At 50.2% G+C, this 142,770-nt stretch overlaps 1 protein-coding gene, 1 long non-coding RNA gene and 1 other non-coding gene across 4 annotated transcripts; 1 reads left to right on the top strand and 2 right to left on the bottom strand.

Annotated features, from left to right (window-relative positions):
- Positions 1-44,158: 44,158 nt before the first annotated feature.
- WNT7A (Wnt family member 7A) lies at positions 44,159-104,815 on the bottom strand. 2 transcript variants are annotated; one of them, XM_059161858.1, is made up of 4 exons: positions 104,451-104,815; positions 99,370-99,596; positions 81,464-81,735; positions 44,159-46,625 (listed from the first exon to the last, which is right to left on the bottom strand). In XM_059161858.1, the coding sequence occupies exons 1-4, from the start codon at positions 104,519-104,521 to the stop codon at positions 46,146-46,148; spliced, it is 1,050 nt and encodes a 349-aa protein (XP_059017841.1). In that variant the 5' UTR covers positions 104,522-104,815; the 3' UTR covers positions 44,159-46,145. The 2 variants fall into 2 exon arrangements, with proteins under 2 accessions (XP_059017841.1, XP_059017842.1); XM_059161859.1 differs by lacking the exon at positions 104,451-104,815 and adding an exon at positions 103,644-103,917.
- LOC131824268 (uncharacterized) lies at positions 86,028-102,833 on the top strand. Its single transcript, XR_009350812.1, has 3 exons — positions 86,028-86,137; positions 91,284-91,414; positions 102,520-102,833. It is a non-coding gene; the product is annotated as an uncharacterized LOC131824268 (long non-coding RNA).
- A 10,341-nt stretch (positions 104,816-115,156) lies between the features above and the next one.
- On the bottom strand, positions 115,157-115,260 carry LOC131826220 (U6 spliceosomal RNA). Its single transcript, XR_009351478.1, has one exon. It is a non-coding gene; the product is annotated as a U6 spliceosomal RNA (small nuclear RNA).
- Between the last annotated feature and the right edge of the window lie 27,510 nt (positions 115,261-142,770).

Genomic DNA, 142,770 nt, shown 5'->3' with positions numbered 1-142,770 from the left:
GTGTGCCTGTTTTTCTGCCTTCATATGTCAGTTATTTGTGTCTGGTTTTGTCTCCCTGAACACAAAATAAGCTTAGTAAAGATGCCTTCTCCTTAGGGTGGCCCCATGATCTGGTGGAGGAAGTGTTGACTTTGAACCACACATATAACTGTGGGATATTAGGGAAGTTACTTAAACTGTGCCTCAGTTTCCCCATCTGTAAAATGGGGATGACGATGACAGTACCTACCCCTATCTGTGGTTGAGAGGTTTACATGAGATACGGAACACAGAACAGTAACAGACATGTGCTAAGCCCCCAGTAAACGTTACGTTTGAGCTGTCGTCATCATTATCCCCTCTAAGCCTTCTCCGCGGTGCTAAACAGATGCCTGTGAGTTAAAAGAATCTCCATCTGTCTAACATCTCTACGCCGCGTTCCCCCTCCTCTGGTAAACGCCCCATGGTCCTGCAGGGCTTCCCCTTAGCTCCCTGACCCTGGTCCAGGCCAATCTGTGCATCACTTCCCCAGCCACAGTGATTGGCTCCAGGGCTATCACATGACTCGGTCCTGGCCAATCAGAAATAGGAAGTGTCAACCCTAGGTTTTTGAGCTCTTTGGCCCCCGGAACGTAAAGCTGGAGAAGCGGAGTGTTGATTCCCCTCTGCTTCCCTCCCTTCACCCTAACAGGGGAGAGAAAAGAGCCAGCGCAGAAGCAGGTAGGTGGACTCCATAGAGGAAGAGAGAAATCCGTGCTGGTGACACAGCTGAACCTTGCTTTAAGCTATGCCTGAAAGCAGATTTACTCTTTGCTTTTTTTTTTTTCTTTTTTTTAAATCAGGGAGAAAAAAATTCTGTGTGTGCTTGAGCCAGCTTGGGTTACGCATCTGAAAGGGTCTGAAACAATAGCTCCTCCCAGACAGTGTGACCTCCAAATTTACATATATTTCTAATCGCATATTTAAAAAGAACTTATTCCACAAGTGCAGTCAGCGCTGAAATCATGATATTTGGCCTTTGACTGGCTTGGCCAAACACATGCCTCACTTCACACAGTCTTTTGAAAACCCATCAGGTTACTTACTGACTTCCCTCCACGTCTTCCACATGGTCTGAGCCCACAACCAAGCTTCATGGCTCCAGCAGGTCCACCCCGCGGCTAAGCACGTCTGACTCAGTGTTTTCCCACCGCTTCGTCATCCCTCCCCTTGTATGTCTTTTTAGTTATAAGAAGCTCAGCTCAGTTCAGGCAATTTCCTTAGACCTACACATGTTGCCTTTCTTGTCCAGTGCCTTCTGGAAATCACCCCCTCCAAACTCTGGCTCTGTCTCTTCCGTTTCTCTACGTGTTTATAATCTCTTGCCCCCAGAGAAGCCCTACTCTCCTCATTCTGATTAGGAAGGCTTAAAAGTGCTAGTGATGTTGGTAGAGTTGTGATTTTCAAGGGTGCTCACTCCACTTTTCCTGAACCCTACCCCTGCCCCTCCCTACCTGTTCCATAGATAGTGACACTTTGAGGACTGAGTAATCACCACTGTTTCTCCCCCACCTCACTGACAGAAGGTCTGTTGGAGAGAGGACCCTAAAAGTATTTGTCAAGGTAACACACCCCAAAGTCTTGTCTTGTGGGCGTGTCTGATCCACATTCTGTGAGCCTTCTTCTGGGCTGAAACTTCATGCCTTGGAGCTCAGACTCAATGTCCCCTTTTTCAATAAATACATTGGGATGGTTCCTTTCCTCTCCCAAAGTCAAATTCATAGCTGACATTGCCTACTTGCAACCTGGGATTTAAACAAATCAATATGTTGTCCTAGTTACCATATCACAGAGGAGTAAAAGGAAAATAATTTGTAACAAATAATACATATCTCATTACATGAATGCTTGGATGGGAATGATGCCAGAATAGAGGATAAAGTTGTCGAATGATTGTGCCTATTTACCATGAATATGTTAATACCCTGAAATAAGGGCTAAAACCTGAATTCACACACATGCGTAGAATGCACCATTTATGCACCTGCAGACTGACACAGGTGGGGGCTGCAGGTGCTGTTAGGAGAGGGTGGGCCACTCTTAACTCTGGGGAAAGTCCTGGAAAATAGAAAGCATATCCTTCCCTTGATCTACACAGTGGTTCCATCCCTGGCAAGTTCACCAGTACACAAACACCTTTCAAAAAATAATCAAACCACGTGTTCAAATGCAAAAATCCAGTGAGAGCCTAGACTCTGCTAGTCACAAAGAAGGATGCCAACAGTTCTTGCTGGGGGTGGGGGGACAGTTCTGCACACTGAGATGTCCAGTTTCCAGGGATCGTGCCTGGTAAACGAAAGCAGCTCCACTCGCAACTACTGAGATGAACATAAACACCTCATAAAAGTCCAAATACCCTTGGAGTGATAAAACCCCCTTTGAGAAACCCTAGTTTACAAAAGAGTTTGGCAGCTTCAGAGACTAGGGTTGACTCTAACCATGGGTAAATTGCTCCCGGAGGCTCAGTTTTCTCCTCTGTTAAGTGGGGGCTTTTGATATTAGGTAAGATGGCACAATGACACATGGCAAGTACTCAATGGATGGGAGCTCTTTCCTTCCATCCCCTGCAGTCCTTGGTCAGGTCTCAAAGCCCCCACATTTCCTCTCACTCCAGGAACGAGGGTTCAGACAAGCCTCGCCCTGTTTGCTTCCAGAAGCTTCTGTGCGTTGGTCTTGCATTGCATCTGAGCTCCCTTGCCTTTCTTTTTTCTTTCTTTTCTTTTTTTTTTCTTTTTTAAAGATTCCACTTATCTATGTGAAAGACAGAGATCACAAGTAGGCAGAGAGGCAGGCAGAGAGAGAGAGGGGGAAGCAGGCTTCCCGCGGAGCAGAGAGCCCAATGCGGGGCTCGATCCCAGGGCTCTGGGATCATGACCCGAGCCAAAGGCAGAGGCTTTAACCCACTGAGCCACCCAGGCACCCCGCTCCCTTGCCTTTCTATAGTCTGTGCCGTCTGGAAACCTGCAACCCTATTGGTCTGCAATTCCTTCACTCAGACACTGCTTAAGCATCTGCTGTGTGCACCAAAAGCCTTGTGAGGGTGTGAGAGGAGTTGCAGACTGGGGCTCATATCCAAGGCTTAGCACCAGCCCTGTGCTATCTAGAGGGCAGCAGGGTGGGCTTCCTGGAGGAGGAGGTACCTGACCAGGTCCCTGAGGATAGGGAAAGCTTGGACATGAGCTCTGAGGAGAAGAGCATCCTGGGTAGAAGAAGTGTTAGGGTCAATTTCTGAGAGGCTGGGACATGGAAGGTAATTAGAAAATTGTTCTGCTTATTACTAGCCTAAATTAGGCCCTGTCTGTTCCAGCCTGCACCACTGGACCCATGCTTCCCCAGTCTTCTGGTATTTAGCTGTGCCCCTCCAATCCATCCTTGACACCTTCTGCCAAGAGGACATCTTCCCCCAATTTACTTATAACCTTGTTTATCTCTGCTTATACCCTGTATGGCTGAAGTCTTTTGCCAGACTTTTAGATTCTTAGTGACTTGGACCACTGGTTGTTCCAGCCTCTACTTTGGGACTTCCTGCCCATACTCTCTGGTTTATTCATGTTTTCATTCAACACATGTTTATTAAACACCTGTTCTATGCCAGATCCTGCTCTAGAGGCCATGCAATTAGTAAAACCCAATCAAGAGATCTCATGGAACTGATATTTTGGTGGGGAGAGAGGCAAGAAAACCCAAAACCATGAACTGACAGTCGGAGTTAAGAACAGACAAGAAAAACACAGCAGGGTCAGGGTACAGAGAGTAAGGAAGGAGTCTTCTTAAATACCTATTTTTAAAATTGGAGTGTCAGTCAGATACCATTTTGTCTTTCCTGGCTTAAAAAAATCCAGATTTTGATCCTATGAACGTTTTGTGCCTAATTCTGAGGATGAATTTTGATTGGATTTGGCTGATTTTGGCAGTTCTACTCCCTGTTGCCAAGAACTGGTCACATGCCAGGGATGGGCATATGACTCGATTTTGGCCAGTCATATTGAAGGAAAAGACTTCCAGAGGCGTCTAGGAATGGTTTTTCTAGAAAGGGACATATGGAGAGAAAGCCCCTTTTTGCCATATCTCCTCTTACTTTTTGCTTGAGCTGCTTTCATGAGGAGATATGATGTTGGGAGCTGTGGCAGCTCTCTTGTGACCGTGAGGGGAGTTAGAGATGGCATGCCACGAGTGGCAGAGTGGGGGCGTTGTATCCTCGGTGACATCAGTAAACCACTGAACAAGCACAGGGTCCTCACTTTAGAACTTCTTGTTCAGTCAACACTGACATTTAAGATAAAACTTCCATACTGCTGTGTGCTGAGCTATGACTTTGCCCAGCCTCAGGCAGCTAAAGCCAGCTGAGTGGCTGGAGCTTCCAGACTTCCAGCTTCTGGCCTCAAGCAGTGCCTTCTATTCCCCACAGTAGCCAACCCATGCCATCCTCTCTCTTTATACCATGGAGGGCTGGGGTAGAGGTTGGGTACTCTTCACTGTTCCCCAGACTCCCCAGACCCTATCAAGCTTCATGCTTTTGTACTTGCTCTTCTCTCTGCCCAAATGCCCTATCTAGGAAACTCCTACTCATCCCTCAAATCCCAGTTAGAGATCAAATGTTGCATCTTCTGTGAAAATTCTCTAAGCCACCAAGCCTCTGCTCCACTATCTCTTGCATATTTCCTTCTGCTCTGCAACTCACACCTGTTGGCTAATGTTCTCTCCTGCCAGAGGCTGGAGAGTCCAGGAACCAGGTTTTCATTTATATGTGTGGTCCCCATTCCTAATGCAAAGACTGGAGGGCTCAGAGCAGGGGCTAATGATTTTCATTGGTTAGCTAAATGAGTTGGACAAGGGAGTGAGTGAATGAGCAGAGGTGCAGGGCAGAGCACAGGGGTCCTGCTGGCCCAGTGGTTGTTGCAATGATTTGGAGGTGACTCTCCTCGAAGGTAGACCAGGGGGCCTGCTGCTCACAGGGCAGGTGGAGGCCTGCCTGCTCCCAGCCCTCCCGCTTCCCCTAATCTCTCCTTCTTTCCCTCCATCTCGGGCAGGCAGCCTCCCAAGGGCCAGTCCCACCCTCTTTCTCCCCCAGGCCTCTGCCAGCTGAGTTATCCTCTCTGCCATCTCCAGGACTCCTGGATCAGCGCCCCCCACCCCTGTTCCTTCAGGTGTGCTTGGGGGCTGGGGTGGGACTCTGGAGAGCGAGACAGGTGACAGTCCTAGCTGTTCTGGGGAAAATTAATTAGCCTGGCTTCGCAAATCACTTTGAAGATTTAAAAAAAAAAGCGAAAGCAAAAGAAAATACATGCACTAGTCCCTTATCAAGACGATTAGTACCTTCAGGCTTACCTCTCCCTTTTGCTAGGGCAGGGTATGTCCCCATTCCACTCCATACCTGTTTTTCTAGAAAATCCAACTTCTGAAACTCAGGCGATTTGGTGCATGGTGCAAGGAAAGGAGCATTTTGGCCCTTTCTGGGCAGGGCCCCCTCTGCTGAAAACCATTTCCCAGTTGCTGCTGGGATCTGGGGCTTCAAAATGTGGGTTCGGATCCCGAGCCTGGTGATCCTGGGCTGGGGCCTACCCTCTCTGAGCCTCTGTGTTTCAGCAAAATGAGGCCAGGTAATGCTTCTCTAGGGAACGAGCATACAACAGGTGCTCAGTAAACAGAGCTCCTGCCTGTCCTGGGACAGAGCAGACAGAGTCCACACAGCCCCCAGGTAGAGGCTGGGGCTGTTGTCTGGGCTTGGTTTCCCAGGTACCTCCCCAGGGACCACCCAGCCAGCCTGCCCGCTATGGGGCAGACTCCAGCTCGGAACCGCAGAAACAGCTGACAGCTGCCAGGATCTCAGCTTCCTCCCCACTGTCGGAAAGTCCTCCCAGGACCATGCCGGGCCAGGGGTGGCCACATAGTGCACACTTGGCGCCACGCCCCCCCAGCCTGGCGGCAGCTCTTTGAAATGGCCTGGACTGTTCCCTCTGCTCTTTCCTGAAGAGGAAACTGAGGCTCAGAGAGGTCCATCTCTGGCGATTGCAAACTGGGCTGAGCTTCCTGGCTTCACACCCCAGCTGGGCTGGGGGAGGGGGTGGCTGACAGGCAGGCAGGTGAGGTTTGGCAGAAGGAAGGTCTGTGAGCTTTTGTGGGGCTTCAAAAGTTTGGCATGGTTCAGTTGGAGGTGGGCGGTGCTTCCTTCTTCAGGACCCCTCCCCCCCTTGGGTCCTGGCATACCTGCCAGGCAACAGGTGGGCCTCAGAACCAGCTCATTTATGGCTCCAGGTGAGTGATCATGGGGCCCCCCACTGAGGAGTTGGGGGAGGGGTCCTCAGGCTCCAGATGAAAGGCCAGAAGTGCCCCCCACCCTGCCACGTCTCTATGCCTCCCCACCTGGGGCCCCGGCTCCCAACCAGCTCTATCACCTGGAACTCAGACACCAGAGGGCATCCTGGGAAACCAAAGTGCTTCTCCTTTATTCCACTCCCTATGTGGGCCCTTGCCCTCCCCAACTGTCCTTTTTGCCTTGCTGGGCTAGAAGGTGCCAGGCCCGCAGATAGAATGGAGGTGCTGGAAGGCTTGTTCTAGAGGGGGTACATCCCCTCTGAGCTTGTTTTCTCTTCTGTAAGATGGGGAGAAGAATGTTCTCCCTCACAGGGTTGCAAAGGGGAATAAATGAGCTAGAGAAATAGCTGAAGCAGGGGGCTCACAGGTGTTGGTTCACAGCAGCCATGGGACCCCACCTTGTGCAAGCCACAGGGGTTGAGGGCCAGTGAGGTTAGGGATGCCATTTCCCAAGGGCGACAGGAGCCTGCTGTTGGGGTCTACCTGCTGGCAGACTCCTAGCCAGTCTGCCTTCAAGGAACTTGCAAAGTATGATGAGAGATAAGACAGAGAGGACAAGGATGATAGAGGGGACCAGCATCTATTTAGCACCTACTGTGTGCCAGCCCCTGTTTAAATGCTCTCTGCTTGTTTTATCTCATCGCATGCCCTCCACCACGCCATCCCAGGCCAAAACACCAGGCTGGTGTTTTGTGGCTATTCTCAATTTTGGGAGGAGGACCAGAAGCCCAGAGAGGCTAGGACATAGCCTGAGGACACAACACACAGCGAGGAAGTGGCCGGCCAACAATGTGAACTCAGGCTAGCAGGTTGTAAAGCCACCACTTTTGACCATGGAATCGTGCTGCTTTTCCAAGAACGCTGAGTATCTTTATACTACAAACAAGTACAGGATCAGTGTCAGAAAAGAGAAGGAAAGAGGAATCTGGAAGATGCCCCCTTGGTCTTCTGCAGCTATAGCTGTCTTCGGCTCACATACCATCTGTGGCTCCCCAGTGCCTGCAGGACTGATGCAGGGCCCTGGTCCCCTAACCCTGTGTCCTCCTCACCATTCACCACCCATATCACCTGCTGGTCATTCCCTGGCCAGCCTCATCTTTCTGAACATCTTTCTCCCCCCACTACCCACCCTGCTCTCTGCCCTACCCTTTTCTCCTTTTCCACAAGTCTGGCTCCTGGCCTTCAGCTCCCATGCTGCCTTGGCTCCCTGGGCTGGCGAGAACAGTAGCCCTGTCCTGCCCCAGGCCGGAGAGTTCCTGGGCCGGCCAACCAGACACACCATTGCTCCAGGAGTTTTTAAGAAGTGTGGGGCTTTAATACCATGATTGTCATCACATTTTCGTTCTTTTTTTTTTTTTTTTTTAAACCCTGGAGTGTATAGTAGAGATGTATGTGCAGCAGAATGACTGGAAGACCGAAAAGCAGAGAGCAAACAAGGGCTCTTAGAATCCTGCAAACCGCCCTCCCCTCAGGAGATAGCTGTTATCTCTCCAGGAGATAGGTGTTATGAATGCCAGTGGGTCCTGCCAGCAGGCTTTTCTCTTTACCCACGATTTCAAAGCATTTATTTAAACCAGAAGGAGCCACCTTTTGCCTTCATATTTCAGGCTCTGTTCTCCAGGGGGTCATAAGCCCTGCCTGTAACCTAAATGCCTCTCATGGGGTTCACTGCAAGTCAGGTCCCCCTGAAGCCATGGAACCCTAAGAGGCTGCCATCCTGGGTTGCAGAGGTGGGTGAGAAAGACGGTCTTCACTGGAATCTGGTCCGGGTTCTGGGCACCCCATTAAACAAAGGCTAAGGGGTCGTTAAGTAACCCCAGCAACCCGAAAGTCCAGCTCCACAGGGCAGGTGCCTGTGTCTGTCTTCTGTCCTCTATCTCCATCTATCTCTGTCTCCTCTATTTCCACTCCTTTATCTCCATCACCTACACAGAGCCTGGCCCAGAGAAGGTGCGCACGCTTGTGGAATGACTGTGGGAGTAAGTGCCGGGTGCGGAGCTGGGCAGGTGGCACAGACCAGAGAGAAGAAGGCCTTGCACACCCTCCAAGGCTTGACATTCAGAGGCTGGACTGTCCCCTTGGGTCAGGGGGAGGGGAGAGCCCTGGGGCAAGGATAGGGTGGAGGGGCTTCCTGGCAGGGTCAGGAGGCCCCATCCAGCCACCCGCCCACCGCCCACCGCCCACTGCTGGGACGCAGGAAGTCGAGGCTGCCGCGTCTGAACCCTGAGGGCAGCCTTGCTTTGGAGCCATTTATCACCTGTAGCAATTCCAGGAATGCGGAGATAGAGGGGCCAAAGTTGGAGGGAGGTACCTTGGAGGAGGCAGGGTGAGGGGCCTGTCCCTCTTTTCTCCAGGATGCAGAGAACCCAGACCCTTGGCATCTGGGAAGGCATTGAGCGTCTCCTGAAGACCCACACTCCCAGAGCATTGGATAATGTTGGCTTTTAGGGAGTGCCCACTACATGCCAAGTACTGTTGTGACCCTCACAACAGCAGGTGCTGTTATAGCCTGCTAGATCACACTGCTGGGGACAGGCAGAGCCGGGATTCACACACAGCAGTCTGGGGCTAGAGCTTGCACACTGATGTAGAGGGCTCCTGTGAGCACCCAAGCCAGGTGGGGCCCTGTGTTCTGCCCAGCGCCCTGGGCAGCTCCTGTCTATGCAGAGGAGAAACCAAAGTCCTGTGGCCACAGTGTCAATTGAGAAGTGCCTCTCTTGCCTTGCTCACTCTGCTCCAGCTGCAGACTTATGTTTGCCTCAGGGCCTTTGCACTCACTGATCCCACCCCCTGGGAGGCTTTTCCTGGATTTAGACACTTGGTTCACTCCCTGGCCTCCAGGTCCCTGCTCAGAAATCCTCTCCTCCAAGGAGCCCTCCCCGACCACCCCTGTATGACCTGTACCCTCTAGACAGGCTTTAGCTCGTACAGCAGCCACCAGTCATGTGTGACTCCTGGGTACTTGAAATGCGGCAAGTCAGAACTGAGACATACTCTGGGTGTCAAATAGACACTGGATTTCCAAGACCTAGTATTTAAAAAAAAAAATGTAAAGCATCTCAATAATTTTTTGTATTGATTACATGTTGCCAAGATAATATTTTGGATCTATTGGATAAAACATAATTCTTAATATTAATTTTATCTTTTTCCTTTTTTCTTTTTTTAAAAAAAGATTTTATTTATTTATTTGACAGAGATCACAAGTAGGCAGAGAGGCAGGCAGAGAGAGAGGAAGGGAAGCAGGGCCCCCTGCTGAGCAGAGAGCCCGATGCGAGACTCCATCCCAGGACCCTGAGATCATGATCTGAGCCGAAGGCAGTGGCTTAACCCACTGAGCCACCCAGTGCCCCATCTTTTTCCTTTTTTCAAAATGACAAGGAGACCATTTAGAATTACATGAGTGGCCCTTTCAGCCCCATCTCTTTCTTCCCTGCACTTACCCTCTCTGGCGCATTACAGGTTTGCTTATCTGTTCATCTGTCATCTGGGCCTCCCCAGCAGGACAGGGATCCCCGTTCCCACTGCTGTACCCAGCACACACAGTGGTAGCCCTCAAGGTAGCCAAGTAGGAGGAGCCAAGTGCGCCTTTGTGTCCGCCTTTGTGCTGGGCTTTGTTCCTGAGCATCGGAACTTGGAATGGGGGTGGGAGCGAGGGGAAGAGTTTTGGGGTCCACAGTGGTGGGGGCCAGAGCACTATAGAACAAGTGAGCTTTGGATTCAGGTCCAAACACCCTCTGGCCCACTTTGCCCCATACATTTTACTGCCTAACCTATGAGGATCTATCTCTGCCCAGAGGCTCTGAGGGGCTCCTGGAGGTTGTTCCATGGGCCCTAGCAGGTGGGAGAAGCCATGGAAGCTGCTGCTGTGTCTGACCCATACCAGAGCCAGACAGCGAAAGAACCGCGCCCTCGAAGGGGACTCCACCTTCACCGTGGCCCCATGGGAAGCAGTGGAAATGGAGGAGCTGGGGCTGGCTTGGGCAGGTGGTCTCAGTGCCTTTTGGGGAGGGGCGGGAGTCCGAGGGATCTGGGCTGCCCAGGTAGGCATGGGGTGGTCCTTGGTCATGGTCCTTGGTCCTTGGTGATAGGGATCTTGGAGAATTCCAAGGAAGTGAGGTAAAACGGCAGAGTTGGTCAGAGAGGGGTGTGGGATTCCAGAGGCAGAGGTAAGGGGGGGTGGGAAGGCTTCCCAGAGGGAGTGGCATCTGGCATCCGGTTGGGAGGGGAAGGCTAACTAGGGCCTAGAGGGTCTTGGGTTGGGCCAAGAGGCAGTGAGGCTGGAGCCATGGAGCCCCTGGTGGTAGTGAGCGCTGGGTGGGGTTGGGAGGTTAGAGGGAGAGGCTGTCAGATCCCTACCCGCCCGTGAGCTCTGTGCTCATGGTGGAGTGGTGGCTGTTGCTCAAGTCTGCTCTGAATGGGACCAGAGCACCTGGGGCATCCTTGCTGAAGGGAGGCTGAGAAGTCAGCAGCCGTGAGTTCATGTCTAGTACCCCATATGACAGGGCAGCCACCGCTGGCACACCACCCTGCACAAGGCTGCCGCTCCTTCCAGGAAGCTGAGGACCCATCGATGTTCTCCTGGGACAAAGCTGCGTTTGCACCCCCGCCCCCATGATCACTGCCCCCTCCCCCAAGTCTGGGTTCAGGGACACAAATGCTCCTGCTCTGAGTGTCCTGGAGGGCCCTGCAGAGCCTGGTGGTGGTGACAGGGCCCCGGATGGGGAGGCTGCTCCTCTCCAGGCTGGACTACTTGAATTCTGTGCGGCTCTTCACAGACCCATCTCCAGCCTGCCCTGCAGAGCCAGAGGGTGCGTCTCCCCCGGACTTGTCTGTGACCTTGAGTGTGTGACAACCCTTCTCTCAGCCTCTGTCTCCTCTCTCCAGCCTTTCCGCCTGTGAAAAGTGGGTATGGATCACAGAGCTCACCTTGCAGGGTGATGGTGAGGCCTGGCCCCAGGGGAGACTCTCTGGGTTCCCTTATTTCCTAGGGGCTGGCTTCTGAGGATGAGCTGGCAGGTGGGCAGGCCAGACAGGCAGGCAGGCTGGGCCTACGACAGGGGTGGTGGTGGGGTGGTTAGGGTTGGCTGGCTCTGGAATGATCACACCCCTGCTGTGTGGGGGGGCGCAGGGAGGTAGAAGGGGGGCAGCCTAGGAGCCAGGAGTGATTTAACACCTGCACATAATTACCAAATGATCCGCCTTCTGGGAATTATTTTTATCTTAATCTTTTATTTGGTTCCAAATAAAACGAGAGAGGGACTGGCAAAGCTGAGGGAAGGGGCAGCGGGGAGCTCTTGGGTTACCAGGAGGTTACTGCCCCTCACGGTCCCCCAGTCAGGGTGCCCAGCACTGAGGCTTCCCTGGCCACTGCAAGAGGATGTCCTCTGCTCTGGAGCCTGCAGCACCCCCTGGGGAAGGTGGGAACCTGGCCAAAGGCAAATGAGACCCCAAACGGTTGTTGGGAGAGTGTGTGTGCATGTGTGTATGCGCGTGGGTCTGAGTGTGTCTTGGAGGAGGTATAGCATTTCTTGGAGTGCTGATAGTAAAATCATAATGCAGATTCCTGGGCCCTATTCCTCCCCAACAGACCGGATCCAAATCCCCAGGGGACAAAGTTCATGAGGCTTCATTTTTGGCAATCCTAATTTTTTAACTTCCTTAGAGAAGGGACCCAACAACTCATATTCATCCTGAATTTTAAAAATGAGTGCCTGATTCTAGCATTGTAGAACCTTTGGCGGTTTGGGAACTTTACAATGGTCAGATTCTTTGGGCTGTGAAAATCTTTAGAAGTCTGGAATATTCGGATCTCGGGGGAAGGGAGAATGTTTAGAATTATTACAACTTCCAGGTGTTTTCATTTTTTTATTTTTTTTTTTATTTATTTTTTTTTTTAAAGATTTTATTTATTTATTTGACAGAGAGAAATCACAAGTAGATGGAGAGGCAGGTAGAGAGAGAGGAAGGGAAGCAGGCTCCCTGCTGAGCAGAGAGCCCGATGCGGGACTCGATCCCAGGACCCTGAGATCATGACCTGAGCCGAAGGCAGCGGCTTAACCCACTGAGCCACCCAGGCGCCCCAGGTGTTTTCATTTTTGAAGAACCATTCAAAGTCTAGGATGTTCAGATGCCTTAGAGCAAGGGTTTCGCAGATGTCAAATGCTTCTCTGCGTCTTCAACACTTCTGTCTTCCCCGCATCCATGCCTGTTATATATACTTTTCTTTTTTGTTCAGTCAGGTACCATTTATCTTTTTTTAAAAATTTGTTTTGGAGTAACTTTAGACCTTCGGAAAGAGTATGTAGAGTTCCTGCGGAGCCTTCACCCAGCTTCTCCTGATGTTGACAATTTTGAGCATGAGTGCAATTGTTAAAACCAGGAAATGAACATGGATAAAAATGCCACTTACCATTCTGAGGACCTTAAGTGAATCTTTGCTATTTTCACCATCACCACCTGCCCCCCTGCGCCGTGTCCCTTGTCTGGTCTGGAATCTAATCGAGAATCCCCTCTCGCCTTTAGTGGTCCTGTCTCCTTCCTCTCTAGCATTTTGGGAGTCTTCAGTCTTGTCTCATTTCTGGTTTGTTTCAGGCTTTGAAACCATGCTGAGCAGTTATTTTGCCAAATGCCCTCTAGTTTCAGTTTTTCTGGCATTTGTTTTTTCTCATGATTGGAAAGAGATTATACATTTGGGGTGAGAATGCCACATGAGTGCTCCTCGGGCCATCATATCAGGGGAACACAGGTGTCTTCTTACTCTCCCCTGCTCCTGTCGTCTGTGTTTATATTTAAGCCGATGCCCTCTCCCTTTTTTTAGCGTACTACCTAATTTTATCCAACTGTAAGAAAAAACATCCCCCATGCTGAAAATAAATAAATTAATAAAAAAATATCCCCCATTTGTGATAGGTTTGACACTATAGGTATAAAAATGGAAAATAACCTAAAATCATCTCAATGACCTCCAGGGCTTTGTGTACCATTTTTGACAAATGTTCCCTTTAGATTATGTAGGATCCTCGGAACCATGCAATGCTGATTTGGTTTATTGTTGTCTGCAAAGAGTCATCAGAACCATCAGAACTCTTTGCCTGTTGATCCAGTCCATCGAGATTTTTGGCAGATAAGGTCTGAGTTCCATTCCTCCATCTCCGCTTTCCACCTTGGCTTCCTCAGCTCCCCCATTGCCTGGGAGGCTGTGGCTTGTTAAAATTTCAGATTTCTTAGGGTGCCTGGCTGGCTCTGTTGTTATGTGTCTGCCTTTGGCTCAGGTCATGGTCCCAGGGTCCTGGGATGGAGGCTTGAATGGGGCTCTCTGCTCAGCGGGAAGCCTGCTTCTCCCTTTCCCACTCCCCCTGCTTGTGTTCCCTCTCTATCAAATAAATAAACAAAGTCTTAAAAAAAAAAAAAGAAAAGAAAAAGAAAAAAGAAAAGCTAGCTCTGTCCCATCAGCATCCTGCAGAGGTATTGATCACATGTTGGCTGATACGGGATCCTCCATATGGGGAAAGCACAGAAGTCTGGGAAGTTATGGGGTCAGGCTCTCAAAAGGGCACAGCATGGGAGCCCCCATGTCAGCCCACGCCCCTGCCACGCCCCAGCCACGTCTCTTCTGCTCCCCGTCCTGCAGGAATTCTGCTGGCCCAAAGCTCTTCATGGTGCCCAGCAGGGAAGGGATCCTGGGAAGCACTAGTTCTAGACTTTGTGGTGTGCCCAGGCGAGTCGCAGACAACCCAGCACAGCCATGTTGTGTCCACTCCACATTCTAATGACACAGCTGGACCATATTACCTTCTGAATAAGACTGCGACAATGCCGCATTTGTCCTTACCTCAGTGCAACTGCCCTTCTGCCCCCTGAAGGCACACTGTGCCTGTTCCCCAAGGGGGAAGCAACATCCCTGGTCCCTTCCAGCTGAGCCATGTGCCTCTTTGATGTCTGTGACTTACATGCTGAGATACAGGGTCATCACTGTCCATGTACCTTATGTCTTGACAGGACGGAGATGGGGGAGGAGGAGGAGAAAAATAATGACTTACCATGTACAAGTATATTCATATGAAAGCAGAGGGAAATACATAAGTTCTACAGCCTTCGATTAGTCACGTGGCCTCAGCTGCATTTATGATGTGTTCTTCCCCTCCCGAGCCCCTTTCCCCTTGGTGCTTGCCTGAGCTTGGTTGTTGGCCTGGTGGTTGAAGGGTCTATGCCGATAGCGGTTCTACCTATATGGACTGATAAACTTTTCTGTTCACCACAGGACATAGTGTACCCCAGGGAGGCAAGGTTGTCGGCCAGGGTCCTGCACTGTGATTCTGTTGTCAACACACCAGGAGGCCCTCAGAAACCTCTGCTTTAGGGATTCCAAGGGGCTGTTCCCCTTGGCCCATAGGGGAGGAACCAGCTTGACCTGGAAGGGGTCATATAGGGAGCCGAAGATGGGGAATTTTCTGGTGGGTGCTGAACAGTAGCCCAGCAGACCCCCATCAGTGCCATGTTGGAGCCCCACTGCTCCAGGGGCTGGAGCAAGTGGATGGGGGGCGGTCTCTGGGGACTTACCTGGGCCTCTTTTATCCCACCCTACCCTGCCTGAGTGCCGCTCAGGAAGCTGGGCCAGTTCTGGCCCGGTGTGTGGGGAGCTGCCCTCTCTTGGGGATGAAGACGGCATGTGCATGAGGTCGGAAAGGAGCCGGGAAGGAGCCAGGCACGAGCACAGGCTGCAAGCAGTGCAGGGTTCGGGCATGTGGCAACAGGCCGTGGTGGAGACACAAAGCACCCATTCACCGTCTCCCGGGGCAGTGGCGACTCGCAGGGGAATCCCTCAGCAGCCTGGGGGTGTGGGGAAGCCAGCTCCTGGGAGACAGCTCTGTGCCCGTGTGGCATGACATCTCGGGTGGGGTGAGTCTCATCGGACCTCCCCCCTCCAAGACAGTCACACACAGAGCCCGCAGCCTAAGCCCCTGCCCCGAACAGCAATGCCAGACACTGCTCTCAACACCTCACCTGTGCTTAGCCACTGAATCTTCCCAACACTCTGTGACCTGGGAACTGCTAGAAATGGGGAAACTGAGGCCCAGAGAAGCCAGGATTCAAACCCACTTGCTGTGCTGCCTCCATAAACCTGGATCTCATGGAGAGGTGAATACTCATGGATCAAGGGCCAGAACTCCAGTCCTGGGCTGGGATTTGCTCGCTAGCATGCTTGCAGGCTTTCCTCTACTCCTGCTTGCATTCCACTCCACCACTGACCCACATACCTTAGGCAGCCCATTTAATCTCCACATAGCTCTAACACTGAGGATGTGTTTTCTAGCAAGGAGCTAGAGTTTGACTCCCCATGACTTTCCTTATAGTTCTGGCTCTTCCCAAGCTGGGGTCTCCAGCCCATATCCTCCTCTTTTCTGACCACACTTTAGGGTATTCTTGCTTCACCTTCATGGTAGGACTCAATTCCTTCCAGGAAGACTCTGCATAGTATTAAACAGAATTGAATAATCACCTCCCTTATGCTGGGTATAGATCTTGGTTAATATGACCTCAACTGGATACTTCCTTCTTTTTAAAAATTTTAAATTATTTTTTATTTTTTAAAGGTTTTTATTTATTTATTTGATAGACTGAGATCACAAGTAGGCAGAGAGGCAGGCAGAGAGAGAGAGAGAGAGAGAGAGAGGAGGAAGCAGGCTCCCTGCTGAGCAGAGAGCCTGATGCGGGGCTCCATCCCAGGACCTTGGGATCATGACCTGAGCCAAAGGCAGAGGCTTTTTTTTTTTTAAAAATTAATTAATTAATTAATTTGACAGAGAGAGATCACAAGTAGGCCGAGAGGCAGGCAGAGAGAGAGAGGAAGGCAGAGAGAGAGGAAGGGAAGCAGGCTCCCTGCTGAGCAGAGAGCCCGATGCGGAACTTGATCCCAGGACCCTGAGATCATGAGCCGAGCCGAAGGCAGAGGCTTAACCCACTGAGCCACCCAGGTGCCCCTAGGCACTTCCTTCTTTATGGCACAGTCCCACTGGTGATTGCAATTAGTTCTCAAGAAGGCCTTAAAATACTTTTCACTTGACATAACTATGACTTCCAAGTGTTGAGAATTTTACTTTTGCCTCTTTTCAGCCCCATCACACTCAAGGGCATCAGAAGGGCATTTGGGGTTGGGGGCTGGCTCTAATGACCCCACCACCATGATAACCAGCACCAACACCTGCTTTTCCTACCCTTATCTCACAAACACCCCCCCCCCCACACACACACACCATTACATTGGGAATCTAAGGCTCAGAGACATGGAGGGAGTCCCCAAGGTCAGTCCCATGGCCAGAGAGGGGCAGAGCAAATGGTAAAACTCACACTTTTTTTTTTTTTTTAAGATTTTATTTATTTATTTGAGAGAGAAAGAGAAAGAGCAAGTGAAAGAGCACAGTGCATCTGGGAGGGGTAGGCAGAGGAGGGGAGAAGCAGTCTCCCTGCTGAGCAGAGAGCCCCATGCAGGGCTCAATCCCAGGATCCTGGGATCATGACATGAACCAAAGTCAGATGCTTAACCGACTGAGCCACCCAGTCACCCCAGGGCTGAGTCTCTCTTTAATAGTCATCTTCTTCTTTTTTTTTTTTTTTTTTAATTTTATTTATTTATTTATTCGACAGAGACCACAAGTAGGCAGAGAGGCAGAGAGGGGGAAGTAGACTCCCCGCTGAGCGGAGAGCCCGATGTGGGGCTCGATCCCAGGCCCCTGAGATCATGACCTGAGCCGAAGGCAGAGGCTTAACCCACTGAGCCACCCAGATGCTCCTAGCCATCTTCTAAGGTAAGTGCTGGTTTGCCCCCTTTTCACAGGTGAGAAAACTGAGGCAAAGAGTGCCTTAGCAATCTGCCTGAGCTTCACAGCCAGCGTGTGGCTAAGTTGGGATTTGAACCTGAGCAGGCTGGTTTGGGTGCATGTTCTCCACTCCACAACGGCTCTGCCTCCTAGGGTTGTAAGGTGCCAGGTTTCGCTCCAAAAATGACACTGGGCCAGGCTGGTGCCCTCCCAGGCACGCTTTCTGCACTGTGATTTGGGGACAACAGTATATTCCCCATGGGGCATGGGACAATATCCACATGGTGCTACTCAGTGCAGAGCTGAGCACTTGGGGCGAAAGGGTTTACAATGAAAGAAACGAAAAAAATGTTTAAAGGCCTTTTTGGAGTTAGACTGCCTCCCGGTTCCTTCCAGTTCCATTCATACCTTCAACCAATATTTTTCAAATGCCTGCCAAAGTCTCCCTAGGGCCTCCAAGCCCCTGTGATCTGGAAACTGTGACTTCTCTAGCCTCATCCCCTGCACTAAAGGCCACATCCTCTGCCTGGCTGCTCCTTGGCCTTTCCTCACATACCCATGCCCCAGGGTATTTACACTGGCTGCTCTCGCTCCTGGAAAGCTCTTTCCCCAGATGCCCCTTGCTTACTGCCTCATTTCCACAGACCTTTCATTTCTCATGGAGACCTCTGACTACAGTCTCTAAAATTTCAACACCCTCTTCCACGCAACGTGTCGTGTCTCCCATCCCAGCGCCATCTCTCTCTAACCTTTGTGATGCAAAGGTATATTACTCATTTTTGTGCTTAATGTTTTTTGATTATCAGCTCTGCCAGAAAGGGGAATTTTGTCTGATACATTCACAACTGTAAGCTCAGTACCTAGGGAGTGCCTTGCACATACAAGTTTCTCCATAAACATGTTTGGAATGGAGACATACTGTGTGCTCAGAGTACATCTATAGGAAGCCATCTCTGTTCTCAGGGATCTGACGTTTTTCTGGGTGGTGGCAGATGCCCACACTGGTGACCACCATTTGCGAAGGGGCAGAGGTTCTGGCTGAAGCCAGCCCAGGGAATCTGAAAAGCCCAAGCGGGCCTTGGGCCCAAGGCTGGCAGGAGAAGGGCATTAGATTTGGGGGGGAAGGGCTGAACTTAGACATTTGACATTAATACCTCAGGACCTAATTCATAAAAACATCTAATTACAGGGTGCACGTGTTTAATTGTCATTTAGGTAATGACCTGCAACTGCGTACAAATTATAGGGTAATCAACTCAAACCTGCCTACAGCTGCTGTAAATGCCATTTAATCTAACATGGAGCTCCCCAGCCAGTGTCTCTGGGGCTCAGACAAGGGCAGGGTTCTGGGGACGTCCTCTCTTTGGCTTGAAATGCCACAACAAGGTGAGTCGCATGAAGCTGGGCAGCAAACGCAGGCTGCCATGAGTTTGTACCCACCTGCATCCCACCCATGAGCAGCGGCTTCCTCCTAAGCCCCAGTTTGAACCCTAACAAGAGGAATTGAGGTTAGTGAGTCTGGAAGGGGAAGGTCAGCCTCCTGGTTGGCTGGGGGCAGCTGGGGAGCCCAGAGGGGAATGGCTGGTTTGGCTTCCTGTCTGCAAGCAACAATTGGACTAAATTAGAGGTCAGGTACCAATGGCCCTTGCTGTGTCTTCTCTGGGCTGCACAGGGCTCTGGAAGAATGCCTCTGAGAGCCTCAGCTGGGGCCCATGCCCTCCTATACCCACTTTTCCCACTCTCCCTTATCACCTCCCCTGAAGCCCACTTGATTTCACTTTCCCCTGTACTTTTACCACCTGGGTGCTCTTGGCCTTGAGTTGCCTGCCTCTTTCCAGAAGCAGGTGCCCGTGGAAAGAGTAATGTGGGCTTTGGAGCCGGACACGCAAAGGCTGCTATCTGCATGGCCATGGGCCGGGGAAAGGATCTCTCTGAGCCTCTCCATGGGCCAGAGAGACTAGGCACAAATATTAAATGCCTGGCTTGCAGGGTCTGACCCACACGTTTCTAACTGCAAGAGGCAGTACAGGGCGCCGATGAAGAGAGTGGGCTCTGGTGCCCACTGCTCAGGTTCCCAGCCCAGCCCTGGGACCTGTGAGCTGCCTGAACTTCCCTGTGCTACTTTATCACATCAAGTCCTTGCTTCTTCATCTGTATAGTGGGGGTAATTGTAAAGAGTGTCACCTACCTCCTAGAGTTTATCCCATGAGTGCATGAATATGAAGTCCTGAGAATAGTGTCTAGCACATAGTAAGCACTCAGGAAATGGTAGCCATAATTATATACCACAGGAACTGTGGATAGAGTGGGGGACAATATAGCCCAAATTCCTGCACATGTACACCCACGAGCGCACATCCACGCACATACGCGCACATGATACATGCCATCCCCTCTCTTTTCCCTTGCCTTGAAAACTCCCCCTGGCTGATCTGTCTGGAGAACTCTTATTCATCCTTCAGAACCCAGTTGGCTTCCCCTTCTCAAGGGGAAAGTCTGGTGGATGCTAGCTGCCCTTGGAGCATCCAGCTTAAGAGGCCATTGGCTTGTCTCTGCCTCTGGGTGGGAATGTTAGGGGTTTCTGTCATTATAACCACCCTGGGCACGGCACTCGGAAGAACTTGCTAACGGTTGGTTGAACTGATCTGATTGAATCAGCAAACCAGGAGGACCCTTGGAGGACTTCTGTGCTGGGGTTGACGCCTTTTAATTAACTTTTTTGAAAAGGAACTATGAGTTCACAGGGAAAACAAATATATCCAAATAAAAAAGCACCTAGGGTAGGGCTAGGGTAGGGGTGCCTGGGTGGCTCAGTGGGTTAAGCCGCTGCCTTCAGCTCAGGTCATGATCTCAGGGTCCTGGGATTGAGCCCTACATCCGGCTCTCTGCTCAGCAGGGAGCCTGCTTCTACCTCTCTCTTAAAACAAACAAACAAACAAACAAACAAAACCACCTAGGGTAAAAGTACAATTTTCCTTTCCAGCCTCTTGAACTTTCTAGAGGTAGCCAGTGTGAATCACTTCTCCTACTGCCCTGTAGTCTATATTTCTCTCCAAATGGACCCCTTTGCCTGCATCTCTTTTTCATGTGCTACTATTTCTTGATCATCCTTCTGTTTCAGAATTCTCAAACTTCCTCCATTCGTTTTAGTGGTGCATGGTGTGCCAAGGGGTGAGTTCCTTATGACTTATGTAGCTGCCCCCATTTAGAGGCACTCAGGCAGTTTGGGATTTTTTTGCTAGTACAAGCCAGGCTGCACAGACATCTTTGTGCTCACACCTTGTCATATGTATCTGCGAGTGGTGAGGTGTTCACTGGTGACAAGCTCCCCTGAACTGACTAGGCCAGACCCACCCACCTGCCCACTATGGGGCCTTTGGGTTGCTTTCAGTCCTTTGGTATTTGACTCGTCTTTTGGGTGGTGCGTGCTAATGCTGGACCGTTTTAGAAATAGCCTTATCCTGATGGCTTCTGGCCCCGGTTCAGGAGCTCCGAGGTTTTTCTGGGAAACAGCATCAAGAGTGAGAAGATGGACCGACAGGCACCTCTCTCTGGCCATTCCTTGTCCCTCATCACCACCAACAAACTGTGACAGCTCCGCTTTGCCCAACTTTCTATGGATTTCTTATTGTGAATGTGGAGTTTCTCAGCTACAAAACCATGTCCAGAGACATTTGTTTAATCAGGAGCCCCCTTCCCCTTCTATGTTTGAGATCCAGGGAAACTGAGGCCCGGGAAGAGGTGCTTTGTGTGAGTGTGAGGCCCTGCTCTGGCTGGGGCAGGCAGCAGCTGATACCCGCCTTCCCCGGGCGACCCCCATCGGGGGCCCTCAGCCCTGTCCCTTGGCCTAATCCCGTTTTCTGCCCAACTGAACAGTGCAGGAGGCTTATTTCTCATCCCATTTTAATGCAAAGGAGGCTGCGAGGCCTGGCTTGTTCCGAGTGTGGTGACAGTGGCCATGAATGGGGACCCCAGTAACGGGGACAAAAATGTGACAGGGCCCTCCATCATGGGCATTGTCCGACAATCAGGACATTATGGTTGCTCCTGGAACCCTCTCCAGGAAGGGACAGGGGCCCCCGCCTAGTATGCTAAGCAGATAGAGGCCAGGCCCGCCTCGGGCCACCCGGCCTTGGCCTGGTCAGTAATTCCATTGTGTCAGGCGCTTGGACCTGAGTGATTCAAAGCATCCCCCGGCTGCCTTCCTCCCTCCACCTTCTGCCACTGAAGCCTGCATGTCTGGGGTGTGGGAGGAGGGGCTTCCAGACCCCGACTCGGGGAGGCTGCTGATCCCACTGCCCTGTTGCATGACCCCAGGACAGGTGCTTCCCTCTCTGGGCCTCAGCGGGTAACAATAGCGATGACAGCAGTGACAGTCACCACACGACGGTGGACACTGCGTGTTTGCTGTAAGCCCTTGATGGGCGTTCTCTCTACTAATTCTCACAGTCACCTTGGAGCGGAGCTTTTACCACCCCAAGCTGACAGCGGAGGCACCCTGAGAGAGGTAACCAGGTCAGGAGAGGGAAGGAACACAGCACCATTTGGCAGGGATGGGGGAGCCCAGGACTCGGGAACACAAGCATGACACAGCGCTGCCCAAAAGAAACCCAGCCACGTGTGTTAAAAACTCAAGCTTTCCAGGAGTTGTGTTAAACAGTGGAAAAAGAAACAAGTGACATCAATTTTAATAATAGAATTTATGTGCCTCTACCCAAGATATTATCATTTCAGCATGTAATCTATATTTAAAATGCTATTCATAAGACATTTTATATTACTTTTCTTTGAGCTGAGCCTCTAGAATTGGGTGAATAGTGGACACTCCCAGCGCCCCACTTCCCTGGGGCTCAGTTTCCTCCTCTGAAGCTCCCTTCACAACCTGGGTGATGGAGAAGAGCAAAGTGATGCCTGATGCCCTCCCTGGCTCATGGCTACTTGGGTGTCGACACTCTGGCAAGGCCTTGTAGAGACCCCGGATCACTGGGCGGCTCCCTCCTCCACCCCCCGCAGGGCCCTTCCCCCAAACCCTGGCTAGAGCAACCCCTCCTCCTTTCAGGCCCAGCAGAGACCACGTATTTTTCTGTACATCACCCCCCCACCCCGGAGTACTGGGATGGGGGCCGTGGGATGTGGCAGGTAGGTGGTGCACTAAGTCAGGGGAAGTCCCAAGACTGGCTTCCTTTACTAAACCTCGCCATGCTGAACCCATTTTGCAGGAGTGGAGATAAAGGCCCACTTACCCAAAGACACAGGGAAGCAGTGGCTGAGCTGCATGTTCACCAGCCTTGTATAGAAGTTTAGCTAGGAGAATCCAACCCCACTCCAATTTCTTTCAAGATCTATGAAACCCCCTTCACTTACAAATGAAAATGCTGCTTCCCAGAGTGAAATCCAGGGAGAGGCAACTGGGAAGAGCCTGTGGTTGGGAACCGGGTCTGCCCAAACTTCGTCCCGGCTGGCTCTGTGTGATGAGTAGTAATCTATGTGATGAGTGGTAAATCACTTACCCTCTACTGGCTTTGCTCCCGGGCGAGTCCAGGGTCTCTCTCTGCATCAAAGATAGGAAAGTGGGCCCATGCAAGTGGTTCCAGGTCAGGGGTGGAAGGGCGAAGGGAGTGGATATAGACCTAGCTTCTTTCCCTCTACACCACACTCCCCAGACCCCATTGATCAGAGGAGGCTCCTGTCCTCAGAACCGCAAGCCCACCAGCTCTGCCAACCCCCGGCTCCTTTCCATTTGCGACTGGACAACTTCCAGGGCCGGAGTTGGGACAGGCAGTAATGGACCACAGAGTGAGTGATGGAGCTCCGGGAGCAGACTGGGAGGAAATGGGGGCTGGGGTGGGGGAGGACAGGGCCACTTGGCCTCTATGCCACTGGGACCCTGGTGCCTCCTGTCCTGCCCTTCCCCCACTGGCTCCTCCCCCACATCCCATCCTCCTCTGAGCCTCCCTCCAGCCTCCCTGCTTGGCATGGCAGCTCCATTTTCCAGAACTGGAGACTGAGGACTGGAGAAGAGAAGGGGCTTGCCCTCGGTGAACATAATAACTGAACCCAAGAGTCCCAGAACCTTCTTCTCCTGGTCCAGAGGTGCTTTGGGACCCTCTGTGCAGCCTGGGCCATGAGTCCTCCCTATCTGCTCTGGTGCTTCACGGTCCAGCCCTGAGGCCCCCAAGTCCACTCATTTTCTGCCTTGGATTGGGTCTTCTACGTGCCACGTGACTTTGGCTAAGCCATTCCTTACTGAGTCTCCATTTCCTCATCCACAAAACGGGAAGCAGAAATTTGCACCTGTTCCCAGAGCAGTTGGGAACAATGTGAGAATAATTATTAGGGCCTTGGCCCTTCAGGACATGCTTGTCTGAGCTTTGACACTGGGGTCTCCTGTATCCCAGAGCCCAGACTCAGACTGGGGGTCCTGACAAATCTTGGGCTCGCCCCAAGGAGGATGAACCCACATCTTCCCCTGACCTCCAGTGCTTCTGGGGCCCAGATCATGGAGTTGCCTCCGACCACAGAAACTTCGTGGGCTCTCTGTGCCTGGAAGGAGGAAAAGCTGTCTCAACCACAGCACAGGGGAAAGGCCCCTGGTGAGGGCTGCACAGTGAGCCATTGGTCCCAAGAAAGGCCCTGCTGGGGTGCCTCTGTCTGAGCAGCCATGAGGCAAGGCTCCAGGAACCACTTTGTTCCTCTCCATTACTGGGTTGTGAAGGGAAACTCAGATGGGATGGGGGAACCGATCCCAAGAGGGGAAGAGTGATCTGCCTGGGGTCACAGGGCAGTTGAGCAGCCCAGGTAGTGTGTGAGTGCAACCCCCGGCCCCGAAGCCAACGGTCTCACACAGGCCTGCAGCCCAGAGGGAGAATGTGAGCGCCACGCATGATACTGAGCCCTTGCCATGTATCAAGCACTAGGTGTTAGGGTAGACCCAGCAAAGCAGTCCCAGGCCTGCTCCCAGGAACACTCCGCCCCCTGGGGACCTCATCGAGCAGGTAGGGACAAAGGAACAAAGGCCAGGGAAAATCTGTATAGTGAGATAGGAATTAAAAACCATGCAGGGGTAGAAAAATCACTGAGATTGGGGTGGGGGAGGTGGGGAGCCTGGGAACAGGAAGGGCCCATGAAGGCAGGAGAGGAAGGGCAGGAGTGACTCTAGTGAGGCCCAGATGACGAGTCAGGCTTTTTTCTCACTGGGATGGGGAGCTCTGGGCTGTTCTAAGCAAGGTAATGACACCTCTGATTGCTTGGTGGGAAGAGAAGTCTGGAAACTCGCCTGGAGGCTCCACTAGCCACCTGGATAAAAGCTGATGGTGGCAAGTCCAGGGGGGTGAGTGGAGGAGGAGGATGCCAGAGCTATTTAGGAGTAGGGAACAGTAAGCTCAAGGATCAGACAAGGAAAGTGGAATGGAAAAACAGGAATGATGCCTAAGCTTATGGTGTGAGCAGGCAGCTCAGGGGCAGGGGATAATCAGGAGTTCTATATTGGCCTCATGGAGTTGCCTTTGAGACCTTAGAATGTTGAGCACACAGGTAGTGGGAGGCCTGATTTCTCTGGGGTGGGTGTTTCATACCAATGCATGGTCACCTGGAGACAGAGACACCTGGGGCCCATGGCCAGGTCAGCTTGAGCTTAGGTCCTATTAATTAAGGTCTATACCTAGAATGAGGCAAGTGATGTTTGTTCCAGACTCTTCCTGGAACCTGTGCCTGGGACTGTTTGAGAGGAACCAACCAGGACTGGGAAGAGTCTGTGGTGGGACTGGGGAGATGCTGTGCTCCAACTTCAGTCTCTGCAGGCTGCCCCAGGCAGGGGGAGAAGGTGGGGCTTATGGTTCCAGGGGCCAGCGTACAGAGAAGCAGGCTTCAGTGTGGTGTGAGGGAGTCTCCTGCCAGAGAGGCTCCTTAGGTCTGGGGCAGACTGACCAACAGGAAGGAGCTCTGCATTCAGGGAGCTACGTGAGCTGGGGAGGAACAGCCTTGCATGGAGGGTGATGCAGAAGGTCTCTCGCCTTGGGTGGGGGTTGGACTGTGGGATCCACAGGGCCCCTCCCACTCGGCGATGCGACCTCCAAAGGGGAACAATGTTCCCAGGGAGCAGCAGGAACCGCTACTGATTACAAATTGCTCTGTGATTTTTCTCTTGTTACCAGGGCAACAGCAGGGTGAGCCTCTTAAGCGGCAGCAAGAGGCAGCCGGCTCTTTTAAAGCCATGGATGATTTTCCTTTGGGGTTCACTTTCCCTACTTCCTCATCTTCTCCTTCCCCTTGCCCTCCTGTCTTCTTCACTCTCCCCCCATCTGCCCTGTACTTGGTGTTGGGGATCATACCTGTACCCTACTCACTTTCTAAGTAGTGTGCCATCTTGTAACTCGTGCCCAGGTTTCTTACTCACAGCTTCTCTGGGCCTTGGTTTCCCCATCTTCGGGACAGGGAGGACATGAGCCTGGATGATGCTTACCTATGCCCACGTGTAATTCAGCTCACATGTGGACGTCCAGGGCTAATACTGCCTCTGGAAGGAAGACTCTTGATTTCTGCCTCCCGCCCAACCCAGAAACATGTTTGTATGAATTCATTAGCCTTCACTGGCCAGTGCCTTCGCCACTGGCCACGAATGACTGCTGAGTCCTCAAAATGTGGCCACTTCTGTTCCACGTACTCAAATGTTTGAGATGTATAGGGCTAAATGACAGTACAATTAATGGCACCAATTTATTTTTATTTTTTAGAAAAGCTTGTAATGACTTACATGACTTGCGTTCTATTTCAATCGGAAATGTTAAGTGGACGTTTGTGAAGGCAGAGTTGCGGTGATCAGAGCAGCTGCTGTGGATAGAGCGCGGTGACTCATCTCATCCTGACAGAACCCTGTGGCATTTTGTTTGTTTTCCTATTTAGTATTCCTATTTGACGGGGGCAGGGGCGGGAAACAAGCTCTTGGAGAAGGAGCCCCATGTCTGAGGGAGCACGGCTTGCTCTTGCTCGGGTGGTCGTGGTGGAGCACGCCCCCCTCCATCCCCGGTCTCCATCAGAGTCTCGAGGAAATCAAGTTGACAGGCATGGCGATTGAGGCAGAGGCACGGAGATTTCGCAGCTGGGGTGGGGAACACAGCACCTCAGGGCGGGCATTCAGGTTGCTGGCAATGGCCAGATGCCGTCCAGGCATCCAATGTGTCGGGTCATGGTAGGCCCTGAGGGGTTCATCCCCAAGCCTTTATGCCCCCTTCTCAGTGCATCACCCCAAAACTCCAGGTTCATCCGAGTGGACCTGACCTTCACATGTCCCTTGCCATTCTGTCCACAGGTTACACAGAGCTGACCTGGCCCCACCCCCACACAGCCCCATTGCAGCTTGTACAACAGCCTGGTCTACGAGTGTGCTTGGTCCAACATTTCTGAAGCCATGGGTCTGTAGGATATGGAGGGAGCAGGAGGGCCACAGCCCACCCCAGGGGAGGGGAGGCAGCCACCCAGACTCAGTCTAAATGGCTCCAAAGATCTTGCTCTTCAACACCCTGACTGCTATCCACCAGGCTGGCTGTTCTTCTTACCCTACCCCATATACTCCCTACCTCCTCTACCCTGCTCAGCACTCAGAGGCTGCCCTCTGAGGACACCATCATCCAGGCTTTGCTGCCCTCCTGCTCCCAGCTGGGCTTAGCCAATGGAAAGGCAGAGGAGGGGTGTGGGTGAACTCAGTCCCCATCTTTCTCTGTCCTGGGTCACCACAGCTGCCTTCATCTCTAGATGCAGCTGTGGCATGAGGCCCCCTCCTGTGGCTCCTTCCTTTTCCCAGGGACCACTCCCTGCCCTGGACCCAGGTCCAGGGTAGGGATGACACTCCCCTGGGCCCAGTCCTGGGTGCTGCTCTGACCCCAGGGGCTCCCTGAGTCCTGTCCAAGCCCTGTAACTAGTCTGGGGCTCTTCAGGCACCCTGCTGAGGGGACACCTGTGTCTAGTCCGGACCTGCCGGCCCCCTGGCTCTGGCTCCTGGTGCAGTCCAGCTCTGGCAGCCCTGTCTCACTCTCCCTGGCCCTGCAGCTGCCCCTCTACATCTGCTTTGCTGCACGTTCTGCAGCGTTGTCAGTTCCTGTGAGTCTTGGCCTCCTCACTGGGTCTCACTCAAGGCCTGTAGTGCCTTATTTCTCAGTGACAGGGTCCTTGACCCAGCCCAGGGGCTTCTGGAGATACGGCTCTGCATCCAGTTCTTTCCCCATCTCCTTTATCCCGGGGCCTGGCCTGCAGGTGACCCCAGGACATTTTGTTCAATGGCTGAGTGAATGAAGTAATATGGAATATCCACAGTCTGTAAGCCAAGACGGATACACGTATGCATGTGTATGTTGTGTAATACATACATGTAGAGACACATATCTAGTGCATATACACACCTGCACATACATGCATATTCACACCCAAACACATATACATACTCACACACACACACACACACACATATATATGTATGTACGTGCATATATAAAATGTCATCAAGGACATGTTCAATTTGTAAGACCATTTAAAAATGCCATATAAGTGTCAGACTCTGGCAACTCCACACCCCACAGATGCCAGCTGGGTGCCGGGAGCTGAGAACGCTTTCTGCAGCCCCCACAGCTTCTGTGGTTTAGTCTGTCCGGCAGAGCACCTAGCACAGGGCCTCCTGCACACTCAGCATGAAGAGATGGTTGGTAGGTGGATAAACAGGCCCTAGCTAGAGGGAGGCAGGATATCCTTGGGACTTTGTGCCATTTCTGTGGCCAGTGCTGGGTCTGAGTGCTGGGCCTGGGCCCCTGGCGGTACGTCAAGCTAGTGGACTGATGGGAGACATGGGTAGGTGTGTGAGCCCTGTGGGAGCCCGGGCTCTGTCATCCCCCAGCTTTGGGGAGATAGCAGCCTGGCTATTCTCCATAAGCCCCTCCCAATCCACTCTCAGCACTGCTTTGTGCCCTGGGGGCTGACTGTGGGTCTGCCTCTATGGTCTCCCAGCCCACTGGCTTCCCTTGGCCTGAAAGGGGGTTAGAGGGTGAGTGAGGCTCCCTGGCCCCTCCTGCTGGGTGGCAGGGGGTGGCAGCTCTGTCCCCCAGTGCCTATGACTCCTGTCTGGCAGCCACCCTCCAGGGGCAGCTGCCTGCTGCAGGTGTCAGGAAGGGCCTTTCTGCCCCAGGAGGGAGCACCCCCCCCACTACTGGCAGCCCCTGTGTGCCTCACCATCCCTGGCTGGTTTCTTTGACCACGTAACCTCTGTAACCAGCCCCTTTGTTAATTACCCACTCGACTGCTGCCTGTTCCCTGTTTTCCAAGCATGTCATTTGCCAGACTGGAGTCTTGGTTTCTGTGATGTGGGGTACAGTCACCAGATATGGTGGCTAAACAGGTCAAATGAGAGAACTCACCTGGGAGCATGCTCAGCTCATTGCTAACGCACAGGAAATGACTGTAATTTCACCGTGCTATGATGGGGGGCGGGGGCAGGGACTGGGGCAGGACAGAGTGGTTCTTAGTCCCACGGACTCGGAGTCAGATGGTCTGGGCTCAAATCCCAGCTCTACCCTATCACAGCTGTGTGACCTTGGGCGAATCACTCAGCCTCTCTGTGCCTCCTCTGTAGAATGCTAATATCTATCACAGGAGGGCTAAACACATTAATAGCACGAAATACTCTAATAGCAAGGGCTGTAACTGCCACTAGCTAGTGGCCATAGAATCCCCATGTGTGCTGGCTAGAGTTAAACGTTTGTGGTAGGTCTGGGACCGGCATTTACACTACATTCATTGGCAAACAGTAAACACAGGAGTCTCTTCTGCTCCCCCATTGCGGTTTAGTTTTCCCACATTTTCCTGGACTTCTTTTTCCGTGTTGATTGTTGGGCCCTTGTGGTCAAGCAGTCCTGGACAGCGTGTTCATGGCCTCTCCTGATGGAGTGAGTGATCTCCTGGTTGGGGCAGGGGTGGGTGAAGCGCTCAGTGACACCCAGCACCCACCCCTGCGGCCTCCCGGTCCTTACTCTGGGTGGATCACTCCACCCTGTCTGCCAGGCCCGCAGCTCCGTGGGCCCTTCCCGGAGCCTGTGCGCCCCCCTCACCTGTCCTGGCTCTGTAACTTGAGCCGCAGCCTGCAGAGCTGCCCCCGGCAGCCAGATCGCACAGGTATCGGCTGACCGCCCGTGTCCCGTTTTCCTTCGCTCGAGGCACAGGTAACAATGGCCGACAGTCCTCACAGGGGGCCTGGGCCCCCCCAGGGAGAGGCCCCGGTGTGCTATCGGGCCACACGATCTCACCCCCTAAAAGGCCTGCCCTCCCTGCTGACATATCGCACAAATGGGGCCTTCACTCGCTGCCAGCGACCGTCTGCCGCCCTGGGAGTGTGGGCCGGAACTCGGGCCCCTGTGCCAGCCGAGCCCGCGCCGCTTGCCCTTTCCCTCCATGTGAACCTGCCTCTCGATACACCTGACCATTCTTCTCCCCTCGGCCTGGATTACACCCCGTGAAAGCCCTTTGTTCCTCCGCCCTGGTCGAAACTGGGTCCGGCACAGCAAGGGGCTGGCTGCCCAGCCTCTCTGCCAAGGTCGCCATCTGCCTTGTGGGCAGCCCGTCGGCCTCCGACCGGCTGGCAAGCTCTCTTGGTGGGTGCTCCAGGCTCAGGAAGCAGACTGGGGATGGTGGGCGGGGCACCAGCCTCAAGACGCTGGGTTCCTTTGCTCACCCCATTTCTCTGCAACAGCACACAGGGGCCTGGTCAAGTGGTCTAGTTCTGCTCAGCTTCCTGGATGACCCGAGAAGCCTCTCACGCTCACTGAGCCCTCTCTTCCTTATCTCCAAGGTGGAAATAATGAGACCTACCTCGCTGTGTTGTTGCGAGGACCAAATGTCCACAGTGTGCCGTGGGCCTTCGGGAATACTGGCTGGAATGGTGGTGGCAGGCCTGTGAGAGCTGCGACAAAGCAGGGGGACGGGGAGAAGGACCTGGCTTGGTGGCGGACACAGGGCTAGAGATTGTTACAGCAGGACCCACACAGAGGGTGGGGAGGGGAGACGGAGGAGGCCTGGTTTCAGGCCGGGTCTCGGGGATCTGGAGAGAGAATTCAGCCTCAGGGAAGTCATGCTAAGCCATATTTGAAGGACTCTGATTAAATGTTCTCTTGGATGGCGCTACTGTAAGCCTGGTGGGTGACTGAATTCAGTACCCGCTTGCTGAGCCCCTACAGTGTGCCAGGCCCCACCTGGGCCACCCACAGCCTGCCAGCCACAGGCGCCCTCTGTGTTTCCATTGCTTGCTCTTTCCACATGCATTAATTGGGCTCGGACCTTGGGCTGGCGCCAGAGGGAGGGGCATCCAAGCTCTGCCCTAGGCAAGCTCTCAGAGGGCAGGGGAGTGAAAGGTTGGATGCGAATCCCAGTAACATAAACCTGGGGTGTGGGAAGTCCCCTGGGAGTTGTGTTGGGGGCCCTAGTGGTGAAGTCACCCCCGTTAGAGCAAAGGAGCTTCCATGTCTCCTTCTGGAAGCATGCCAGATGGTCTGAGGATAAGCTTCTAGGTCTTCAGATTCTGAGTTAAGCACCCCTGACTCCCACTGCCAAGGTTTTGAGTGGGCCTAAGATGTGCTTCCATACATCCAAGGATGGGGAGCTCATTATCTCCACTTTAGCAAAATTTAGTCTAAGCTAGTGGTGGTAGGCAGGATAATGCCCCCAAATATGGTCACATCCTAATCCCTGGAATCTGCCGATACATAACGTTTATGGCAAAAATGATGTTGAGTGTGTGAATAACTGAAGGATCTGGAAATGGGGAGATTATCCTGGATTATGGAGAAGGACCTATTGTGATCGTAATGGTGTTATATGAGGAAGGAGGCATGGATGTGATGACAGAAGCAAAAATTGGAGTGATGTGGAGGGATGTGCTCTGAAGACAGAGGAAGAGGCCATGACTTGCCTCTCAGAGGTTCCAGAAAGATCCAGCCCCATCAACACCTTGATGTTAGCCCAGTGAGACTGATTTCAGACTTCTGACTCCCAGAGCTGTAAAGAAATAAATCTGCATTGTTTTAAGCCACCAAGTTCGTGGTGGGATCTATTATAGCAGCCAGAGGAAACGAACATACTAGCATCATGCTTAACATCATGGGTTTTGGCACAGGACTGAAACAGGTTTTAATCCCAGCTGCTACCTTTTCTGACTGGATAATCTTGGGGAAATGGCTCCATTTTATCCCAGTTTACCTTAACTCATAAATGAGACTCATAATGAGACCCACCCAATAGGGGTTACTAAGGGCCTTGAGAGAAATCGGGAAAGCAGATTACTCAGAAAGTGCTCCCTGCTGGTATCATTATCATGACCTTGTAAAAGGCAACGTGTGGTTTACCCAAAGGGTAGCGACCAAAGGCAGGCCATCTGGGCTCTAAAATTACTCAACCCTGCCTCCATTTTTTCACCTGTACAATTACCATAATAATGGGGGTGTTCCGAAGATGATAGAAAATACTCTACATACAGCCCTGAAAAGAGAGCTGGCTCCGGGCAACATTTAAGCAACACTAATTATTGATGCTATTGTATTCCCAGCCCAAGGGCCCCATCCTGAGGACCGTCCCCCCAGGCCTGGCCCCCCAACGGCCAGAACCCAGGATGTGGTCAGGTAGGCTGCATGGCAATGCCCCACAGAGGGGAGAGGCAGAAGGGGCCTGTGACCGGCTAGGCCAGGCCTGGCTCTCTCTTGCTCCACTTTCTCTGCCCCCCACACCCCTCAAGCTGTCCAAACACGGGCCGGGCGCCCGAGGAGGACTCCCAAGGAACAGCTCTGGGAAAGGTTGGCCGTCCGCAGCATGTGGCTGGAGGAAGTGGTCCTTGTTTGCTTTCCTGCAGCCCCAGGAGCTTCCTGCCCTCTGCGTGTTTGCTTTGCTTTCCAACAGCTGCCCGCTGTGGAGGGCTGGCTGCCCAGTGGACCCAGGTCCTGGAGGCCCAGACACTTCCAGACTCAGAGAAGCAGCTTAGAACAATAGCCTAACCCCTGACCTCAGCTCCCAGAATCAACTCTTGGACTGCCTGCCCTCGAAGCTAACGGAAGAACAACCCAAGCCTGGACTTGCTGAGCACCTGCTATGTGCCGGGCTCCCTTCTCAGCCTGAGTATCCACGTGCATCAGCTACTTGAACCCTCGCTGAGATGCTGTGAGCCAATACCTTGCTACCTCCATCTATCAGCCAGCAAACTGAGGCATGGAGCTGGCAGGCAGTGCGCCCAAGTTCTCAACACTCCTAAGAGTTGAGTTGGGTTTCCAGGAGGCCCGCTCCAAAACCACCTGCCCTGTGCACCCTTTGAAGCTTTGACACAGAATCAGAGACTCAGAATCACGACATCAGAGCATTTCAAAACAGAGTCATAGAACGCAGACACCAGATGACAGAAATTCTCATTCGTATTACAGGATCTTGTAATAAAATCAGAGACCCATATTCTAAGGCTTATTTCATCTCATTGTTGGAGACCGCAGATGTCCTATGTCCCTCCAGCTGCTCAGTCCCTCCTAAGACACACTTTCTTGCACACTCCTAGTGTGGGGCACTAGCCCACCCATCCTCCCAGCAGCTTCCACCTCCCCTCCCCTCCCTCCTCTTTGCCTGCATCAATTAGCACCCTTGCCTCTGAACATCTGGTGACAAACAGTGGCACTGATTACAAGGCTGCGCACATTTCTTGTGCAGATTTAACAGGGCTGTCCCAGGGGACAACGGGGCAGTTGTACCCTCAAGCTGGGGGTTGGCGGGAAGCTGCTCTACCTCCCCCAGCAGGCCCCAGGGAGAGAGAATTTCAGACAGTGGCCATGAAGGAACCTCTTGCGATTCTCCGCCAGGATCAGCCCCAGAACACTTGCACGGAAATCAAACACTCTAGTGGGAACGAACAGGGGTTGTCCGGGGTAACCCAGAACCTGATGGAGGACCCCCTCTGCAGCATCCTGGTGGGTGCTTGTCTAAAGCCCTTGGGATTCCTCCAGCAAAGGAAAGCTCCCTACCTCCCAGGCTTTCCACAGTTTATCCAGGGCCATCCTGTGGGTTGACCAACTCCCTTCTCCGGGAATCCCTCAATATGTTCTCTTTGACCTAGAACCCCAATTTCTAGTAGATAAGAAGACTTTGCAGCAAGACTCAACACCAGTACTGAAAGATAGATGCTCAAGGATCTTCGTTACCACGTAGTTGGCGACAGTGGGAAAGCAATGGGATCTTTGTCCAGATCTGCCTACAGAAGGTTGAGGAAATAAATTTGGGTACCTCTGTACTGTGAAATCCTCTATGACTATTAAAAAGGATAAGGAAGGGTGCCTGGGTGGCTCAGCAGGTTGAGCCTCTGCCTTTGGCTCAGGTCATGATCTCGGGGTCCTGGGATCGAGCCCCACATCAGGCTCTCTGCTCAGCAGGGAGCCTGCTTCCCTCTTTCTCTCTCTCTGCCTGCCTCTCTACTAACTTGTGATCTCTCTCTGTCAAATAAATAAATAAAATCTTTAAAAAAAAGGATGATGCAGGTCTACTTATGTGCAGTCGAGAAAATAACTTGAGGAATGAGTATGTCTTGGGGACGTTTATGTATATGCTCGTATTCACACATACCAAGTGTGATCCTAGTGGCTCTCTCTGGGGAACAAGATTTTGGAACACATTTTCACTTTTTACTATAGACACTTCTGTATATTTTTAAAAACAAGGAAGGTATAATACTTTCATTATCAAAAGATATAAAGGGGGCAGGAGCCTGGGTGCCTCAGTCGGTTAAGCTTCTGCCTTTGGCTTGGGTCATGATCCCAGGGGTGGAACTCTCTGCTCATCGGGGAGCCTGCTTCTCCCTCTCCCTCTGCCTGTTGCTCCCCCAGCTCAGGCTCTCTCTTTGTCTCTCTCTCTCTGTCAAATAAATACATAAGATCTTAAAAAAAGAAACCAAAAGTTTATCCAGCATAGTGACCAGTATGGGTAAGTGCTGAGAAGAAATATAAAGCTGGGTCCTGGGTTACGGGGCCGTAGATAGTGATGTGCTGGTATCTTAGACCAGACGGTTCATCGGGGTGGCCTCCATGTGGCAGTGACTTCCGAACAAGGACCTGCCTGCATGGAGGGAGTGTCTCTGAGGTTGGGGATGAGCCTGGAAGTTCAGAGGAGCCAGAAAGTCTTGGCTTGAGCCAGCCAGACATTAGCAGAGGAAGGTTCTAGCAGGGGACAGATGGTGTGGACCCTTGGGCTGGCCATGGTGTTTGAATCTTATTACAGTTGTGCTGGGAAACTGATGGATGAATGAAGGAAGCAGGAAAGATCCAGGGGGAAGAATGCAGCCCATGCATTCTATGAGAACAGAAGGTGTCCCCGGAGCCCTGTGGACATGTGGCCAGTGCAGGCTTCCTCAGGACAAGATGCCTGTGGAGCAGCGATACCTGGCCAGGTAGCACACTCAGAAATATTTTTCCAGGTAGTGGGCCAAAGACATAAACAGGCCATTCACAGATAAGAAGACAGAACAGGCCCAGAAGCCTATGAAGAGATGAGCAAACTCATTAGTACTAACCATAGAAGCCCATGGTATCATATTGCGATAGTTAGCCTGGCAAGAATTAAAAAGCCGGGTACTGCCCAGTGCTGGTGTGGCCATGGGCAGAGAGGATCCCTGGTGCCCTGTGTGGGGACGGCAGCTCTCAAGAGAGCCACCTCCGCACACCTACCTCAGCCTCTGGGACAGGACAATTCCACTCCTGGATACTTACCCAAGATGGTAAGTATCACCCAGGTCCCTTAGGGGACATTTATTTGTTTGTTTTTAAATTAACATATAATGTATTATTAGCCCCAGGGGTACAGGACTATGAATTGCCAGGTTTACACACTTCATAGCACTCACCATAGCACATACCCTCCCCAATGTCCATAACCCCACCACCCTCTCCCTACCTCTCTCCCCCACCCGGCAACCCTTGGTTTGTTTTGTGAGATTAAGAGTCTCTTATGGTTTGTCTCCCTCCCGATCCCATCTTGTTTCATTTATTCTTTTCCTACCCCCAAACCCCCCACATTGCATCTCCACTTCCTCATATCATGGAGATCATATGATAGTTGTCTTTCTCCGCTTGACTTATTTCGCTAAGCATAGTACCCGCTAGTTCCATCCATGTTGTCGCAAATGGCAAGATTTCATTTCTTTTGATGGCTGCATAGTATTCCATTGTGTATATATACCACATCTTCTTGATCCATTCATCTGTTGATGGACATTTAGATTCTTTCCATAGTTTGGCTATTGTGGACATTGCTGCTATAAACATTCGGGTGCACATGCCCCTTCGGATCACTATATTTGTATGTTTAGGGGAAATACCCCATAGTGTGATTACTGGATTATAGGGTAGTCTATTTTCAACTTTTTGAGGAACCTCCATGCTGTTTTCCAGAGTGGTTGGACCAGCTTGCATTCCCACCAACACTGGCGAAGGGTTTCCCTTTCTCTGCATCCTCAACAGCATCTGTCATTTCCTGACTTCTTAATTTTAGCCATTCTGACTGGTGTGAAGTGGTATCTCATTGTGGTTTTGACTTGTATTTCCCTGATGCCGAGTGATGTGGAACACTTTTTCATGTATCTGTTGGTCATCTGGATGTTTTCTTTTTAGAAATGTCTGTTCATGTCTGTTCATGTCCTCTGTCCATTTCTTGATTGGATTATTTGTTCTTTGGGTGTTGAGTTTGATAAGTTCTTTATAGATTTTTGATACTGGATATGTCGTTTGCAAATATTTTCTCCCATTCTGTCAGTCGTCTTTTGATTTTGTTGTCTGTTTCCTTTGCTGTGCAAAAGCTTTTGATCTTGATGAAGTCCCAATCATTCATTTTTGTCTCAGGGGACATTTGATGTGTAAGGAGGAATCCTGCAGTGGTATTTGGGGCAGTGGGCATTGCCGGCACAATGCCCATCACTCATGAGTAGATGGCCATGTCCCAAGCTCCTACTATTTGCTAAACACAATGTAGTACACTTGACCTAAATATTTCATTGCAGAAAGAGTCCCTTCTATCCCTGTTTACTGCTGAGGAGGCTGAGGCTCAGTTAGTGGAAGCCTGGCCCAAGTCACCCGGTTAGGAGCTAAGGTCTGTGTGACTTTGCCTTCCCCAAAGTCAGCTGTCCTGGATGATTTTGCTCAGCTCCCTATTAAAGGGGCAGCCCCTGCAGAGACAGTGGCCTGGAGGCTGGGCAGGACCTGGTCCTTCTGGACATACCCAGGCGATAGTCAGGAGCCTGGCGGGGGGAGTCTCGGCTCTGCTGCTTCACAGCTCCATGACTTCAGACAAGTCGTCCCTTTGTTTGGCATCCTCAGGCTTCATGCTTGAGAAATGGGTATAGGGAGAATCATACCAGAGACCTTAGTGAAGCTTCTCATGTCAGTGTTTGCTTCCCAGATGCACAGGGGAGATCTCTCATCACCATGCCAAGTTTAAAATAGGAAGGCTTCTCAGAGGGGGCATATCTAATCATGGAAACTGGCTTTGCCAAAGTTAAGTCCAAGTCAACCATGCTCTCCTTCCAGCTGTTTGGGCCTCGCTCAGTGCCTGTCCCTCTCCCATTGCTAAACCAGCTGGTCCAGGTGAGCCGACACTGTGACCCAAATACTGCTACTTGGTGGGGGGCTGGGAGCTCTGGGGGCTCTTTGTGAAAGGGCCTGGCATAGGGGAGAGGCAGTGTGGATGAGTCACACTGACTTGAGGTCACATGGAAGGGGGCTTCCCAGCGGCCTGAGGCAGTGTGTTGCTGCCGACCAGACCCCCCCTTCTCTGACCAGCAGCCCCACTTCCACAAAACAGCCCTCACTAACAGTCCAGCCTCCCCTACCATTAGCCTGGACCCGCATATGCCAGAGACGACAGGCATGGAGATGTACACCCTCTTCGTGGGGCCAGCTGGCATTGGGGACCATGGTGGCTGGAACCAGAGCAAGAGCCCCCTCGGGGTTCAAGTCCCAGCCCTGCTCCCCTCAGCAACCTGGGCTGAGCTTCTGTCTCACCTCTGTGCCCCCAGTCCCTCCCTGGGGACAACAGCAGTGCCTACTCATGGGTTGTTGTGCTCATACAATGGGGCAATCAAGGGGCATTAAGCTCACCACCCTGATAAGCCTCAGCCTTTGTTATCCTGACAAGTCCCACCCCTCCCAGTGCAGAGGGGGCTGAGCCCTCAGGGTAAGCCTCGGGGTGGCAAAATCACATTTGTCAGGACCCTCAGTCAGGAGAGGGTAAGTTATGCTGCCATAACAAAAGCCCTAAATCCCACTGGCTTAATGCAACAAAAGTTTATTTCTCACTCATGCAAAATGTCCCAAACTGGTCAGCTGTGGCTTTGTTCTGTGGCCTAAAAGAGCAGCAACCACTGTGGGGAACACTGCCTATCCCTCTGGCAGAAGGGACGAGGGAGCTGGGAGATGCAGTGTGCACCCTGGAGAGATACATCACCACCCCTTCCTTTCAGATTGGCCAACGCTAGTCATAGGCTCACCCTGAGAAGGCAAGGACCTCGACCCTGCTAGGCGCCCAGAGGATGGAGCGACACAATCTTCCTGACTATTATTGTTCTGTTATTATTATTTTATTTTATTTTTTAAGATTTTTAAAAACTTATTTGACAGACAGAGATCACAAGTCGACAGAGAGGCAGGCAGAGAGAGGGGGAGGAAGCAGGAGCCCTGCTGAGCAGAGAGCCCGAAGTGGGGGCTCGATCCCAGGACGCTGGGATCATGACCCGAGCCTAAGGCAGAGGCTTTAACCCACTGAGCCACCCAGGTGCCCCTGCTGCTGTTATTATTTTAAATATGGGGCCCAGAGGGATTAAGGAGTCAGCCCAGACCATAGAGAAGTCCTGGGCAGATCAAAAGCCGTCTCCTTATTCAACAAGCGTTTACTGAACAGCTACTATGTACCAGACACTGTCTAGGGCATTGGAGAAATTATGCAAAATAAGAGAGTCAGAAGGCTCTGTGTTTAAAACTTCTTTTTTTTTTTTTTTTTTTTTCCTGGCGGTAGCAGAAGCATAGACAAGAAAGAGTCAACATAATACATCAGTGAAAGAGAGTGTAAATGAAAAGGTGGAAACAAGAGCAAGGCTGGAGTCCTGAGAGGAAGAAGGCCCTCTCGGTCTTAAATATGGTGGTCAGGCTACATCGAGAAGGTGACATGTGAGTGAGAATATGAGGGAGGTGGAGGGGTGAGCCATGGGGATATTTGGAAAAGAACATTCCAGACAGAAGCAACAGGGACCAAAGCTTGTTTTGTTATTCAATCAACAAACGTTTATTTATTAGGGCCCACACAGTCTGGGTAGGTGCAGAATGAAATAATCACACAGAGAAGAATGAAATAATCCTTAACTGTGAAGACTTTAGAATCCAATAAGGAAGAAAGAAAAGTCCTGGTCATTAATACCATCCATCCATCCATCTATCCATCCATCCATTAAGCATTTATTTAGTGCCCACAGAGCGCCCTGCCCTGCTGGGGCCTCAGTGCAGGATGAGACACAGTCTCTGTCCTTGAGTTGTTCCCTGTGTGGTGGGAGAGGCAGTCACAAACAGGCAGCTACTCTCCAGTATGAAGAGAGAGGCACAGAGGTCAGAGGAGCCCAGGAAGAACTGGAAGGCCAAGGCCACAGTCCTGATGCCTGAGAAGGGAGAGACAGTGGGGGTGATCTTTGATCAGAGGCCAGACATCATCAATGTTACCTTGGGTGCTGGGTATTTTAGTGTTCCTGTGAATCTTCTCTATCTTTATTCAGAGATGTGGTCATATCACTTGGAAAGTTTGTTTCCTTCAGATCTTCTCTGAAGCAGTACTCAGTGTAGAGCTAATTATTCCCCATGACTGAGGCAAAACCTTCCAGAATGCTCCATTTGCCACTTTGTGAATTGTGAGATGTTCATTCTGGTCAGTGGAACAATTACTCTTCCCAGTGTTTCGTGACACTGGGTGACCTTGTCTCTAATCCTTTCATAATGTTATTCCCCTGGCCTCAAGGTGTGTCCTCCTGTGCCTGAACTGATAGCTGGGTCCTTGGGCCCCTCTGCAGATATAGGTGACTCTATCCTCCGCTTCTCTGCCCTGTGAACCATGGCTCCTCGGTCTCCATGGACCCCAAGGAACTCTGGGTGTTGCAGCTCCCTGTCCCCGTGCTCTAGCCTGGAAACCCTCAAGGCAGGAAGCTGAGCAACGATCGAGCTGACTTCATTTGTTCCCCGTTTCATGGGGATCATTGTCCTGTGTGGCCTGAAATCCTGTGCTTTGACAATCACTGCTTCATGGGTCCTGTCTGTTTTGTTGGTTTTAGGCAGGTGGGTAACTTGGTGGCTGTGGCTGCCTTTTGGCCAGAAGAGGACACCCCCAACAATTCTGTCCCCTCCTCATTTGAATTAAATTCTTCTCTCCTCCACCTCCTCTCCTTCTGCTAACTCAGACTGATGTGTGGCCTGGGTCAGCTTGTCCACCATGCCCTTAAGGCCATGGGCAGGTCAGAGGGCCTTGGACCTGGAGGGGCCCAGAACCTAGGGAGAAGGTGGAGAGATTTTCCTTGTAGTGCCGTCCACACACCTGGCAGCATGTACTCAGAAGACATCTGGGAGCCAGAGGAAGCTCGCTGTGCTGTCCAGGGAAGGACTGTCATCCTCCCCACGGCTGACAAAACTGAGGCCCAGAGAGGCAAAGCCCCTTCCAAAATCACACAGCCCAAGAGGGCAGAGCAGGACTTGAACCCAGGCCTGGACGACTTTGGTATTGATAGGTAACATTCGTTGGGTACTTTTTCTGTGCCAGGCACTGTTCTAAACACTTTCCACGCTCTGCTATGCTATTCCTGGCACAGCCCCATCAGGCTAGAACACCTGACTCAGTTTCCAATAGGCAATGCTGCTGAGGGTTTCAGAGTAGTGGGCTCTGGAATGGAGGTTTGAATCCCACTTCTTGCTTTTGAAGCATATGTGATCTTGAACCCATTACTTAAATTCTTCACCTTAGTGTCTTTACCTATAGCCAGATGTTATAGGTCAAATTGTGTCTCCCACCCACCCAAATTCATATGTTGGAGTCCTAATATCCAGGACCTCAGAACATGACCTTATTTGAAGATAGTGTCTTTAAAGAGGTGATCGAGTGGAAAGGAGGCCATCTGGATGGCTCTAATCAGGTATGACTGGTGTTCTTATAAAAAGGGGACATTCGGGCCCAGAGAATATGGAGCATAGACAATGTGGAGAGGCTCAGGGAGAAAGAAGCACTCTAGGAGCCAAGGAGAGAGGCTAGGAACAGACTCTCCCCTGCAGACCTGAGTAGGAACCAATCCGGCCCATGCCTTGATGGTGCACTTCGAGCCTCCAGAATGGTCAGGAAGTCAGCTTCTGTTGTCTAAGGTCCCCAGGTCTGTGGGACTGTGTTTCGGCATCCCTACCAAACTCCTCTACCAAGGCTGATTTCCGTGTCCATCTCATCTTGTGAGGATTACATGAGAGCACATGTAAGGTGTTTGGGAAAGGGCCTGGCATACCCTAATACTCAGAAATTGGTGAGGAAGCTGAGACCCAGAGAGGTGAAGCAGCTTTCCCAGGATCACACAACTCACAGTATCTGAACCCAAACCCTACATTCCCAACAACTCGCCCGGCCTGCCTGAACTGCTGTCTAAGTTCTTTACTCAGTGCCCTCTGCCGGAGTTCCCACCACCCTGTGCCTCTTTTGCCCAGAGTTGATGCTTAACCACATTCATCAATCATCCTTTCAGAGGCCAAAGGGGAAGAAAATGAAACAGTGGAAAAGAGGGCCAGGCTGGCAGAGAAAGGATCTAACTCAAGGAAGTAATTATATATTAATTGGAAAAGTCCACCGGCGTGCTCATGGATTTAGCCCCGCCGTGTCCCTGATGGATATGCAGCCCTGGCTGCCTTCCAGTGGCAAGAACCATGTCAGAGTAGTGTCTGCTGCAAGTCAAGGCTCTGCCACCATCCAGGTGTGCTGGCTAGCAGGTGGGGGGCTGGAGGCTGTGCAGGGAGAAGACATTCCTGTGGAGAGGAGGGCCTGGCACTCCAGATTGGAGCTGTCTGGCTCCTTGACTAAGTGCTAAATGACGGGTGCTGGGAGCCGAGCCTCAGTTTCCTTGTCTGTAGGAGGGGTGCCACTGGGATGAGGGTGGTGTTCAAGAGCCTGTTGTCCAGTAGCAACTTCCAGTCATGTCTTATTGGAGGCCAGAGAAAGTCAGGGTGAGGTTGCAGAGAACAGAGTCCTCTCTGATCACCCATGATGGGGAAGGGGTGCAGGGCAGTGGAGTGGTGGGGTGTGTGTGTGAAGGAGCAGTTAGGCGAATGTTGAGACTTCCCCGGGCTCTGAATTAGAGAGTAAATGTCACCAGGATGAAAAGTACCCAAGATCATCACAACTCAGCTCCCCTCTCCACCCCTCATGTCTGCCCTGGGAAGAGGGATCATAATGCAGACCAAAGAGGGAAGACATGATCTCAGGGTATAAAACCAGAAAGTGGTTGGGGTCATGTCTCCCTGGGGCAGACGTCAGGATGTGGGGGCCCTCGGCCCCCAGAGGCTCAGGACACCGTTTGGGTCACTCAGATTTAGTAAATAAAAATAAGGGCTGCTAAATTGTGAATTTCAAATAAACCATGAATGGTTCTTAGCATAAGTAGGCCCTGTGTTAATATTGGTCCCTACTTGTGCTAAACATTTTGTTGGTTCTTACCTGAAATCCAGAGCTAACTGGGCCTCTCGTGTGTCACCTGACAGCCCTAGGCACAGGGAAGGGCAGGAGATGGCTGGTTTGGGGGAGGTAGAACTCTCAAGTCAGACTGCCCAAGTTCTGGCCCACTCCCAGAGCCACAAGGAGCAGGTCTGCAGCTCGAGTGTGCTTCCCAGCCAGGTCTCTGAGGTTCAGCTGCTGGAAGGGCCTCCCTGGCCCAGTCCCTCCACGGTCAGAGAGGCCAGAGCTGCAAGTGAAGCCCAGTGTCCTGGGTGCCCCAGCCTGCACGCCCTGATTCCCACCCTGCCTCTGCATCCAACACACACACACACACACACACACACACACACACACACACACACACACGGCAGGCCTGATGCCAGGCCAATGCCTGAGATTATAGGTGAATGGTGAAGGTCAAGTGAGCTTCCAGGTAACCAGGTTGCTCAGTCTGTGAGCAGCCTCTACATCTCTGAGTGTACATCCTGTGATATGACCTGGTACCTCTTGGGGTGGCCTGTGTGTGTCCCTCAGGGCCTGCCAGTGTCCCTCAGGGCCTGCCAGTGTCTGTCTGGGGCTCTAGTCACGGCAGAAGGGTGATGGGCTGGGAGCAGAGCACTTTATGCCCACTTCGTGGTCCAGAGCCTAGTCCCCTGGCCATGCTCAAGGGCAAGGGAGACTGAAACATGCTCCAGCCATGTGACCTGGAAGAGGAGGACCCAGGCGTGGTGCAAATGTAGTCAGACTCTGCCACCAGTGGCTGCTGGGGTGGGCCCACTGAGTGGTTAGAGTTGGGTATATTTACATAGAGTAATGGGATTTGCTGATGGATGGGGTGAGGAGGTAGAAGAAGATAGGATCCAAGACTGACTCCAGGACTGGACAGCTGACAGAGGTAGAGAAGGTGAGGCTCTGGGGTAGGGGAGAATGGGAGAACTGGGGGTTCCCTTGCCCAGCTGCCAGGGCACACCCTGTAGGCCTATTCCTTTAGGGCCCTTGGGAAGGCCCAGATCCTGCCCTGTAGAGCCTTGAATGAGGTTTAAACTCAAGTCAGAGGATATGTGAGTGTGTGTGTGCACACATGTATACAAGCATATGTATGTCTGAACAACAAATAGGAACTTTACCCTCCTCAAGCCCCTCCAAGTGATTTTGCTGCTGCTGGGGTGCGCGGTGTTGATGAAAGAACTTCCCAGGAGGCACAAATCCTGGCCTTTGTCTTGTTTCTGCTAGACTTGCTGTGAGCCCTTCTATAAAGCCCTGACTCTTTCTGGGCCTCAGCTTCTCCATCTTTAAAATGAGAGGGTTGGTCCAAACCAGAGGCTGCAAGCTGGTGGTCCAAAGGCCGAGTTCAGCTTGCAGCCTGTTCTGTCCTCATGGTGTTTGTCAAAATACCATAAAACATGGGAGATTTACTTAAAATTTTGATTCGGTCTCTTGAGATTTGGGCCTTTTTAATGTCCGTTTTATTGAAAAGTCACTTTAGGAATAAACCAAAGAGCAAAAAATACCTTTGCCCAACACAGAGCCCAATATTTCTTACCGTAAGCTGTGTTTGAAAAAATCTTATAGCTATGGAAAGGATAGTAATAATTAATAATAATAATACTTATCATTCATCTATTGCTCTGCAATTCAATGTACGATACAATCATCACTAGGAGGACCCTGTGGTGTAAATATTGTCCTATTTTACAGACAGAGAAGCTGAGGCTCAGGGCTCAGCTGAGCTGGGGACCTCTGAGAGGAAGCAGGCCCAGGGTCGGGAACTAAAAGTGGGCTGAGGGTCCAGGTGACAGGCCACCAGCTAACCTGGCAATTCTTCTAGTAGGCCTTGCTGCCCTCATGCCAGACACACTTTTCATCTGGATACTAAGGAAGGACATGGGGGTAATTTCTGGTATTTGGGGAGGCGCCTCAAAACATTCTCAGACACCATGAGGCCAGGAAGAGAGGGACTACAGCTTGGAAACTCTCTTTGCTCATGGTAGACTCTGGTTTTCCAGGGCAGAGATAAACTGTGACATGGGACCTAAAAGAAACTTCTATATATTTTCTCCTCCCTCACCTAGCCACACACTACCTATCCACCCATCCACCCACCCACTCCCCCAACCAGATGTGCACCCATCCACTTACCCACTCCCCCATCCATCCATCCATCCATCCACTCACCCATCCATCCACTCATTGCTTCACATCCCTACCCATCGTGACACCCACGTAAAGAAGAAATAAATGATCCAACGGAAGATATCAACCAACCATCCAGCCATTTTATTTGTCCATGCTGTGATCCAGGCCCAGTGCTAACATTGGGGAGTTCCAGCACAGCCTAGACACCAAGGGACTCCCAGCGTGTGGGGCCATCAGGCTGTGGTCTCAGAGGTATCTGAGTTTCACCAGTGTCTGTGGGCACAGAGTTCAGAGGTGCCATCTCTTGGTGGCTCAACACAATCACCAAAGGTCCCTGTGGTCGGCCTCACACCACACCTCACCCGCAAGCAGACACACCTGGGGACCAGCAGATGCACAGAAACAAACCCACGTGCACCCCCCGCCCCCGAATCTCTCAGGCCCATGGAGAGAGACACAGAGTTGGGTAGTTGCAGGAGCCCACACAATGTAGGTGCCCCAGGACCCCAGAGGTACTTGAAGGTGCAAAGTCACGTGACTACCCAAGACTACCGAGGGACACACACACACACATGCACACACACGTGCGCGCCTGCGCATGCACAGATATGCAACCAGACACATATTAGAATACCCACAGCCTCTCAGAGGAGAGCTCTGCAGGTTGGCAGGCATTGGATGTAGGAGCAGAGAGGCCTTGTCCACACCTCTCTGCCAGTCTGCCCTAGGACCCTGACATCCAGGAAGCCCTGCTGAGCCCTGCTGCTCATGGGACCCCTCACCCCAGCTTTTCTGCCCCATAACTGAGGACTGTGCCTCAGCTCTCAGAACACATGGCAATGGCAGGGGCATCCGGCTGGGGAACGGGCTCCCTGAGTTGATTTATGCCGTGTGGTGATTCATCAAGCCCTCTGATAGTCACCCAATCCCAAGGGCACAGGCCTGCCCCCCACATGGCTCACTATGAGCTCACTGCTCAGTGACCTTGCTCAAAAGGCCTAGGCTGGGGATCTGATTTTTGTCCCAGGTAATAACAATAACACCCCAACCCAGGCATCCAGGGGCCACTTCTGCCTGGTTGGCCAACAGAACTCGAGAACCCAGCTATGCAAGGGCCCCCATGGGAACCAGGCCTCGCAGCTCCTTACCCCAAAGCAAGTACCAGAATTAAGAAGAAGCACAGGCCATGGAATGATACAGGCAGACTCAATATAAATAAAATATTCATATAAAAATAGTCTCTTACAAAATATTCTCTCTTATCCAGTGGCTCACTTTCCAAAAGATGGAAACTGTTGGGAGTTTTATTAATATCTTTCCTCTCTCTCTGTATTCCAAACTGGATTCTTCTATTGGTGTAAGTTTGAGCTGGGGAGGACTAAAGGATGGAAATCGTAATCTGGGCGATGTCTCCAAATCTGGACCAGCTTAAATTTCTGGATAAGTAGCAGCAAACAGCAAAAAAATATAAACGTGTGTGTATATATATCTATATATGTATAAAGGACGTCTGCTTTTAAACATCTAGTGCTGGGGGTGGGTGGGGAGATACCGCGAAATCAACTAGTAGAAATATCTGCGTAAAGGATAGTTATTTACAGTTCTACTTGGCTCCTTGTCCTAGCAACAAAATTATCCCGCAAAGAAAGCAAGCGGTCCACTTTGATTGCAGAAAACGGATCCCGACGAGGTGGAAGGACTCTTTTTAATTAAATAAATTAATATTATTTTTTTATCAGAATAAATTGTTAAATATTGCTATATTGAGGCCCCTGGGTCCAGAGCTCCTGGTGCAAAAGGCTCTGCTCCAGCGGAGGAGGGCCCCCTCCCCTGGCGGCGTGTGGGGTGGAGCGGAACAGCAGTGGGTGTGGAAGAGAACAGTCCAGGGCTCTGGGGAGATCTTTCCACCGGGTGCCTGTGGGAAACCTGGGAGAGGTTTCCCCACAGCAGAAAAGACAAACTCAGCATTCCTCCCACGGATATCCTGGAAGAGACCCGCCGGGGTGACTGCAGCTGGGAAGCTGTCCGGTCCCCGCTGCGGTCTAACTTGCGGCTGGAGGTGCCCAGCCGGCCCCAAGGGCGACAAGCTGAGTCCCGGGCTCACTTGCACGTGTACACCTCGGTGCGCTCGCTGCAGGTGTTGCACTTGACGTAACAGCACCAGTGGAACTTGCAGTTGCACTGCCACACGCGGGCATACTGGTGGGTGTTGTAGCCGCGGCCACAGCACATGAGGTCGCAGCCGCTGGCCTGCGGGGCTGTCTTGTTGCAGGCGCGGCCCTGTGTGCCCACACTGCCCGTCACCGGGTCCTCCTCGCAGTAGTTGGGTGACTTCTCGATGTACACCAGGTCTGTGTCCATGGGCTTGCGGTATGACAGTGGCTTCTTGATCTTCAGGAAGGTGGGCCGCTTGTTGCGGCTGGCACGCACGGGCTCCACATGGACCGCCTCGTTGTACTTGTCCTTGAGCACGTAGCCCAGCTCCCGGAACTGCGGCAGCGTCGTCCAGCATGTCTTTGTGGTGCACGAGCCGGACACGCCATGGCACTTACACTCCAGCTTCATATTTTCCTCCAGGATCTGCAGGGGTGGGTGGGGAAGAGCACAGCACCCGTCACTGCATGCACTGGCCTGGGGTGGCCCCCAGCCCAGCCCACCCTTGCCCTGCCATCCAGCCTAGCTGGCTCCCGCTTTTGTGGTTCTTTGTGGTGGGGTAACTCAGACCTGGATTCAAATCCCTCTCACCGGTGCTTCTACCTGGAGCCCACTTGCTCTCCCGGTCCCTCCCAGCTCCTATCTGGTGATTAGATTGGTGCTCAAATGCATTCAGGCCAGTCCAGGGCACACAGAGGGTTCTTTTTGACCTGGGCAGGTTTATTTTATTTTGTTTATTTATTTATGTAAGAGAGGGAGAGAATGAGTGAGCAAGGACAAGCAGGGGAGAGGCAGACGTAGTGGGGGAGGCAGATTCTGGTTGAGAAGAGAGCACCAGGAGGGACCAGATCCCAGGACCCCAGGATCATGACCTGAGCTGAAGGCAGACGCTTAACCAACTGAGCTCCGCACCAGGTGCCCTTAGCCTGCACAGGTTTAAAATCATTTTTAAACCAACATTTAAAAACCAGCAGATAGACTTCCAGGTTCAGTTGGTTGGTTGGTTGGTTTCTGTGTTTTGACAAATAGAAAGGGCATCTGGCAACTCTAGGATGCGATTCAAAGCATTTACTAACTGGTATGACTGAGGGCAGACCTGCTGGGTGGAAAGTTGACTACACATGGCAGCGTGACAGCCCTGCTCACCGCAGCCTTTGTCAGCACTGTCACACAGCAGCGACACCTGGAGCTGCCTCCTTCACTGGCTGGTATCCCTCAACTTGCCATAGTCCCCACCTCTCCATATTGCCTCCTTGACCTCGAGCTTGTATTTTCAGAGGTCATCTGCTTGACCACTTAAGACATCTGCCAGGCACGGTGAACACCCAAAGATGGGAACCCTGGCTCTGATTTAGCCTTCCTGGGCTATGCCCCATTCCCCTGGATGTCCCTGGCAGCTTTCTCTGACCTCCAGCCTACGTGGGGTACCTCTTTTTCTGAGTTCCCAATTCCCCTCAGGCTCCCATTGCCCTAGCACTGAGACGCAGTGTTGTACAAGGAATGAAAAGCACAGAAGCTGGACCCCGGGTTTAAATCCCAGATCTAACACAAACTTGCTGTGTGCCCTCGGGCAACTTCCTTGAGTCCTCTGTGCTGCATTTTCCCCTTGTGCAAAATGGGAGTGACAATTGATATTAATTGTAATCATACAATAAAACACTTGATAGCAACAGAAAAGAATGAACTAATACACACAGGAAGAACAGATCTCTAAGATGTAATGCTGAGAGAAAGAAGTTGGATGCTGAAAAGAACATACTATGTGATTAAACAGATGTGAGGTTGAAGAACAGGGAAAGCTAATGCCTGGGTTTCATTCTTCTCTACATACTCGGACAGTGGGCCACAGATGGCCCGTAAGCCATATTTTGCTGACCCCTGCCTTGGAATATCCATGCAAGCAAAGGAGGCAACATTTACCAAACCCCCGTGGTACTTGGTATTTAGGTTGTTATTAGGCTTTGGGATTTGTTCTTTTTAAAATCTCTTCACTCCTTCCCTTCTTTCTTCTTTCTTTTTAAAAACTATATTATAGAAGGAAGTATCTTTGGAACTAAAGCTTCTCTTCCCTTATCATCATCTTCAGTCTGATTTTATCGCAGTCGACATTTATGAAGGTCCTACTATGTACCAGACACTAGGGGGGAAGGTACGAGTGAGCAGTTTCTGGGTCACAGTGTCTGAGCATTTTCATGGTCTCCATGTGGACTGTCAAATTTACTTGGCTTGTTATATAGTGAAAAAAAAAAAGTGGATTAATGAGTAAATACCTAAACACTTATTAATCACCTGTACACGCACTGGGCCCATGCCTCTGTAAGTGGCATCGTTGAACTCCATGAGGTTAGTATGATTCCATTTTACAGGGGTAAAAACTGAGGCTCAGCTAAGTCCTGGAGCTGGTCTGTGGGGGCATTCAGAGGCGAGGATTTTACTGCTGAGGGCTGTGAACCAACTGCTTGAACCAACTGCCGCTTACTTGCTTTGTGACCTTGGAATTGTCACACTCCCTCTCTGGGCCTCAGCTGCCGTCACTGAAACATGGAATAAAGGCAATTCCCTCTTTTCTGGCAAAAGTCAGGGTGCTGGAACAGAATCAGACATTCAAGAAATAGTCACTAGCTCTGCCTCTGGGCCTGGGCCAATACCAGTGCTGGGGATACAGAGGTGGCAAGATCTGGTTCCTGTCTCCAAGAATGGGCTTGTGTTCAGGGTCCTCCCCATCCTAAGAGCTCTGCATCCAGGAGGAGAGGACCAGAGCTTGGGTCAGTGGTCTCACTGGGAAGGGAGCACCACCCTGTTTAAACCATGGTGTCTGTAATCCGATGAGCCAGCAATGCCACAAGCATCCAGAATGTTCAGGGACAGAGCTTTCAGCTGGCTGAATGCTCTGATTCCAGGACACCTAGTGGGACAGAGCACCTCCTGGGTGAGCAGCCCCGTCAAATAAAACAGATGTCCCTTTTGGACGTCAGTGAGGATATAGTTCCTAAGAGTCCAGCCTTCCTTCCTGCCTCGGCTTGAGAAGCGTGGGAAAAGAGCACAGCTCAGGGGTGTGGCGATGCGCTTGGGGGCAGGGTTAGGCAGCAGGTTCCGGCTGACTGAGATTGCAGTGTAGTCAGACATTTCGACATGGATATGCTGGGGGATAATCAGAATGGATTCTGACGCTCCTAAAGATGCAGGGCCAGGGGGGTGTGCACACATGGCATGGCGTCTCCTAACACGTGCTGACCTACAGCTCAGAAATCTCACTTCCAAGGCATATACTTGAGAGAATGAAATGCTCATGTGCACAGGAAATAGGTTCAAGGATGTTCATAGCAGCAGCATTGATGGATGTATGGAGACTGCCTAGAGTGGATTCATGGTGTCTTCGCACTGGGCGCTCTCTGTATGTCCAGCGTGGTGGGATGGATAAGCTAAGAGGTGCGCTCTTCGGGACCCTACAGGACAGTGACAATGAACAGCTATAGCAAAGCACACCAACAGAGGTCAAGCCCAGAAATACAGTGGGGAGGGCAAAAAGCAGTCGGAAAAGATGTCCCCGGGATGAATTCATGTATATCAAGTTCAAAGGTAGGCAAAAGTGAATTGTATGTTTCAAGGCCACCTACAGAGGGGGAAAGTACAATAAGAAGTAAAGAAATGAGGGTCACAAATACCAAGACAGTGGCTGTTTCTGGGCTGGGGTGTGAGGGGCTGTGGTTGACAAAGGTCACCGGGGGCACTGATGCTTTATAATCTTTCTTTTAAATAGTACGAATGTCCCATGAGCTTTTTTGCATAGAAGCTATATGTCACAATTTATAAAAATGCAGTGGGTCCAAAAGCCACTAAGCACTAAGCTCAACATCATTTGCATCAGGCAAATGCAAATCAGAATAGCCACTTCCCACCCTCTAGGATGGCTGACAGAAGAAATACAGATATGCAAGTGTTAGTAAGAGTGTGGAGAAATGGAAACCTTGACACACCATCAGTGGGAATGTGAAATGGAGCAGCCCTGTGGTTCCCCAAAATGTGAAACACAGGGTTATCATATGGCCCAGTGCTATAGACTGAATGTTTGAGTCCACCCCCAAATTCATGTGTTGAAATCCTAGTAAGTGGAGCCTCTGGGAGGTTCTTAAGTCATGAGGATGGAGCTGTCATGAATGGGATGAATGCCTTATAAAAGAGGCTCCAGAGAGACCCCATTAGGGGTACCCTTCCACCATGTGAGGTCACAGGAAGACCGCACTGGCTTTGAACTAGAAAGAGGGCGAGATGCTGTGTGCCTTCATCTTGGACTTCCAGCCTCCATAACTGTGAGACATAAATGTCTGTTGTTTATATGTCACCCAGTCCGTGGGACTTTGTCATAGCCTCCTAAAAAGACTAAGACACCCAGCCAGCAATTCTGCTCCTAGGTATATACTCAGGAGAAATGAAAACATACGCCCATACAAAAACTTGTTAACCAATGTGAACAGCAGCATTCTTCATAATCACCAAAGAGCGGAAACAACCCAACTGTCCATCACCTGATGAACGGATACAGAAAACATGGCACAGGCACACACAATGGAACATTATTTGGCCACAAAAACGAATGAAGTGCGGACACACGCTACAACACGGATGGACCTTGGAAGCATCACGCTCAGTGACAGAAGCCAGACCCAAATTGTATGGCTGCATTTACATGCGATGTCCAGAAGAGGCACATCTACAGAGACAGAAGGTAGATTAGCAGTTTGGGAAGAGCCTGGGGGAAATGAGTGTCTGCTGGGGGTTACAGGTTTCTCTCCGAGATAACGAAAATACTCGAAAATTATGATGGTGGAACACATCTGAGAATATGTTAAAAAAAAAAAAAGCATGGAACTGTACACTTTATATGAGTGCCCTGGATGGTATGTGAATTATACCTTAATAGAGTGGGTTCTCTTAAAAAAATCCTTGAAGGTTTTAGTGGAAAAGCAATAGGTAGTATTTTTGAGGCTGTGACACCGACTGTTTGTGTTCGGCGGATGCTGGGCCAGGACCCCCAGTGCCGAGGTCAGACTCTGGGGTCAGGCTGGGTATGGCTGCTACTCCCACTTCATGGAGCCTTCCGTTCACTGCCTCCGTACACTGCCTCCCTCTTCCTGTGAGGCCACAGCTGGCCTGAGGCCATTGCAGTATTTGTGTGGGGCCCTCATCAGATGATGTCCAGCCTGTGAACCCAGCAAACTTTGCATTTTCAGAGCCCCGGTGATTGCATTATATCTGTGCTAAGCTGTGCATAATCACAGCTGCCCTGGCCAGAACTGGCCACCCAGGCGGGCATCCGGATGGGCACCCAGCCCTCTGCCTGAGGCAGGGGACAAGAGCAGAGGAAGCAAGTGTGGGACAAAGCCACATTCTTTGCACCCCCTGACCCCACCCCACACCCCCGAAGATCAGGCTGGCTACCAGCTTCTTGGCTGTCTAGAGGGACTTCAGAGCTCCATTTCCATTGGGACAGTCTGGATTGTGATCCAGGGACATGTAGGCTCTAAGGGTTTGAAGAGTCTGCAGGCTCTAAGATGATACAACCTCTTGCACCTTCCTAGAGTTTGGCACAGAGCAGGTGCCTAGGAAATGCCCAAAGGGAAATTCACCAACAGGACACATTCAAACTATTCCATGACCAGCAGGCAGTGAGACAGAACAAACTCCCCCGAATGTTCAGGGTCTGGGAGGCCCTGCCAGGCTGGACGGAGGGGAAGTGCTGAGGATCCTGGGAGCAACTAAGATCAGGGGAGGGGCGATCAGAGGGCTTGGAGCAGCTGCAATGGACTCATGTCAATATTTTATGACCCTGATTGCACTGGTGGGTCCCAGCTTACATGGTAGCCACAGCAGCCTGCTTGGGGTCTGCTGTTTGGCCATCCTGGGATAGAGAGTTGCTTCGATGCAGCAGGAAAGTAAAGGAGAAAATAAATCTGTGAGGTTCATGGTCTGGTGTCTCAAGAGTGTCGTCTCTGGAGAACATGGAGGTCTCCCACTTCTCACCCCACCGATGGCCTGGTATCTGAACACAGCAAGGGGCCCCAGATTAGTGGGCTGGTGGTGCCGCGGGGAGGGGGTGGCTCTTTTGGGGGAGACAAGAAGCGGCTGCAATAGGGGTTCACATTTTACCTTATAAATCCTCACTCCTGTTCCTGGCCTCCACTGGCTTCCCTGCCCACTCACAATAAAATCCCACCTCGTAGCCAACACGCAGCCACAGGTGGAGAAGAGAAGGAAATATGTTCCCCTCATCAGGTAAAACTCCTGATTTTCCTGACATTCCCTCAGAGGTGGCCATTATCATCCCATTTCACAGGTGAAGAGAAAGGGAGGGACTTAAGCAAGACCGGAGTGTGAGTCTGTATGTCTTTCCAGACCACTCCCTGTGCTCCTGACCTTTGCTTCATGCCACAGGAGATAGTATAGGGCACCTAACCATTGCTACTGGTGACTGGCTGGTTGGGCCTGGTGGATATCGGTCATGGGACAGTATGAATGCAGCTGCCACCTCCAGTTAGGCCTGAACTGCGGAAGCCCTGTTGGGAGATTAGAGGGCAGGAGGGAACTCCTCCTGCTTGCTCCCCACTGGGACCCTCATTTTCATCTCCCTAGAAAGACACTGCATACCTGCCAAGGGTCGTTCCCTATTTCTTCCCTCCCCTCTGTCTCAGGCAGCCACTAAATAGTATTCTGTCTTGATGATTTTCCCATTTGAGACATTTCACATAAATGGCACCCTATAATAAGATGGCCTTTTGTGGGTCTAGTTTCCTTAATTCAGCACAGTGTTTTTTTCGTTTTTGTTTTTGTTTTTTAAAGATTTTATTTATTTATTTGACAGACAGAGATGACAAGTAGGCAGAGAGGCAGGCAGAGAGAGAGGAGGAAGCAGGTTCCCTGCTGAGCAGAAGAGCCCGATGTGGGGCTCCATCCCAAGACCCTGAGATCATGACCTGAGCTGAAGGCAGAGGCTTTAACCCACTGAGCCACCCAGGTGCCCCAGCACAGTGTTTTTAAGGTCCCTCCATGTAACATGGTGTAGCTTGTACCAATACGTCTTTCTTTGTCATGACTGTGTGGCTATGCTACATGCTGTCCCCCGTCCCTCAGTTGTTGGACAGCAGCCCCTTCCTAAACACTCTATAATTTCCTAGTCTGAGTGCACCCAGTGGACTGGCCATGACTGTGATGCCAGTGGCGAGACGCGGCTCCTTTGAGGTGAGCTGAGAACGAGCCCTTTCCTCTTGACTGCCAGGCCTGTCCTTGTCTACCTCTTGGATCTGGTCTCCTGTTCTTTACCCAGCTAATCTTTACTGCCATATCAGAGGCTCAACTCAACAAGTCCGCCACCGGGTCTGTGCCCTCTGGGGGAGACTCATGCATGTGCCAAATGACACAGAGTACCTCACAGAGGGGGTTATCTGAAATATCGAAAGCCCAAGAGAATCAAAAGTTCCACCAATGGGGAATGGTTACATAAATTCTGATGATTCTCTAAACTGGAATGTCCTGCAGCTGTTAAAGAGAACAAGGCAGTTCTGTACTTACTAATGAGGGCTGATTGGCAAGAGACACGGGGAAGAGAACAAAGCAAGGTGCGGAAAAGTATGCAGACCACGAGCTCACTGGTGTGAGAAGGAAAAAAAATACATGCACTGGTGTTAGTAAGAACACAGAATAATCTCTCTGGAAGAATGCATGAGAAATTGGTAAGAGTGGCAACTTCCGGAGAGGGTACCCAGTGCCGGGGATTTGTGGAGACAGGAGCCTTCCTTCTCATGGGGTTGTCTTTTGTACCTTTTGAACATGCTATCATGTCAGAAAAAAGTCACCTCCTCCACGAAGCCTGCCTTGATTGTCAGTGACTCCCTCAGGTTCTTCATGGCTATCCTGGGCTATTGATACCTGTCAACTTGGCCCTGTGAGACTGTCTACCTGTCAGCATCTCCCATCAGGCCAGTGGGTCTCTGTGGTGGACATGGAACTATACCATTCATATGCCCCTTCAAGGGAAGTCTTGCATCCAAGCTACAGCTAGTAAGGTGCTAGCCAATTGGCTCGGGGTGGGAGGGGGCAGGAAAATAAGCCCTTTTGTACCTTGTGTAGTATTCGCTAATTTCTTCGGGAGCAATGTTCCTATCATGGCTGATTTTTAAGCTACAAGTGATTTAGCAATTGGCTCACAAATCCCTGGATTTTTAACACGGTGCCTGTGAGCCCACACGAGCGAGCCCCAGTGCATTATGGGGCCAGGAGTGCAATCAGCACGCAGTCCCCAGTGGTCAGATACTCCAGGGCCTGCCCCAGTTGCAGAACTGCAGCCTAATTGGGTGGGCTGCAGCCAGAGGCGGAGAGAGGGAGGGGTAACAGGTCTGGCCACTCTGATGGGCAGTACCTGCTCTAGAGTTCTTCCCACGGCTTTGTCTGGCCAACACTGCAGCAGAGCATCTCGGTCCAGTCCTGCTCCTCCCCTTTCCCTCGGCTGAGCCCTACTGAGTACCTGGGACCTAAAACACCATCTCAGCCTCTGCTTCTCAAGAACCCCGCCTGTGACATTCCTCGGAGATGGGGGCCAGGACATTCACCTCCACCTCCCTGGCCTCTGACAGAGAAAGCCTGGCGTGGAGACGGTACTGACCAGTAGGAAGCAGAAAGAAGGACCTAGTGCATGTCTATCCATGTTCATTCACTGACTCATTTTGCATTGAGCACTGTGTGCCATTCGGTCCATTTGGGATCACCACCACTACCAGAGACCTGGGAAGACCCTGAGGCAGGAAGATACCATCCCTGCCTTCTCTGGGCCTGCAGATCCCAGATCCCAGCTGGAAGCAGCCATGATAGCCCTCCTGAATCTAATTATAAATTAGTGTGTTCCATGAAGGAGTGGGACAGAATGCAAAGAAAAGTTTCGACCCAAGAGTAGCTGCGCTTGGGTGCAGTTCCAGGAAGCTTCCCCCAAGAAGGCAAAGGCCGAGCTGGCAGCCAGAAAACAGGACGGCTCAAACTTAGCCAAATTTAGCAGGATGGGGAAGGGGCATTTCAGACCAGGAAAGAGCACATGCCAAGGCCCTGAGGTAGGAGGGATGCGGCCTGTCCATGAGAGAAATGGGAAGGGGCTGGGGGCTGGCCACTCAGGGCAGGGAGGAGCCTGGATCACCCTCCAGCCAAGGGAGTAGCAAGCACCTTTCAGGCAAGGGAGTAGCAAGGTCCGAATGACACCTTTAGAGATCATTCCAGACAGAGCAGACATCAAGTTAGAGAAGGTCAGAGTGGCAGGATAGTGATATGGAAAGAAACCGTCCCCATCACACAAGCCAGAGACGACAGTGGCTCTGACATAGATGGAGGGGTTGGGAGGGAAACATGAGCAATACTTGGTGAATGATCCGTGGGGAGATTGTGGGGGTCCAGTGCAACTCACAGGCCTCCCATGGCTATGGACACTATGCACTGAAACAAGGAACCCAAAGAAGGACTAGGCTGGAGGAAGAGCATGTATTGAAGATATGATGGGGAAATTTCTGGCATAGTGAGTAACCCATAAGAGGGGTGTCTGGGGAGGCTTTTGGTGCCACTGAAATCTGTCCCTAGTCAGCATGGGTGCCCACAGGAGAGAATGTGACTGGAGTCCCAGTCAGTATTCAGTCTCTCTCACAGACTAAAGCATGTGGTTGAAACCAGCCAGAAGTGGGGTAAACACCTATAATCTTTGGTATTAAAAAAAAATTACAAAAGCACAGGATAAGATATTCTGAGAAAAACTGAAAGCTTTACATGACCACAGGTTCATTATGAGCTAATAAGCTGCTAAAAAGCCTGAGGTCATATTAACTGAGGTCTGGTGCCCACAGTAAGGGAGGAGATTGCTATGTGATTTTCAGAACTGAGCTATGCCCTGGCAGATGGACAGAGACACAGTATGTATAGGAAAAAGGGCTGGAGACCCCATACTGAAGTAGATGGAGCTGACCAGCCTAGAGAAGGCAGTGTCTGGTTGCTCTGGTCACTGCCCCACCTGCTCTGCAGATCTGTCCTGGGACAGGGTGAGTGGGAGGGACAGTGTGTCCATCCAGAGGGCAGAACGGGGACTCCAGCTGGAGAGGAGTCACAGGATAGTAGATCCCTGGTCAGTGAGATGCCAGCCTTCCCCACCAAGCTGACCAGACCTGGATGGGGGTTGCTGGGGAAGTGATGAGCTCCCCGTCCTAGAGAGTGTGGTAGCAGCAGTTGGGGTCTGCAGTGGGGATGCCTGCAGAGGGTAGGGTGGGGCTACTCTCAATCTGCTTCTCTATCCCCCAACTCAGCTTCAAACCTATCTGGAGAGCAGGAAGGATTTTCTGCATTGCTGGAGGGAGAAAAATCAATCTCTTTCTGACAGGTCCCCCAGGAAGTGCCAACAATGTACTAGGTGCTGCCCAGAACCCAGAATTACCCAGGACAGGATTCTTAGGCGTGGGAGGGGCCTTGGGAGAAACTTGGCTCCAGAAATTCCTTGATTCATAACACCAAATAGATACTATTGAAGCTGGCCTCCTGGGCCATGGCAGACTCTTGGGGCTGCCCAGAGGGTCTGGGGGTGAACTTCTGGGAAGCAGAAAGGGTTCTGAGGGGAGGGAGATCAGACAGTGACCTTGAACTCCCACCCAGTCCATGCTGCGTGGCACTCCTGTGACTGGGAGCCTCTGTCACCCTCCGAAGCATTCTGAAGGCATCTAAATTGGAAAAAACCCAAAGCTGTTTCTCAGCATTGAATTCCACTGCTCCCTCTCACAGACCCTCCCATGCTGAGGCCACTGGGAAGATCGTGACACCCCCCCACAGTCCAGGAGGATATCCCACCTCAGGGTGGTCCGTGACTCCTGCCACACCCTCCACTGGGTGTGCAGCTCCATTCCTCTCCCCATTGTCTGACCCGCCCCCCAAACCTTCAGGAGCCGCAGAAAATGGTCTTCTTCCTCAGAGCATCCTGCACTGCCCACCAATGCCGGCAGGACTCAGCAAGCCTGGATCTCTCCTGCTTCCAGCCTTCTCTTTGTGCCTGGTTTCACAAGGCTGCTGTGGCCTTCAGAGCTCTGCAAACACTGCCTCCTCAGTGAGGCTTTCCCAGCCACCCACACTATGGTCATCCTGTCAGCAATGGCTCCCAGCACCTGCCAGTCATCCCTCCCAGATCCCACTGCTCACCTCCCAGTTCCTACCAGTCATTACTCCCAGGTCCCATTGCTCATTGTTCTCCGATCCCACAGCTCATGGCTCGTGGTTCACATTGCCCATTGCTCCCAGGTCTCACTGGTCATGGCCAAGGATAGGATCTTGACTCAGGCCAGCCAGGGCCAATAAGAATAAGTCCTGGGGATTCAGTGTGAAGAAAAGATAAGAACTTTTCTGGTCATTTCCCACCAGATGTGAAGAAGGAATGCAGGAACCAGAGTTATGGATAGGCATCCTGCAATCATATGGGTGTGAAGATGAAGTTAACTGGGAAAGCAGAGCTGAGAAAAAAAGACAGTGTGATGGGTATGTGCAGCTGGCTCCTAGGAATATCATCTGCATCCTGGATCAAGCTGGACCTGAATGCATTAACCCAGGACAATTCAGTTCCATGAACTGATGAATTTCCTTTGTTTTAAAGCTGGCTTGAGTAGTTTCTGTCTCCTATATCTTAAAATATCCTAACTGATACACAGCTCCCTTTATCTGTGTAGGAGAGATGCTTTTTTGTAAAGCTGATAGCTAGCCCATGGGTTTTAAGTCACAGTATGCAAAGATCTGGGGGAGGTGGGGGAAGACTGGTTTGCTTGAAAGGGCCTTGGGGAGGCCAAGAACTTGAGGGCTGGAGATTGAGGTTAGCTGGGCATCTGCTTTCCTTTGATCCCTCCACTGTTGGCCAGCCTGGCTCTTCTGCTCAGTGTTCCCTGTCCCTTCAGGCCTCTAGGTAATAAGAGCTCCCCAGTGTCACCGGTACCAGGTGCTGCAATAGCCCTCACAGGAGTCCCCAAATGCTGCCCACACTCTTTGAAGTAATCCCTTCATTACACTCTCTTCTCTTCCTACAACTGTGTCATCTACCAGACCCTGGCTGGGACACAGGTGGGTAAGATACACCACCTCTATGAGCCTTGGTTTTTGTTTCCTTGTTCAGTGGAACTCACCCCCTGGTGGGCGAGGCCAGGACCAAATGACCAAAGGTATAGGTGCCAGGCCAAAGGAGGCTCTCCAGACATGTGGCTGCTCTTATTCTGACCATTAAATTATTCACAGTACCATGTGACATTTTTGTGTTGGTCTTGGATAAGAGTAGGGACAATTTCTCAGGAAGAGCTCCAGGCTGGCTTCCCACCCAAGCTTCACCTCTTCCTCCCTGCAAGACTGTGAGCCCCACAAGGGCAGGAAACCACGTTCAACCCCAAGAACAGCCACTCACTTCCTTCAGCTGCTATTCTAAATTCTTCACATAAAGCAGCTCACGGAACCTGTACAGCAAGCCCCCCGAGGCAGATTTCTCATCCTCACCCCCATTCTACAGATGAGAAAGCCAAGGCACCAGGGAGTTAGGAAGTGGGGGAACTGGTCTTCTCTGGCAAGCAGTCTGCCTCCGGAGCTCTGCGGGGCAGTGGAACAGAAGGAAGGCTGAGAGCCAGGATGGCCTTGTTCCCTTAGGCTACAGACACTGGGGTGTCCACACCGGGGGTCCTCTTCCAGGATGCACACTCACCATCCCACCACCCCCGGGGTGTGGCTGCTGATCCCAGAGGGCAAGTTCCTCCTAGGAGCTGCTCTCCCAGCATGGAAGCCACCTCACCCAGGGTCATGCCCCTCCTCAGGGCAATTCTAGCCAGTGACTGGTTGACGCTGGCCCTAAAGACCTGTCTCTGTGCCTCAGCTGGGGATGACTCCAAAGGGCCATTCCAGCCCCAGAGCATCTCGCGGGACCCTCTGAAGTCTCTGTTGGGGCTACAACACAGCCCACCTTCTCTCCCTTGCTTCCCAACAGATGTATCTTCCCAGAGCCCTTTCTGGAAATGCCCTGCATGTGAATTTCCACGTCGGGAGCCCTTTCTGGTGGCCCTGATCTGAGGTCGTGTGTTACTCAGTGGGCAGCTGGCTGTGGACCATGCCACCTGGAGAGCAGGTAGGAACACCGTCCCAGGAGAAAAGCCTGCAGGCTGCCAGCCCAGAATCATCACTGCCTCCCCACTTCCTGTTGCTGCTCCTCCTCCCTGTCCCTCTTGTTCCTCCTCCTTCTCCTGCTCCTTATCCCTCCCCCTGCTCCTCCCTCTCTTGCTTTTCTTCCTCCCCCTCTTATCTCTCTGCTCCTCTGCCGCCACCCCTAGCTCCCCTCCTCTTGTGTGTCAATCCATCATGGGCAGAAAGCTCCATGTCATTGAGCTGCAGCTGTATTCCTCTGGGCAACTCAGATGAAAGAGGAAAAGGCAGCTTTTTTGGGGTAAACATTTGGAGTATTTTCTTCTCAGCCACATTCTTTAAGTCATATTGGATGCACCGACTTCAAGCAAATATTCCCGTCTGCCTCAGGTGGGGACGGCAGGGGGAAAGCCAAGCGTTCCATAGAACAGAGCCCCAGGAATGCGAGCAGGTTAGCCCCTGACTGCCGGGGGGCACAGCATCCGGCCAGGGCCTCGGGATAAGGACTGTCAACCTAAACCAGAGAGAGAAGTTTCCCAGTCTAGATTGGGACCTTCTGAAAGTCAGAGCTGGCTAGGTTACAACTGTTCCAACAACCATCTATGGCTCCTTATTGTTGGGGTTAAAGCCCAGTCTTTTGCCTGGCTCTCTGGGCCCCCACAAACTTGGCCTCTGCCCAACTCTGGGGACTTGAAGGAAGCCACATCTCAGGGACAAACACCCCCTCCCCCCTAGACTTGTCTCCTTCTAGGATCCCACCCCTCCCCCAGTACACCTGTATGCCCCTGCACACAGTCACACTCCCTCAAACACACCCCATGCCTTACACGCACATGTGTCCTCCCCATATGCACAGCCCCCAACGACCCCCATGCTGTCCACACCCTCAGTCATCACCACACACACTATCACACGCACATTCACACGCACATCCTCACTCCCAGTCACATGCACACACATGCTTATATGTACCATCTCACGTCACTCACCCCCGCACAGCACACGCTCATATAGCCTCTTGCCTACCTGGGCACACCACACACCCTCCCATGCTCAAACACACACCTACACATGCAGAGCCCCCCACATACTCGCACACATACAACCTCCCCCCACCCTCTTGCACACCTTGTACACACATTTAGAGGTCCTCACACACATGCTCACACACATGCAACATACAAAGAACCCTCATACACATGCTTGTACATATACACACACACTTCTCACACACACTCACACGCAGCTTACACAGACGTGAGGGAACCCCATGGAGGAGGCCAGCAAATGGACTCCACTGTGCTTCCTAGCCAGGGGCCCTGGGCCAGGCCTCAGCTTTGCTTCCCCGTACACTAAGACTCCCTTAAGCCCTTCGAAGGGCTGTTGTGGGCATTTAAGGTAGAAACTCCATTTCAGAGGTGGAACAGACAAGGCCCAGCTGGGGCAAAGGCTGCTCACGGTGCCGCCTCCTAACCCCAGCCCACCTCTCCCAGGAACACTCTTGTCTGCTTCTTTCTCATGAGCTGACTCACCCAGAGGGAGCAGGATTGAGCAGAGGCAGGGGCCACCTCCCACAGGTGGGTGATGTGGACTGTGGCCAGGAGTGAGCTTAGTCAAGTGACCCCAACTATAGCCTGAGGGGCAGGAAGCCAGCAGGAGAGCACTGGAGCCCCTGAGCCATATGTTCCTCCCAACTTCTGGAGCATCAGTGAATTGGCCTTGGCATTCATTCATTTGTTCATTCGTTCATTCATTCATACATTCATTCTCTTACTAATTCATCCTTCCGCTACATATGTGTTCATTTAATCCCTGCTCTGGGCCAGGCCCTGTGGTGGAAGGCCAGCTGGGCAGAAAGAGGCAAGCCCCCTGCTCTCTGGAAGCTTCCATTCTGGGGCGAAGGGAACCAGACTCCCAATGGTCTCACAGGCCGAGGCCAGCTCCCACCAATGTTGGCGCTGAAGAAAAGCCCACACCTGCCCCTCCTGTGACCCCAGACCCCAGCCGTTCTCCTCCCATGAATTGATGGGAAATGTTTTTGAGGCAATGGAGGAATCTGGATCAACTGGGGTAGCATATAGCCCTGAGGAACTGGTCATGTCGCTCTGGGTAATAAAGAGTATTGTTGTTATGTTTTTAAAAAATCCTTATTTATTACTGAAATAACATGATGTCTGGGGTTTGCCTTACTGAGGGGAGGTGTGGTGGACTCTATAGTAATGTTGATGGCTGTTGGCCAAATTGGGGTTGTTGTGGCTGGGGGATGGGTATGTGGGCTTCATTATACTGTTCTCCGTCCATCTAACCTCATCCTCCCCTGCTAACTCCTACCTCACCTTCTATGCCTCTGTCCACTGAACTCCAGTTATAATGCCTTCCTTTCTGTTTCTCTAGTACACCAGGAATGCTCCTGCCTCAGACCCCTTGCACTTGCTGTCCCTCTGCCTGGAATACTTCCCGACCCTGTCTCTAAATGGCTCCCTCCCTCCCCTGACTTTTGCTCAAATCTCTCCTTTCCAAGAACACTTTCTCTGACCCCTGCCCTGATTCACCCTGTTCCCTTGGGTTAGTAACTGACATGGCACACATTTGCTTTGTTTGGTTTCTCTTGTCTCCCACTGGAATGTAAACTGCTCAAGGACAGGGACTTGGTCTAGATTGGTGCCATGACCATAGCCGGTGCTCAGAAAATACTTGCCAAATGAATGACTGAGGAAAGGCCCAGGAATGAGGTAATGCCAGCTGCACACCCTTTCTTCCCCCGGACACCCCCCAGATGACCCGCCCCAACTCCAGCGAGAGCCATAATGGTGGAGGCTGACTAGAGTGAGGTGAGGAAATCCTCCTCCGCTGAGAACTGAGGATGAGGCTGGACAGAGAGAACAGCACAGGCAAGGCCCTGGAACAGAAGGGAGCAGAGACATGGGGAGACATGGGGGGAGAGCCAGTCTGGCCTCCTGACGGGACTGGGGCAGAGGTGGTGGGGAAGCTTGGTGTTTGAGAAGCCCCTTCAGGTCGTCCTGTGGATGAGAGCCTGGAGGCCTGAGCAGGTACAGAAAGAAGTAAGATGGAGGCTCAGCCAGGCAGATCCACAGATGAAAGGCAAGGAAACCCACAGAAACTAGAGGACTGCTTGGCTGTTTTCCAGAAAAGGGCTCCTGTGAACTTGCTTTGGTGGTGACTCAGTCACAGCACCTGCAGCCCTTCCTGGGCCTGGCCAGTCCTAGGAGGATGAAGAGCCCGTGCTCCCAGGGCACGGCTAGTCCACACAGCCCAGCAGCCTGGTGCCTCTGCCTGTCCAGACCCTCCTCTCTTCACCCCGGGATGCAGGCGCCTGCAGGGACAACCCTGGATGTGGCGAACTTCAAAGACCCATGTTATCGAACGACAAGGACGGTGCAACAGCCACACCAGAAACGGGCATCCACACAAAACCAGCACTATTCACAGGAGCCCCCACGTGTCCCTCCGCTGACCAGATATGTAGAAAGGGGCATATTTGTACAAAGGAATATTATTCAGCCATAAAAAGGAATGGAGTACTGAGAGAGGCTCAACATGGATGGTCCCTGAAAACACGGTCCTAAGTGAAAGAAGCTAGACGCAAAGGATCACCTCGTGTATGATTCCATTATATGGGTTGGCAAATCCACAGAGAAAGAAAAAAGCAGATTAACAGTTGCCTGGGGGAACCAGGAGTGGGGACTAACTGTTCATTGTTAACAGGTATGTGGTTTCTTTGTGGGGTGAGATGAGGAAAATACCCTAAAATCGTTACAGTGAGAGTTGTGCGACTCTGTGAATCCCTTCTGTGCGCGCTTAATGCCAGATCTTTCTGAACCCCACGGTGGCCGGGCCACCTCAGGACCTTGGAGGCTGCTCTTCCCTCTGCCTGTGACACACTTCCTCCAGTTCCTCAGCTCCAGCTCTGCTCCTCAAAGCAACCCTCACTTGACAGCCTTTCCATGGTGCCCCATGCATTCTCCCCAGGGTCATAGAATCCCGTTAACATCCTCCCAAGCCCTTGGGGCACTTGAAGATGATCACTTTGCCTTTCCCCTCCCTGCCTAAGCTCCAGAAGAGCATGGCTTTCATCTTGTCTTGTTCAGGAAGCATCTAGAAGAGGCTTGTCTCACCAGAGATGCTCAGCAGCATTTGAATGCAATTCAGGAGGGACAGAGTGAGCATAAGAACGAGTTCATCCTGGATCAGGGGCCCTGCCAGCCATTTCCTTCATGGCGGGATCTCGCAGAAGAGGTCCTGACTCAGGCTGACACCCCAGGGAGGGGCTTTGTGACAGGGGACGTAAGGGATGGGTGCTCTGGGACACAGAGGAAAGACCCAGGAATGAGGTCATGCCGGCTACACACCCTCTCTGCCCCCGGATACCCCCCAGATGACCCGCCCTGACTCCAGTGAGGCCGTGCTTGGGTGGTGACCAGGTACCAATAAAGCCCTTTGAACCCTCATCCCAGAACAGAAGTTCCCTTTGTGCTAGTGTCCAGGCACAGGAGCTGGTATCTGCGAGGGTGGACTATCCTGGCCTGAGGTTCCATGTTGCCCCACACGTCCCAGAGGACAGGGGCACAGGGACACCTCCCTCTGAGATAGGCTTTTTCCTGCACCGATGGAGTCAGGTTTTTTTCCAGCCGGGCAACTAGGAAAAACACCCTGGGTTATCTCTGTGCTCAGCAGTTTCCAAAAAGGTGGGGTGGGGCCTCCTGGGGGGAGGGGGGCCATGGTCGAGGAGTAAGCTGTTCTGAAGCTACAAGGAGTTGCCCCCTGGAGCCAAGACCCAAGGGCTCAGAGGGACCTGGGGTTTGGTGCCAGTCCTGCCACCGAGAGCTGTGTCGCTTCTGGGCGCTGTTCTCCCGGCCATCTCTGAGGCTCCGACAGTACTCTGTGGGCCAGCCCTGTGTGTTTGGAGGAGTGTGAGCGATCCTCGGAAGCTGTGTCACACCAAAGGAACTGAAGCATCGTACTGCAGAGAGAGGAGTCTTCAAAGTCCTGACTGGGAGCCCTAACTCAGCTGCCACCTGGCTGGGCGCCCACGGGAATATCACTTGACCTCTCTGAGCCAGGTTCTTCAACAAGGAAACTGGGGGTTAAGAACAACAAGAGATGCCATCTCAAGGCTGCTAACTGACTCAGAGTAGGTGTGGCGCCTGCCTTATAGGAGGGAGCTGGAGGGCTTCAAGGGGACCTGGTTGGGGCCGCCAAATTTCTGCAGAGGAGGCCAATGGGCCTGATGACCTGGGGAGCAAAGGTGGATCTTCCTAGTTGTTTGGGAGGGGCAGCTCCCAACTGAAAGCCTGCAAGATGGGAATGGACTTGGAGGGAGAGGGCTCCCTCTCACCAGAGGTATGCAAGCCAGATTTAAATCTGCACCAACCAAAAAGGGAACCCCCCACCACAGGAACGTTCGAACTGTGACTAGTCTGAATTGAGATGTGCTCTAAGTATAAAGCAAATGCCAAGATTTCCAAGACTTACTATGGGGGGAAAAATAACGTAAAGTATCTCAGTATGCTCAGGTCAATTACATACTGAAATGACAATATTTAAGGTATATTAGATTAAGTGAGTATGTTAAGCTTTATGTTCCCTTTTTAACCTTTCTGGTGGGGCTACTAGAAAATTTAAATTAAATGCACGGCTCATATGAATATATTTGGGATGGCTAGTCAGGATCCTTGCTGCTTAAAATGTGGTCCCAGGGTTGGGGGAAGAGTGGCCCCAGGACCAACAGCATGGCCTCAGGGGAGCTTGTTGGAAAGACAGATTCTCAGGCCCCATCCCAGAACCTACAGACTAGGAGAATGCCTTTCCACATGCCCCCAGGCGATCTGCATATTTAAATTTGAGACACCTTGCTTGGGGGCCTGGGGGATCCCCCCTTCAGGTAGGGAGTTGGAGTCAGTGACCTGAAGTCCAGCCTGTACTATGTGAAATATTAATTGATGTCTTTGTCCCTGAGTCATATACTTGGTCCATTGTGTCCTTTAAACCCCACTTTCTCATGCCAGGAAGCAAAAATCCTTTTAAGAGAGAAGGGCAGCTTCATGAGGGACTAGTCTCTCTTAGAAATGAACAGGATCGGGGACTACACCATTGGTTGGCATCCTAACTTTTTAAAGGTTGGGATAATAATCTCAGAAAATAACTGAAATGTTACGTGTCAAAAAACAAAAACAAAAACACCAAACCAACCCCCCCCCCCAAAGTAACCAGCTCCCCCTAAATTCCTCCCTCTTTTCTCTCTGAAAACTTGGCCCACAGGCATTAAATGGCACTAAATATAGAAATGGTAAGCAAGTAAATCAGTTAGAGGTGCCACAGGTTTGCCCAGGGCCTGTTTCACGGTTGAGTTGTAAACCATTGAGAGCTGAGAGCTGTAATTAAAATGCTGACAGCCTCCCAACTGCCAACAGGCTAGGAGGGAGCAGGCTGGGAACCCAGGGAAGGGAGCAGGGAGTATGATGCCTCTCCAAAGGCACATCAGCCCAGGTTCAAAGTCCACCATTGGCTTTCCAGGACGCAACCAAACCCACATTCCCCACCTCACCCCGGGCTGGAGGTGATGTGCCCTCTCTCTTCCCAGCCCCACTGCCAGACACACCACATGACTTCATCTCCTCCCCCAACCCCTCTTGCTCCGGGAGAGGCCTTGACCTCAGGCTCTTGTGCCCACTGTTCCCTGGGTCTCAAATGCTGTTCCCCACATGGCTCACTTCTCACTTCCTGCTCAGAACTCACCTTCTCAGACTACCCAAGATAAAATGCATCCTCCCCTGTCCTCCCTGTCTTCTTACCATGCTCGATTTTCTCATTATAGCATTTATTATTCTCTGCCAGTAGATTCTCTCTATATTTGATTATTTGTTTGTCCTCTATTTTCCCTCTGGAATGTCAGCTTCATAAAGGCAAGCACCATCTAATCCCAGAGCATAAAACAGTACCAGAGACACAAATAGGTGCTTAATAAACATTTGTTGAATTAATGAATGCATGGATTTCCATCCCTTTCTTTTAGCTGGTCTAGTGATCTCACTGGGAAAATGTCCAACTTGCCAGCAGTGAGCTCAGCTTCTCACCCACCCATTCAACCAGCCATCCTTCCCAATAACTATCCATTCATCCATCCATCCATTCATTGACCTGTCCAACCATATAACCATTCATCCAATGAGCCTTCCAAATACTATCCATCCATCCATCTAGCCTTCTAAATACCCATCCATCCATCCATCCGTCCATCCTGTAGTATCTATCCACCTGATCATCTATCCGTTCATCCACATGACCATCCACCCACACATCCCAACCAACTCCCAGATGATTAGATCTCTTGTCCTGGTGTCCCACAATCCCCTACAATCCCCTTTACCAAATCCAGCTCATGCATCACGAACACATGCAGTAGGTTCATCATTTCCCTCTGTTATTACAGTGTAAGAACCTTAAAAGCAGAAATTGTGTGTCTCCTTTATTACCGATTTTCAATGCCTAACACTTAGTGTTAGTGAAGGTTTCTCAAATGAGTATTTTCCCCCCTTTCTCCTTATTTACTTGTTCGGCATTTCCTAACAGCCTGTGAGCTCCCTGATAGCAAGCGCCACTTTTTTAGCCACTTGAGGGTCTCTAAAGTCTTGCACTTGACACAAAAAAGATACACTGTAAATATTTAACAAATGAGTGAATGAGTGAATGTGCAGAAGAGAGGAATAAAGCAAGAGTGTAGACTCTGGAGCCAGACTGTCTGGATCCAGATCCTGACTCTCTCTGTATTAGCTGTGTGACCTTGGGTGAGTCAATGAACTTCTCTGTGCTTCAGTGTCCTCATTCTATGAATGAGGCAGATAATAATACTCCTCACCTCACTGGGTTTTTATGAGATTTTTATGAGTTAATAGATATGAGGTACTTAGAATAGTGCCCAGAGTAAGGCAAAGGCTACCTAGGTGTTTAAAAATGAAATCACCATTTAAAGCTGGCTCATAGGAACAAATATCAATGGCACAGAGTCTTGAGTTTAAAAGGTGGGAAGGAAGTGTCTGTCTGAACTTGCCCTGTTCCCACAGGAGGCCTGCTACAGCAAACACTTTTTTTCCCAGCCAAACTCGGATCATTTTGCAAACTACCAATATTATGTCAGGTGGTCATAAGGGCTATATAGAAAAAGAACACATGGAAAGGGACAGGAAATGGTGAGGCCGATGGGACAGCAGTTTCAAATAGGGTGGTCAGGAGAGGGCTCCTTAGGAAAGTAATATCTGAGCAAACACTTGAGAAGATAAAGAAGTGAAGGTCTGGATGGGGAGCATTCCAGGCAGAAGAAACAGCAAATGCAAAGGCCCTGAGGTAGGGATAAATATACCCAGTATATTTAAGGAAAAGTTTAGGTCGAACACAGTGAGTGACGAGGAAGTAGAGGGAGATGAGGTCAGAGGGCCACAGGAGCCCAGGTCATGAAGGGCCTTGTCCAACACTGTGAAGACCTGAGAATGTGTTGGGAGCCACTGTGAAGTTATGAGCAGAGGAAGGATGATTTCACTTTTGCTTGAAAAGACTGCAGGGGACCAAGGTGAGGAGCAGGGAGATAAGCTAGGAGGCTGTGGTACTATTTCAGGGAAGAGGTGATGATGGCTTAGACCAGAGGATCAGGGATATAGTTTGTTAGAAGGGGGAAGATTCTGGATAGATGTTGTAGGCAGAGCCAACCTTCTGGATGTGGGGTGTGAAAGAAAGAGTCAAGGACAAAGCCAAACTTTTTGGCCTGGGCAATTGGAAGGATGGAGCTGCCATTTCCTGAGCTGGAGGGTAAGAAAGTAGGAGCCTATTAATGGGAGCAAGATGAGCAGGGAGGTTTGGGACAGGTGGGGCTTCCCGCAGACATCCTGGAGTGGGGAGTGGGAGGCAGCTGGATGTGTGAGGCTGGAGCTGGGACGGGAAGTCTGGGCAGGAGACAGGATTGGGCAACTCTGCAGGTCCCAGAATGTGGCAAGACCTTGGGTACCCGTGTCATGGGTCCAGAAAGGACAGGAGCAGGGCCCTCTCTGGAGGTGGCTGCTTAGACATGACTGACAGACCCAGACGGACCGCCCCTGTCTTGGAGGGCCCAGGACCAGTGTGGCATGGCAATGGCTTGGTCCCCTTGCGACCTTTTCTGTTCGGTAAAGTGACAAATCCTGATGATCTCCCAGACATCTCCTTCTCCCCAGACCTTTTAGCATGCTACTTGTCTGGCATGTGGGAAAAATAGAGCTTGACAGTTAGAAAGATCCTTAGGAATAGAATATAGGGATTAAAACCTTACTGTAGCTTTAAAATGACCACTATGGCTACTAATAATAACAATGTTCATAATAGTAGCTACTGTTTTCCCAGCCCTCATCATGCAGGAGAGCATGGGGCCCAGCACTCTGTAGGCATGAGAACCTTCAGTCTGCACAATGGGTCTGGGAAGTACCAATCATTGCCTTTCTCCTGGCAAAGAAACCAAGGCTCAGAGGGGGAGGACTGCCCAAGGTCATGCCACAAACAAGTTGCAGAGCTGGGGTTTTCCTGCAGCTCTTTCCACAGCATATCACTCCCATCTCTCAGCTCAGAACAAAAGGCCAAAATCCCTTCATGAGTCAAGAGCACAGTGTGGCTAGGAGTCCCCCCTGCCCGGCCTCCCAGCCCAGGACCCTCAAAGCCCAGGAAAGAATAACTCCCCACCCTCGCAGCAGACTGAGTGGCACCCAGCCAGACTCTCAGTTGCCTCATCTGCAAAATGGGCACAATTTCACCCTTCCCTTGGAGGTGCGTTCTGAGCCTTGGCCATCAATGTGTTAAAGAAAGGTTTTGTGAGGGTGCCTGGGTGGCTGGGTGGGTTGAGCCGCTGCCTTTGGCTCACGTCATGATCTCAGGGTCCCGCATTGGGCTCTCTGCTCAGCAGGGAGCCTGCTTCCCTCTCCCTCTCTCTCTCTCTCTCCCTCTGCCTGCCTCTCTGCCTACTTGTGATCTCTCTCCGTCAGATAAATAAATAAAATCTTTAAAAAAAAAAAAGAAAGAAAGGTTTTGTGAATTACAAAGTTATTGTTACAAATGTTATTGTTAAGGACACCTGGGTGGCTCAGTCAGTTAAGCCTCTGCCTTCCACTCAGGTCTTGATCTCAGGGTCCTGTGATTGAGTCCTGAGTCGGGCTCTCTGCTCAGCACACATATTATATATACATATATATATGTACATATATATATGTACATATATATATATATATGTACATATATATATATATATATATCACCACACATACATACATTTATATACATACTACACATACATACATTTATATACATACTATACACACACACACAATAGGCACTACTGTGGGCTGAGCAGAGGCTTCATGGAATGCAAGCTACAAAAGCAGGGGGCTGGGAGGAAATCCTGACTGATGCTTTCCACCTGAGCAACCTCAGTGTACCACATAACTATTCTGTGCTTCAATTTTCCTCATCTTGTAAAATGGGAGTGATCACATAGGTCCTACGCTACAAGGTCACTTGGAATGAGCCAGCACATGTTAGGCCTTGAGAGAGGCGCACAGAGCAGCTGAGTGCTGTTCTCCAACAGCCTGCAACCTCCTGGCCCAGAGCCTGGCCCCACCCCCCACTTCCTGGGGAGGGCCTGAGATGAGGTCACTCATTCTGACCCCTGGGATGATCCAGGAGCCTTAGCTGTTCAGGTTGCTGCCTGGAGCTCAGCTGTCCATCTGTGGAATGGAGTTCACAAGGATTCTCCCCCCAACCCCATTCCCCAGGGTTGTTAGGCCAGTGAAACGGGTAGAATTCTGTGAGCGGTGTTTATTACCTGCATCTCAAAGACACCCCGCAAGGCCAAGATTTAAAGAAGTCCCTCTGTCAGACAAGGAGCCCCTTTGCAGGACACACTAGCACCTGGTTTTCTCCTCAAAGGACATGCAAGTGTTCAGGACTGGGGAAAGTGACCTGATTCTCCCTCACATCCCCAGCCCCCTCCTCTTCTCTCCCTCTAGGACCATTCCTGCCTTCCCCTCCCCGTCTTCCCCCCACCTCCACTTGGCTCCCCCGCCTCTCATCCCAGCAGATTTGATAACACCCAGGAGTCCCACTTCCCCCTCCTGAGGACAAAGGCAGCAATTGTCCCTGGTGGGCGCCTTTTGACTAGGTCTCACCATGGTGAAATCGAGCCCCCGCGACTTCACCCTGTCAGGGCCCCCTTCTCACCTCAGGTCGGTTTCAAATGAGCCCCCTGGCTGAAGGGCCAGCGGCCACACCGGGAATTCCTTCCAAGAGAAATCAGATGGCCACCATTTGAGAACCCCTTGGGCTGGCTAGGGTCCAGGAGGTGAAAGGATTCGCTGCCACTGCTGCCAAGACCTTCCCGAGTCCCCTTAATAAAAGTGCCAGCGTCTGTGCCCACTGCCACCCTAAGCTGGCCAGGTGCCGTCCAACGCACCTCCCCACAATGACGAACCGTCTACATGGAAGCCACGAGTCCCACACGGGTCCTAGCCCTTGAAGTGCAGACTGCAGGACTGAGTGTCTCTTTTTATTTGGTTTGTAATTAGTTTCAATAGAAATAGCCCCACCTGGCCTTTGGCAACTATAGCGGATGGCACAATTTTAAGCACCCCGTGTCACTGAGAGCACTTACTGTATGCCAGGCCCCATGCTGGGCTCTGGGAGATGCCAAGGTGACCCCCACAACTGTCTGTGGGAGATAAGGGGGGAATTGGCAGGGGGAGACGATGTGCCCCCCCCCCTGCAGGCTGCCTTCACAGGCTGAGCAAGCCCAGAAACCCCGTTAAAACAGAAGGAACCCCAGGTCTCTGATCAGGTGTGGGCATTCCTGGGTAAGGCCAGGTCTGGACGTCTCGTCCAATGGCACCCTGAGCCCCCCACTATGACAGCCCAGATCTCCTTCCCACTGCGGAGGAACAATGTGAAGAATTCTCTTCACACAGCCAACTTCCCTCCTGGTCGGAAGTGTCCTCTCCCGGCCAGAGGATGGTTGGCCCAGGACTGACCCAAGACCCGGTGCCCAGAGTGGGAGAGGATACACAGTGCCAGAGTCATCCACAGCTCCCAAAATTCCAGACACTGGGGTCCTTTAGGGGCTAAGTGAGGACTGCAAGCTTCCCCAAAACAGGGGATCTGAGACTCTTAGAATCTCGGCGTGTCAGAACTGGGTGTGAGGATAAATGCATCTAAGTCCAAGAACCCCAGAGGCTGGTGAGACAGTTCAGTGGTCAGGAATGGAGTCTGGAGCCACATGGCTTGGGTTCAAATGTGAGGGGGAGCTCCTGCCAGCTGTGTGGCCTTGGGCAAGTTTCTTAACCTCTCTGTTTCTCAGTTTTTCCCTTTGTCAAATGGTGACAACAACAGAGAATGCTAACCTCATTAAACTTTTTAGCTGGAGTAAATGAGTACATGCATTTCAAGAGCCGATATTAGCATTATGCCTTTATTCTCCCTGCAAACACACACCTTCCCACTAACCTTTTTTTTTTTTTTTTTTTTTGGTAGCTAGTTCTCACCAGAGCTGAAACTGACATCTTCCCTTATTCCTCCACCATTTTCATGAGTCCTGGTCTTGCCTGCTACCCTACCACCATCACCCCTAGCCCATCTTTCATGATTGTGGGGGTTGGGGGGGAATCACCCAGGCCAGAGTGTCCAGCCACCTCCCCTGGGCATACCCTGGGCTCCCTGTGGCTCCCTGTGACCTGTTCTCAGGTCGGGGTCGGGAGGTGGTCTCTGCCGCTCACGTGGAACGAAGGGGGCTACTGAGCACCAGGCTCTGTGGAGCTGGGGACCCAGAGATGTTCGTCCTCTATGGGCTCTGGCCCTGCTCCCCATCCCGTAGCCTCCCAATCTCCTCCCCTCCCTTCCCCAGCACCACCACAGCTATCACCATGGCATCAGTGATTAGGCCCGGCTGGGACCTGCCCTTGCTGTGTCATCAGAGAAAACTGGAAACAACTCAGGCCTCAGGGGTATCCTCCATCCAGGGCCTGGGCTGGTGTTCCTCTCACCCATCCATAGCAACTTCTACTCCAGACCTATTCTGGCTCCTTCCTCTGGGCCTGTATACCCTAGCCTGGTCATCCCAGGGAGTTGTCCCCAATGGACCACCCAGCTCACACGTCAGACCTTAGCCAGCCCAGCTCCCTGCTGGGCTGGTGGTGGGAACCAGGAGTGAGACAGAGCTTGAAGGCAGGCCCCAGGGACACCTCTTACACCCTCCACTCTCCTGGCATGTGTATGGTCTTGGCAAGGGCTCTCTACATCTGGTGTCTGTCTCTCTTCTATTAAAAGGGCCCAAGGAAGTGTCTCAGTTCTAAAATGGTTCTAGAATTATCTTCAACTGTCCCAAAGCCACCGTCCTCCAGAGAGCAGTAGGGGCTGGGTAGGGTTGTCAGGTGGCAAGGCTGAGCGTATCGATATGGCCCAAAAAAGTGAGCCTTGACCTCAAACCCACACCTTAAACCAAAGTTAACTCAAAAGGGACCAGAGAACCTTGAGGACACTTAGCTCAGTGAAATAAGTCAGGTGCAAAAGGACAAATACTGCATGATTCCACGCATGCAGTCAAATGCATAGAGACAGAAAGCAGGATGGTGGGTGCAGGGGAGGAGGAACGGGGAGTTAGTGTTTCATGGGGACAGACTTTCAGTTTTTATGAAGATGAGCAAGTTCTGGTGATGGGCGGAGTGGGGATGGTGGGGCAACAAGACAATGTATTTATACCACAAAATGTACATCTCAGAGTAATTATGATGTTAAGTGTTAGATATATTTTACTGCAATTTAAAATAAATAAATTTTATGCAGTGCCTGGGTGGCTCAGTCAGTTGAGCAGCTGACTCCTGATTTCGGTTCAGGTCATGACCTCAGGGTCCTGAGATGGAGCCCTGTGTCTGGCACAGAGCCTGCTTCCCTCCCTCTCCCTCTGCACCTCCCCTGCTTATATTCTTGTAAATAAATAAACAAACAAATAAATAAATAAATAAAATCTTAAAACACAGGTTAAAAAAAAAGAAATAAGCCTTTGTTGATTTAAAAATAACTAGTTAATTTAAAAAACTAATCACAGACTTCTATGGAAGATGGAAATCTGTAAAAGCTTTTAGAGAAAAACATAGGGGAAAACCTTTGGGGGCCAGGAGTCAGCAAGTTCTTGGCCACTACCAAAGGCAGCTCCCAGAAAAGGGAAAACTGATCAGCTGGGCCTGATCAAACCTTAAGACGTTCTTGCCTGGAAAAGACCCTGGAATGAGAACGGATAGATAAGCTACGCGCTGAAGAAAAAAAAGAATGAATGGCAAACTATGTGTCTGACAAAAGCCTAGCATCTAGAATATAGAAAGAAATCTCCACATCCCACAATAGAGACATAAACGATGCAATCAGAAAATGGGCAGAAGACATGAACAGCCACCACACCGAAGAGGATCCACGGACAGCAAATAAGCCCATGGAAGGCCATTCCGCGTCATCGGCCATTAGGGAAATGTTCATGAAGACTGCAGTGTGATATTGCACATACCTACCGGAACGGCAAAAGCAAAAGCCAGTGACAACACTCAGTGCTGGTGAAGATGCGGGGAAACCGGATCCCTCGTGCATTGCTGGTGGGAATGCACTTTCTTACAAAGCTCAACATATGACTACCGCACATCCCCTCAATTGCACTGTGGCGCATTTATCTCAGAGAAAGGGAACCTCGTGTTCCCCCCAAACTGATACCTCGACGTTCAGTGTGGTTTTGTTTGTAATGGACCTGAACTGGAAGCCACCCAGACGTCTTTCGATAGGTGAATGGCTATAAAGAGACTGAGGCACGGGCACACCAAGGAATCGGTAATAGAAAGGAATGTACCGTGGATAGACACAGCACCTTGGATAGATGTGGAGGGAATAATGCCGAGTGAAAAAAGCCGATGCCAACAGGTTAGATACCGGAGGATTCCATCTATACGACATTCTTAAAATGATAAGATTGCAGGACCAGAGAACAGAAGAGAGACTGCTAGGGATGAGGACAGCGTTATGGGAGGGAGGGAAGTAGACACAGCTCAAAAAGGGTAGCACAGGGATTCCCACGGCGAAAATGTTACGTGTCAGGACTGTACCAATATCAGTATTCTGGCTGTGACATTGTACTGCAGTTTTGCAAGCTGTTGGAGAAAGCCAGGCAAAGGGACACTGGATCTTTCTGAGTTCTGACCCCTCCGTGTGTATTTGTAATATGTCGACGTCTGAAATTTAATTTAGAAATACAAGAAACCCAGAAAGACTTGAATTCGAGGTGAACGACAAAGAGCTTTTTAGTGTAAGTATGTCCCACGTAATATTTGGGACATACTCATACTAAAAAATAATTCGTCATCTCGAATTCAAATTTAACTGGGAGTGTTGTATTTTATCTGACAATCTTACTCCTGGGAAATTCCCCAAGGTAAGAGCAGATACTTGTCATTTTACTCATTTCCTCAACAAATATTTCTGAGCTCTTACTATAAGCCAGGCACTGTTCTAGGCACAGGGAATGCACCTGTGAACCTACCTCATCCCTATCTGGGGACTGACACTGAAGTGGAAGAAGACAGGCAATAAACACATAATGAGCTGTGTAAATAAGATAATCTCATATGGTGGTGTGACTTAGAAAATAAAGCAGGGGAGTGTACAAAGAGAGCTGAGGCAGATGTAGGGGAGGAAAATCAGGGAGAGGGGGTCCCTGAGAAGGGGACATCTGAGCATAGACCTGAAGAAAAAGAAGGAGCTAGTTGTGCAAAGATTGAGGGACGAGCATTCCAGACAGCAGAAAGAGCATGTGCAAAGGCCCTGGGGCAGGAATAAGACTGGCAAACTCCAGGAGTGTGTAGTTTCAGACAGAGTTGGTGTCCACTGGTCCTAAGAACCCTGTGTCTTCCCCTTCCCCACATGTCAGATCTAAAAACCAAAGCCAGGAGGTCAAGATTTGTCTAAGGCCACCATTGGCCCATGCCCCTCAATTTTGGCTTGAAGCCTTTCCATCTGGGAAGGTGAAAACCCACATCTGCACTTGGATCTGGGGCAGAAATGGAGGCCAAGGAGGCCCAAGGAGGTCTCCTCACAGCCTCACCTGGTCAGCTGGCTTCAGACCAGGCAGGACTTGGCTCCTCTGGCTCTCAGCGTGCCACCGCGGACCACTCTATCTGGTCAAATATGCAAGTGGCCCTCCGGACGACGGAGAGGAGCATAGCTGAGTAAACCTTATCTGGGACCCACCCCAGCTACCAGGGACCAAGTCCCCAGTGTCCCTTGACTCATAGGCCCGCCTGCAGTCAGGGCAGGGTGGGAATCCAGCTCCCAGGAGCACCCAGACCAGACGGGGCAGGGCAGGAAGGGACAAGACCGACCCCCTCCCTCCCTCCCATGAGCAAGAGGCTGGGCAGGGACTGGAAGGTGACTTCTCACTCCAGTGGAATTCCATCCCCCTGAGCTCACCTCCCTTGGAGCAAGCAGCACATTCCAGCAGGGCCAGCCCCGTCCCAGCTGGGCCCCTGTCCCCAGGGCTGCCTCTCTGGGGCTCAGTCACCAGACTCCCAGGAAGGGATTGCCGGGGGCCCCTCCCTCCCTCAAGGCCCTCAGAACTGCGGCACGCTTCCCTTTGCACAGCAAGATCTCCGACAGCCTGCCCTGCCAGGTGCAATATTGTGGAGGCTCTGAGAGGCAGGGCCTCTAGCCCCCTGGCTGGGGTTCCAGAGTTGGAATCTGGCAGAGGCTGGGCTTTTCTGCACCCCCATGGGGGGCATTCTACTCATGCAGGGGAATGCATCTAGAAAGGTCCACCCCTGGCTCTGCTTCCACCTCCATGGCTGCTCTTTAGCTCCCCATAGTCCACCCGCCCAGTGCTCATTCCCCCAGGGCTGTGCCCGGCTCTCCTGCTTTCCCACTTGAATCCTCAAACTCCAGGGCTTCTGTTACTGCCTCCTGCTGGTGGCTGCCTGGAAATGGTTCCAGCCACTCTCCAGACCTCTCCAGAATTAAGGTACAGGCATCCAGAATGCCCCTGGGTGCCCCCACTTGCCGCCCACAGGGTCTCTTAGTCCCAAAGGAACCCTAATCAATTTAGCCGGTCTCCCCCGGCTCCAGGTCCTGACCCCAGTGAGAAGTGGCACCCACCCATCTGTCCCAAACACAACTCAAAGTGTCTTGTCTATTCTGCTTCCTAAATGGCTGTCCCTCCCCACTCCCCTGAGGCCCCCCGGCCGGGTTTGGGCAGATCTTGGTGCCCTGCCCCCTTCACTCTGTTCTCTACTATGTCCCAGAGAGGGCCAGAAATCTGCCCAGACACTCCCTGACCAAAGCCCCTTCAGGAGCCTCCTGCAGGGGGAAGGGGAAGGTCTCACTCCTTGAACTGGCATTCAAGGCCCTGCATTTGGTCCTAGCTCCCTGTACAGTCAGATCACCTATTACCCCTCTTTCCCAGACATACCGAGCACCCCACCAGCTGCCCGCACTGCCTAAACCTCCTCCTTCTTCCCATCTGCCTTGTGAATAGCCTTCAAAGCCCTGCTTAGCCTTCAAAGCCCTGCTCAGGATCCCCTTTTTCTTCCTAGAGGTCTCCAGACTAGCTCATCTCCCCAAAAGGCCGGAAAGAATTCACGCAAAGCCACAGATTCCACCACCCAAAGATTTCAGCCCCATGCCTTCAATACCTCTCTCCCTCCCAGCCAAAGATCCTATGATTCCCAACTCCACCTGTGAGAATGTGGACCTAATATTCTACAACCCCAACCTGAACAGTCTGGGATTTCAACCCAGAAATATTATGGCCCTAAAATGCCAGTAGACAGAGACTGCAATTCTAAAATCACTTTCCCGAAAGAGCTGTCAGGAACCACGCCCCCCCTCCCATCTTCTCACCTGGCCACTCTCACTTGACCTTGTGGACCACACAGTTGCAGGAGATGATGCGGGGAGGAAAAGCCCTGCTGGCCTGCAGCACTGCTGCCACCTCCCTAGGCCCAGGGCCCACATCTGCAGCAGGGAGCGCCTGGCTCCTCCCGGGCCCACACCCAAGCTGGAAGTCTGTAAGGCGAGGGTGCCCCATAGCCTTTACCCTACCTCATCTGCCAGGTGAGGCAGTGGGCTGCGCCGGGTCCCCCCTCATGGGGCCTGCCACCACCTCTGCCCCTTAGGACACTTACCCTTTCCCCGACTTCCTCCTCCCTTTCTCTCTCATCACTGCCAACAAGCCCAGAGCCTGCAGTCGGGTTGAGTCTTGTCTTCTCAGTAGGAGCAAGGGAGCCAGTGATAAACATATCTGTGATCCTTTCCAAGATGCTCAGCCAGGAGCGGCTGTGGGCTGGCCCCCTTTCTCCTATTGGCTCCCTACCTCTGCTGTGCGTGGGGCCCATGGAAGCCTATTGCAGGGAAGGCCCCGTGGTGAGACCCCATGCCTTTGAATTAATAGATTGCACACTGCGAGACCCTGTGGCCATCTCCCCCTGGTGCCTTTACCTGGCCCTGCCTAGCACCTGGGGATTAGATGGCTCAATGGAGGCCTCAGATAGGGAGGGGACCCAGAGCTGAGAGACACACTGAGCCTTCCTAACCCCCAGCTAAGTGGCTGTCCTTGCTTCTGACCCCTTGGATATGTGCCTGGGCCTCCAGGGTGCCCTGGAGCAGGGTGTGGGTCTGGCACCTGCAGGGCTAGGCTGGGAAGCTGTCTTCCCATTGTGCTCTGCCTGAGTGGTATGGCCACTGCCCTGGGTGGCCTCCGTCTGTACCCCACAAATGGGCCAGACTGGTAGTAGTTCAGGCCTTTCCCTATGTATGCTGGGAAGTTCCAAATTCCACCTCCATGCTGTGGAAAATACTTAGTGCCTGGGTGAACGGCTGTTCCAGGAAGGCAGCTCAAGGGTTCTCCCAAACCAGAGTTAGTAGGTATGGTGAGGATCCCTTCAGCTCTGTTTCCCTGAGCTGGGACAGTTACACCTACTCAAAAACATCAAATTGGACCCAGCTCACGCTCTTCCCAGACCCTATTCCTCATCCTGTCCAAGGCCTCACTCTGCCTCCCCTGGGAGTCAGTGCCTAGGACTTCTGTTTCTCCTCTGCTCCAGAACCTTCCGTGGCTCACCAGTGACCATCAGGTACCCAACTATTCACTCCGTATATATGTGGAGTGCCTCTTATGCCAGGCTCTGGTGTGTGGCCATGCACGAGACACATAGGGTCTCTGTCCACATCAGGCTTATGGTCTAGGGAGAGGAGAAATCCCCAGAACAAGGCAACATCTGAAAAAAGGCTTGGAAGGAATTGAAAGGGAAGTTTCTCTGGGGAGAGGACATCTGAGCTGAAACTTGAACAGCAAGAAGAAAGCAGCCACAGGAAAAATCTGAGGGCAGAATGCAAGGCCCTCACTCCTTAGCTTGGCAAGTGAACTTGAAGCTCCTCGGCTGCTGTGACCCCTTCAGGGATCCACAGACTAGCCTCCCTGGGCCCCTGAACTGGCCCTAAGTCCCCACCTCTGGGCTTTTGGCCCCTAGATCCCCACACCAGACTTGCGTTATCTTCACCTCTCTTTTCTGCCTCGTCCAACCTCACTCATTTTGGGGGACTCCTCCTCTAGGAAGCCCACTGAGGTTGGTTTCATGAACTCTGACAGCTCCCAGCATCGGCATCACCCCAGAGCTGCCTGGAACAGCAATCATGGCCATCATGCCTGTTGCAGTGGTGTGGCTTCTAGACCCCTCTCACCTGTGACGTCACAGAGCCTTTCTTATCCCAGGCTAAGAACTCTCTCTCCTTTAGTTCTCCCAGGGGCCCAACCAGGTAGGCACAGGGAGAGGGAAGCCACTTGCCTTCCTTCCATCTGCCTTCAGGGAGTAAGAGCTGCTAGGGCAGGAGGGAGCCTGGGAGCTGTGACCTCAGCCCTAAGGAGCGATGTGACCACAGAAACAGAAAAGAATGAATAACCGAGAACCTGGAGGGGTGTGCTGGCCCCAGAAAGGCGCTTCCGGCATGGGACTGAATAGGCAGGACCTCACACTTTACTCCAGGACACCATCCTGGGGTGGGCCAGGTGAGCAGCTCTGCATGAGTGACTCACTGCCGCAGCCTGGGCGGCTCTGACACACAGGATGTGGCAGGAGGCCGGAGAGGTGGAGGAGGGTGGGGGACCTGAAGACAGCAGGAAGGGCCGGCAAGCCGGTCTCCTTCCTCTGCCAGGGGGGCTGCTTCCCTGCCGGTGTGCGGGCTACCCCCAACACCACTTGCCAGACACACTCCCTCGAACGTGACACACGTTTGCACAATCTGTCATCCCACCCAACCTGGGCAGAGGACTAAATATGTGCCAGGCTCTGGGGTAAGAGCTCTCCACCTCAGCCCCAAGGACACTCTGGCCAGCTCTGCTTCCTTGCCGTGAAGGAAGGAGTGACAGAGCCAGAGTGGGAACCCAGGGGGCTGCGGCAGCACGTGGCGAGCCAAGAAGGCCAGTGGGAGAGCCAGACGTGCTGGGTTCGGATTCTGACTTGGCTCCTTCGCTGTGGGAACCTCTGCACGTTACTTCACGGCTCTGTGCCTCCATGTCCTCACCTGTGAAACAGGGACAAGGACAAGGCCATCCACAGGGCACCTGAACGACTAAGGGAGCTGATAAACATCGGGAGCCAGAAGGCAGCCCGTTCCACGGACGTGCTCTTGCAGAACAAGACTTGGGCCATGTCATCACCTGTCCCCCCAAACGAGCAGCTTGAGGCCCACACTCGGCTGGGAGATGGAGGTGTCTGAGCCTCTGGCGATTTTTCTTTTCATCTTTTCTGTAGCTTTTAAGAGTCTGCTGGTGACTACCCATTCTCAATGCCAACACTTAAAAAGGAAGCAATTACACGTCAAGTCTGAGTCCGGCCACGGAGGGCTGGCATTCCTGCAGGGCCCCAGCAGGTGGGAACCAAGGTGGAGTCTGGTAAAAGGGGCCTGGGTTCCCTGGTTCACCATCTGTTTATGCATGGTCTCCTTCACTCTCATTACTCCTGCTCCTGCCTGGCCCCTGTGGCCTATGGTGGTGCTCACACATGTCCTGTCTCCACAGTGGTCTGTCCCCCACCCAGGTGGCATGGAGCCCCACTCCCTGTCTGCCCTGGTTCTCAGGCACTTCCCTATGGAGCTCCAACCAGTCCCCAGAGACTTTCCTCTCCCAGCACCTCCGGGGCCTGGGAGCTCCAGGGGGGGCTCTGAGTACCTTGGCCTTCACAGGCACTCCCAGAACCTGGTCCCAACCTCAGGCCTCTGTCCTGGAAGACTGCCCACACCAGGCAGTGGGTGCCCCGAGTCACCTGGTCAAGATACCTGTGCTCGAATACTTCTTGGGACGGGGAGCTCACTTTCTTGATATCTCAATCTGTTTCTCCATGGCCCTGGCTTGTCCTAACACTGGCAGGACCTGCCTCTCTGTGACCTCAGTCCCCATGGGCCCTCAATCCATATTCTGGGCCTGCAGACCCTTGTACTCCCTTGCCTTGGGACAGCCAGCTCCTCATGGGACAGGGTGTCCAGCCCCCTTTCTATTCCAGCCACCTCTGCTAGAAATACCCTGAAACATCCCTGACTCTCTTCTATAAAGAGCCCAGAATCCAGGAGGATCTGAGGAGACAATAAAGATGGAACAGTTGCCTCCCTTATTTTGAGCTCCAGATCTTGGTTAAGGTGACCAAGGACATTTTAGCGGCCCTGGCAGAACTCACTTCAACCCGTCCCCATTGTCAGAGTTTTGTATGGCTGATTTTTGTGGACCCAAGGACTTCGCATCCGTCCCTCCCTCTTTCCATCCTGCCGAGTTACATCCAATTGATTTTAACAGAGATTCGCTTATTCAGTCCCACCAGTAACCGCCACGCTTTATGCAGTACACAGGTCCTGACCAGCAGCAAATGGACAACAGCATCAAGCAGAACGCGGCTGAGAGCAGAGACCTGTGGTTCGCTACCAGAGACCCAACACCAGCCATTAGGGATCAGCTGTTTTCCCGAACATCTGCAAGAGCTGCCCGGCTCCCCTCCCTGGCTGCCTACCTTTCGGCCTGCCTCGTTATTGTGTAAGTTCATGAGAGTCCGGGCATTCTGCTTGATCTCCCGGGCATCCACAAAGACCTTGGCGAAGCCGATGCCGTAGCGGATGTCGGCAGAGCAGCCACCCCACTTCCAGCCCTCGTCCCGGTGGTACTGGCCTTGCTTCTCCTTGTCGCAGCCACAGTCACTCAGGTTGCCTTGGGTACAGGCAGCTGTGATGGCGTGGGCCACGCCAGCGGCGATGATGGCGTACGTGAAGGCAGCCTCCCGGCTCCCTGTGAGGGGAAGAGTAGGAAGACGGGGGTCAAGTCCAAGGCACCCCGGAAGAAGGCCAGACTTGGGTAAGAAGGGGAGCTGGGCTCACTGAGCACCATTCCTGACCTTCCAGAAATCTCCATCATGGGTTGATGGCCCTGCCTGATGACACCCCACTCCCCCATGCACACACCCACCCAGTCCCATCACTAATGCTCCTGGGCGTCAACTGAGCAATGCACAAGAAAGGCATGCTGGCCAGTTGTCCAGCCTTTGGAAGATCGGATTTGGGGACCCTTCTGTTGATGACCACCTACTGCCCACCACCCTTGACATAGCTGTGTAAACTGTGCACCCGTGCACGCTCATAGTATCTGGCGACCTACCATAGCAGCATTTCTTAAACACCTACGGTATGCACAGAGGCCGGGGCTTAAATCCCAGTAACGGGAATCCCTGGCTCTGTGTCTTTCAGCCAGCCATGACCCCTCCCTGTGCCTCAGTCTCCTCAGCTGTAAAATGGAGACAAAGCGAGTGTACTTTCTCAGAGCAATGATGGAGAGCATTAAGAATTGGGAGGTTGGGGTACCAGGTGGTGGTTATTATAGAGGGCACGGATTGCATGGAGCACTGGGTGTGGTGAAAAATAATGAATACTGTTTCTCTGAAAATGAATAAATTAATTTAAAAAAAAAAGAATTTGTCCATGTCAAGCTGTCAGCTCCATGCCTGGCTCACAGCACCTGCCCGACACAGCAGGTCTTGGGCTCATGGTCCCTATTATTATTGCTGTGGGTCACCTGACATTTATAGGTCCAGCCCCTCCTCTTCACCACAGTCTACTCACTAGACTGTGAGCCTCTCCAGGGAAGGCTGGCCCCTGTTCATGTCTGTGTCTTTGAGCATCAGTCTGATATAGAAGGCAAGGGCTGGGGAAGGGGAGAGGGACTGCCCACAGTTAGGGTGGAAAAGGGCAGGAAGGAACCGGGACAGGAAGGTTCAATGTGGGGAGGGGATCTGGGGAGCACTGATCTGTGCTTTCCCACAGGTCTTCCTGGCTGTCTGGAGATGGCCCTGCCAGGAGGCTGGAAGTAGTCAGTAGGGATTTACAAAAGCTCTGCAAGAGGGTGCCAAGGTTTTAAGTGGTAATGGAAGGGTCTGAGTAGCTGGGCACAGCAGTGCTGTCCCCCTATCTCTTAACCTCTCTGAGCCTCAGTCTCTCCATCTGCAAAATGAGTTCAAGAGCAGTGTCAGGACAGAGATGAACCCAGGCATGGGAAGCCCCAGGTGAGCACTCAGCAAGTTAGCTCTTGCAGTGGGGTAGAGTGGAGGTTAGGGAGGGCTCCCTGGAGGAAGAGGCTCCACACAGATGAAGCAGGGTCCACCATTCAGGAAGGGGCAGGGAGAAGGGTTCCAGGGTGTTGTGATGTAGATGACCTCAGTGGGGGTGGGGTGGGGGGAATGGGTGACGAGTGGGTGAGGCAGCCTCCAACCTGCTTCTGGCCTCAGATCATGCTGACCCATGCTCAGGTAGATGATATCCCCATTCAACCCCCATCCACCTCCAGGCCTCCCTCACCCAGGCTGCTAAGACACAAACAACCTGCCTCCGCACCCCATCCCCAGCCACCACCCTCGCGCTCTACAGACACAGATGCCTGTGTCCACCTGTGGGATGGGTTTACTACACCAGAGCCCCTGGCTCTGATGTTCCACGCCAGCCCATCCCTGGTAGCCTTGTTCACACAGGGCTTCCAATCCCAGGTCCACCACTTCCCGCCTATGCCTTAGGCAAGTTCGTCCTCCTCTCTGAGCCTCAGTCTCCCTGCTTGGGAAATGCAAGCGATGCCAGTGTCTACCTGAGAGGAGTTGTGAAGTTCCGGTAGTATGTGTGACAATCTTAGCCCGGTGCCTGGGTCAACAGACACCCCTACCCTGGGCCCTCTCTTTTTAACTGCATCTCAACCTCTGGGGCATGGAGAAGGACATGATTTGAGCACCTCCCAGATTCCTGGCTCTAAACACATCACCGATCGTATCAGTATTAGAAACCATAAGTGTGTCACAAGGGCCCTGCAGAGGGCTGGGCACAAAGTGGCATCGACAGTGGACACATGCACAGACTCAACCTCTGGGCAGGCTGGATACCTGACAATGGTTATGTGAAATTAAGAAATGCTGTGTAAGATCTTCCAGTGCATGGTAGGGCTTCCTGAGAAGGAAAGGGAACCCATGGGGGCCATGTGTAGGAGAGAGAGCTGACCACCAGTAGGGCAAGCAGGAACAGAAGGTGGCCATCTCATGTTGCTGGGCTCTGCAGAAAAGGGAGCTGACGAATTAAGGCCTCAAGGACCAGTGATCAGGCCCTGAGTCCCACCAGGGCAGGACATTGGAAAGGAGCTAGTACTTGATGGACAGACTCCCAGAAAGAGGGTAGATTGGAAAAATCACCCCCTTCGCCAACACCTACATGCACCCAGCAAAGCTAGACAACAAGCAAGCAGGTCTGACATAGCCAGAACAGGAGGTGTGAGGGTAAGGGATGAGGAAACCAGAACCTCCTGGGACCTGGGAGTCTTGCCCTTGCCTTTGAGATTTGGCTCCGAATTGTCCCTCTGCATGCTCAGAGGCTGCCAGTTAAGGGCGAAGACTGGCTCCAGGCTGGTGATTCCCTAAGATCCCTGGAGAAGCAAAGACAAAGCCCTCAGGCACCAGCTCCCAGCACAGACTATCAGACACACAAGAAAATAATATACTGGAGACAGCCAACAGTGCGATTAGACCCTCAGTGACATCAAAGAAAAGAGATGGAGCGTATACAGAGAACAGGATGAGGGGCCTGGGGTCTTCCCCATTCCACCACTTGCCAGCTGTGTGACCTCAGGTGAGTCAACTAAACTCTCTGTGCTCCAGCTCCTCCTCCATAAAATAGGGATGGCAACCACCCACTTTCTTAGGGTAGCTGAGAGGATGAGAAAAACTAACAAAGCATTAACACAGCCCGGCATGAAGAAGGAGCCCCCAATATTAGATGTATTAAAATTTCTATTGATGATGGTAGTAACTGTTCTCTGTGAGAGGCTGGGGAGGTAAAGAGTCCAGGCTACCTTGATCTTCATTTATGGTTGGAGGAACAGGGGCCAAGAGAAAAGTCCAGCTTGTCCAGGCCACCTATCCAGTAGGCAGCAGAGGTGAGCTGCAGACACAGCCTCTAGACACCTCATAGAGATCAAGAACGATCCGCAGGATTTAAATGACTTGAGGTGCAGTGGGCACAGCTGGCGGGCTCTGGAAGCTGAAAGGAGACTGGGTCCACTTTATCAGACCAAGAATGGAGTATGCAAATTGAGGAGGGGGCGGGAAGTCAGGCTTGTCATCCGAGCATTACCCTTCTTCCAGACTCCTCCCTGGGGGTGGGGCCAAGGGTATGGTGAGGAGGGGCAGGACCAGCACCCTTCCTGGTAATTTTGCGCAGGGCTGCTCTAACCCCTGTGTTTGATGGTCCCCTGGTCTCTCTGAGCCCCTGAACACACAGCGATGCAGACAGTGACGGACTGACAGCTACCTAAACATGGCTTCAGTTCCCAGGCACCTCCCTTAAGGTTGGGGAAAGGGAGATGTACCTTGACACTTTTAACTCCCCTGAGTTCAAGGTGGAACCCCCACACCAGAGTGAAGTCCCATCATGGGCCAAGGTCTTCCTCTCCCTGCCAAGCCAGCCCTCACCTCAGCATCCACTGCCCCCAGAGAAGCCAACTCTGTGGCTTCAGAGTTCTCAGGAACCCAGGTATTGGCTGCTCAAGTCCAATGCCTCTGGATGCTATAGGGTCACTGTGAAGCCCTGCCGTTGACCGTGACATTGGGTTTGCCCGCCAATATCAGACTGGCACTGCCCAGTCCCACCTCCCTTTCTTCCTACCAACCACCTGAACACTGAGGATACTGGCCTGGGCATCAGGCAGGCTGAATGACTCCCATCAGGTCTGTTAACTTTCTGAAGCCTCTGTTGCTTCCTCTGTGAAATGGGCATAATGACAGCATCTGTGCATCATGGGCTGTGTAAGTAGACTGAATCATAGAACAAGGGGAAGGTGCTGAGCACAGAGCCTGGCATGTAGCAAGTGTTCAGGAAATGCCAGACATCATGGTTGTTTTTGTTATTATTACTTCCGAGCTCCATTTTGCTCCGTGATGCCATGGAGGTCAGGACAGCCTCACATAGAGGCAAGTGCATGGGGCTGATCCGGCCTAGTCTGTCTCTCTGCTCAGCCACGCTCTGGGTTCTCAAGGGGACAAGGACAGTGTCTGGCTCACTACCCCTCCACCTTTTTTTTTTCAGCTCCCACCACAAGATGTGAGGGATGAATGAATGAGCAGGCCTGCATTCCAGCTGTAACCCTGCCAGAAGCTGGATGACCTTGGGTAAGTCACTTAACCTCTCTGCCCCTCCAAGTCCATGTCTGTAAGTATTACCTATTTCTGTAGGAGGAAATATATACCACCTGGCACATAGCTGGTATTTAAATGTTAGTGAGTGTTACAGTGATGATAACTGATGAACTTACAGGCACACCGTTGGGATAGAGGTACAGAAACTCTCTCCACCCCTAATCTAGTTTTCTCCATGGCCCTTCCTGCCATCTTAGCTTTATGTGTTGATCATTTGTTCCTCATACACCATTCCCACTCCCACTGTCCCACTGGAGTATAGTTTCCTTGAAGGCAAGAACTCTGTCATATTCCCCATTGGGTCCCAAGAATGACACATAGTAGGTAGTGGTACATTCTGTTGCATGAATGGGTGCATGAGTGGGTGGATGGATGGACAGATGGATGGATGAAGACTCCAAACAGTGGCCAACAACCACGTGACCGTTTTTTAGGGCTTATTTGCCAGGCGCCCTCCTAGGCACTTCAGAAAATTATGTTCACCTAGTCCTTAGGAAAACCACCCTAGGTGAAGTTCAGAGAGGGTCTGACAGCCTACTCCCCCAGAACGTCTGCACCAGAATTAGCCACAGGCTGGGGTGGGGGGATTGTGGAGTTTTGTGGTGGGGGGAGAAGGGCACTGAGCACCTACTATGGGCCAAACCCACACTTGGCTCTCTATGTGGTATCTCCCAAAAGCCCCACGGGTAGACACCATTCCCCACAGTGTTACGGAGGAGGAGACGGAGACTGAGAGGAGGTAGATGTGATTCGCTGAGGCCCCACACCTACAAACTGGCCAGAACCGGGACTCCAGCCCCGTGTCCTTTCTCAGTCCCGCCTCCCTTCCTGGCTTTTTGAAGCATCTGAAAGTCCATGGGTAACAGAAATTTCTTTGGCTTAAGGCATGGATGCTTATCAAAATGCCATTTGTTATCAGTTAAAACGTATCAACAAATAATTTAGAAGACCATTGAAATCAGATGGCTTGCTAAGCTAAGAACAGGTTTTGATGGCAGGAAGAATGTAGAAAAGGACCCTTAAATTATTTTTCAAGATTTAAAAAAAAAATTTATTTGAGAGAGAGAGCACTAGAGAGAGAGAATGAGAATGAGTTGGGGGGGCAGAGGGAGAGGGAGAAGCAGACTCCCCACTGATCAGGGAGCCCGATGTGGGGCTCGATTCCAGGACTCTGGGATCATGACCTGATCCAAAGGCAGACACTTAACTGACTGTCACCCAGGTGCCCCAAGGATCCCAAAATCTTAAAACCTCACTCCCAAGGTGAGAGGCTATATAACAGCCTATCCATTTGTGCCTCCTGCACCCATCCCAGATGAATAACAACACCTTATTTTATTAAGGGGAAACAGACTCCGAAAAGGGATTTACTCAGGCAGAGCCAGGATGCAAACTTGGAGGTCACCTGCTGTCTCCAGCCATTCCAGGGGACTACTCTAGACCCTGACCATGCTTGGGACTCGCAGCACAGCCTCTGTCTCATCTGCCTGAGGAAGCCCCTTCAGCTGGGTAATTTCCTGAATGCCACCTTGTTTGTGTCTTAGGAGACATCTGCAAGAGTGTGTCTAGGATATCTGTTTTATTGCTGCAGAAACTATGCCCAATGGCACAGTTCACAATAACCATAGCAAAATAATAAAAAAAAATGCTTACTAATTTCAAGGCTCTTCCCTAAGCACTCATTATAGATCAACTCGATCCTGGCAACTATCCAATGAGGCGTGGACCATTATGGTCATCATTTTACAAATGGGGAATCTAAGGCCCAGAGAGGTGATGCAGCCTGCAAGGATTTAAACCCAGTTGGCTGGGCTGCAGAGTCCAACCCACTCTCCTGTCCCAAGGCCATGATACCCACTCAGTCCTACTGACCCCAGCCCCGGCTCTTTCCCGGGTCTTCTGCACAAAGCCAGTGAGCAGCACACACTGGGCTTGGCCATTGCTGACCACGTGCCCTCCAAGAACAGACCTACCACTCTCTGCTTAGACCATCCATCTGTCCCTTCTACCCATGAGCCGAGGAAGAACCTCCATCAAATCTCCTTGACCAAGCCATGTGCCATGTTCCTTCGCTCCACAGATATTTCTTGAGCATCTACTAGCACTGGGGCTTAGGGACACTGAGAGGAGAGATTCAGACACAGCCTTATCTCCGTAGGGAGAGAGACAACAAAATCACATCACTCAGTGGCAGCTGAGAACTCTGACGAACATACAACAGAGCAGTGCTGGGAGCAGGGGGCAACTGGGGTTGTTCGGAGGGGCCAGTCATGCAGCGCTCTCTGTGGATCAGAGGGCTCCAGGCCCATGTGATGACCCTGGCGTGATCTAGCCAATGGCAGAAGCAGGTAAACCAGGAACACAGGGGAGCTGAAGCTAGGTCCACCATCCTGCCCTGCACAGAGGCTCCCCATGTTCCCAGAATCAGAAAATAGACTCCTAGAGCCACAGAGAGAAAGCCCATGGGTTCCTCCTGGAATGATAGGTTCATGGAGACCAGGAGTCTCAACCAAGGTCAGCAGTGACTCAGTGAGACCAGGTGGACTAGACTCAGGCTCTCTTGGCTCCTGCATGGGGTCTCCACCTTCACCCTATTCCTCCTTAACTCTCCCCCCACCTCCACCCCATCCTCCTTAACTCTCGATGCAGGTCAGTTTTCCATCCGGAAGCCCCAGTGGCTGGCTTCAGCTCAAAGCTTGGATAAGATGGGTCTTGTCCATCCCTCCTCTCTACTTTTATTCAGCTGGGTGACCCTGAGCAAGGACTCTGCCTCCTTGAGTCTCAGCTTGCCCATATGTGAAATAGGAACCACCAGGAGGACACTGGCAAGTTGCCGTGAAGGGTCAATGCAGCCTCTGGGTAAAGAGAAGGTGCTCAGTAAAGCACTGTGTTAACACTGAGGGAAAATGGGGAGTCTGGCTAATGCCCTCCACACAGCTCAGCTCCATAATGATCCCAGCGGGTACAGAGGAAATAAACTGATGAGCCAGTCTGCCCAAAAGATTCCATTCCACCGCCCTGTGCAATCGCTGTAAATGGCTTGCACCGGAATATTATCTGGGTGTATTTACGGTATCTTACTGGAAACCACAAAGTGCATTGTATTTTTTTTTTTTTTCATTTGCTATTTAAAGCCAGTGGGTCAGAGAGTGAGCAATCTGCCGTGACACGAGCTGAAATATATGATGATTTGGAAAATATACAGATGGAAAAATGCTGCTTTTGCCAGTCCCATAGCATGGCGGCTCTCAGCCCTTCTGGGCTTGGAATGCCACACAGCTGGCTGTCTCCAGCCAGAGGACGCACAGAGCCTCTTGGTGAACAACTGAAGAATCGGGGGTGTAGGGAGTACCTGTCTGGGCTGAGGCTGGTTAAGATAATAGGTCAGTAGAGCTGGAAACTGGAGAGGGGCGTGTGCAGCTTGATCCAACTGCCTCAGATCCAACCAAGGGTCTCTCCTCCCCCTGAGGCACACACCTCTGACAATCCGCAAAGTGTCAACGTCTGCCCCTCCTGCTTCCGTGCCTTTGTGTGTGCTGTTCCCTCAGCCTGGACATGCCCTTCTTCCCATCTGCCTGGTGATGGGCAAATGTAGCCAGGGCTTAGAAGCAGGGCTCTGGATGCCAATAAATCTGGATTCGAGTGGCAGGACCTTGAGTGAGTTAATTGGCCTCTCAAAGGCCTTCGTTTCCTCCTTTGTAAATTGGGAATACGGGGACCTTTTAAGGTTGTTTGGATGGTGAAAAAAACGAAAGCTCATGACAGACTCGAAAGCTCATGACAGACTCGGTCCACACCAGGTAAGAGATCAATAAACAGTAGCTTTCACAAGATGCATGCTTGGTTAACCCAATTCTTCAGGACGCAGCGGCAGTGTCCCCTCCCTGAGGAAACTTCCTGATCCTCCCTCCCTCTGACTGTGGCCCAGGGCCTTCGCTTTCCTCACTTTGTGCTGAATTGAATTCTGTCCCTTCCCAGTAGGCTGTGGAGAGCAGGATTGTTTCTCTGAGAAGCGTCCACAGTCGCTGAATGAATGACAGTGCATGTAAAAGCGTGTAAGCATGTGAGTGTGTGTGTGTGTCTGCCTGTCCACCATATGAGAGTTGGAAAGAGAACATTAGAACAAAAGGCTCATCTCAAAGAATAGCGTCAGGAGGGCTAAAACCCAGGATGAACTGAGGCTTGCAAAAAAAATGCAAACGAGACAAAAAGTCCTTTGTTCACTGCTTCTAAGCAAGAATAGGGAAAGAATAGGTCTTTCGCTGGGGCAAGATGGCGTATTGTTAAGAAATGGCGCTGAGAAAGTGGAGCTGGCCCGCCCCTTGCTTCTGTCTCTTTCCTTCACTGGAAAGGCCTTCGAATCTGTCCCTCCACGCAGCCATTAGCTCACCAGACATGTACTCTAGTCTCTTTCACTGCCCAAAATGGGCAAAAAAAGATGGAGCCATTTGTGTGAGAGGCAGATTCCCAGAGGAGGGATCTGAGGCCCAGCAGGTCACTCCAGGGAGAGAGGGAGAGCTGCTCAAGTGACTGGTCTCGAGAAGTGGTGACAAATGCCACTGGAGCAGAAGTCCAGAAATGCTTCCAAGTCACCTGGTTTGCAGACACAGGAAGATGGTATTCCCCTCCTGGGGCCTGAATCCTAGGTCACTGGTGCCCATCCCTGGAAAAATTCTGGCAGGGGAGTACCAAACAGGAGATTGTGAGTATCTGGAAAAGAATGCAGCCGTCCCTAGGAGCACACATCGGGAAATCACCATTTCTTTGTTGACAGTGATGCTGGGGACATTGCAAATTTCTCTATGTGCTAAGAATGTGATTATCTTCCCACATCCTGTCTCTCCCCTGACACAGGGGAAAGAAATTCTTCCAACAGCTCCCCTCCCAGGCAAAGCCCTGCCAGACTGATTCATGTCCTACTCTTTCTGCCCTCCGTACTGTATACCCTAGAGTCCAGGGAACCTGGGTCCCTCTGGATACACTGGCTCCGTGCTGGGTCACACCTACAAGCCTGTCTTGACTGCTTCTCCTCTGCGACAGCTTTCCCTCCCTCAGTTGTAGACCAGCCCACCTACAGTCCACCTGGTCCTCTGCCCAGTGCCCTCTCCTCTCTTATCAGATTCCAGAGCCCATTTCCAGCCCTGGCCTCACTGTCTGTCCCCACCAAACAATGAGCACCCTGAGGGAGGAGCCTGTGGCCAATTCATCAGTCTACTATGCAGAAGATTCTAGAGAATATCTGCGGGACAGGTAAGTGAATGAATAGGTAGACAAACTGTGGGGCAGGGAGCGTTTGTGGTGTGTGAGCCCAGGAGAATTTAAATTATATGAATTCAACCAAAAGCACCTAGGGGAAAAGAAATGAAAATACCAAATGCATGGGAATGTAAATTTGCGTAGCCACTATGGAGGAGAGTATGGAGTTTCCTCAAAAAGTTAAAAACAGAATGACCATGTGACCCAGCAATCCTACTTCCAAATATATACCCCCCAAAAATGAAATAGCTCTCTTGGAAAGATACTTGCACACTTGTGTTCACTGTACCATTATTTAAAAATACCCAAGAAGTGGAAACAGTTTAAGTGAACATCAATGGATATGTTGTATCTTAAGTGTATTAATGGATAAAAAAAAAAGTGAGATAGATAGATAGATAGATAGATAGATAATGGGATATTATCCAACCATAAAAAAAGAAGGAACTCTTGCCATTTGTGATGACACAGACGGACTTTGAGGACATTATGCTCAGTGAACTAAGCCAGACAGAGAAAGACAAATATTATATGCTCTCACTTATATGTGGAATCAAGAAACAAAAGAACTCTAATGTATATACTTATATTTTAGATGCATACTCTTCTATAGTGGGCATTACTACCTATATATCATACATTCATATGAATGTTTTATGGTAGAAAATCAGGTATTCTGAAATTTTGTGGCTAATTCAAGGGACTTTCAGGGGTAATGCTTACTCGGATAGGTTTCACTGCACATGCCAATGTCAGAAGCTAGCCATTGGGGAAAGACAGAGGACTTGGTGAGTGAATACACCTAGGTCAATTCCTGGTTAGGTCCAAACCCATATTAGGAGCCTGGTCAGTCTGTGAGACTGGTCAGTCTGTGAGAATCCCCAGAGTGGGTGTGTTGGGGCCTCTGAAGAGCAGCTCCACCAGATGGTCTATTAGTCCAAGGTTAGAAATGAATGGACCCTCCAGGGGAAGCCTGTTCAAACTGCTCTCCTGTCTGTAAGACTTTTCAGAGCCTTTAATATGTGGGTGGCCATTGTAGCTGAGCTCAAGCAGGGAGCACAGCATTCTGAGCTCCCCAATTTATCATCCAACCAACCTCCTATGTTTCTCCAGAGAAGCTGGTGGAGGGAGGGAGGAAGGAGGGGAAGGAAGGGATAGACCCTACCATTCTGCCCAACAGACCAAGAATGCATGTTCAGTTTTGGATTGGGATCAGAATGAAAAGCATTTACTCACAATGGAGGGAACAGAGTGATTCCCATGAGGGAGCTACAACCCAGACCTGGGAGGCAGAAGAGAAAGAAGAACCCAGGCTTTGTCCTCAGGGGCTCAGAGCTACTGCTGGCACACAGGGTAGAGAGCAGCTTCAGGGTGGTTCATCTCTTCATGAGTTTCCTGAGCACCTACTGTGTGCCAGGCCCTGGGGGTGCTCCAGGAGAAGAAGGTTGACAGGCCTGGGTTCCATGGACACCCCCATGGTCAGGGAGATGACTGATATTGGACATATCCTTGCAAAAGTAAGCAATGTCACTTCTGAGAGTGGTAAGTGCTATAAAGATATCATGTGAGTCTCTTGGGAGGGGCAAAGGGATGCTTTCTGATGGCTCTAATCTACAGGTGCCAGGGTCTATAATCCTGCACAAGGCTGGCACCTGGCAAGGTGGGTCATGCAACTCCTCCATTCTACAGATGGGAAGACTGAGGTAGGAAAGTGAGGTACTCTCTCAGAGTCCTGGGGTGGGGTTGGGATGGAAACCCAGCCATATGACTTTGATGCCAGTGCTCACTTGGCTGTCTGTCACATGGCCCAGCCACAAGATGAGGTTCTCAAAAACTTGTCTGCTTGGAGAATCTGAAGTCAAGCAGGCTCACAAAAATAGAAGAATCTTCCAGAATAAGGGAATTAACTATCCATCTCAGCTCTGCCACAAAACAGCCATGTGACTTTGGTCAGCCTCCAGCTTGCTCAGAGCCCAAGATGGAGGTAGACAGACCTCCTTTCATGGGGACAGATGAGGCTATGCATGAGGCAGGGCTGTCACAGGGCCTGGCCCCATGGATCCTCAACGAAAAGACAAAAGAAAGGAGAGTGAAGCCCCACATGAGCCATCACTCCTGGGGTGCTGCCCAATCCAGCCTTCCTCCCCTATGCTATGACTCAATATTACAATCATGATGGCCAAGCCCGAGGAAAGAACACACAAGTGGATGGGAAAATGGGCAAAAAGCATGAACAGGAAACTCACAGAAGAGTAAAATGTGTATAGCTAATAAATACAGGAAGAGGGTTCACCCGAATTACTTCTCAGGGCAATGCAAATCAAGACAGCAGTGTTTCCCACTGTTCCCTGGGCAAAAATGAAGTCTTGGATAATGCCAAGTGTTGGAGAAGCTGTGGATCAACACCGCAGGCTAGCAGGAGTGGCACTTGGCACAGTCACTGTGGAAATCAGGTTGCTGTTCATACCTTGTGACCATCCATTCCATTCCTCTGTATACACCCAAGGGAAACGTGCATACACTAGCACCAGGAAACATGCACAAAGGGGCCCATGGTGGCAATGTGACAAGTCAATGCTTAGAGGTGGTCCAGATGACCCACCACCAAAAGCATGGAAGCATAGGTCAGAGTCTACTACTGCAGCCAAAAGGGATCCACAACAGCTGAAGGAACACCGTGGATGGGTTTTATTGCTATTTAGGGATAAAAGTAAATCCAAAAGATCGGATATAGAGTGATGATGTCTTTTCATTATAAGATTAAATACAACTAAAACCAAATAATTTCTTTCTGGGAACTATATCAATATGATAAAACAGACAAAAACAAGCAAGGAATGGGAAACCCAAGATTCAGGATGGAGAAAGCATGGCTCAGGAGGGAGTGGCAGGGGTACACAGGGGATGGTCAGAGGAGGGCGTGTAAATTACTCATTCTTGTTCTAGTTGTTGTGCTGTGTGGCAGATTCAAGGAGGGAGGTTCATTGTGTTATTTAAGAAAATGAAAAGGGGCACCTAGGTGCTTCAGTGGGTTAAAGCCTTTGCCTTGGCTCAGGTCATGGTCCCAGGGTCCTGGGATCGAGCCCTGCATCGGGCTCTCTGCTCAGCGGGGAGCCTGCTTCCCCCTCTCTCTGTCTGCCTCTCTGCCTACTTGTGATCTCTGTCTTTCAAATAAATAAATTTAAAAAAAAAAGAAAAGGAAAAGGCTGAAGGGAGTGAATACCTTCTCAAGCTGTCAAGGGCCACACTAGGTAGTAGGCGATAAAGCTGATGTGGGGCCGCATACAGCATTTTAATAATCCTTGGCATTTAAGACCCATGAAGAGCTGGCTCACAATCTCATCTGAGACTACTAACCCCCCTACCTCCAGAGGCCGCAGACCCGTGTTCAAGATCCTTTTAGCAATCCAACTTCCATGTTGTCGCCCCATGTCAGCCAGGGACCCTATTTACTGGTGAAACTCTTCTTACTCTTTAAGGCCCAGATCAAAGGCCATCTCCACTTTCTAGCTCACTTGTCACAGAGGAGATTAGGACACAGAGACATCAAGGGCATGCACAGGGGAAAGACCATGTGACACTGGGAGAAGATGGCCATCTGCAGGCCAAGGAAAGAGACTTCGGAAGAAATCGAACCTGCTGACACCTTGTTCTTGGACTTCTGGCCTCCAGAACTGTGAGAAAAGGAGCATCTTTGTCTAAGCTGCCCAGTCTGTGGTTCTTTGTTACAGAAGCCTGAGCTGGCTAATGGACTCATGAGCAGGCCCTCTCCCCTGAGAGGTGGTCTAGGTGGGGCTCCCAGGTCTGGCCAACAAAAGCACTGCTTCCCTTGGGCATGTGATGGGACACATGACCCAAAGTCAAGTCCTGTTAGCTGATCCAGGTGGGATGGACCTTAGGACTTCTGTAGGTGCCCCCAAAGAAAAGCTAATGCTTTTTTTAAAAACACACACACACACAAATTTAGAACCTGGAAGTTGTGGTTCTGGCATATTCAGAGCCATCTGGCTGCCCCAAGAGGCCACTCTGGGGTTGGTAGAAACCATTTCAAGGATCAGCACCATCCCTGACTTTGCAATGACTTAAGCAAACATAAATTCCCCTCTTGGCCTGATGAGAGGGCTTGAACTGGGTTTCTGTTTCTAGCATGCAAGAAGGCTTTGCTGGGTACATGCTCATGGCCTTCTCCTGAGATACAGACAGTAAAATTTAGAACATTCATGAGGGGAGACAGAGCCATGAAACACAGAGCCAAAGACCAGAGTGGAGGCTGAGGAAGTGGTAGAAGGTGAGGCTTCGCGTCTCAGCATGAGACGGATAACTATGCCAAGGGGCAGCGCCCCCCCCCCCATGTCAATTTTCCCCTTCTTCCTCCTCAGTCACAGACCCTGAGCTGGTCTCAGAGCTACTCTGAATAAAAGACTACACTTCCCAGCTTCCCTTGCAGCTAGACGTGGTTATGTGACTGAATTCTGGCCAATGAGGTGTAAGTAGAACTGTGGGGTGGCAGGGGGAGGCCATGTTTCGGGCCATCCAGAGTGAGGCCTTGATGGCCAGACCTCTTCCCAAAGTCAAAGACCTTACTCTTGATGCCTCACCAAAAGGCAGGCTTGTTGGCTGGTCATTGCCAGGAAGAGGCAATCCCATGAGGGCAAGAGCCCCGAAGGCACTGAGGAAGAGCCCAGGAGCCAAAATCTGAGGTGTCCTCAAGCAGGGTATGTTTACATATGAGGAAACCAAGGCTCAGAGGAGAAGTGACTTCTCAGACACCTGGGGGTCTTATGTGGGCCTCCTCGTCCTCTGCTCCACCGCTACCACCTTTCAGGTTCCAGGCCAGGGTAACTCCTTCCTAACTGGCCTTCAGGTCATCAATCCTACCCCCATCCTCAGCATCACTACCAAAGCAGAACTTCACTCACGGCACAGTGTCACCTCTTGCCAGGAAAACTGGACCAGACTCCTAACTCCCACCCTGACCCCTCCATAGTTCATTCTATTCCCAGCTGCTAGAGCAAGGCTACTAGATCCAAAGTCAGATCCTGTCATTCCCTTGCTCTCCATTCACTGGAGGAAAACCCAAATCTCTGACTTGGTCTGACAGATGTCACACTGTCCAGCTCCTGGCTGCTTCTCTGACCTCTGAGACTTCTTCTTCCCCCTGATCACTGTACTCCAGTTATACCAGCCCTCTCACTGGTCCTCAAACAGCCAAATATGTTCCTGGCTCGGGGCCTTTGCCCATCTATCCTCTTTGCCCAGCATGCCCTTCCCCAGACATGCCCATGGCTCACCTCCCTCATGAATCCAGAGGCCTTCCTTGACCAAACAGGCTGGAACAGCAGCCTCCAGCCATGGTGGGCACTCAGTAAATATTTGGTGAACGTATGAGTTAAACAAACGAATGAATTTTATAGCGACTCTTCAATGAGCCTTCCAGAATGACTGACTATTAAGCTGGATCATGTGATGTTGCCATTTTTGCAGGTCAAAAATCATTGAATAGAGGCTATTTCATACAGAATGACCTTACTTTGGAAGCTACGCCTTTGCTCCAATTCTGCAATGGCTCCCACCACCTAGTTTGAGTTCAAACTGGTCAGACTGATGCCACATGCCTCTTGGACCTGACTCCCAGTCACTTCCAGGCCTGTGGACCTGTCGCCCCTACCACTGCTACGCCCTGGGTTTTCTTAGGCTCCTCTCTTTGCCTTGGTTCCCTGAGGCCACTCAACGTGCAATGGACGTCTTCAATTCTACAACTCTTGTCAGCTGGAAGGGCTGCTGGACAGCAGGGCTCCTGGCACCATAACCCTCCTTGTATCCCCCAAATGCATGGTGATAATGCCAGGCTATGGGCTGGTTCTTCCAAGACTGCGGGTTCTTCCGGGGTGCCATCATCCTAGTCCCGGGACACCCTGTCACTAACTTTCAATGACCTTGGATAAGTCCCTTCTGAGCCTGTTTCCTTGTCTGGAACATCTCATATGTCAGCAACACACAAGTTTAAAATAAGGCCAGAGCCCAGGCCTGGGTCCCAGGGACAGGGGACTGGGGAATGTGAGCAAGAGAACGCAGAAAAATCATGGGTGCCCACAGAAGGCTCCTCAGACAGGGATTTCAGGGACCTAAACTGGACTCCCAGTGTGGATGCCACCTCCTGGTGTGAGCCAGGGCAACCCCCCCCCTCTCTGGGCCCCGTTCTCTACCTGAAAAGTCAGCCCTGAGGCTGGAAGAGGGAGAAGGAAGGGCAGGTGGGACAAGGCAAAATTCTAACCACGAAGATGTTGGAAAGGGCACACGGTGTAAAGAGAAGTTCTAAAAGAGGAGGCCACAGTGCTCCCTGCCAACCTCACCGTGAAGCTGGGGTCTGTCCCCCTCAGGAGTGGATAAGCAGGTGCCTACAGAAGACGGTGACCAAACAAGACCCACTCAGGACTGAGAGGACCAAGAAGGAGGAAGGAAACACCCAGTGATGAGTGCGGCGGGGAGCCCAGCTCTCATGGAGCTGGCATTCCCAAGGGGTGAGGAACGAGTCACAGTGCCGATGAGCTGAAGCTTCGTGGTGTGAAGGACTTTAGACCCCAGTGATCAAGGGAGGCCCAGAGGCCGTGACAGAGAGGTCTGCACAGAGAATGAGGGGCGTTCTGGGGTGCTGGCTGTGAGAAAGGATCTGAGGCAGAAGGAATGTGTGGTGCTGGGGACCCAGGGCTGGACAGTGTGGTGTGCCGGGGCGGGGCGGGGGGGCGGGGGGGGAAGATGGGAGCAGAAGGGGGCAGAGGTCAGCAGTGCTTTCAAATGAGAGGAAGACTCCATAGAGTTTTAAGTAGGGAAAATGACATGACTTCATTTTCATTTACAAAGGAGGACCCTGCCTGCAGGAAGGTCTCCAGAATAGCCAGGGGGCAGTGGGATGCCAAGGGATGGGGTGGGGGGGCTGGGGGGGTGGGGAGGGTTGCGGTGCTGGGGAGCCCAGAGGCGCCAGCTGTGTGACCGGAAGGGAGGAAGTAAGGACACAGAGAAATGGCTGGATTTAGGGTGAATCACTTCAATATCCACTGAATTTACTGATGAGGGAGAGAGAGAACTTGGGGGTGCCTTTAGCGCCATCCAGTAGGCCCAGTGAACCACTGCAGCTCAAAGAGACCTGAAGCAGACTTATTTCCAGGGAAGTTCACAGCTTGGCAGCAAGCCTGTGGACTTCCCAGCCCCATAGTCCAGACACACACAAGCAGAATACAAAACATGGCCTTTTCCACAAAATATGGAGGCCTCTCAATGACCAACCTCCTTTCCACCAGGTTTTCTTCATAACTGCTTTGAAAACCAAAAGTGTGACCTGACCCATGTCTCGGTGCATGTATCTGTGTGTGTGTACACACATAGACGCACGTCCCATGTATGCATGCCTGAGCAACACACAATTCCCACAGAACAGGGTTTGTAAATTCAAATGTCCACAGTAGCCTGGTGAGTCATGAAAGTGGACTGTGTGTAATAGGGAGTGGTGAGGACTGTGGCAGGGGTTCCATTTAAAGGAATCTTCATTGTCAGCCTGATCCCCTAATAATTGTGTAGGCACATACATAAGTTATCAATAGATCTTCCACGTTTTAAAAAAAAAGCCAGAAATTCATACTTTGAGGTAGAAAAGTTATTTTTTTAAAAATTGGACTTCAATTTAAGAAACATCAGTGCTTTTTCAGCTGACTAGCCTTTAGGCCACTGGTTGCTGGTTTTCAACTTTGCCATAGGTGGTTGGAGTGGTCTGGAGTTGAATTAGAGAGCCGACCCTCCCCAGGAGACCTGATTCAAGTCATGACACCTGCAGATCCCATGCTTGGGAGCATTGCAGCATGGGGCAGGTGAGAGGTTCGTAGAGGGATCCTGAGGCTATTCTGGTCTCCCACAGCCTCTCAGACCTTCCATAAGTTGTCTGGGTGAGCACATACCCACTTTGAGCTCCTTCCCGAAGACGGTGCGCTCCCCTAGTGCTGAGCAGTTCCAGCGGCCATTGCGGAACTGAAACTGACACTCGTCGAGACCCATTTGTGAGCCTTCTCCTATGACGATGATGGCGTCGGGTCGGCTCTGGCAGATTGCCCGCTGTCTGGGAGCTAGGCCCGGGATCTTGTTACAGATGATGCTCGCGCCCAGAGCTACCACCGAGGAGAAGCCACTGGAGCAAGGGGACACAGAGAAAAGGAGTGTTAGGCCAGCAAGGTGGGGGCATGCCCTCCACACCCTCCCGGGGTATCTGAGGCTGTTGTCCCCACTCCTCCCACACACATACAGATCATACTACCCCCCTACCCCGTTGCTCCCAGCAGGGGTCTCCCAACTTTTTGATACTGCACCCCAAACCCACAATTACTCATTTTGCAACCCATATCGGTACTTGCCTAGAATGTATAGTCAATATGAGTGAGGCCTGATTTCCTTTTACTATACACACAAAAAAGACGACATATACTGCAAATATGACATTGTGCACAAAGCAAGTTGCCTTCGGATTTATGGTAGGGTTCAACTGAGATGAAATTTAAAATCATGCAAACTAAAACCCATTATTGTTTAGGAATCATGTCTGTGTGATCAAACTGCAAAGGCAAGCAAGGGGACGATAATCACGTTTCCTGCAGCGGGGGCCCTGAAAGGTTGTGGGGACACGTTAAAAAAAAAAACTGCAACTGCTTTTACATGTTATATTTACTCTCCAGTATGTATGATCTATATCTTCAAAAATAATTGTGAATGGGAGGTCTGGTGTTTTCTTTCTGTGTGCCCATGGAGCATGTGTACCCCACTCCAGGCATGATCAGTCCTAAAGGATGCCTATGACTCTTCATACAGTTCTTGTCTTCTTTATTCACCTTCTGTGCAGGTAGATATTGGTTATTTCGCAGGTGCCAAGCACTATGCTGGGAGAGAGGCAGGGGCCTACCCTCCAGGAGTTCTGGAGGGAGACCACACCCATTTCATAAATGAATAAAACAGACCATTTCAGACCATGGTAGGCACTATGAGGAGAGTAAACCAGGAGGCCGTAAATGAGGAGGGTGGGCTTGGGAGGGAAGAGAGAGGGGACAATTTAGCTGGGGTGGTCAAGGATGGCCTTCCTGGGGAGGTGCAGTGCAGCACGGCCTGAATGGCCAAGAACCAGTCATAGGAAGGTCTGGGGCAGAGTAATCTGGGCAGAGGGAAGAGCAAATGTCCATTTCTTGGTAGGGGATGGCAGGGGCAGCAAGCAGAAAGATGCCACAGAATCTGGTGTAGGGCTCAGGGACAGAGAGAGTCTGAAGACATAATCTGGTAGAAAGGGCTAGAATTTTCTCAGGTGTATCAGGGAGCACTGAAAGGCTATATGCAGGAAACTGACGGGGTCCCATCCCTCCAGCCCCACAGGGGAGAGGAATGTGGGGATGTGGGGTGCCAGAGCAGGAGCTTGGAGAAGAGACAGGGAAGAGGGGTGGTGGCTTGGCCTAGGCAGTAGCTGGGGTGGCAGCAGATGGAGCTGACCAAACTTCCTGATGGGCTGACTGAAGGGTGGAGCTGAGCAGAGGAATGGGGAAGGGTATGAGGGAAAGACAGGCGTCAGTGTGACTCCGGGGTATCTGGCGGGGGGTAGGGCCATTTCCTAATATCAAGATAACCCCAGACAAGCTCCAGTGACGACCCTGATGATGCAGGTAGCCCTTCCTTTGCACAAAGATGGTCCACATGTCTGGAGCTTTTAAAGAGAAGACCTCACCTCTGATGCCTTATTCTGGACATAATAATAAGAGAGAGCTTTCATTTATTGAAGGTCACAGCCAGCCCTGGGCAAAGTGCCTCACACTTTCCATCCTGGGACTCAGCTACAGGAAGTTGTTCTGGAATTGGAATTTCTTAAAGCGAGGATCTGTGTACCCAGAGTGCAGGAGAAGAGGTGACCCCCACTCCTCTCCAAGCACATTACTGACTGGTCCCTACCCTATTTCCCTCAATCCTGCCTTACACTGGCCCTCTTCCTGCCTCCTGCCCTTTGTCCTTACTTGTTGCCTTCCCTGGAATCTCTCTCTTCTCCCTGAGCTTCCCAGGCTTGGCTTCAAGGGATACCTTCTTTGACCACCCCAGCTACAGGAATCTGCCTCACCCTCTCACCCCTCATAACTTGGCATCACAGTCTCTGTTTTGTTTATGTCATTCTCTGGATTACTTATGGTCTTCTGCCATGGTTGGTTCTGTGTGCCCACTTTGTTTATCACTTGTCCTTCTCATTGGACTATGAGCTCTTTGAGGTAGGGATGATGTCTGTCGGTTCACTAAATGGCTTCTGAATGAATGGATGATGAATGGGTGAACTATGGAGTTTCTAAAATATCGCTCAAGGTAAGTACCCATGACACAGCAGGTGTGCCTGCCCAAATATGCCCTGAATGCATCAGTGAACCTTTGCAGCATCCCTACCATGCCAAGGCAGGAGCGTAAGTGTTGCTGCAAACACGAGATACATGTGACCTTTCTAAACAGCCTGGTGGGCAGGATTCACCCTTTCACATATCTGAAAATTGAGGCTCACAGAGATTGAGATCTGGAGGTCACCGATCTGAAATAGAAGCCTTGCTAGAGCTCTCATTCATTCATTTCAGCCACTGAAAGAGAGTCCAACACGGCCAGAGCTAGAATGTTTGAAATGTTTGAGGAAGAGGCAGCATGGAAAGATCATCAAGCAGAGATGTTTGGGCCACAAGTCAGCGAGAACCTGTCAAGCCCTAGCTGACGGCCAGGGAACTCCCACCCCAACAGAGTATAATGATGTATTAGAGTAAAAAATTCATAGGAACAGTTGTCTAGCAGCTAAAAGTTCGGGCCTAGAGTGCCATCGAAGCTCCCTTGGCCTTCTAGCTGTGCGGCCTTGGGCAAGTTGCATCCCCTCTCTGTACTTCAGCTTTTCCATCTCTAAAAGGAGGATATTGATTTTTAATCCTCATTTCACAGTGTTGCTGTGAACATTAAATGTGTTAAAACACAAAAAGTGTTCAAAAGGTGCCAGGCACTTAGTATGTACTCAATTAATGTGCTGCTTTGTGTTTTGTTATTATGGGATTTGTTTATTACAGGGGGACAGTGCGTGAGTCGCTGGAAGGAGCCACATTAAGTAAGAATACCACAGATGCCCTGCCATCAGCCCTTGGCAGGGAGGAACTAGGCACATCTGGGGAGCCGAAGGCTTCTTGAGGACCTTGGGACTTTACCCCCCATGCCCATTTTACAGATGGATAACGGGAGGCTTAGGGAGCAGCAGGGCCCAGGGCCAAATTCACCCTGCAATTCCTTTTCCTGACTTGGATCTCTCCCCGCCACAAAGGGCGACTGCCGGGCTGAAGGCTAGCTAGCGTCCTTCGTAGCTCCCTCCCTCCAGGGCAGCCCCCCCCCCCCCGCCCCCCGCGCCGGGCCAACGAGGTCTCTGCGAGTCGGCGGGAGGTCCTGCGGGCGGGGCAGCCAGGGGAGGTTATTTTCTGTTGTTTTCCCTTTCTCTCTCCCTTCCCTGGTCCCTCCGCCCCGATTCTAATTAAAAAGAAGATAAAGCCTCACGCGGCCAGCGCCAATCAGCCCGACCAGCTTCCTGGATGCTGGACGCGCGCGGGGCGGCGGGGCACGGGCCAAGATGAAGATTAAAGCAGGGAGAAAAAAGCCACCCAGACGCGGACGAATCAATAACACTTAAAACACACCCGCAGGCAGACAGCGCGCGAGCCCCGCAGCCGCCTCTCCGCCTGCGGTCGTCTCTCGGTCCGCGGTCGCGGCCGGCGGCCGCCTTGTCCGCTCTTCGCGCACCTGCTTGCAGCCAGGGCCGTTCAACTTGCGAAAAGCCCGCTACCGAGACGCGGGGTGGGAAAAGGGGAGGAGTGATACTTGGCAAAACACAAAGGCTCTGCCACACACAGACACACACACACTCTCGCTGCAGCCCCCGCAGCCGGCCGCCTCCCCAAAGCCGGGCAGTGGGGAGATTCCCCCCAACCCCCGGCGGTGGGAAAGCAGGTTTTGTGAAACCAGCCAAGGTGGCCCTTTAGCGCCAGTACCTCTATCAAACCCTAAAGCCCCCCACCCCTACCCCTCCGTGCTTCACATGCATTATCTCCTAAGTACAAAGGGTGACTGGCCCTGTAAATGCGGCTCCAAGACGCGTCCTGAGCCACCGCCTCCCACTTTCCAGCCAGAGCGCCGCCCCGGGCCCCACCTCCGTGGAAATGCTGGAGTGCAGCAGGGAAGACTGCTCCGCGCGCCAGAGGACTCTGGTGCCCGGTTTTAGGGGGCGGGGTGGCCTGCCTCTCTTTGGCGCTGGCTCTTGGAGGTTGCCTCTCTGGGTGTCTAGGGCCATCTCTCGTCCCACCTTTGTGTGTGTGCGTTGGGGATGGAAGGAGCTGTCCCCTTGGCCTGGGGAAGGGCTCTAGGAGTACTGAGGGTTCTTGGAAATTGGGTGGTGTCAGGGATCTGAGAGCGGTTTATGTTTGTGCCAGCGAAGGTCCCTCCCTCTAGGTACCTGTTCCCCGTTGCAAGGACCGGCCCCGCCTGCTACCCGGGGACTGCCCTGTCTCCAGGAGAGGCTGTGTCCGTGACTCTGTGAACAGAAGTCCTCTCGGGCTCTGGGGTCTGAGCTCCTTGGGAGCGGCTGTCGTCCTGACTCCTGGCTCCGGTGTTCCTGGGGGAACCTGCTGTTCCTATGCCCGGGTCAGAAGTGACCCTAGGAGAGGCTGGCCTTTGCAGCAGCTAGTTCGGAGTCCCCCAGGCTGCACCGTCGTACTGGCTGTCTCTGGTTCTGAGGGTTACCCGACTCCGACATCTTCAGGAGGGCCGGACTTCTGCCCAATCTCCAGAGCTGTGAGCGCCCCTAGGGCGCCCGCCTGCGGGCGGGGGGGCGGTGTCTTTGTGCGCCCACCCAGACTCTCTGAGGGGCCTAAGAAGTTGGTGGCCAGCGGCCGACCCCCTCCCCGGGCCAGGCCAACTTTGCCGGGACACGCGTGCAGGGGATGCGAGCGGCCCTTACCCGATCCGGAGGTAGACCATGCCCAGGCTGAGAAAGAGGTGGCCCAGGCAGCGCCGCGCTTTCCGGTTCATAGTCCCCGCTGGCCGACGGGGCCGCGGGCCGGGCTGTGCTGATCCCGCGGGCCGGCCCCGGCGGGGCTATCAACATAGCCCGCCCGGGAGGCGCGGGCCTAGGCGTCCCGGGTGCCGTCTGTCCGTGCGCCCGTCCGCTCGCTCGGCGCCTGAGCCTCGCCGGGAGCGCGGGAGCCACGGAGCGGGAGGAGGGAGGGAGGAGCGAGCGCGGCGCGGGGCGACGCCGGGCTGCGCGCGAGCGGCGGGTGCAAGTGTGTGAGGCGCGGGGAGTGCGGGGGCGCTGCTGCCGCCCGCCCCCGCCCCTCCCTCCCTCCTTTCTCCCGTCCCTCCCCTGCCCCCTCCCCCGCCCCTCCCCCTCCCGTCTCTCGGGAGCGCCCGCCCCGCACCCCCGCGACCGCGGGACCCGGCCGCCAGCTCTAAGAGCGCGCTCACGCCTTGCCCCACGCGCTCCCGCGGCGCCCCCTCCCGGCTCCAGGGCGCGGAGCCGGGCAGGGGGCGGTGGGAGTCTTCTGGACCCCCACTGGTCGCTAACTCTCAAGTTGCGGTCGAGCTGGCGCCCTGCGACTGCCCGTGGGATTGAAAGGATCAAGGCTCAGTCGAGAATTCCCGCGCCCTGGCTTGCCTCGTTGTCCTTCCCGCCCGGCCGAGCGCTCAGAGCTAGGTGGTGTTAGGTGGCACCCGGGTTCCCCCTTTCCCCAGGCTTCCTTGCCCAGCTTCAGAGAGCGCCCCCTTCCGCGGAGTGGGGATAACTGGCTCAGCATATTCCTTCCTCACCCCTGTCTATTCTAGGAGGTGCGGCAGGTGGGTGCCCTGGTAGGGCAGCCTCTTCTGGAATGCCGCTCCTAGCGGACAGTCGGAGTCGGGCGGCGGCCAGGATGCCCCGCACAGGACCCAGACGTAGGCCTCCCAAGCAGCCCGAGCCGCCCGAAAGCGCCTGGCGCGGCCGGTAGCTCAGCGCGCGCTCGCGGCGACACCTGGTGGGCACGGCGGGTGTTGTAGCTTCACCTCCTCCCCAAACCGGTGCTCTGAGCTTGCTCGCCGACCAGAGGTGCAGATCCCTTCCTGCGACGTAAACCCCAGTCCAGTGAGCTAGCGGAGCCCTTGGGCTCACGTTTCAGCTGAAGAAATTGAGGCTCAGAGACGCGAAGGTGTTTCCCCAAAGTCACCAGCTGGTAAGTGGGAGAGCCAGATTGGAAACAGCCCCCCCACCACACACATTAACCACCACCTCGCAGGGCTTGCCTGTCCTTTAGAATTGCTTTTCTAAGTCTTACCTGAAAACCGCTGTTCATGCCTTCACTCGCATCACACAAGTGTCTGTGCCAGGCATCATGGTGGGCACCAAGGATACAAGGAAAGAAGGACAAAGGACCTTCTCTCTTGGAGTCAGGGAGACAGACAGAGGTCAACAAAAGCATAATTTCAGACATCACAGGGAGAGGTGAAGATGATAAGGCAGAGGGATGAGAGAGATACACATTGGACTCCTGGGGATTTATCTGAGATCTGAGTAGGTGGCATTCCAGTTGAGACCTGAAGGATGCAGGATCTGGGGTCCCAGCATTTAAAGAGGGAGGACAACCATATAGAAGCTTGGAGGTGCACATGAACCCCAGGAGGGGATGTGGGGCTGTTCTCAAGAACAAGAAAGAAGCCTGGTGGGGTAGATGGGAGGAGATGGGGGCTCACAGATCCCACAGAGCTGTGTAAGCATGTCAGGGAGCTTAGATTTCACAGGGGAAATTCAGCGGGAAGACATTGGAGGGATAGGAGGAAAGGTGACTCATCTGATGTGTGTGTTCAAAAGCTCCCTGTGGAGACCCCCAGGCAGCTGAGGGGTGAAGTGTCAGGCTAGGCAAGGTGGAGCCAGGAAGACCAGAAAGGAGACTACCCCATGGGTCCAGGCACGAGACATTGGTGGTTTTAAAACACAGCCACACAATTATTCCACGTGCCTCCCATTGAGAGGAGGGCTTTCTGTGCTCTCCCTGCATGAATCCAGGTGGGCTCTTGTGTGGCGGGAGTGATGCTCCAAGGCTTTCAGGCTAGGTCATAAGACACAATGCAGCTTCCGCCTTGTTGGCCGGAACATTCCCGCCGGAGCCCTGAGCTATTCTGGAAGGAGTCTGGAGGCTGCCATGATGTGAGGAAGCCCAGTCCACAGTCCCACTTCAGCACTGGGATTATCCCGGCCCAGGCATCAGACGTGTGAGTGAAGGAACCTCCAGATGATTCCAGCACTTGGAATCCCCTTATTTGGAGTCCTCCCGCTGAGGCACTGTGGACAGGGATTTCTGCATTCATCCCAGTGTGCCCTGTGTAAATTTCCAAGCCTCATAACTTGTGAATATAATGAAATGATTGCTTTATGCCACTATATTTGGGGGTAGTGCCTGTTACCTAATAATTGTAACAACTAAGGTGGGAGTGAAGTGTGGGGAGAAGGGGGATGCTGGGCCTAGGTCACAGGCAGCTCTGATAGGACTTGGAAGGGCCCAACTGAGAAGGGGGAGGGAAAGAGAGGAATGAACAGTGACCCCTAGGCTAGCGGGATCTTTCCCATTGATGAAGGTAGCAGTGAATGACAGAGGGGGAGGAAGAATGGAGCAGCCAAGGGACTGGGAGGAACAGTCACAAAGTGTGTCTTAGCCATGCTCTTCCTCCTGTATTCCTCCTCCTCCTCTCCCACTCTCAGACGAGCTCTGAGCAGTTTTCCTTCAAGGCATCACTCAAATGTGTCCTCTCTTTCCTGTATGCATTGTCCTCCTCTTAGACCAAAGTTTCATTTGCGTTACAGATATTGGGGGACACTCACGACTGGGACATCGGGGCAAAGTGCTGGGATATAACAGTGGGTAAAGTAAATCCTGTGTCTGCCCTCCTGGAGCATCTAGTCTGTGGACTGATTTGATGATCTGGCATACAGGTGGAGCTTCCTATGTGCCAGACTCTGTCATCAGCACCTTGACTCATTTAATCCTTTAACAATACTCTGAGGTAGGTGCCATTCTTTTTGTTAATATTATTATTAGCATAATTATCATCATCTTATAGAATGGAGAAGGCGAATCATGTAGGGATTAAATAAAATCCCAAACTCCCACAGCTGTCACATGGCAGAATTGAGATTTGAACCTATGGAGTTCTGACTTCTGCTCTTAATCCTTCAACTGTGCTTCCTGTCTAGTGGAAAAGAGAGGCAGGGGCCACTGGGATAGTGAAGAAGGTATTAGGCATTGAGGAGGGAGATGCACAGAGGGCTGTGGGAACACAGAAAAGAGGGCTCCCAAACGGGTGGGTCATGGAATATGTTCCTAATCTGGGATCCAGAAGGAATGAGTTGGGGTTCACCAGACAGAGCTTTCAAAGCCCGAGGAAGCAGGGCCTCTGAAAGTCTGAGGAGCCTGGTGAATGGAGCATCAGAGGGAATAGGGTTAGGGAGGGCTGTGGAGATAAGACCCAACAGGGAGTCTGGGGACACAGGCTTATTAATGGGTTTGGGCTTTATCATAAAGGGAAGAAGGGTGTCACACAATCAGATTCATGCTTCGGAAGGCTCATGGCAGCTTTTACGGGGAATTGAGAGAAGGGGCAACACGTGGAGGCAGGGGTTGTCGACAAGATAGGTGGAGCAGGAAGGCCAGTGCACACAAGGGTGGTGCTGGGTGGCAAGGAGAAAAGTGGACAGAGGGGCGATCTGGTTTGAAAGAAGAATAGACAGCATGACATCCCCAAGAACAAGATTCCGTCCTGGAGGCACTGTGGCTGGTGAGGGCAACACAGAAATGAGACAGGGAGAAGCAGGTCTGAGGCTGATGTGTCTGTGGTCACTGAAAGGGCCGCTGATAAATGGGCCAGGCTCTCAGGCAGGCAGGTGTGGGCTTTCGAGAGTGACAGTCTCCGCAAGGCCTGGGTGAGATGTTGGAGAGGTGGAGAAGGCCAAGTGGGGACAGCCAGCACAGAGCCCCAGCTCAGCACGATTAAAAAGACCAACTGGGGAGGAAGAAGGTAGAGCGGGCAGGAAATTACTCGAAGAGGTAGAGAGGGAGAAAAGAGTTTGCAGGGTCAGACCTCAGAGGGGAAGCAAGGACTGAAAAGGGTCCAAACTCATCAACTCAAGAATCCAGAGATCTTTATGGTCTGGATTTCCAGCCTCCACTTTGTCCAAATCCCCTGTACCCGTATCATGAAAAATTAGTGAGCTTCCACTAATATTTGCAAAATGAAAATAGACTAGAAAATAACAGGATATCATATATAATAAGTCTCCAACTGTGTGTGCGTACTGTGAGTACAAATAAAAAACAAACAAACTTGGGACTGTTACTCCATCCTGCTATTCCTTTTCATATGTCTGGGATGCCTTTCCCCTCATTTTCACCTGGCCAATGCCTCTCATCCTTCAAGGTCCTCCCCAATGGGAACTCATCTGAAAAGCCTTCCCTGATTAACCTTGCCTCTGTCCAAGGCACTTGGTCTCTTCCTCTTTCATTCACCCATCCATCCATCAAACATTCACTGAAGATAAAAGTGTGCTGGATATGGGATCCAGGAGTAAACACAGCGGACATGACTCCCTCCTTTGAGGAGAGAATATCATAATGCATTTTTTCCCCTTTGTGCTCCATGGCCCTTTAGCTGATCCTGGAAGGATATCTGAGCTCACGCGCCTCCCTTTCCCATTAGAACTTGAGATCCCTGTAGACAGGACCCCCTCTCCTGCCTCTCTGTATCCCCAGCAGCCAGCATTGACCGAGGACAACTATGGCTTGATAAAAAGAGCATAGACCTTGGGGTCAAAAAGGCTTGGGTCTGAATACCATCTCTGCCACTTAATAGCTGCAAAATCCAGGTCAGTTTTTATTTTATTTTATTTTATTTGTCAGAGAGAATGAGCACAGGCAGACAGAGTGGCAGGCAGAGGCAGAGGCAGAGGGAGAAGCAGGCTTCCAGCTGAGCAAGGAGCCCGATGTGGGACTCAATCCCAGGACGCTGGGATTATGACCTGAGCCGAAGGCAGCTGCTTAGCCATCTGAGCCACCCAGGCGTCCCAGGTCAGTTTTTTGTTTTGTTTTGTTTTGTTTTGTTTTTAAGAGTTGTTGGGCTTCAGGGCTGAAAATCACTTGACTGAGAGCTCCACCAGTAGGAGCTGTGTCTGATTCATTGCAAGACCCTGAACCGGCTAACTAACTGCTTCATGACTCAGTGGGATCTATTGCGGAAAGCTCTTCTTTAACAGAGCTATGCTAAGCAAGAGGCTTTCTCACCATTTGTCTCTTTCTGCCTGGATCAAGGGAGAAGGGTGTCTCTTTAGCAGGTGTCTCTTTAGCAGGTGCAGCCATCCTGCCAAGCATGCCTGGGGCAGGACCCTGGCCTTTGGCTCCCCCGCTGGATACAGAAGGAGAGGCTTTGTTAACATTGTTCGGGATATGCCCTGAGCACTGCTAGTTACCAGACCCTGTTGTAAATGAAGGCTCTAGGATGGTTCAAATTCTGGCTTCGTTCTGTTATCTCTGCGATCTTGGGAAAGTTACTTAAATTCTCTTTGCTTCAGTTCCCTCATCTGTAACTGGGGATTATAACAGCTTCTACCTCTTAGGGTTGTTGTGAGGTTTGAGATGCCCCATCATAAGGTGTTTACAATGCTGTGTACGCTACTATAGCATTAAATTAATGGAAGGATCCCAGGCACCACTTGGTGCCACCACCAATCAGGATAGGATGTCGGTGTTAAAAGACAGCCTTTGGTGTCGATTCATGGGGGTCGGGTCATAGAATCTTCCCATGTGTATTTGCTTCTTTTGTTTCTTCATTTGTGCTTATAAGAAAACTGTAGCAACACAAGCCAGAGAGAAAGTTTCTATAACTCAAGTATTTAGAGCTCTGGAAGTGACTGGGAGGAGCAGAGATTCCCATGAGCCAGGTCCCTGGTGATGGGTGTCTGGGGAAAGCTGTTAGAAAAGTGTGGGTTTTTCAGCAGAGGGGAGCTCTGGGACCATGGGACATGAAGCAGAAGCTCTTCTAAGGAAGCCAAGAGAATGAGTTCTCCTCTCCACTTTGTCATGACCCTGTGTGGCTTTGAGAAAGTCCCTGAAATGTCACCCCTCTGAGACACCTTCCCAGGCCACTCGGTCTAAAGTAGCCTCACCTCCAGCCACCTTCTCTCCCTTCCTCCATCTATTCCCTTTACAGCACTGGCTACTGCGGGGACCCTGCTTTTCTTCCTGTGCCCTGTCTCCTCCTTGTCTGCCTCCTCATGCTGAAGGGGGATCTCCAAGAGGTCAGGGGCCAGTCACCATCACAGGGCAGTCTTCATAAGTAACATGAAAGAGAGTGGCTTGGCGGGGTCCCTCAGCCAGTGTGGCCAGAAAAGACCTCTCTGAGGACTCCTCTGAGAACTGCATGACAAAAAACACACTTTGAGATGCAGTTACCCTCCTCCAGAAGCCATCCCTGGAAGACGACTCCACAAAGAATACTAATCTCCATGGGTCCCCATGCTGGCTCCTGTCACAGAAGCCAGCTCACTGTATCACCTTGATACAACTTGTGCTGGTTGTTTTCCCTGACCTCACATGAGAACTTCCAGAAGAGGATTCACAGATGTCACGCTCAGGTGATGTTCACAGGACTCAGGGTATCCAGCCTGTAGAGAGTCACGAGTTGGGAGGAGATGGGGAGGAGCTGGAAAGAAGGCTGCTAAAGCTGATCAGGAATTGAGAGAGGCATTGAGAGCCTGTAGACTTCATTCTGTAAGTGTGGGAAGCCGCTAATATCCCCTGTATCTGAGCAGAGCAGTGACCCAGTCCTGTGGAGGTTTTCACAAGAGAGGGAGCCTCTCTTATCTTGTGGCTGAACAGTGTCAAGCCTCTGTGTGACTGGCAGCACAGTCTCCACTCAGGAAAGCTCCTACTATGTGTCAGGCTGGTTGGTGTTGTGCAGCCTTTCCACAGAAGCTTTTCCTCCCCCTCCTGCTTGGTGCTATTGACCTCCAGGCCCTCTGTCCTGGGGTGGAGGCAAGTGGGATGAGAAGGGGGAGACTGCAGGTTCCCTAGCCTTCTACAGCTAGGAAGCAGCAGCAACATGGAGACCTCCCACCTAGTGAAATAAGGAAATGGTCCCTCCTTCTGAACTATGATGGCATTCAGCATTTATTGAGCACCTACTGTGTGCTCCCAGATGGACTCTTTATCTCTTTTCTCCCTGGAAACACTCCTCCCAGGTAGTTTTATCAATGCTTCCTTACTTCATTCAAGCAGTCCCTGACCGTCCATCCTGTCCCTTCACGGCACTCTACACGCACCTTACCCTGGCTTTCTTTCACTTCCTCGCATTTATTGCTAGTTGGTCCCACTTTACACGATGTGTTTCTTTGTTGACTTATTTTTATAAGCCTATTTTCCCGGCTGCGCTGTTAGCCCTGTGAGGGACGGATACTTGTCGCCTTGTTGCTGCATTTCCTAGAATGACAGCTGCCACCCAATCAGCCCTCAGTGGATGAGAGTTGGATAACCAAGTCATAGAATGGGTCTCACTGACTCCTCATAACCACCTCATTTTCCAGAAGACAAAACTGAGGTGTTGAGAGGTTCATATGCTTGTCTGGCAACAAGCTGTCTGGCCCACAGTGAGTGCTTCATAAAAATTAACTATCAGTTCCCTATCTGTCTTCCCCCTGCATCTTCCCACCCCTGCCAACAACAGGTGGGGATGCTCTCCGCCGGTTTCATCTCCATCCCAGCCCTCCCACTGCTATGCATGAGTTTCTGCTTACTCCAGATTCAGCATGCAACACAGCAGGGCCAGGATGATTAGGGCCAAAGCACCTGACTGGGAGGAGTTGGAACATGGGCAGCAGGACTGGAAAAGCAGCATCTCACTCCTCTTGCTGCCAAAGCCCTGTTAACTGCCCGGCTGGGCAGCAAACACAAAGGGCTGTTTGCAAATTTGGGGCAGGGCGTGAAGGGTGCAAAGAGACTGTCCTTCCCATAAATGGGGAGACTGAACCCCAAAGCAGGTACTAGAGGGCCCCAAAACATGGCCATCTTGGGAAAAAGTCACATAAAAAAGGCTGCTGAGGCCACCGGAGCAGCAGATCCAGCCTTGAGTCTTGGCTCAGCCATTGGCTGTGCTATCTTAGGAAAATGATTAACCTCCCTCAGCCTCAGTTTCCTCCTCTGTAAAATGGGGATGATAATAATGCTACCTCTGAGTTACACACAGTCATATATGTAAAGCATCTAGAAGAGTGTCTCATATATATTACACACTCAACATATGTTGGTATTTGATGATGATGATGGTGATGTTAATGGTAATGACATATACTGGAACCCAGCCTTCAGGACCAGAAGGAATCTTAAAGATCATCTATGCCAGTGTTTCTCAAACTTCTTAGGCTATCAGAATGACTTGGTTACAAATACAGATGCCCAGGTCCCCTCCAGATCAAGCAGGACTTCCTGGCAGTGGTGGGAGTCACTTTTCCGCTTCTAAGCAGCTCCCTGGGTACCAGCCATGTCTGGCTTCATTGGAGCGGAAGCTGTTGAGGATCCAAATACTAGTGCAGTGCACAGACCCATGGGCTAGGAGGCAGGAATCAGGTCTTACCCTGGAATTCTGGGTAAGTCATTTGCCCTCTCTGAGATCCATCGTTCCCATTCATACCTTGAGGAGTTTGGACGAGTCTAGTGCCTCATCCAGAAGCAAGCATGAGACCTGAGGCCAGGCTTGCCATTACGGGTAGAACCTGGTCATTTTGTCTGTGAAACTGTGGGTCCTCACAGGGAGCAAGTGGAGAGGGAGGGCTATTGTGATCTCAGCTTCCGGCTTTGGGGAAGCCAGGGGGCCACAAGAGAAAGCCAGGCTCCCATTTCAAACCCCACCTCAGCCATGTGACCTTGAGTGAGTGACTTAGCTCCAGAACTTTGTTTTCTCATCCTGAAAAGGGGAGATGCTCATTCTTATGTGTAAGGTCTCTGAGAATTCACTTCGACAATGCATCACGGGCTTCTTAGATACATCTGAGTGCGCCCGTCCCATGTGGCCTGGCTGATCACTGGCCAGCTGACCGCAGGCTCCTGGTCACCTTGGGAGGATGGTGCTTATCACAATTCCACCCCAAGGTCTTCCTCAGGATAATCTGTCCCGGGTGATTCATTCGTGGGCGGGGCCCTTCCTCTCAAGCTTGAAATATCTCCCTCCCTTCACCATTCCTGGGTCAGTCCTGTGACCCCTGCCATGTGACTTCCTCTGGGTATTGGCCCTGGGTCCCTGCCTGCCTGCCAGCCCTCCAGTCCCTGGTTAATGACCTGTTCGGGGCTGGACATATCAGGCAGGGCTCAGCGAGGGAGGAGGAAGCCCACAGCTTGTTGTGCTGGGGAAAAAGTGCATCCCCGTGTCCGGCCCCCACCCTGGCCCAGACACACCCCTGCCTTCAGCAGGCTGGGCTTCCACCGCACATCCTGGCATAACCTGACCTGATTATCACCCAGCTTCCACATGATGCCCTGCGCCTCAGGCACACACATTCCCAGGGAGGCTTCTGGGCTGGCTAGAGCAGAGGGGGTGGCCAGTGTACTCAACAACTTAATGGAAGTCACCTTTTTCTGGAGCCAAGGACAGCCCTTTGGAGATGGTAGAGTTGTGGACACACATCCCAGCTCCACTGTGGACTTGCTCTGTGACCTTGGGCAAGTGAGTCTACCTCTCTGGATCGTAGTTTGCCTAATTTTAAATAGAAAAATACCTCCATCTCCAGTTGTTGTGGGGATTAAATAAGATAATACAAGCTTACTGATACCTGGGCTTCTCCTTCAACCAATTAAATCAGAATCTGAGGGCTGGGTCCCAGGCACTGGATGTGCCAGGGATGGAAAGCACTAGTGTAGAAAAATTATTAAAGAGCCGAATCTTTGGAGGAGACCAACATAGGCTCAGATTCTGACTCTGTTACATAATTATGGACACTTGAATTGGTTATTAACTTCTCACAGCCTCTATTTACTTTTCCACAAGATGGGGATAATAGTACTTAACTTCCCAGTGCTGCTATGAGAAATAAAAGTTTTGCACATAGTGAGCACCCCAAGTGACGCATGTGAACAGACTCTTGTCACTTCACCACCGTGACCATGGCAGTGAGTGCTGTGCTTGACCCACATTTGGAACTTACTACAAATATCTGTAAATGAGTTAAGTGTAGCGGTTACTACCATAACTTGAAAAGCAATGAAGAAACATGAGATTATCATGAGACAAAGCTCTTGTCTTTTGACAGACTCACAAAATGATATATCCCAGCATTTGAGGCTGTTAGGAGTGGCCAGGACTCTGTTGTGGCCAGAGATGTAGGTGGAAGTCACAAGTTCTTAGTCCCTTGAGTTTCTCCTTCTTGGTAATCCTCCGGCTGCCATCTTGAGAAGGGCAGAATGGAAACCAAGAAGGACTCTGGGTTTGCAGCATGAATGAGCTGCCATTGTAGACCAGACTACCCCTCTGGGATTTCATTTTTTCCACCAAGTGAAATGAAAATAGATCTCTTTTTGCTTAGGTTCCTGGTTGGGGAATTTTGTTTCTAATAGAAGGGAAACAGACGCTTTGGGCTTCCTCACTGTTCTACTGTCTTTTTTCCCCTTTTATATGGAATGCTTCACAAATTTGTGTGTCACCCTTGCACAGGGGGCATGTTAATTTCTGTATTGTTCAAATCTTTGTATATGTGCCCCAAGAGTGAGCACACTCACTGTTCTACTTTCTGTCCATAGTTGTCAGACTCCAGATAAATCTATGCCACGAGGACCAGCAACCTGTTTCATTAATTCCCTCCTCAGCCCTTTCAGAGGCACCACAGAAAGGCTGCCCAGCCCCAAACCTCATCCGCCAGATCAGAGTTAGCTGCAATCCTATCCAGGCTCCTCTGGCCTCCCTAAAAGTTTCCAGAAGAGAGAGTACTATACTCCCCCCACCCCGCTCAAGACTAAAAGCTCATGGCTTCCATTGCTCTCCTGAGCATAGTCTCTGGAGTCTGGTGAGTATAGATGAGAATCTTCAACTTCTGCACTGATTTGCCATGGGCAAAGTGTCTTTGAACAAGCCTGATTTCACACTTACTAGCTTCCCAGTTCTGCTATGAGAAATAAAAGTTTTGCACAGAGATAAATTTAGACAGGGAACTCAAAGAGAAAAGGCAAAGTAACAGGACCAGAGGTAAGCAATACTTCCAAATAAACCCAGAACTAGGTCTAAACATCCAAGGGAAGGGAGGTGGCAGAGTAAATGTGATTATCACAGACCTTGGCATTATAAAAACAATAACCCTGTGGCAGAGTGTTGGGTGTGGGCAGGGAAGAGAGTGTGAGGGACTTAACTTTTCTCATCCTTCACAGCAGGGAAAAACAGAGCTGAGAGTGAAACATGTAATTTAAACCAATACATGACCTCCAGTTTCTTAATGCTTTTTATAATCTTAGGGGAATAATATCTTAGGAAATAATATCTGATACAGTAACAAAACAATGAGTAAAGCTAACTGCTTTTATTTCAATTAAATTCGTTTTCTTTCATTAAATTCAAGTCTAAATTAGCTCCGTATTTTACTTTTAAAATTTAGCACACAGAAGAAATAAGTATATTGTGAAGAAGCGTCATAAACAAATGCAAAAGAGATGGATGATTTATTCAGGAAAGACTTTTGGAACTGTACCTATCAAAGAACAAATAAGCAAGTAACTTACACCATATTAAAGGGTTTATTAAATATTTTAGTGTAAACAATGAAACTCTAAAATACTAGATGAAAACATATGTCTTTTTAAATGATATAAAGGTAAAAAGGAATTTTCTAAGAGAAAGGCAGTAAAAGAGATCACAAAGGAAGAAATAATGTAATAAAGTAAAATTCTAAAGTTAAAATTTCTGTCCATCATAAAAAACAAGCACAAGACATAACATAAAAATAAATACTTAGTTGGTAAAAATAATTTTGACAAGAGGTAACTATCCTTAAGACATAATAAAAGGCTCTAAAAATCATTATTACTCTAATAAAGAAGAACATGAAGACAATTACGGATTGAAAAAATTAATTTCAAAAATACATAAAAATTACAAAACTCATTGATAGAGAAATATGCAATAGAACCACAATGACCACAATGAAATACTATTTATAATCTATATTCTCAATTCTCAATATTAAAACAGGTACTCCTGCAATATTTGTGAGATTATAAATTAATACTAACTTTGGGAAAGCACACTGAGAATTGTCTCAAAATTATTCATATTCTTTATATATTTTTTTCAAGTTACCTGAATTTTAATTTTATTTTAGGTTTTTATTTTATTTATTTATTTATTTATTTATCTATCTATTTTAAAATTTATTTATTTATTTTCAGCATAACAGTATTCATTATTTTTTCACCACAGCCAGTGCTCCATGTAATCTGTGCCCTCTATAATACCCACCACCTGGTACCCCAACCTCCCACCCCCCCCGCCTTCAAACCCCTCAGATTGTTTTTCAGAGTCCATAGTCTCTCATGATTCACCTTCCCTTCCAATTTCCCCCAACTCTCTTCTCCTAACTCCCCATGTCCTCCATGCTATTTGTTATGCTCCACAAATAAGTGAAACCATATGATAATTGACTCTCTCTGCTTGACTTATTTCACTCAGCATAATCTCTTCCAGTCCCGTCCATGTTGCTACAAAAGTTGGGGATTCGTCCCTTCTGATGGAGGCATAATACTCCATAGTGTATATGGACCACATCTTCCTTATCCATTCGTCCGTTGAAGGGCATCTTGGTTCTTTCCATAGTTTGGCGACCGTGGCCATTGCTGCTATAAACATTGGAGTACAGATGGCCCTTCTTTTCACGACATCGTATCTTTGGGGTAAATACCCAGGAGTGCAATTGCAGGGTCATAGGGAAGCTCTGTTTTTAATTTCTTGAGGAATCTCCACAGTGTTCTCCAAAGAGGCTGCACCAACTTGCATTCCCACCAACAGTGTAAGAGGGGTTCCCCTTTCTCCACATCCCCTCCAACACATGTTGTTTCCTGTCTTGTTAATTTTGGCCATTCTAACTGGTGTAAGGTGATATCTCAATGTGGTTTTAATTTGAACCTCCCTGAGGGCTAGTGATGATGAACATTTTTTCATGTGTCTGATAGCCATTTGTATGTCTTGATTGGAGAAGTGTATGTTCATATCTTCTGTCCATTTTTTGATATGATTGCCTGTTTTGTGTGTGTTGAGTTTGAGGAGTTCATTATAGATCCTGGATATCAACTTCTGTCTGTATTGTCATTTGCAAATATCTTCTCTTATTCTGTGGGTTGCCTCTTTGTTTTATTGACTGTTTCCTTTGCTGTGCAGAAGCTTTTATTTTGATGAAGTCCCAAAAGTTTATTTTCATTTTTGTTTCCTTTGCCTTTGGAGACATATCTTGAAAGAAGTGCTGTGGCTGATATCGAAGAGATTACTGCCTATGTTCTCCTCTAGGATTCTGATGGATTCCTGTCTCACGTTGGGGTCTTTTATCCATTTTGAGTTTATCTTTGTGTACGGTGTAAGAGAATGGTCGAGTTTCATTCTTCTACATATAGCTGTCCAGTTTTCCCAACACCATTTATTGAAGAGACTGTCTTTTTTCCACTGTATATTTTTTCCTGTTTTGTCGAAGAGTAATTGACCATAGGGTTGAGGGTCCATATCTGGGCTCTGTACTCTGTTCCACTGGTCTATGTTTATTTTTTTATTAACATATAATGTTTTATTAGCCCCAGGGGTACAGTTCTGTGAATCGTCAGGCTTACAAACTTTAAAGCACTCACCATAGCACATACCCTCCCCAGTGTCCATAACCCAACCACCCTCTCCCTACCCCACTCCCCCGGCAACACTCAGTTTATTTTGTGAGATTAAGAGTGAGTCTCTTGGGCGCCTGGGTGGCTCAGTGGGTTAAGCCGCTGCCTTCGGCTCAGGTCATGATCTCAGGGTCCTGGGATCGAGTCCCACATCGGGCTCTCTGCTCGGCAGGGAGCCTGCTTCCTTCTCTCTCTCTCTGCCTGCCTCTCAGTGTACTTGTAATTTCTCTCTGTCAAATAAATAAATAAAATCTTTAAAAAAAAAAAAAGAGTGAGTCTCTTATGGTTTGTCTCCCACCTGATCTCATCTTGTTTCATTTTTTCTTTCCCTAGCCCCCAAGCCCCACACATTGCCTCCCAAATTCCTCAAATCTGAGAGATCATATGATAACTGTCTTTCTCTGATAGACTTATTTCTCTCAGCATAATATCCTCTAGTTCCATTCACATCATTGCACAGGGCAAGATTTTATTTTTTTGATGACTGCATAGTATTCCATTGTATGTGTAAATATATATATGTATATATAAACATATATGTATATGTGTATACACACACATATATCTATATATACATAATGGAATACTGTATGCCACATCTTCTTAATCCATTCATCTCTTGATGGACATCTAGGTTCTTTCCATAGCTTTGCTATTGTGGACATTGTTGCTTTAAACATTTGGGTGCAAGTGCCCCTTCGGATCGCTACATTTGTATGCTTAGGGGAAATACCCAGTAGCGGGATTGCTGGGTCATAGGGTAGTTCTATTTTCGTCTTTCTGAGGAATCTCCATGCCATTTTTCGGAGTGGCTGCACCAGCTTACATTCCCATCAAGAGTGTAGGAGGGTTCCCCTTTCTCCGCATCCTCAACAGGATCTGTCGTTTCCTGACTTCTTAATTTTAGCCATTCTGACTGGTGTGCGGTGGTATCTTACTGTGGTTTTGATTTGTATTTCCGTGATGCCGAGGGATGTGGAGCACCTTTTCATGTGTCTGTTGGCCATCCGGATGTATTCTTTGCAGAAATGTCTGTTCACGTCCTCTGCCCGTTACTTGATTCGATTATTTGTTCTTTGGGTGTTGAGTTTGATAAGTTCTTCACAGATTTTGGGTACTGGTCCTTCCTCTGATATGTATTTTGCAAATATCTTCTCCCATTCTGTCAGTTGTCTTTTGGTTTTGTTGACTGTCTCCTTTGCTGTGCAAAAGCTTTTGATCTTGATGAAGTCCCAATAGTTCATTTTTGCCCTTACTTCGCTTGTCTTTGGCGATGTTTCTAGGAAGAAGTTGCTGCCTCTGAGGTCAAGGAGATTGCTGTCTATGTCCTCCTCAAGGGTTTTAATGGATCCCTTTCTCACATTGAGGTCTTTCGTCCATTTGGAGTCTGTGTCTGTGTGTGGTATAAGGAAATGGTCCAGTTTCATTCTTCTGCATGTGGCTGCTTACCAATTTGCCCAACACCGTTTGTTGAAGAGACCACCTTTTTTACGTTGGTCATTCTTTCCTGCTTTGTCGGAGATGAGTTGACCATAAAGTTGAGCATCCATTTCTGGGCACTCTGTTCTGTTCCATTGATCTATGTGTTTGTATTTGTGCCAGTACCATACTATCTTGATGATGACAGCTTTGTAATGGAGCTTGAAGTCTGGAATTGTGATGCCACCAACTTTGGCTTTTCTGTTCAACATTCCTCTGGCTTTTCGAGGTCTTCTCTGGTTCCATATAAATTTTAGGATTATTTAATTCCATTTCTTTGAAAACAGTTGATGGTATTTTGATAGGGATTGCATTAAACGTGTAGATTGCTTTAGGTAGCACAGACATTTTCACCATATTTGTTCTTCCAATCCATGAGCATGGAACATTTTCCCATTTCTTTGTGTCTCCCTCAGTTTCCTTCCTGAGTACTTGACCATTTTCTGAGCAGAGGTTCTTTGACTCTCTGGTTAGGTTTATGCCTAGGTATGTTAAGGTTTGGGGTGCAGTTGTACATGGGATTGACTCCTTAATTTCTCTTTCCTCTGTCTTGCTGTTGGTGAATAGAAATGCAACTGATCACATGGTTCACTTATTTGTGGAGCATAACCAATAGCATGGAGGACAAGGGGAGATGGAGAGGAGAAGGGAGTTGAGGGAAATTGGAAGGGGAGGTGAACCATGAGAGACTATGGAGTCTGAAAAACAATCGGAGGGTTTGAAGGGCAGGGGGTGGGAGGTTGGGGGAACCAGGTGGTGGCTATTGGAGAGGGCATGGATTGCAAGGAACACTGGGTGTGGTGTAAAAACAACGAATACTGTTACGCTGAAAGTAAATTAAAAAAAAAAAAGAAAAGAAAAGCAACAATCGATTTCTGTGCATCGATTTTATACCCTGACACTTTACTGAATTCCCATAGAAATTCTAGCGGATTGGGAGTGGAGTCTTTTGAGTTTTTTACATCAAGTGTCTTATTATCTGCAAAGAGTGATGGTTTGACTTCTTCCTTGCTGATTTGGGTGCCTCTAATTTCTTCTTGTTGTCTGATTGCAGAGGCTAGGACTTCTAGCACTATGTTGAATAGCAGTGGTGATAGTGGACAACCCTGCCGTGTTCCTGACCTTAGCCGAAAAGCTGTCAGTTTTTCTCCATTGAGAATGATATTGGCTGTGTCTTTTTCATGGATGGCTTTGATGATATTGAGGTATGTGCCCTCTATCCCTGCACTTTGAAGAGTTTGATCAAGAAAGGATGCTGTACTTTGTCAAATGCTTTTTCGGTATCTACTGAGAGTATCCTATGGTTCTTGCTCTCTCTCTTTTTTTTTTTTTTTTTTATTAATGCATTGTATAACACCGCTTGATTTGTGGACGTGGAACCAACCTTGCAGCCTTGGAATCAATCCCATTTGTTCATGGTGAATAATCCTTTTAAGGCACTGTTGGATCCTATGGGCTTAGTATTTTGGTGAGAATGTTCACATCTGTGTTCATCAAGGATATTGGTCTGAAATCTTCGTCTGCTTTTGGGATCAAGCTAACGCTGACCCCATGATGTGAGATTGGCAGTTTCCCTTCCGTTTCTATGTTTTGGAACAGTTTCAGGATTATAGGAGTGAATTCTTCTTTAAATGTTTGGTAGAATTCCCCAGGGAAGCCGTCTGGCCCCGGGCTCTTGTTGGGAGATTTTTGAAGACTGCTTCAGTCTCCTTACTGGTTATGGGTCTGTTCAGGTTGTCTATTTCTTCCTGGTTCCGATTTGGTAGTTTATACGTCTCTGTCTCTAGGCATGCAACCATTTCTTCCAGACTGTCAAATTTGCTGGCGTATTGTTGCTCATAATATGTTCTTATAATTGTATTTCTTGGTATTTCTTTGGTGTTGGTTGTGATCTCTCCTCTTTCAGTCATGATTTTATTTATTTGGGTCCTTGCTCTTTTCTTTTTGATAAGCCTGGCCAGGGGTTTATCAATCTTATTGATTCTTTCAAAGAACCAGCTCCTAGTTTCATCGATTTGTTCTACTGTTCTTTTTGTTTCTATTTCATTGATTTCTGCTCTGATAGTTACGATTTCTCTTCTCCTTCTGGGCTTAGCCTTTCTTTGCCACTCTTTCTCCAGCTCCTTAGGTGTAGGGTTTGGTTGTGTATTTGAGACCTTTGTTGTTTCCTGAGAGAGGCTTGTATCACTATGTATTTTCCTCTCAGGGCTGCCTTTGCTGTGTCCCACCGATCTCGAACAGTTGTGTTTTCATTATCATTTGTTTCCATGGATTTTTTCAATTCTTCTTTAGTGTCCTGGTGAGCCTGACTGGGCCAAGTGGGGCCACGTGAAGCCCAGCTGTTGGAACGAGCTGGTCGGGTGGAGCCCAGGCGGGCCAGGCCGAGCCGAGTGGCGGGGCAACGTGGATGCCACGGGAGCCAAGCAGCTGGGAGCCAGGACTGTGGCCGAGTGTGCCCAGGGCTGGTGGAGGCGGGGGGTGTGTGCAGAGGTGAGGCTGCTCCGCAAGTCCTGTCACGCGTCACCGCTGGACCCCTCCTTTCTAGGACCAGCGGGAAAGCCGCACGCTCGTGTTTCCTGAGCCTGTGAAGTAGCTTTCAGAGAGACTCTCTTCCTTTGGTGGCCTCAGTTTCCCCATTTGTAAAATTGGGGCAATGGAAGGATGCCGTAGACTCCGGTGTGTGTAGCTTTTCTTAAGGCCTCCCCCTCAGGGGGTGATACTGACTTTTCCTATTTTCTAGTGGCAGCGAATGTTGCCTCTGTCGTTGGGGTGCGTCCTGGGCAAGGTCACACGAAAGAGTGTTTTTCTGAAGCTGTAACTGTCCCTCACGCTGTTTAGAGAACATTTCCCAGGCTTGCGGGGGATGCTGTAACCTGGCGGTCCAACAGGGGTGTGTGTGACCCCCCTGACACACCCCTCAGCCTTGCCTGGTCCCAAAGTATTTGCCTGAAACTGGCAGGAAGGAGATTTCTGGGGCATGAGTAGTGAAAAGAGTCACAGATGGGAAGAACACCTTGTCCCTTAGCGGGACCAACTCACTGATGCTCCTTTTTTCATCTGTGAGGTTTCAGGACAAAGATGTATGCCCATAGAGCTGGTGAGAAGTTGGGGGCGTGCCCCTTAGTCTCTAAAAAGGTGCTTTAGGGATGGATGGGGTAGGGGATCCACACTTTGACAGTATTATCATGTCGCCTTTATATTGTAAAGTATGCCCCTTTTATTTTTGGATAAAAACGATCCTGTACCAGGCACGGTTCTAGGCAGTCTGGATAGAGATGTGAGCAATACAGCCAGCAATCCCCGCTTATATTCTGATAGAAGGCAGATATTCTTTCCTGTGATCTGGTGGAACAATTGAGACTGCAAACGTAGTCTTGCTCATGCTGACTAAATCAGCGCTGATGCCTTCTCGGAACCCCTGCTTAGACGCCTACAGCTGAGTTGTTCTAAAACGCACATCTGATGACATTACTGAGGTGCTCACCGCCCCCTGCCCTCAGTGCCTGTGAGATAAGGCTTCGGGCCAGCTCCTCCAGTTGCGTCTCCCTTCCGTCCCTAAGCTTTCAGGGACACCTGGCTACTCACCCCTCCCAGAGTAGTTCAAGACCTCCACACCTCTCTGCTCTGTGTATTTGATTCCTTGTTTGTACATGCTGATCTCAGTACTAGACACGAGATGGCGCCAAAACGGTACTCCAAAAGCTTTCTCTAGCAGCCACTGAGTTCTGGCTACCTGTAAGTTGCACATGGGAAGAAGCCATGTGGTATTTGTCTTCCTGTGACTGACTTGTTTCACCGAGCATGAGCCACTCTAGCTCCATCCACATCACTGCAGATGGCAGGATTTCAGCCCCTATGGTAGCTGAGTAATATTCCATTGTATGTGTGTGCCAATTGCCAGTTTTCTGTACAGCCATACAGAGAACAAGCAAAAGGAACAAATTCACAGTGCTTTCACAGGATGAGGAGAGTCTTGATGGTGCCACCCCAGAGACAGACATTACAGGGTAGGAGAATTACAGGTCAAGTCTTCCTGAACTGAGATGTCGAAACTGGAAGCCAGGATTATCAGTTTATTTCCAAAAGTCCTCCAAAAAAGGGACAAAGTCCCCAAACCAGGATATCCTGTGGGGTTTTTATGGGTTGATATGATTGGGATAACTGACCGGGTGAAGCCCGGGAGAATGGTGAGAAGGGACAGTACCGTCGGCCTGATGGAGCTGAGAGTTTGGGAGCTGAGGATGAAGGTCTGTGTTGTGGTCTTTGAAGAGTGACCTTCAAAGGGGTGGGGTATCCAGGCTGGGGTTTGATGGGTGTGGAGGGAAAAGCCTGTTCCTGGCAAATACAGGGTGTAGAGATGAATGAGAAGAGATCTGAGAGTACAGACTGTATGTGTGGGAGGACAGGACAGGGAAGGCACACGCTCAGCCAGTGCAGCCTTGCCCACTGTCAGCCAAGCCTAAGTACACCCTGCTCAGTCGGCCACATCAGTAGTAAGACATTGAGCATCACAGAATTAATTCATTCAACAACTAGAGCCCTAGCCCAGAATACCACCTTCCCATTAGCATGCTGTAACTGGTCATGTATGGTTGGCCAGCCAAAGGGAAGCTGATTCCTGGCAGAGCCATCACATGACAGTTGGTTTGGAATGCCGTGGATTCAAGAGTCAGTTGGGGGCTGAGCAGCCCACCAGTCACTGAGGGTGGTCAGCTGGTCCTCGAAAGGCCCTGGGAGAGAAAGCTGACTGTGGGAAGAAGCTCGGGGAGGAGGGCCACAGTTGAACTTCCCTGGTCCTTCCAAGGGGCTTGGTTGGGAGGAAACCATCCTGTTTTTCTGTCAGAGGTTGAATACAGAGTCGGGAGCATGAAGTAAGTTTCATAGAATCCTCTTGGCCCTGACACCTCCTTTAGGGTACCTACTCTCTCCCCCAGAAATTGTGGGGCAGCAGAAATTGAGAAAGTACAGAGTGCTCTTGGTTCAGAGGTCCGGGGCCTTTCCTCAGGGGCCTTGGGCAGGCCTCAGGTGTTTAGATCTCTCACCCAGGGACCAACCACATTCTTGTCTTGGATCCAACACTCATCATCATGACCACTTCTGGCAGATCACTTCATCTCTCTAAATTTCAATGCCCTGCACTCTAAAATATGGGCTAGGGCCCTTGCTTTGACCCCTCTCAACAGGGCTGATAATGGAGATCACAGGCGTCCACAGTACCTATTCTGGACGAGAGCTTAAGCAGCATTCCCATGTAAATGCTGGAGAGTAAGCTTTCACCCTCCCCTTTTGTGGAGCCATCCAAGCCCTCTCTGGAGTCCTCCACCACTGGGCGTGTAGCTCATCCTCTAGGCATTCGATAGCTGAACACTTAACAGAGGTATTGGGAAGCACCAGTCCTTTCCCTGAGGCTTTACTCCTGGTAAGGCCCTTTAGCCTCAGACCTGAACACTAATTTGTAGGCCACGCTAACAATTTTGTGTCCCAGAACAGGGAACTGAGGCACAGAGGGGTCTCTATAACTCTCTCAGGTATGTGTCACTGTTAAATTGTATGTGAACCTAGACCATCAGGTATGGTCACTCTGCTGTGTTTCTATAGTGTCTGAGCTAAAGAAAGGGGTCTGCCCACAAAGCCAGTCTGTTGGTTGTTTGAAGGGCACACCAAGTTGCAACATCTTCCTAAGTTCAACGTTGATTCAGGAGGCTCTGCTGGGCAGCTGGTGGGGAAAGGGAGGAGAAGATGGCACTCTGAATGATTACTAATTTCCCTATGGTCTTTTGTCAGCAAGATGCCAACAGTGCTCTCTATTATATACCTGTTCCCCGGGATCTTGTTTGGGGCGTGCTGGAAACACCCAGTGCAGAACATCAACTTCTGGCCCCTTTCTGGCCGTTCCGGGAAGTTCACTGGTGGCCTCACAAGGGTAGACCCTACAGGTGGCCCAGGTTAAAGTACTCTGGACATTTCCTCATTTATTTGATCCAGAGTATTCTCTTTCATTGGTTCATGTCCCTAAAACAGAGCAATCAAAATGGTAGTGGACATTTTTTTCTGGGTTTTTAATTTTTTTTTTAGAAATGAGGATCTATGCTCAATGTGGGACTTGAACTCATGACCGAGAGATGAAGAGGTGCACGCTCCAGTGACTGAACCAACCAGGTGCTCCATTTTTGTACTAATTCAAGCATACAAATATTTATTTTGTTTTATTTTATTTTTTGTTAACATATAATGTATTATTAGCCCGAGGGGTACGGGTTTATGAATCGCCGGGTTTACACACGTCACAGCACTCACTATAGCACATACCCTCCCCAATATCCATAACACAGCCACTCTGTCTGCCCCCCTCCCCCAGGAACCCTCAGTTTTTGGTGTGTGATTAAGAGTCTCTTATGGTTTGTCTCCCTCCCGATCCCATCCTGTTTCATTTTTTCCTTCCCTACCACCCAAACCCCCAATGTTGCCTCTCCAATTCTTCCTGTCACGGAGATCATATGATAGTTGTCTTTCTCTGATTGACTTATTTCACTCAGCATAATACCCTCTAGGTCCATCTATGTCATTGCAAATGGCAAGATTTCATTTCTTTTGATGGCTGCATTCTACCTCTTCTTTATCCATTCATCTGTTGATGGACATCTACAGATGTTGATGGGATTCTTTCCATAGCTTGGCTATTGTGGACATGGCTGTGATAAACATTCGGGTGTATGTGCCCCTTCGGATCGCTACATTTGTATGCTTAGGGGAAATACCCAGTAGCGGGATTGCTGGGTCATAGGGTAGTTCTATTTTCGTCTTTCTGAGGAATCTCCATGCCATTTTTCGGAGTGGCTGCACCAGCTTACATTCCCATCAAGAGTGTAGGAGGGTTCCCCTTTCTCCGCATCCTCAACAGGATCTGTCGTTTCCTGACTTCTTAATTTTAGCCATTCTGACTGGTGTGCGGTGGTATCTTACTGTGGTTTTGATTTGTATTTCCGTGATGCCGAGGGATGTGGAGCACCTTTTCATGTGTCTGTTGGCCATCCGGATGTATTCTTTGCAGAAATGTCTGTTCACGTCCTCTGCCCGTTACTTGATTGGATTATTTGTTCTTTGGGTGTTGAGTTTGATAAGTTCTTCACAGATTTTGGGTACTGGTCCTTCCTCTGATATGTCCTTTGCAAATGTCTTCTCCCGTTCTGTCAGTTGTCTTTTGGTTTCGTTGACTGTCTCCTTTGCTGTGCAAAAGCTTTTGATCTTGATGAAGTCCCAATAGTTCATTTCTGCTCTTGCTTCCCTTGTCTTTGGCGATGTTTCTAGGAAGAAGTTGCTGCCTCTGAGGTCAAGGAGATTGCTGTCTATGTCCTCCTCAAGGGTTTTAATGGATCCCTTTCTCACATTGAGGTCTTTCGTCCATTTGGAGTCTGTGTCTGTGTGTGGTATAAGGAAATGGTCCAGTTTCATTCTTCTGCATGTGGCTGCTTACCAATTTGCCCAACACCGTTTGTTGAAGAGACCACCTTTTTTACGTTGGTCATTCTTTCCTGCTTTGTCGGAGATGAGTTGACCATAAAGTTGAGCATCCATTTCTGGGCACTCTGTTCTGTTCCATTGATCTATGTGTTTGTATTTGTGCCAGTACCATACTATCTTGATGATGACAGCTTTGTAATGGAGCTTGAAGTCTGGAATTGTGATGCCACCAACTTTGGCTTTTCTGTTCAACATTCCTCTGGCTTTTCGAGGTCTTCTCTGGTTCCATATAAATTTTAGGATTATTTAATTCCATTTCTTTGAAAACAGTTGATGGTATTTTGATAGGGATTGCATTAAACGTGTAGATTGCTTTAGGTAGCACAGACATTTTCACCATATTTGTTCTTCCAATCCATGAGCATGGAACATTTTCCCATTTCTTTGTGTCTCCCTCAGTTTCCTTCCTGAGTACTTGACCATTTTCTGAGCAGAGGTTCTTTGACTCTCTGGTTAGGTTTATGCCTAGGTATGTTAAGGTTTGGGGTGCAGTTGTACATGGGATTGACTCCTTAATTTCTCTTTCCTCTGTCTTGCTGTTGGTGAATAGAAATGCAACTGATCACATGGTTTCACTTATTTGTGGAGCATAACCAATAGCATGGAGGACAAGGGGAGATGGAGAGGAGAAGGGAGTTGAGGGAAATTGGAAGGGGAGGTGAACCATGAGAGACTATGGAGTCTGAAAAACAATCGGAGGGTTTGAAGGGCAGGGGGTGGGAGGTTGGGGGAACCAGGTGGTGGCTATTGGAGAGGGCATGGATTGCAAGGAACACTGGGTGTGGTGTAAAAACAACGAATACTGTTACGCTGAAAGTAAATTAAAAAAAAAAAAGAAAAGAAAAGCAACAATCGATTTCTGTGCATCGATTTTATACCCTGACACTTTACTGAATTCCCATAGAAATTCTAGCGGATTGGGAGTGGAGTCTTTTGAGTTTTTTACATCAAGTGTCTTATTATCTGCAAAGAGTGATGGTTTGACTTCTTCCTTGCTGATTTGGGTGCCTCTAATTTCTTCTTGTTGTCTGATTGCAGAGGCTAGGACTTCTAGCACTATGTTGAATAGCAGTGGTGATAGTGGACAACCCTGCCGTGTTCCTGACCTTAGCCGAAAAGCTGTCAGTTTTTCTCCATTGAGAATGATATTGGCTGTGTCTTTTTCATGGATGGCTTTGATGATATTGAGGTATGTGCCCTCTATCCCTGCACTTTGAAGAGTTTGATCAAGAAAGGATGCTGTACTTTGTCAAATGCTTTTTCGGTATCTACTGAGAGTATCCTATGGTTCTTGCTCTCTCTCTTTTTTTTTTTTTTTTTTTTTTTTATTTTTTTTTATTAATGCATTGTATAACACCGCTTGATTTGTGGACGTGGAACCAACCTTGCAGCCTTGGAATCAATCCCATTTGTTCATGGTGAATAATCCTTTTAAGGCACTGTTGGATCCTATGGGCTAGTATTTTGGTGAGAATGTTCACATCTGTGTTCATCAAGGATATTGGTCTGAAATCTTCGTCTGCTTTTGGGATCAAGCTAACGCTGACCCCATGATGTGAGATTGGCAGTTTCCCTTCCGTTTCTATGTTTTGGAACAGTTTCAGGATTATAGGAGTGAATTCTTCTTTAAATGTTTGGTAGAATTCCCCAGGGAAGCCGTCTGGCCCCGGGCTCTTGTTGGGAGATTTTTGAAGACTGCTTCAGTCTCCTTACTGGTTATGGGTCTGTTCAGGTTGTCTATTTCTTCCTGGTTCCGATTTGGTAGTTTATACGTCTCTGTCTCTAGGCATGCAACCATTTCTTCCAGACTGTCAAATTTGCTGGCGTATTGTTGCTCATAATATGTTCTTATAATTGTATTTCTTGGTATTTCTTTGGTGTTGGTTGTGATCTCTCCTCTTTCAGTCATGATTTTATTTATTTGGGTCCTTGCTCTTTTCTTTTTGATAAGCCTGGCCAGGGGTTTATCAATCTTATTGATTCTTTCAAAGAACCAGCTCCTAGTTTCATCGATTTGTTCTACTGTTCTTTTTGTTTCTATTTCATTGATTTCTGCTCTGATAGTTACGATTTCTCTTCTCCTTCTGGGCTTAGCCTTTCTTTGCCACTCTTTCTCCAGCTCCTTAGGTGTAGGGTTTGGTTGTGTATTTGAGACCTTTGTTGTTTCCTGAGAGAGGCTTGTATCACTATGTATTTTCCTCTCAGGGCTGCCTTTGCTGTGTCCCACCGATCTCGAACAGTTGTGTTTTCATTATCATTTGTTTCCATGGATTTTTTCAATTCTTCTTTAGTGTCCTGGTGAGCCTGACTGGGCCAAGTGGGGCCACGTGAAGCCCAGCTGTTGGAACGAGCTGGTCGGGTGGAGCCCAGGCGGGCCAGGCCGAGCCGAGTGGCGGGGCAACGTGGATGCCACGGGAGCCAAGCAGCTGGGAGCCAGGACTGTGGCCGAGTGTGCCCAGGGCTGGTGGAGGCGGGGGGTGTGTGCAGAGGTGAGGCTGCTCCGCAAGTCCTGTCACGCGTCACCGCTGGACCCCTCCTTTCTAGGACCAGCGGGAAAGCCGCACGCTCGTGTTTCCTGAGCCTGTGAAGTAGCTTTCAGAGAGACTCTCTTCCTTTGGTGGCCTCAGTTTCCCCATTTGTAAAATTGGGGCAATGGAAGGATGCCGTAGACTCCGGTGTGTGTAGCTTTTCTTAAGGCCTCCCCCTCAGGGGGTGATACTGACTTTTCCTATTTTCTAGTGGCAGCGAATGTTGCCTCTGTCGTTGGGGTGCGTCCTGGGCAAGGTCACACGAAAGAGTGTTTTTCTGAAGCTGTAACTGTCCCTCACGCTGTTTAGAGAACATTTCCCAGGCTTGCGGGGGATGCTGTAACCTGGCGGTCCAACAGGGGTGTGTGTGACCCCCCTGACACACCCCTCAGCCTTGCCTGGTCCCAAAGTATTTGCCTGAAACTGGCAGGAAGGAGATTTCTGGGGCATGAGTAGTGAAAAGAGTCACAGATGGGAAGAACGCCTTGTCCCTTAGCGGGACCAACTCACTGATGCTCCTTTTTTCATCTGTGAGGTTTCAGGACAAAGATGTATGCCCATAGAGCTGGTGAGAAGTTGGGGGCGTGCCCCTTAGTCTCTAAAAAGGTGCTTTAGGGATGGATGGGGTAGGGGATCCACACTTTGACAGTATTATCATGTCGCCTTTATATTGTAAAGTATGCCCCTTTTATTTTTGGATAAAAACGATCCTGTACCAGGCACGGTTCTAGGCAGTCTGGATAGAGATGTGAGCAATACAGCCAGCAATCCCCGCTTATATTCTGATAGAAGGCAGATATTCTTTCCTGTGATCTGGTGGAACAATTGAGACTGCAAACGTAGTCTTGCTCATGCTGACTAAATCAGCGCTGATGCCTTCTCGGAACCCCTGCTTAGACGCCTACAGCTGAGTTGTTCTAAAACGCACATCTGATGACATTACTGAGGTGCTCACCGCCCCCTGCCCTCAGTGCCTGTGAGATAAGGCTTCGGGCCAGCTCCTCCAGTTGCGTCTCCCTTCCGTCCCTAAGCTTTCAGGGACACCTGGCTACTCACCCCTCCCAGAGTAGTTCAAGACCTCCACACCTCTCTGCTCTGTGTATTTGATTCCTTGTTTGTACATGCTGATCTCAGTACTAGACACGAGATGGCGCCAAAACGGTACTCCAAAAGCTTTCTCTAGCAGCCACTGAGTTCTGGCTACCTGTAAGTTGCACATGGGAAGAAGCCATGTGGTATTTGTCTTCCTGTGACTGACTTGTTTCACCGAGCATGAGCCACTCTAGCTCCATCCACATCACTGCAGATGGCAGGATTTCAGCCCCTATGGTAGCTGAGTAATATTCCATTGTATGTGTGTGCCAATTGCCAGTTTTCTGTACAGCCATACAGAGAACAAGCAAAAGGAACAAATTCACAGTGCTTTCACAGGATGAGGAGAGTCTTGATGGTGCCACCCCAGAGACAGACATTACAGGGTAGGAGAATTACAGGTCAAGTCTTCCTGAACTGAGATGTCGAAACTGGAAGCCAGGATTATCAGTTTATTTCCAAAAGTCCTCCAAAAAAGGGACAAAGTCCCCAAACCAGGATATCCTGTGGGGTTTTTATGGGTTGATATGATTGGGATAACTGACCGGGTGAAGCCCGGGAGAATGGTGAGAAGGGACAGTACCGTCGGCCTGATGGAGCTGAGAGTTTGGGAGCTGAGGATGAAGGTCTGTGTTGTGGTCTTTGAAGAGTGACCTTCAAAGGGGTGGGGTATCCAGGCTGGGGTTTGATGGGTGTGGAGGGAAAAGCCTGTTCCTGGCAAATACAGGGTGTAGAGATGAATGAGAAGAGATCTGAGAGTACAGACTGTATGTGTGGGAGGACAGGACAGGGAAGGCACACGCTCAGCCAGTGCAGCCTTGCCCACTGTCAGCCAAGCCTAAGTACACCCTGCTCAGTCGGCCACATCAGTAGTAAGACATTGAGCATCACAGAATTAATTCATTCAACAACTAGAGCCCTAGCCCAGAATACCACCTTCCCATTAGCATGCTGTAACTGGTCATGTATGGTTGGCCAGCCAAAGGGAAGCTGATTCCTGGCAGAGCCATCACATGACAGTTGGTTTGGAATGCCGTGGATTCAAGAGTCAGTTGGGGGCTGAGCAGCCCACCAGTCACTGAGGGTGGTCAGCTGGTCCTCGAAAGGCCCTGGGAGAGAAAGCTGACTGTGGGAAGAAGCTCGGGGAGGAGGGCCACAGTTGAACTTCCCTGGTCCTTCCAAGGGGCTTGGTTGGGAGGAAACCATCCTGTTTTTCTGTCAGAGGTTGAATACAGAGTCGGGAGCATGAAGTAAGTTTCATAGAATCCTCTTGGCCCTGACACCTCCTTTAGGGTACCTACTCTCTCCCCCAGAAATTGTGGGGCAGCAGAAATTGAGAAAGTACAGAGTGCTCTTGGTTCAGAGGTCCGGGGCCTTTCCTCAGGGGCCTTGGGCAGGCCTCAGGTGTTTAGATCTCTCACCCAGGGACCAACCACATTCTTGTCTTGGATCCAACACTCATCATCATGACCACTTCTGGCAGATCACTTCATCTCTCTAAATTTCAATGCCCTGCACTCTAAAATATGGGCTAGGGCCCTTGCTTTGACCCCTCTCAACAGGGCTGATAATGGAGATCACAGGCGTCCACAGTACCTATTCTGGACGAGAGCTTAAGCAGCATTCCCATGTAAATGCTGGAGAGTAAGCTTTCACCCTCCCCTTTTGTGGAGCCATCCAAGCCCTCTCTGGAGTCCTCCACCACTGGGCGTGTAGCTCATCCTCTAGGCATTCGATAGCTGAACACTTAACAGAGGTATTGGGAAGCACCAGTCCTTTCCCTGAGGCTTTACTCCTGGTAAGGCCCTTTAGCCTCAGACCTGAACACTAATTTGTAGGCCACGCTAACAATTTTGTGTCCCAGAACAGGGAACTGAGGCACAGAGGGGTCTCTATAACTCTCTCAGGTATGTGTCACTGTTAAATTGTATGTGAACCTAGACCATCAGGTATGGTCACTCTGCTGTGTTTCTATAGTGTCTGAGCTAAAGAAAGGGGTCTGCCCACAAAGCCAGTCTGTTGGTTGTTTGAAGGGCACACCAAGTTGCAACATCTTCCTAAGTTCAACGTTGATTCAGGAGGCTCTGCTGGGCAGCTGGTGGGGAAAGGGAGGAGAAGATGGCACTCTGAATGATTACTAATTTCCCTATGGTCTTTTGTCAGCAAGATGCCAACAGTGCTCTCTATTATATACCTGTTCCCCGGGATCTTGTTTGGGGCGTGCTGGAAACACCCAGTGCAGAACATCAACTTCTGGCCCCTTTCTGGCCGTTCCGGGAAGTTCACTGGTGGCCTCACAAGGGTAGACCCTACAGGTGGCCCAGGTTAAAGTACTCTGGACATTTCCTCATTTATTTGATCCAGAGTATTCTCTTTCATTGGTTCATGTCCCTAAAACAGAGCAATCAAAATGGTAGTGGACATTTTTTTCTGGGTTTTTAATTTTTTTTTTAGAAATGAGGATCTATGCTCAATGTGGGACTTGAACTCATGACCGAGAGATGAAGAGGTGCACGCTCCAGTGACTGAACCAACCAGGTGCTCCATTTTTGTACTAATTCAAGCATACAAATATTTATTTTGTTTTATTTTATTTTTTGTTAACATATAATGTATTATTAGCCCGAGGGGTACGGGTTTATGAATCGCCGGGTTTACACACGTCACAGCACTCACTATAGCACATACCCTCCCCAATATCCATAACACAGCCACTCTGTCTGCCCCCCTCCCCCAGGAACCCTCAGTTTTTGGTGTGTGATTAAGAGTCTCTTATGGTTTGTCTCCCTCCCGATCCCATCCTGTTTCATTTTTTCCTTCCCTACCACCCAAACCCCCAATGTTGCCTCTCCAATTCTTCCTGTCACGGAGATCATATGATAGTTGTCTTTCTCTGATTGACTTATTTCACTCAGCATAATACCCTCTAGGTCCATCTATGTCATTGCAAATGGCAAGATTTCATTTCTTTTGATGGCTGCATTCTACCTCTTCTTTATCCATTCATCTGTTGATGGACATCTACAGATGTTGATGGGATTCTTTCCATAGCTTGGCTATTGTGGACATGGCTGTGATAAACATTCGGGTGTATGTGCCCCTTCGGATCGCTACATTTGTATGCTTAGGGGAAATACCCAGTAGCGGGATTGCTGGGTCATAGGGTAGTTCTATTTTCGTCTTTCTGAGGAATCTCCATGCCATTTTTCGGAGTGGCTGCACCAGCTTACATTCCCATCAAGAGTGTAGGAGGGTTCCCCTTTCTCCGCATCCTCAACAGGATCTGTCGTTTCCTGACTTCTTAATTTTAGCCATTCTGACTGGTGTGCGGTGGTATCTTACTGTGGTTTTGATTTGTATTTCCGTGATGCCGAGGGATGTGGAGCACCTTTTCATGTGTCTGTTGGCCATCCGGATGTATTCTTTGCAGAAATGTCTGTTCACGTCCTCTGCCCGTTACTTGATTGGATTATTTGTTCTTTGGGTGTTGAGTTTGATAAGTTCTTCACAGATTTTGGGTACTGGTCCTTCCTCTGATATGTCCTTTGCAAATGTCTTCTCCCGTTCTGTCAGTTGTCTTTTGGTTTCGTTGACTGTCTCCTTTGCTGTGCAAAAGCTTTTGATCTTGATGAAGTCCCAATAGTTCATTTCTGCTCTTGCTTCCCTTGTCTTTGGCGATGTTTCTAGGAAGAAGTTGCTGCCTCTGAGGTCAAGGAGATTGCTGTCTATGTCCTCCTCAAGGGTTTTAATGGATCCCTTTCTCACATTGAGGTCTTTCGTCCATTTGGAGTCTGTGTCTGTGTGTGGTATAAGGAAATGGTCCAGTTTCATTCTTCTGCATGTGGCTGCTTACCAATTTGCCCAACACCGTTTGTTGAAGAGACCACCTTTTTTACGTTGGTCATTCTTTCCTGCTTTGTCGGAGATGAGTTGACCATAAAGTTGAGCATCCATTTCTGGGCACTCTGTTCTGTTCCATTGATCTATGTGTTTGTATTTGTGCCAGTACCATACTATCTTGATGATGACAGCTTTGTAATGGAGCTTGAAGTCTGGAATTGTGATGCCACCAACTTTGGCTTTTCTGTTCAACATTCCTCTGGCTTTTCGAGGTCTTCTCTGGTTCCATATAAATTTTAGGATTATTTAATTCCATTTCTTTGAAAACAGTTGATGGTATTTTGATAGGGATTGCATTAAACGTGTAGATTGCTTTAGGTAGCACAGACATTTTCACCATATTTGTTCTTCCAATCCATGAGCATGGAACATTTTCCCATTTCTTTGTGTCTCCCTCAGTTTCCTTCCTGAGTACTTGACCATTTTCTGAGCAGAGGTTCTTTGACTCTCTGGTTAGGTTTATGCCTAGGTATGTTAAGGTTTGGGGTGCAGTTGTACATGGGATTGACTCCTTAATTTCTCTTTCCTCTGTCTTGCTGTTGGTGAATAGAAATGCAACTGATCACATGGTTTCACTTATTTGTGGAGCATAACCAATAGCATGGAGGACAAGGGGAGATGGAGAGGAGAAGGGAGTTGAGGGAAATTGGAAGGGGAGGTGAACCATGAGAGACTATGGAGTCTGAAAAACAATCGGAGGGTTTGAAGGGCAGGGGGTGGGAGGTTGGGGGAACCAGGTGGTGGCTATTGGAGAGGGCATGGATTGCAAGGAACACTGGGTGTGGTGTAAAAACAACGAATACTGTTACGCTGAAAGTAAATTAAAAAAAAAAAAGAAAAGAAAAGCAACAATCGATTTCTGTGCATCGATTTTATACCCTGACACTTTACTGAATTCCCATAGAAATTCTAGCGGATTGGGAGTGGAGTCTTTTGAGTTTTTTACATCAAGTGTCTTATTATCTGCAAAGAGTGATGGTTTGACTTCTTCCTTGCTGATTTGGGTGCCTCTAATTTCTTCTTGTTGTCTGATTGCAGAGGCTAGGACTTCTAGCACTATGTTGAATAGCAGTGGTGATAGTGGACAACCCTGCCGTGTTCCTGACCTTAGCCGAAAAGCTGTCAGTTTTTCTCCATTGAGAATGATATTGGCTGTGTCTTTTTCATGGATGGCTTTGATGATATTGAGGTATGTGCCCTCTATCCCTGCACTTTGAAGAGTTTGATCAAGAAAGGATGCTGTACTTTGTCAAATGCTTTTTCGGTATCTACTGAGAGTATCCTATGGTTCTTGCTCTCTCTCTTTTTTTTTTTTTTTTTTTTTTTTTTTTTATTAATGCATTGTATAACACCGCTTGATTTGTGGACGTGGAACCAACCTTGCAGCCTTGGAATCAATCCCATTTGTTCATGGTGAATAATCCTTTTAAGGCACTGTTGGATCCTATGGGCTAGTATTTTGGTGAGAATGTTCACATCTGTGTTCATCAAGGATATTGGTCTGAAATCTTCGTCTGCTTTTGGGATCAAGCTAACGCTGACCCCATGATGTGAGATTGGCAGTTTCCCTTCCGTTTCTATGTTTTGGAACAGTTTCAGGATTATAGGAGTGAATTCTTCTTTAAATGTTTGGTAGAATTCCCCAGGGAAGCCGTCTGGCCCCGGGCTCTTGTTGGGAGATTTTTGAAGACTGCTTCAGTCTCCTTACTGGTTATGGGTCTGTTCAGGTTGTCTATTTCTTCCTGGTTCCGATTTGGTAGTTTATACGTCTCTGTCTCTAGGCATGCAACCATTTCTTCCAGACTGTCAAATTTGCTGGCGTATTGTTGCTCATAATATGTTCTTATAATTGTATTTCTTGGTATTTCTTTGGTGTTGGTTGTGATCTCTCCTCTTTCAGTCATGATTTTATTTATTTGGGTCCTTGCTCTTTTCTTTTTGATAAGCCTGGCCAGGGGTTTATCAATCTTATTGATTCTTTCAAAGAACCAGCTCCTAGTTTCATCGATTTGTTCTACTGTTCTTTTTGTTTCTATTTCATTGATTTCTGCTCTGATAGTTACGATTTCTCTTCTCCTTCTGGGTTTAGCCTTTCTTTGCCACTCTTTCTCCAGCTCCTTAGGTGTAGGGTTTGGTTGTGTATTTGAGACCTTTGTTGTTTCCTGAGAGAGGCTTGTATCACTATGTATTTTCCTCTCAGGGCTGCCTTTGCTGTGTCCCACCGATCTCGAACAGTTGTGTTTTCATTATCATTTGTTTCCATGGATTTTTTCAATTCTTCTTTAGTGTCCTGGTGAGCCTGACTGGGCCAAGTGGGGCCACGTGAAGCCCAGCTGTTGGAACGAGCTGGTCGGGTGGAGCCCAGGCGGGCCAGGCCGAGCCGAGTGGCGGGGCAACGTGGATGCCACGGGAGCCAAGCAGCTGGGAGCCAGGACTGTGGCCGAGTGTGCCCAGGGCTGGTGGAGGCGGGGGGTGTGTGCAGAGGTGAGGCTGCTCCGCAAGTCCTGTCACGCGTCACCGCTGGACCCCTCCTTTCTAGGACCAGCGGGAAAGCCGCACGCTCGTGTTTCCTGAGCCTGTGAAGTAGCTTTCAGAGAGACTCTCTTCCTTTGGTGGCCTCAGTTTCCCCATTTGTAAAATTGGGGCAATGGAAGGATGCCGTAGACTCCGGTGTGTGTAGCTTTTCTTAAGGCCTCCCCCTCAGGGGGTGATACTGACTTTTCCTATTTTCTAGTGGCAGCGAATGTTGCCTCTGTCGTTGGGGTGCGTCCTGGGCAAGGTCACACGAAAGAGTGTTTTTCTGAAGCTGTAACTGTCCCTCACGCTGTTTAGAGAACATTTCCCAGGCTTGCGGGGGATGCTGTAACCTGGCGGTCCAACAGGGGTGTGTGTGACCCCCCTGACACACCCCTCAGCCTTGCCTGGTCCCAAAGTATTTGCCTGAAACTGGCAGGAAGGAGATTTCTGGGGCATGAGTAGTGAAAAGAGTCACAGATGGGAAGAACCAGCTCCTAGTTTCACCCATTTGTTCTACTGTTCTTTTTGTTTCTATTTCATTGATTTCTGCTCTGATAGTTACGATTTCTCTTCTCCTTCTGGGTTTAGCCTTTCTTTGCCATTCTTTCTCCAGCTCCTTAGGTGTAGGGTTTGGTTGTGTATTTGAGACCTTTGTTGTTTCTTGAGAGAGGCTTGTATCACTATGTATTTTCCTCTCAGGGCTGCCTTTGCTGTGTCCCATCGATCTTGAAATGTTGTGTTTTCATTTTCATTTATTTCTATGAATTTTTTCAATTCTTCTTTAATGTCCTAGTTGACCCTTTCATTCTTTAGTAGGATGTTCTTTAGCCTCCATTTATTTGGGTTCTTTCCAAATTTCCTCTTGTGTTTCAGTTCCAGCTTCAGAGCACTGTGGTCTGAAAATATGCAGGGAATTATCGCAATCTTTGGTACTTGTTGGGACCTGATTTGTGACCTAGGATGCGATCTATTCCTGATAGTTCCATGTTCACTAGAGCAGAATGTGTATTCTGTTGCTTTGGAATGGAATGTTCTGAATATATCTGTGATGTCTCTCTGGTCCCATGTGTCACTTCAGGCCTTTATTTTTCTTGTGGATATTTTGCTTCAATGATCTTTCCATTTCAGTGAGGGGGGGTATTAAAGTGTCCTACTATTATTGTATCATTGTTGATGTGTTTCTTTGATTTGTTAATAATTGGTTTATAGTTGACTATATAGTTGACTATATAGTTGACTGCTCCCATGTTAGGACTATAATTATTTAAAATTGTTAGATCTTCTTGCTGGACAGATCCTTTGAGGATGATATAGCCTTTTTTCTCATCTCTTATTATAGTCTTTGGCTTAAAATCTAATTTACCTGATATAAGCATTGCCACTGCAACTTTCTTTTGATGTCCTTTAGCACAGTCAATTGTTTGCCACCCCTTCACTTTAAATCTAGAGGTGTCATTGGATCTGAACTGAGTTTATTGTAGACAGCATATTGGTGGGTTTAGGTTTTTTTGTTCTTTCTGTTACCCTGTGTCTTTTGGTTCAGGCGTTTGATCCATTTACATTCAGGTAACTATTGAGAGATATGAATTTAGTGCCATTGTTTTGCCTGTAAGGTGATTTGCTGTATATTGCCTCTGCTTCTTTCTGGTCTACTACTTTTAGCCTCTCTCTTTGCTTCAAAGACCCCTTTCAATATTTCCTATAGGGCTGGTTTGGTGTTTACAAATTCTTTTTTTTATTGTTCTTTTTAAATGTTTTTTTTTCAGCATAACAGTATTCATTATTTTTGCACCACACCCAGTGCTCCATGCAATCTGTGCCCTCTCTAATACCCACCACCTGGTTCCCCAACCTCCCACCCCCTGCCACTTCAAACCCCTCAAATTGTTTATCAGAATCCATAGTCTCGCATGGTTCACCTCCACTTCCAATTTACCCCAGCTCCTCTCTAACTGTCCATGACCTCCATGCTATTTGTTATGCTCCACAAATAAGTGAAACCATATGATGATTGACTCTCTCTGCTTGACTTATTTCACTCAGCATAATCTCTTCCAGTCCCATCCATGTTGCTACAAAAGTTGGGGATTCATCCTTTCTGATGGAGGCATAATACTCCATAGTGTATATGGACCACATCTTCCTTATCCATTCATCTGTTGAAGGGCATCTTGGTTCTTTCCATAGTTTGGCGACCTTGGCCATTGCTGCTATAAACATTGGGGTAAACATTCTTTTCATGACATCTGTATCTTTGGGGTAAATACCCAGGAGTGCAATTGCAGGGTCATAGGGAAGCTCTATTTTTAATTTCTTGAGGAATCTCCACAGTGTTCTCCAAAGAGGCTGCACCAATTTGTATTCCCACCAACAGTGTAAGAGGGTTCCTCTTTCTCCACATCCCCTCCAACACATGTTGTTTCCTGTTCTGTTAATTTTGGCCATTCTAACTGGTGTAAGTTGATATCTCAATGTGGTTTAAATTTCAATCTCCCTAATGGCTAGTGATGATGAACATTTTTTCATGTGTCTGATAGCCATTTGAGTGTCTTCATTGGAGAAGTGTCTGTTCATATCTTCTGCCCATTTTTTTTTTATATGCTTGTCTGTTTTGTGTGTATTGAGTTTGAGAAGTTCTTTGTAGATCTTGGATATCAACCTTTTGTCTGTACTGTCATTTGCAAATATCTTCTCCCATTCCATGGGTTGCCTCTTTGTTTTCAAATTCTTTCAGTTTTTGTTTGTCCTGGGAGCTTTTTCCTCTCCTTCCATTTTCAGTGGTAGCTAGCTAGATATAGTATTCTTGGCTGTGTGTTTTTCTCATTCAGTGCTCTGAATATATCATGCCAGTTCTTTCTGAGCTGCCAGGTCTCTGTGGTTAAGTCTGCTGCCAATTTAATATTTCTACCATTGTATGTTACAGACTTCTTGTCCCCGGCCACTTTCAGGATTTTTCTCTTTGTCACTAAGACTTTTAAATTTTTCTATTAGATGATGGGGTGTGGACTTATTCTTTTTGATTTTGAGAGTGCTTCTCTGTGCCTCCTGGATTTTGATGCCTCTTCCCTTTGCCATTTTAGGGAAATTCTCTATAATAATTTGCTCCAATATACCCTCTGCCCCCCTCTCTCTTTCTTCTTCTGGGATCCCAATTATTCTAATATTGTTTCATCTTATGGTATCAATTTTCTCTGAATTCTCTCCTCATGGTCCAATAGTTGTTTGTCTCTCTGTTGATCAGCTTTATTCTCCATCATTTGGTCTTCTATATCACTAATTCTATATCACTCTCTTCTTCCTCATTTATCCTAGCAGTAAGAGCCTCCATTTTTTATTGCACTTCACTAATAACTTTGTTAAATCTCAGCTTGGTTTGATTTTAGTTCTTTTACTTCTTCAGGAAGGGCTTTTATTTCTCCAACAGGGTTTCTCTAATATCTTCCATGGCTTTTTCGAGCCCAGCTAGTACCTTGAGAATCATCATTCTGAATTCTTATTCTGACATATTACCAATGTCCATATTGATTAGGTCCTAGCCTTTGGTACTGCCTGTTGTTCTATTTTGTTGTGGTGAGTTTCTCTGCCTTGTCATTTTCCCCAGTTAAGAATATAGGAACAAGGGGCACCTGGGTGGCTCAGAGGGTTAAAGCCTCTGCCTTTGGCTCAGGTCATGATTCCAGGGTCCTGGGAACGAGCCCCGCATCGCACTGGGCTCTCTGCTTGGCAGGGAGCCTGCTTCCTCCTCTCTCTCTACCTGCCTCTCTGCCTACTTGTGATTTCTCTCTGTCAAATAAATAAATAAAATCTTTTTAAAAAAAAAAGAATATAGGAACAAGAGAATAAAATGTTAAAAGGGTGGCAAAGACTGCAGAAAAATGTATGCTAACCAAATCAGAAGAGACCCTAAATTAGGGGGGAAAGAAGGGAGTAAAAAGTTTTTAAGAAAAATTTTTCAAAATTATGTATCTATATCTATCTATCATCTATCTATATGTCTATATTAGACTGGTGAATAGAACAGAACCATCCACTTGATTTGGGGTGTATTTTGGTCTCCGAGAAGAAACTACCTCCCAAATTTTTAAATAAAGAAAAAAATACACACACACACACACACACACAGATAAGGGTAAACACAATGAAAGGATGGACTATGACTGTAAAGATGAAAAATTTAAAAAAATTCTAAAAAAGGAATTGATAACATTAGTTGGTTGGGAAAAGAAAGAAAAAGAAAGTGGAGAGAATTTGCTCAGGCTGGACACTAGAGCAAAGCCCTGTTCTCGACTTGGGTATATTTTGTTCTATTAGAAGAAGTTGTATCCCAAAACTTTTTAGAAGAAAGAACCCTGTATGAATATGAAAAATACAGTTAGGTACAATGAAGGATAAAATATGACTATAATAATGGTTTAAGAAGATTTTTAAAGAAAGGTTTTGTTAAAACTAGTTTAAAAACATTAAAAGAGGAAAAGTTAAAAAAAGATTAAGAAAAAAATAAAATAAAAAAATTTAATTAACTTTGTAGGATTAAAGAATCATGGGGAGAAAGCCATGAATTCCATGCTTTGGTTTCTCCTCCTCTGGAATTCCAGTGTTCTTGATCAGTGAGCTTGGTCTTGGCTGGATGTTCTAGCTGATCTTATGGGGGAAGGGACTGTTGTAGTGATTCCTAAATGTCTTTGCCTGAGGTGGAATTGCCCTGCCCTTGCCAGGGGATGAGCTAAGTAATCTGCTTGGATTCCCTCTCGGGAGCTTTTGTTCCATGAATGCTTTCCATAGAGCTCTGGAGGATGGGAATGAAAATGGCGGCCTCCCCATCTCCAGCCCAGAGGATCCAAGAGCTCGGGCTGCACTCCTCAGTGTGCCCTCGGAGTAAAGCACTCAATCACTCCTGTCTCCCTGGTCTCCAAGCCATACTCCAAGCTCACCCAGCCTGTGACTGAGCATTTCCAACTCTGGCACAGAGCCCTGCCTAGAGTCTTCAAACCCAGCGGATTTCCTGCTTCTCTGATCTTCTGGTGGCTCTCCCCCGATCTGCCACTTGTGGGGACCCTGCTCAAAGAGCGGTGGTCTGATTGTGCCATGGATCACATTTTAAAGAAATCCAAGTTGAGAGCTCACTCCTCAGCTCCGTCTCTGTAGCCGTCTTCCCTGCTCTATTACCTGCGAGCTTTGCTACAATCAGACAGCCCCGATCCTTTCGTGACCCTGCAGGACCTGAGACCACGCTGGCCCCACGAGGGCTCCACCCCCACTTAGCCTATGGAGTGATGTCCCTCAGTGCAGCAGACTTTTTTAAAAGGTCAAATTTTGTGCTCTGCTGCTCCACCTC

The sequence above is a fragment of the Mustela lutreola genome, chromosome 2 (assembly GCF_030435805.1).
Source record: "Mustela lutreola isolate mMusLut2 chromosome 2, mMusLut2.pri, whole genome shotgun sequence".
Taxonomy (NCBI): domain Eukaryota; kingdom Metazoa; phylum Chordata; class Mammalia; order Carnivora; family Mustelidae; genus Mustela; species Mustela lutreola.
The sequence above is the reverse complement of the archived record's forward strand: the minus strand, read 5'-3'. Positions and strand labels throughout refer to the sequence as shown.

Excerpts from the sequence above, each read along its gene's own strand:
- WNT7A (XM_059161858.1), bottom strand. The coding sequence starts at position 104,521 with ATGAACCGGAAAGCGCGGCGCTGCCTGGGCCACCTCTTTCTCAGCCTG. Across the intron at positions 99,597-104,450 it reads ATGGTCTACCTCCGGATCGG|TGGCTTCTCCTCGGTGGTAG; the intron begins GTAAGGGCCGCT and ends CCCTTGCTCCAG. Across the intron at positions 46,626-81,463 it reads ATAACGAGGCAGGCCGAAAG|ATCCTGGAGGAAAATATGAA; the intron begins GTAGGCAGCCAG and ends CCACCCCTGCAG.